Below are 116,251 nucleotides of genomic sequence, written 5' to 3' on the forward strand. Positions count from 1 at the left end.
AATGAACAATTATTGCTCCATAAACACCAGAAAAAACCAAATATTGGAAACTAATTACGAGTACAAAATAGGTGAGTAAGTTTGCGACGTTCCTGTTGGAAAATGTTAATTAGCAAGTTCAAATTACTAATTTCATTTTAATAAAACAAAGGCCAACAAAATATTTCAAGATTCGGCAATCAGTAGTAATGAAATGAGAAATCAGCAGGATAATCAAATTTAACAACAGAGATATCATTGAGAAAAACACAGATGAATCGAATTCTACAGCAAACTCTATATAACTTGTTGTACTGGCAGCAATGGTTGATAATTCAAGATTATCAAAAATTGAGTTCCCCTATCAGCCTAATATACAGCAATCAAAGCTCTGAAACATTGCAATAATCATCAATCTAATTCAAGAAGAAATTTTTAACAGTTAAATGGATAATTCATCATCACCGAAATTGGATGCTGCTATTACAAAGAAAATAATACAGTTGGGGGCTGCTTAGAATTACTACACTAGTCACCACTACATTTTGTCTGAATTACTCTCGGACATGTAACATAAATCAAAAGTTCTACATTTCTAAGCCTCTAAAGCGAACCTAGTTCAACACTCGAAAGTCACAACTTACATATAAAACCTGATATTAACAACCAATTTATGCTCAAGAAAACTCGAAAAACAAACACAGGGGTCGCAGCATTGACATGGCCTGCCTTTCCAACTTGCTAGAGGTTCTGTTTCATGTTATAATAAATCATAGATATGCTTACCCAGCTTTCATATAAGATCTCATCCAAAGTCTGCTGCTCTACCATGATATAGCGATTTCAGGCCTCCGAAATGGCTCCCATTATATAGGAAACCTGTACAGTTGAGTTTTTACTGGAGACGCCAATTTCAGAAAGTACCAGCAGCTTCCATTCGATTGTGAGAGGCAGACATGAGAATTGCAGGAGTACCTTCAGCATTTGGCCTTGGCACTACCAAGCGTGAGCTCCAAATCATCCGTGCTCACTTCATGTATTCTCTCACCTTCCCAAGCCATAACAGCAGCACCATTTCCAAACTCAAATTCTGGGCCACGTCCTCTCTCCATAGCACCTCCCCATCCTAGGGCCATAGTCCCATTGAGTATCCCCTCCATCGAACTTCTCTGTGCAACAGCTTGTTTCACAAGGTTAAATGTAGGAGAAGATGGAGTACCTAAGGATGGCCCTGTCTGGAAGCTCACCCATCTACCAGAATCAACAGTCGAGGCATCAGACTCGTCACATTCTGGTATAGTAGGTGGGGTGGTGTTGTTGCGGCGAGTAGGGCTAGATGGGGCTGACACAGCAAAAAATGAGTTACGAGCAGCAGATTGTTGAGAGCCAGAGCCATTTGAATTCGACAAGGACTCAAACTCAGCTTTACGCTTTGATCCCCTAGAAGTTGGGGAAGACAACGGGGGAGTTACAGGGGCACTGTTTGATATCCGAATGGGCGGGAGATTTGTAGGAATGGATGCTAGATTACGAAGGAAAGGTAACAAATAATTCGACGGATTTGAATCATATCGCGAAGGGCTTGGGAATGAAGATGATGTAGGACTGGCATGATATGAAGGTATAGGACTAGGGTATGCTGATGATTGTGGACTCTGCTGAAGGGAAGAACACGCACTAATGTTCGCCGACGTCCCCGCCATATCCATTGGTGGTGGGTTGCATCCCTGTAATTGCAATTACATTAGCACACACAGCAATTGCAGCACAATACTAGCTTCATCAAATCACATTATATTGCCACATTCACGAAATGCCACAAACTTAACAATTCAATGATCAAATTTCGCTTTCCTCATACAAATTGAATCAAAAAAATACCCAGAAAACATTGAATCGAGAATCTAACATCCAATTCTTCATCCCAAATTCATTAAAAAAAATCTGGGTCAAAGGTAAAAAAGATCTGAATCTAACAAAAAGGCACAAATCTGGGCATTTCGTCAACTTCAAAGCAACAACAACAAAACCCCAAATCAATCCAAATCAAATCAAGCAACAAATTAATCCCAACTTAGGGTTCTTAAAATCACAACGATTCAACATCACCCCATCAAAATCAATCAAAAAACAACCAAAATCAATCAAACAACAACCAAAATCAGATCTAAAAAACAGAAGAAAAAGAAAAAAGAGATTTGACCTTGCGATAAGTAGTACCATCTTCTTCAACAATCCAACCAGCTTCTCTACAAAGAGCTTTCAAAACCTCATTATTATCACAATGTTTAGGCAACTTATAATTCCCTTGAGCACGAAGACCAGTAAAGATCTTAGCAGCAATAGCTCGTCTTCTTCTTTCTCTCTTCTTATTATTTTCTCTCTCCTTCCAAGTGGGTAGTCTTCCGGACGCTCCTCCGCCCATATTTTCTCTCTCCTCGCCGTTGGCGCCGCCGCCGAGCTCCCGTTGTTTCGCAATCTTGTTGTTGGGGTTTCTCTCTCTAGATTTGATCTGGGTTTCTCTCTCTAGAAGCGTGTGGATTGTGGGAGTGAAGAAGAAGAAGATGAAATGGAGGAGGAGAGAGAAAATTGATTTGGATTGTAGTATAAGGTTGAGGCAGTTAGGCAACCGTGACAGCCTGCTCACGAGGAGATTGCCTCTTCTTCTTTTTTTGCGTTTTTTATTTATTAATTTTATTTATTTTTGGTGAATATTTATTAATTTTTTTATTGTTGGAAATATGGAATGATTACTTTTTGTGAATTTTATAATATTATTACTTGAAATCATACTATGTGACTCGTGGTCCGTGGGTTAAATATCAAAGATTCGCTTTTTTTGCCCTCAATTCATGGGGTTGGGTTATTATAATGTTTTTTTTTTCTTTCTAATTATGTTAGGAAGAGTAATTTGCTATTTAAGTTAAGATTGAAAAAAGTTGAGCAACATCTAATGGATAAAGAATTGTTGTAAAAAAAAAAAAAAAAGGATAAAGAATTTGGATTGATTGAAAAAGAGACACGAGAAAATGGTCTTCTAAATATTAAGTCACAAAATACTTACGAACTAACATATAAATGGGTATGGTAAATGTAGATCTTAGTTTCAAAATGAGTTATTTAGCTCGTTTGAAAACACTATACCTATTTGTATATTTGTACATGACAACATGACTTCTATGCTAAATAAATTCTAAATATTGTAATAGATTTTGGCATTGTAGTTCTAAAATCTTTATTTCTAAACACAATTATGTTAACCAATATATTCGTATCAGAGTTTCCGAGTAAGAAAATATTTAATCTAAGGAAATTTCAAAACTTTGTTGGAAAAAGTGGTAGACCCTCGATGACACTTTTGAGGAAAAAACCTTCTTTCTGGGCAAACAGTACAAGTGATATCATGGAGAAAAATGAAAAGTGATCTTTGTTTAAATGTGTTTGACTTACATTTAATTCAATTAGCTTTGTTTGATTCATTTAACTTCTTTTGATTCAATTAGCTTTATTTGAATGTGTTTACCTTCATAATTTGATGATTGAATTAGTTTTTTTTTTTAATACATTTAACTTTCATTTGATGGAGAAAGATCAAGAGTGACCGGATGGGGAAGAACAACAATGGATAAAGATCATAAGATGAGCTACCAACTTACCATTATACATCCCTCTTTTTTTTTTTTAAAACAAAGTCTAAAAAAAATATGAAATATGACGAATAATTTAAGACTATTGTGACACTTAAAAGGTTCGAATATGAATCAGCTTTATCATATATATTGAAGATAAGACGATGAAAATATAAAATAAAGATCCTCGTGACACAATTTTAATTAGAGATAAATCATAGAGGGATGACACAATTTTAGTGCCTGTTATCTTCAGATTATTTTCAGTTCAGTTTAGTTCTTAATTTTTTTTTTCTTATAAAATATCCACTTCAGTTCACTTTAGCTCATTTCAGTCAATCAGAACAAGTCTTTAGTTGGAGTAATTGGGTCATTGGTTGGGTGGATGTGGTCATGTGGACGACCCCAATATGAAAATACGGAGCATCTGTATGTAAATGGTATATAAATCGAAACGGAGGTATAAAGAATACGGGTAAACGTGATGGTCAATGGTGAAGAGGTGACCACAAATGGGCAAGTAGTCATGGAGAGGCACGTGCGTAACAGGTTCACAACTAAGATGGGTGGGTCATTAGGGAACCGCCGACCGGACACTTGGCTAATTTTGCGTTGTCCAGAACTTGCCAAGTTACTACCTATTGCTATTGCCAAATATTCCACGCACGTGGATTCCTTGTCATTTATTTTTCTTTGGTCTCATCTTTTATTATTTCTTCATTATCCTTTCCCTTATCCCATGGACTCTAAATTAAATACTCTATACTTACAAAATTTATTTATTTAATTTATAGTATATGTTGCTTTCATTTCTTAGATTTTTTGTATTGTTCTTAAAAGATCGCTTTTTGTTTATTTGGGGATTTTTTTTTTGTAGCTAGTCACACCTTATGGTATATGGCCGGAGTTACTCAAGTTAGAAGTTACTTGAATTACTACTGACCGAGTAATAACCCCTCGAATAATTCTTGATTGAGTATCCCTTGTCTGGGTAACTTTTCGAGTAATCCCTTGTCGAATTCCTCGAGTAACCCCTGACCAAATCCTTTAAGTAACCCTTTACCAAGTGTGCGGCTGGAATTACTCGAGTTATTCGGTCAGGGTTTACTCGAGGGTGCAGTCAGGGGTTACTTGAAGAGTGTAGTAAGAGGTTAGTTGAGGGGTTCGATCAAGGGTTACTCAGTCAAGAAATTACTTGAGATGTTCGGTCAGGGGTTACATGAGAGGTACAGTCACGGGTTACTCTGCCAAGGGTCACTCGGTCAGGAGTTACTCTGTCAGGGGCTAATCGATCAAAGGTTACTCGGTTAGGGGTTACTTGAGGGGTTCGATCAAGGGTTACTTGAAGGGTTGCTGAGTAAGGAGTAACTCGTGTAACCCCTAACCGAGTAACCTCGGTCACACGGTGTGGCCGCCACACGTATAAAACCCTTTTTTTGGTTTACTTTTAGTAGGCATGTTATTTTCACTTTATTTTTACTAAATTGAAATTATTACTGTTTTTTTTATATATTTGTTCTTTTAAGTCACTGATATTAACTGTATTTTTTTGATTTACTAAACTGAAATTATTTTCACTTAATTTAACTTACTTTTACTAATATTATATTATTAATTTAAGGCGAAGAGAATAAGTTCTTACATTATTGTACATAATTTTTCTGAATCTCATTACTTTTTTATGTTCCCGTCAAACTCATACTAAATGGCCCAAATCGACATTAAGCTTAACAGTACATTACTAAATGGCTAAGAGCCCATATAAAGTTCGGGCCCGTAGTTTCATTTCAACAATTGTTATTGTAAGAACTAAGAACCCAATGAGTTATTGTAAGTTTGTACTAACTAGAGACCATTAATTAACAATACTTTAATTTACATCCCTTAACATATACAGAGAAAATCAATAATGCTTTCCACTCTTATCCTTCTCACAAGCTAACAACATAAGTGTGAAGGGAACATGAAAAACATTACGCAAGATCTTATTCCTAATACAAGACCTTGGAGAATAGAGAGGAATAAAGAAAACCAATAATGCACCTAAAAACATCCCTCCCACGACTAATACCACAAGCCCTACCCAAAAAACTACACTATACAACACCACATACAAACCCGCCATGAACGCCACCGACATCATGGCTAGGGAAGTCCCGAGCAAGGGTACCGCAAAGTCGAGTGATAGCAAGACAAGCCTAAGTTCATCTAGCTGAGCCCAAATGAGGGTGACCATTGTGAGGATGGAGGTATACATCGCGATGGTGTTGGAAATCACAAAAACTTGGAAGGCACACTTGTGGGCTAGGGTAGCCATACCTACCTTGGGATTGTTGTTGTTATAACCACCTGGAACGGTGAAGCCGGAGGCGAAGGTCACGGTGGCTACTAGGGTAGCTACCAATAGAAGTGTGTTGATTCTTTCCTTGAACTTGTGTTTACGTTTCCTTAAGGGGTGATTTCTTATTGTATTTCCTTGTGGATCAAGGAACATGTAAGCGTGTTGGGTATTAAAAGAGTTATTCCTAGCCATGTCTTGCCCTATTATTTGTATGTTTACGTTGTGTAGTTGTGGGGCTCTTGGGACACCGGCATTTCTCAAGGATAACCAAGTCAACCGCTGCAAAATTGTAAAGTGGAAGAAAATATTATATATAAATATAAATAACATAGGTACAATGAATGCACTTACTATGGGAAGAAAAAGACTATTCTAAGGATATGATGATAATAACTACTAAAAGAAATAGCAATATTATGGTTTTGATTGTATAGGAATTGATAAAGACTTGGAAAACTAAAGAAAAGAACTAGACAATAAGGAGAATGTGACTATGTTAATAGGGTTAGTTGTGTACATACTTCGTTAATTTGATCCATTTGATTCGATCCAAAAATTATAGGTTATCTGATTCAAAATTAAAGATATCCATTATTGGTTTTAGATATTTGGGATTGAAAATACAAAATATATTTCTTTCCGGGTTATTGAATGCTGATTATGTTTATCATGAAGAATTTATGATACATTATTGTAAGCTCGAATATTTGACAATTTCAGATACTTTTCTATTAGAGTCCGATTACATTACTTTTTTCCAATCTAAAATTTTTGTTATATTTAAAAATTAGATTAGAATGTATCTATTATCTAAATTTCCGAGAGTGAAGGATAGCTCAAGTGGCTAGAGCACATCCTTTTCGGTTTTAGGAAATCCTATGATTGATTCTCATTATCTCATCATTTATCCATGTGTAGTGGCTCTCTAAATACCAAAAAAAAAATATCCAAAATTACACAACCATTTGTGTTCAACTTTATACGATAGTGATTGTGCACGAATAATTCAATGCTACATGACCAATCACACTCAAGAATTGAATAAGACAACAACCAAAGATTTGAAACATATCTAGTCTTAGGTACGATTGGGCTCACCCGATTTAGTTTTTTTTTTTTTTTTTTTTTTTTTTTGGGACAACTTTTACTCATGCAAAACAATAGGAAAGTAAAACACCAGTAATATTATACTTCACCAGTTCACCACTGTCTTTTTAATAGCAAAATTTTAACTTTTCTACTAATCACAAAATAATTTAATCCTTCAAGTTCTTTTATATGCCCCATGAAGGCATGAAGGTTGGATCACTGCATTTATAAAAATTTCTTGCATTGAAAGGTGGATTACTTAACTACAATCTAATTATTAAATAATTGCGCATTAATTTTTAATTATCACACTTTCATTATAAAAATCTAGCAATAGAAAGTTTGCACTATAAAATCTAACGAAACCTTTCTTTATTTCTAACGGGTGAACAACAGCACATGCACCATGTTAATGCTCTATTTAGTAATGTCATAATATGGAACTTTAGTTTTTGCCGCCTTTCTTTCAATAACTTTTACTAGACTTACTAGCTAAAGTAATGTATTGATTAGATAAGAATAAGCTAAAGACAAATAATTGACTAGTAAACGCAGACTTCAAAAGCTAGGTTCAAGACAGAATTAATTACTTGAATTGGGACCATTGAACTTTCAAATTGGGTCTTAGTCACTTCAAATTTAACGTGGTTTCATTCCAAAATTAATTGATAAACAAAGAGTTAGTTCAATAAATTTATACTACGTATTTTCGTTAATTTAGTCCCAACATTTGACACAATTTATCACAAGAATGTTATGCCGTATAGACGAAACAAGCAAAATTGGACCATATCCTAATGCTCAATTAGAAAGTTATAATGGAAAGTATCACCCATTATCAAGCTATATATTTTTCACATAATGTATTTTAGATTAAAGGTATTGTCCTCCTAAATAGGTTAAATACGTAATGACACAATACATTGCTAACAAGCAAGTATTAATGATTGATGATCGATAATAGGGAGTTGGATGAAACGGACCTAGAAAAGTCTAACTCCATAATAATCGATTAAAACACCAAAATTTAGAAAATGCATTTAATGCTTATATAGTTATATGCAGTACGTACCTCTTCAAACGAAGGAATGTGATCTCCGAATAGTCCAATAGCCTCGGCAATATCAAGGGCAGTGCATCCCTCCTTATTCTGAGCCGATAAATTGACCCTCTTATCCCAAGTAAACTCATAAACCACCTTAGGATGTTTCCACTTAGAAGCCAAATGCAAGGGAGTGTTGCCTTCTCCATCTTTCATGTTGATCATCATCCCAAGCTCCGGTTGTCCTAAGATAAATTTGACAACCTTGGCTTTCCCATTCGCGGCAGCCTCATGAAGGATGTTCCTGCCATTTTTGGTTAGCATAAACCTCGTGTTTTCGTGCAAACAGGATATAAAGAGCTTGACTATATCAACATTGCCTCCGCTGCAAGCCCAATGGATTGGATAGTAGCCATTTTCGTCGATTTTGTAGGCTTGGTTTTGAGACGCCTTATCGTTGAGTATGCACTTAACCCCGTCTAGGAAGTCTGTATAAGCAGCGTATGACAATGGTGTTTTTCCTTGTTCATCTGTCTTGTATAAGACCATATCGTTGTAATTTTGATACATCATTTCGAAGACATCTGCTCAATTTTTCAGTAGAAACACCAATTTAATTATTAGGTAATTCATGTAATTATTCCGGACTTCATGAAATGTTGTTACTACTTCGTATATATTATTGGCTAAAATGTTAAAGGATCATACATACCTAATATCTAAAATTGGTAAAGTTCATCAATATTTCTAATTTGTAATATGCCCATAAATTGCAATAGCCGTTACATGTAAAATACTTAGCTTGAAAGTACTAATTGGACAAAATGATTTATCCTGACTCCGGATTTCAATTTTTAACAAGTAGTAATTTAGTATGACTCAAACTCAAACTAGACCCAACTTAGTCACCGAAATTGACACCTTTTATTACACCAACTTATCGTGATTTATGACTTTGTGAGACATCAAATGTTACCTATAAATTTAAAAAAAAGAATCACCCTTTAAACAAAAAGTAAAAAACATAAAAATAGAAGTGTTTTTTTTTGTGGTACCTTTCTTTTCTGCTAGAATAGCAGCATGAACAACTGATTTTGCCGAAGATGCTAATAATTGGTCCTCAGACTCTGAAGTAACAAAATCTTCAGAAAGCATGAATTTAACAAGATCCCAAAACTCGGCTTTGATAGCCAAATAAAGGGGAGAAAACCCATGTCCATTCAACTGATAGAACGTCTTTGGACATTTTGCAAACAAAAACTTAGCCATTTCCTTTTGTTGATTCTCTAACGCTATATGTAAAGCAGTATTTCCATCTTCGTTTTTCGTCTCCAACAAATCAGAAATCAAGTCGGTATGAACCCAAAAAAGTAGACTCTTAGCAGCCTCAAGCTGGCACGACCGTGCAGCAACATGAATAGGTAGATCACCTTTATTGTTTCGAAGGTAAACAAGTTGCGGACTTTTTTGAATAATTGTGTTTATTTTTGTTAGGCCAAGACTCGCTGCTATATGAAGGATGGTACTGTTGTCTGACTCTAAGAGTAGAGTTGAGTAGTCGAAATCGTGGTTAAAATCGTTATACAAGAGATCGATGTTGTTGTTGATGAGCGTTGAGTAGTGACCGGCATCAATAAAGGTAGTCGACTTGGGTAGTGAATCTGACGATGACAGTGTATTGGTGATTACTGAAGGTGAAATTGATGATGACCGCGACGACAACGATGAGTCGATTTCAGGAGTGCTTTTACTACGGCTTGGGTGGCTTTGGGTGTGGTGGTGACAATTGGTGGGATGAATTTGTTGGGGTTGTAATTGAGCATCCATGAGTGAGGTGAGCTAGTGGTAGAATGAACTAATGAAGGGTAGAGCACTTGAGGTAATATAATACAAGTGAAGTACTAGTTAGTGTAATATTGGACATGATAGTTGGGTCCTTTTTAGTTTTTAGCGGGTTCGTTGTTGGTTTCGTAGAGTAAAAGATGTTAAAGCCGACAATAAAGTTTGGTGGGTGCCATTTTAATATAAAAAGACCTTGTTATGTAATAATTGAGGAGGGAAAGAAACTAAGAACATGTATCATAATTCATAATATATTCATGTATTGACTCCGGTCCAAATTACTCGCAGCTTTGGGGTATTATTTGTGAGATATAAAATATTCCAAAGTTGCGAGTAATTTGGACCGAAGGTAGTATATATATGTAGCCATGTAGGCATTGTAGCATGCTATAACCCCTTAGTTTATCTGGGTACAATTCTTCTTTATTTTTCTTAAATTTAACTTATTAGGTAGTTGCCTAGCTTAGCTTGTTACAACTTGTAAGTTTTGAAGAATGAAACTAAATGTGTCGACTAAATTGAAATAATTGTATTTGAAATTATTAGAGAAGTTTACATTAGGGAAAGTATATGCTAACAATTAAGAATAATGCAAGAATGAAATGCACAAAAGTAACGTAAATAATCCACGTTTAAAAGACAAATCTAGCTGGATAGCAAATACTTAATTGATTTTCAGTGATCACTTGAATTGAAGTAGCAAAATGCGATATGAATGCTAATGGTGTATTATTATTATATATTACTATTAATAGTTTTGATTGACTTGTCTTCAGATTTGTTGATAAGGTCAACTTGCTTCTCATTGGCTATTCTGGCTAGTCCTTAGTTCCAAAAGGATATAAACGGATTATACCAATATATGTACCTGAAAACAAATTTGGTATCCAAAGGTTGGTGAAGTTTTAGCTACTTCACTAAAAGGGATTTATACTGAATTTCACATAGTATCAGACTTGTGTACCAAAATATGTGATTCTGGTATCAAATTTAATTTGTATCAAAATACAGATAGAGTATGTGATTTTGACAGTTATTTGGTACTATGTGAATTTTTGTATGTTCAGATTTAGCACCTTGACCTACTCTCCAAAGGCTTACTCGTATGAATGAATAAATATTAGTTTTATAAATAAATGTAGCCACTATACACCATATGATAAATCACAAACAAGACTTATTGTGATGTTTATTAGTCCTTTTAAAAATAAACTAAATACGACGTCGAATGATGTAGAAAAGAATACAAATACACAGTGCCAATGTGCCATAAGCTAAGCTAAATAACAATCAATTCTCTATAAAATAAATCAAAAGATACAGATCAGACTGCATACATATAATTGTATATTTGTAGTATATAAATAAAGTAAATTATTGTTATACATCTATTTTGATTATATTATAATTTCACAGTATACATCTATTTTTTACAATTCAAATTACATGTTTATATATCAATTCTTTTCGTTATTATCTACTATCATATACCTATTAGTTTAATATATTTTGTTCTTATTTCCAAACAAGCACTATTTAAGTATTTAACAGCAACACAACAACATTCACAAGCAAAGGGTATGGTATGTTGGTAAGTCTTTTTGTTCCTTCTAAAATTAACACATATTTCTTTTAATTAAACTCCCCACCTCAACATTATTAGCCAAATCCAAGGGTATACGACCATTTTCGTCTTTCTTCTTAAGCAGCTCTTTACTCTCTTTTAGGCTCAACAAGTACACAACCACATGTTTCAGCTTGTTGCTGCGTTCTTTAGCAGCTATGTGCAATACTGTGCGCCCATTATGAACATCTGCGAGCAATGACTCCGGAAATAGAGAATAGAACACTTTTAAGACCTCAACATGGCCTCCTAGACATGCCTTGTGTATCGGGTAAGATTTATCATTGTTGCGGATTCTTCTTATTGCAGGAAACTTTTCGAGGATGTAACAAACCATGCTAGAGAAACCATTGTATGCAGCATAAGAAAGTGGAGTTAATCCTTCTTCATCAGTGTTGTTGATTAGATCGGGTTGAACCTTGAGTATTGTTTCTAGCATTTCTGTGATTAGACAAACGTACCACCAATGTAAGTATATGAATCCGAACATTAATTTAAGTCCTTAATTTAATTGATAAAACATTGAGTATATCATGATGTGGTGGAAAGAAGTCTAGTTTAATATAGAGACTCGAGCAAAATTTTGAATAGGAACAAACTAGATTTAAAAGTCAGTGGCCTTGTTTGATGTTTAGATGTTAGCTGTTCGATTTAGCTGATTGCATTAACTGGTTTGACTAGTTGGTTGTACATAACTTCTCGTGTAAAAGTGATTGTTTATTAGCTGTTTATATTTAGCTGTTTCAGTGAATTTAATACCCAAAAACCTAATTGTTCAATAAGTTAATTTTTAAAAAACTTTTATAATAATAAAAATTTTTAAAAGAGAGTTTTTTGAGCCCAAAAAGCTCTTAATAATCTATTTACCAGATACTCAAATTAGCTTTTTATTATGGTTAAACCGCTAATAGTGCTTTCCAGCTTTCCAAAAAAACTTTTTACCAAACAAGGCAATTAACTTTAGCATTGGAATAGAGTCTAAGGGACAGAGGATAACTATTTACCTTGATTTTGGTTTGTAATAGCAGCACGTACAATTGAATTGGCTTCCATTAGATCAACCAGAGCGTTAATAGGCTCGTTAAGCATGCGCTTGACCAACTCCAAGTTGTTGTCAAGAACAGCAACGTAAAGAGGAGAAGGACTGGCGGACCTAGTGTTAGGTGCACGCCTCGCAGCAGCGGCACTAGCAAGAAGTTGAGAATTGTTGGTTTTTGAATTCAGCAATATATCAGCATTCATCATGTAGACCATGATGTTGGTGTTCATGACCCGTGGGATAAGGTTGCTTCTAGCGGCGGTGTTCATAATTTCGAACACCATTGCTCGATCGTGACCCTGAAGAGGCGTTGTGGAGGAGGGGGAACTCATCATATCTTTCATAATTTTCTTTTTTACATTTTCTAATTGTTTTTCTGTCATTGTGTTATAAGAATGATTAAGGGTTGACAAAGGTGTAAGCTAAGAAATATGGTTGATTAGATCAGAGTTTTGATTTAAAATGAGGAGAAATATGGGGTTTAAGTATTACGTGTCCCTATTTATATAGGCTAAGGTAGAAGGTAGAAGGTGGATAGAAATGTCCGCGTAATTTCAGCAGAATGCATGTACATTGCAAAAATTAAATTGAATATCCTAATTAATAATATTCAAACCATAGTTGGTTCCTATTTACTCCGTATATTGAATGACTTAACCGCTACAGAGATACACGGTTCATCTATATTTGGTTCTTATACTTGTTAATTACATAACTTGCTAATTTAGGTTTGATTTAATTAGAGCTGTCAAAAGTTGACCCATCCCGAAATACCGACTCAAACCCGATTATAAACCGACCCATCTAAACCCGAAAAAATGGTGACCCAAACCCGACCTGAAACCAACCCTAGACCCGAGTTGACCCGAGTATGTGAGACCCAAACCCGAACATAAAATGACCTGGAGATGACCCAACTCGAATGTAACCCGTAAATTATTGACCTTAACCAAACCCGACTTGAACCGAAATTGACCCAAACCCGCTTTAATCCGTCAAAACCCGAATTTAACCTGACTTGTTACTAACCTGACCTGAATTCAACCTGACCCGTTTCTAACCCGACCCGAATTTAACCAAACCTGTTACAAACCCGAATCGAAATCAACCCGACTTGTTATTGACCTGGCCCAAATTCAACCCCAGTTGTTATTGACCCCACCTGAATTTTACCAGACCTATTACTAACACGACCAAAAAATTCAACCCGATCTGTTACTAACCCGGCTCGAAATCAACACGACTTGTTATTGGCCCGACCTAAATTCAACTCAAATTGTTCTTGACCCGATTTGAAATCACCTTAAATGCAATTTAGACCACCTTATTATTGTTGATCAAATCATTTTGTCTAGGGAGACCAAGTCGGTCCAGCCAACAAAAGAAAGGAGCATCATCCTCAAGCCTACCACGAACATTTATCACAACAAATAATGATCATATATGGTTCCAAACGGCATTATATGACCCTGAGATATATCCCCTAGAATTTCAGGACTTTTTGACACCGTGCCCCGAAACCTCCAAAATTTTTCAAAAAGCGTGGATATTAGCCTTCAATTTTAGAATTTTTTGACTTTTTTTCGCCCGGATATTAAAATTGCCGAAATGTTTACCATGGTCCCAAATACCCTCCGAGAGTCCAATTGGGTGGATGGAACCATCCAATTTGCCTTAAAACGACCAATTTACCGTTTTACAACTTACACCGATTTCATTAATTCAACCCTACCACAAACATTTATGACAACAAACAATGATCATATATGTTTTCAAACGACCACTACAAAAAAAATGAGAATAGGCAACACTTAAGATTGCAACACTTATAAAAATGTTACTCTTAATAATCTAACGCAACAATACTTATTTGTTACCTTGAACTAAAGTAACAGAAAAAAGGGTTGCTCTAGTCTATATAAGGCAACAGTCGCTTAAAGTGTTACCTTTTTCTTGTCTAAGACAACAAATATAATAATTGTTGCATGAAAAGATAACAATAACCAAGCTATTGTTTGAAAAATGTAACATTAATATCTATGTTGCCATCTATAGCAACATTTATATTAAAATGACAACATATATATATATATATATATATATATATATATATATATATATATATATATAGATATAAAGTTTGGTAGAGTTGGTGGGGAATTCACCTTGTGACTCTGAGGTCACAAGTTCAAGCCCTACCAACTACTAAATGTTTGGGAGTGACAACATTTTTGAATTATCTTCTTAGATGGCAACATTTTTCATTTGTTGTCTTTGTTAAAGTGTTGCCTTATGTATCATTTTACCTAAGCTTTCAAAAATGTTGCCTTTGAATAAAAATGTGTTGCCTTATGAATAGACAACAGGGGCATAAATTACGCCTCATATGTGTTGTCTTATCTACAAGGCAACACTTTTTTTATATTAGGCAATGGTTTTGCATTGTTACCTTTGCTTTATTTTGTTGTAGTGGACATTATTATATGACCCCGAGATGTATTCCCTAGAATTTCAAGACTTTTCGACACCGGGCCCTGAGAACTCCAAAAATTCTCAATAAGCGTGAATTTTTTCAGCCCGGAAATAAAAATTGCTGAAATGTTTAACATGGTCTCTAATATCCTCCGAGAGTCTAATTAGGTGGGTGGAACCATCCAATTTGCCTTTAAACGGTCAATTTACCGGTTTACAACTTGCGCCGATTTCATTAACTCAAGCCTACCACAAACATTTATGACAACATATAATGATCATATATGGTTCCAAACGGCTATAGATGACCCCGAGATGTATCTCCTAAAATCTAAAGACTTTTCGATACCGGGCCGCGAAAACTCAAAAATTTCTCAAAAAGCGTGGATAGCCTTCAATTTTGGAATTTTTTTACTTTTTTTCGCCAGAAAATAAAAATTATTGAAATTGTTACCGTGGTCCTAATACCCTCCGGTAGTCCAATTGGGTGGATGGAACTATACAATTTGCCTTTAAACGGCCAAATTGCCGGTTTACAACTTACACCGATGTCATTAACTCAAGCTTACCATGAACATTTATGACAACAAATAGTGATCATATATGGTTCCAAACGACAATATATGACCCCGAGATATATCCCCTAGAATTTCAGGACTTTTTGACACCCTGAAACCTCCAAATTTTTTCAAAAAGCGTGGATATTAGCCTTCAATTTTAGAATTTTTTGACTTTTTTTGCCCGGATACAAAAATTGCCGAAATGTTTACCATGGTCCCAAATACCCTCCGAGAGTCCAACCAATTGGGTGGATGGAACCCTCCAATTTGCCTTAAAACGACCAATTTATTGTTATACAACTTACACCAATTTCATTAATTCAACCCTACCACAAACATTTATGACAACAAATAATGATCATATATGTTTCTAAACGACATTATTATATGACCCCGAGATGTATTCCCTAGAATTTCAAGACTTTTCGACACCGGGCCATGAGGACTCCAAAAATTCTCAATAAGCGTGGATTTTTTTCGCCCGAAAATAAAAATTGCCGAAATGTTTACCATGGTCTCTAATGCCCTCCGAGAGTCCAATTAGGTGGGTGGAACCATCCAATTTTCCTTTAAACGACCAATTTACAGGTTTACAACTTGCGCCGATTTCATTAACTCAAGCCTACCACAAACATTTATGACAACATATAATGATCATATATGGTTCTAAACGGAATTATATGACCCCGAGATGTATCTCCTAAAATCTAAAGGCTTTTCGACACCGGGCCCCGAAACCTTCAAAATTTCTCAAAAAACGTGGATATTAGCCTTCAATTTTGGAATTTTTTTACTTTCTTTCGCCAGAAAATAAAAATTGCTGAAATGTTTACCGTGGTCCCTAATACCCTCCGGTAGTCCAATTGGGAAGATGAAACTATACAATTTGCCTTTAAACGGCCAAATTACCGATTTACAACTTGCACCGATGTCATTAACTCAAGCTTACCATGAACATTTATGACAACAAATAGTGATCATATATGGTTCCAAACGACAATATATGACCCCGAGATATATCCCCTAGAATTTCAGGACTTTTTGACACCCTGAAACCTCCAAAATTTTTCAAAAAGCGTGGATATTAGCCTTCAATTTTAGAATTTTTTGACTTTTTTCGCCCGGATACAAAAATTGCCGAAATGTTATCCATGGTCCCAAATACCCTCCGAGAGTCCAACCAATTGGGTGGATGAAACCCTCCAATTTGCCTTAAAACGACCAATTTATTGTTTTACGACTTACACCAATTTCATTAATTCAACCCTACCACAAACATTTATGACAACAAATAATGATCATATATGTTTCCAAACGACATTATTATATGACCCCGAGATGTATTCCCTAGAATTTCAAGACTTTTCGACACCGGGTCATGAGGACTCCAAAAATTCTCAATAAGCGTGGATTTTTTTCTCCCGAAAATGAAAATTTCCGAAATGTTTACCATGGTCTCTAATGCCCTCCGGGAGTCCAATTAGGTGGGTGGAACCATCCAATTTGCCTTTAAACGACCAATTTACAGGTTTACAACTTGCGCCGATTTCATTAACTCAAGCCTACCACAAAAATTTATGACAACATATAATGATCATATATGGTTCTAAACGGAATTATATGACCCCGAGATGTATCTCCTAAAATCTAAAGGCTTTTCGACACCGGGCCCCGAAACCTTCAAAATTTCTCAAAAAACGTGGATATTAGCCTTCAATTTTGGATTTTTTTTTACTTTTTTTCGCCAGAAAATAAAAATTGCTGAAATGTTTACCGTGGTCCCTAATACCCTCCGGTAGTCCAATTGGGAAGATGAAACTATACAATTTGCCTTTAAACGGCCAAATTACCGATTTACAACTTGCACCGATGTCATTAACTCAAGCTTACCATGAACATTTATGACAACAAATAGTGATCATATATGGTTCCAAACGACAATATATGACCCCGAGATATATCCCCTAGAATTTCAGGACTTTTTGACACCCTGAAACCTCCAAAATTTTTCAAAAAGCGTGGATATTAGCCTTCAATTTTAGAATTTTTTGACTTTTTTCGCCCGGATACAAAAATTGCCGAAATGTTTACCATGGTCCCAAATACCCTCCGAGAGTCCAACCAATTGGGTGGATGGAACCCTCCAATTTGCCTTAAAACGACCAATTTATTGTTTTACAACTTACACCAATTTCATTAATTCAACCCTACCACATACATTTATGACAACAAATAATGATCATATATGTTTCCAAACGACATTATTATATGACCCCGAGATGTATTCCCTAGAATTTCAAGACTTTTCGACACCGGGCCATGAGGACTCCAAAAATTCTCAATAAGCGTGGATTTTTTTCGCCCGAAAATAAAAATTGTCGAAATGTTTACCATGTTCTCTAATGCCCTCCGGGAGTCCAATTAGGTGGGTGGAACCATCCAATTTGCCTTTAAACGACCAATTTACAGGTTTACAACGTGCGCCGATTTCATTAACTCAAGCCTACCACAAACATTTATGACAACATGTAATGATCATATATGGTTCTAAACGGAATTATATGACCCCGAGATAGTTCATTTCGATGGTCGCATGAGAGCCGTGAAAGGTGTTGGTGGTCGCCTGAACGTTGTGAGACGTGCGGTGGTCACTTAAGAGTCGTGAGAGGTGAGAGAGAAGATAGGAGAGATGAGGTGTGGTGTTTGAGAGAGAAGATAGGAGAGATGAGGTATGGCAGATATTCAAATGAGAGTAAGGTAGTAAGTAGAAACCCTAAGAGGAGTAATGTGAATTCCTGCTAGAAAATAATTTTTTTTTTAAAAAAAAAAAGGAAACGGGTATTTAACGGGTACCCGTTACACTCAAAGGGCGGCCCATTACTCGACCCGTGAATTTAATTTTTTAGCGGGTCGGGTACCCGACCCGCTAAAATGAGAAAATTTCAAAAAATACCCGTCGGGGAATTTGCTGGTCAACGAGTCAGCGGGTCGGGTCAACTTGGTCGGGTATTTTTGAACACTCCTAGATATTAGCCTTCACTTTTGAAATTTTTGATTTTTTTCGCCCGGAAATAAAAATTGCCGAAATGTTTACCATGGTCCTTAGTACCGTTCGAGAGACCCATTGGGTGGGTGGAACCATCCAATTTGCCTTTAAACGACCAATTTACTGGTTTACAACTTGCACCAATTTCATTAACTAAAGCCTACCACGAACATTTATGACAACAAATAATGATCATATATGGTACATCCCTAACATTTCAAGACTTTTCGACACCGGGCCCTGAAACCTCCAAAATTTCTTAAAAAGCGTGGATAGTCTTCAATTTTGGAATTTTTTGACTTTTTTTCGCCCGAAAATAAAAATTGCTGAATTGTTTACCATGGTCCCCAATTTCCTTTGGGGGTCCAATTGGGTTGGTGGAACCATCCAATTGGCCTTTAAACGGCCAATTTAATTACCGGTTTACAACTTGCACGTATTTCATTAACTCAAGCCTACTACGAACATTTATGACAACATATAATGATCATATATGGTTCCAAACGACATTATATGAACCCAAGATGTATTCCCTAGTATCTCAAAACTTTTCGATACAGGGCCCCGAAACCTCCAAAATTTCTCAAAAAGCGTGGATATTAGCCTTTAATTTTGGAATTTTTAGACTTTTTTTGCCTGAAAATAAAAATTGCCGAATTGTTAACCATGACCCGTAATACCCTTCGGGAGTTCAATTGGGTGGTTGGAACCATCCAATTTGACTTTAAACGGCCTATCAACCGGTTTATAACTTGCACCGATTTCATTAACTCAAGCCTAGCACGAAAATTTATGAAAACATATAATGATCATATATAGTTCCAAATGGCATTAAACGACCTCGAGATGTATCCCCTAGAATTTCAAGACTTTTCAACGCCGAGCCCCGAATCCTCCAAAATTTCTCAAAAAGTGTGGATATTAGCCTTTAATTTTGAAATTTTTGACTTTTTTTTTTGCCCGAAAATAAAAATTGCCAAAATGTTTACCATGGTCCCTAATACCGCCCGGGAGTCCCATTGGGTGGGTGGAACCATCCAATAATTTGCCTTTAAACGACCAATTTACCGGTTTACAACTTGCACCGATTTTATTAACTCAAGCCTACCACGAGCATTTATGACAACAAATAATGATCATATATGGTTCCAAACAACATTATATGACTCCGAGATGTATCCCCTAAAATTTCAAGAGTTTTCGACACCTGGCCCTGAAACCTCCAAAATTTCTCAAAAAACGTGGACAGTCTTCAATTTTGGAATTTTTGACTTTTTTCGCCCAAAAATAAAAATTGCCGAAATTTTTACCATGGTCCCTAATGCTCTCCGTTGTTGAATTGGGTTGGTGGAACCATCCAATTTGCCTTTAAACGACCAATTTAATTACCGGCTTACAACTTGCACGGATTTCATTAACTCAAGCCTACTACGAATACTTATGACAACATATAATTGATCATATATGGTTCCAAACGTCATTATATGACCCCGAGATGTATCCCCTAAAATATTAATACTTTTCTACATTGAGCCCCGAAACCTGCAAAATTTTTCAAAAAGCGTGGATATTAGCCTTCAATTTTAAAATTTTTTGATTTTTTTTCGCCCGAAAATAAAAATTGCCGAAATTTTTACCATGATCCCTAATATCCTCCGGGAGTCCAATTGGGTGGGTGGAACCATCCAATTTGCCTTTAAACAACCAATTTACCGGTTTACAGCTTGCACCGATTTCATTAATTACTACCACGAACATTTATGACAACAAATCATGATCATATATAGTTCTAAACGGAATTATATGACCCCGAGATGTATCCCATAGAATTTCAAGACTTTTCAACACTACCCGAAATCTTTAAAATTTCTCAAAAAGCGTAGATAATTAGCCTTCAATTTTGGAATATTTTGGACTTTTTTCGACCAAAAATAAAAATTGTCGATGTTTACCATGGTCCCTTATACCCTCCAGGAGTCCAATTGGGTGTGTGGAACCATTCAATTTGCTTTTAAACGGCCAATTTACCGGTTTACAACTTGCACTGATTTACCGGTTTACAACGGCCAATTTAATTAACTTGCATCGAACCCGACTTGAACCGATATTGACCCAAACCCGTTTTAACCCTTCAAAGCCGAATTTAACCAGACTTGTTACTAACCTGACCTGAATTCAACCCGACCCGTTCCTAACCTGACCCGAATTTAACCAAACCTGTTACAAACCCGACCCGCAATCAACCCGACTTATTATTAACCTGACCCAAATTTCAACCCAAATTATTATTGACTCGACATGAATTTTACCAAACCTATTACAAACCCAAACCAAAAATTCAACCCGATTTGTTACTAACCTGACTCGAAATCAAACACAACTTGTTATTTCCCGACCTAAATTCAACCCAAATTGTTCCTGGCCTGATTTCAAATCACCTTAAGTGCAATTTATCCCACCTTATTATTGTTGCTCAAAGCATTTTTTCTAGGGAGACCAAGTCAGTTCAGGCCAGCAAAAGAAAGGAGCATCATCCTCAAATTTAAGAGTTAAGTATAGTATATAATTGTTGTATGGTCAAAGAAGATAATTATCTTCCTAAATGATAATAGTTCCCTAATATATTCTCATATATATTATAGTCAAAGGAAATAATTAATTAGATAAAAGTGATAATTATCTATTCATAGTTAAATGAACCCGAATATGACCTGACTTGGAAATGACCCGACCTGATTGTAACTCACAAATTATTGACTTGAACATAACCCGACTTGACTTCGAGAATGACCCGACTTGGAAATGACCCAACCTGATTATAACCCTCAAATTATTGACTAGAACCGAACCCGACTTGAACTCGAGAATGACCCGACCTGATAATAACCCGCAAATTATTGACTTGAACTGAACCCGACTCAAACCCGAGAATGACCCGACCTGATTCTAACCCACAAATTATTAACTTGAACTGAACCCGACTCGAACCCGAGAATTACCCTAACCTGTTTTAACCCGTGAAAACCCGAATTAAACTCGACCTATTGTTCACCCGAACCGAATGTAACCTGACCTGTTATTAACCCGACCTAAACCCGATAAGAAGCATGACCCGACGTGACCTGAATCAAGCATAACCCAACCCAAACCCGACTCGCATAGTTTATGGAATTAATCCGAATTTACCAGACCCGAGTTGACCCGACCCACTCTTACCGACCCAAACCCGACCCGTTTACCCGAATTGACAGCTCTAGATTTAATCTTTGATGTAAATGAATTATTGTTTGTGGCCTTTGTGCAACTAGATACATACGTTACATCTGATCAATCTCTCTATTTGATTCTTCTTATTTTGTCCTAAGATTTTGTTATTAACTTATACTCCTTATGTATGAAAGTATTTCTTATTTTATCTAAATTAAGGGCATGCTCACATTTACTTAATTTCAGTTCAGTTTAGTTTAGCTCCAATCAGTTCAGTTTAGTTCAGCCCTTAATTTTCCTCTCTCATAAAATATTCATTTCAGCTCAGTTCAGCTCCAATCAGTTCAGTTCAGTACAGCTCCAATCATGTCAGTTCAATTCAGTTTTGTAAATGTGAACAGGCCCTTTCGTTAGAAATTATTTTGTTGAAATATTTTGTTTGAAATTATATTATGTAATACAAATAAAAAATAAATACTTTTTTTTTAAAACAAAATTGATTCATAAATAAAGTCATACGACATCTACAAAGAGATTTAGATCTAATAAATACATAATAATTGAATCAAATAAAAACATTCCGTAAGCAAAGCTACGAACGTTGTTGCAAATCGTACATTCTTCATAATCTCTTTCATACCGCTGTGATTTACAGCCTTCATTGGCGAGGGGGTCTATTGTTCTGTTGTAGCCGTGCAGAAAATTTCCGTCTGATTCACTAGATTGTAATCGAAATATTAACCTCTTTTTCGATCTCGCACAAAATTTTACCCATGAAACAACTCTATAGCAATCCATAAAATAACAAGCAAATCCTCCCTCAAAAGAGAGAAGAAAAACCCGGTCTTTTGAAGGAGCCAAATCTTCCTAACACTAGTAGAAAAATACAAATAGGCAACCCCCCTAATGGCACCGGTTTAGGCCAAACCGGTGGCAAAAACCGGCCTAAAAATGGGCGGGTTTTTAAACAAAGAGAAATGGCACCGGTTCAGCTCAAACCGGTGCCAAAAATAAAAAAGGCACCGGTTTGAACCGGTGCCTTTACGAACCGGTTCGTTTAATTATTAAAAAAAAACCGCCCATATAACTACCCCCAACCCTAATTTTCTCAGCCGTTTCTCTCTCCTCTCCTCTTCTTTTCCTCTCTCTCTCCTCCTCCTCTTTCTCTCTCCTCTCCTCCTCTTTCCTTCTTGCTCACCGATCTCCTTCATTTCTTAATCTTTCTGGATCTCCTCCTCCTTTCTATCACTCGAAGACCACCAACAATTCGAAGACAACAACATGCAACACCGATTTTGATTTTTTTCTAATCGATTTCTTGGTTTTTTTTTTTTTTACCATTTCAATCGATTTCCACTACTAGAATTAAGGCTGTTTCCGACGGAAAAAATCCCTCGAAAACATCCTGATTTTCGTCGGTAATGGTGTTTCCGACGGAATTCCGTCGAAAAGTGGCGTCGTAAAAATGTTTGTAGGAAAATCGACCTTTTCCGACGAAAATTCGTCGGAAACACTGTTCCGACGAAAATTTCCGTCGTCAGAGGTTTTTCAGTCCAAGAAAAGTCCGTCGGAAATTTCCGATGGAACTGTCGGAAATTTCCGACGAAAATTCCGTCGGAAAACCCTTTAAAAAAATAAAAAAAAAAAGATGCACCACCCCATACCACCACCAGCCCACACCGCAATACCACCACCTCCACCGCAACAAATAAAACTAAAAAAACTCCTCAAATATTCCCCACAACCACCGCCACCACCTCACGGCCTCACCTCCCCCTTAACCTCTCTACCAGCTCAAACCCCACACCACTACCACCGTTCACCACAAAAACAAAAATCTAAAATAAAATTAACCCAATAAAAAAAAACAACAACCACAACATATAGATCTAAAGTTAACCACCAAAACAACAACAATTAATCCAAAACAATGTCGAAACAAGTAGATCGAACCACAAAAATCAAAAGGATTCAAATAAATATACAATTATCCTAAAAATTCATACACTAATATTACAATTACTTGAAAAATTAACCATAATCAGAAATTTATTAAAAAATACAACTAGATCTACAATCTAAACTAAACTAAAACAATATCTACAATACTTGAGAGGTTGACGATTCTCGCGACGGTGGTTGTGCAATTGGTTTTGTTGCGTGTTACCGGTGTTATTGTGGTCGCCGTTGTTGTTGCATGGTTGTAATGGTGTCCGTTGTTGTTGGTAGTTGGTGATGGCGGTGGTGTTAGGAGAGAAGGGGAAAGAAGAGTGCGGAACTGCGGACAGAGAAGAGGCAAGAAGGAGAAGAAAAAAGAAGAGGAAAGAAGAAGAAGGAGAGAGAAAGAGGCAGATCAGAGGAAAGAAGGAGAGGAGAGAGAAAGAGAAGAGAGGAGAGAAGGAAGGAGAAGAGAAGGGCGGACAGGAGAGAGAAAGAGAGGAAAGAGAAGAGAGGGGAAAAAGAAAAGGGGCGGAAGAACTTTAGGGTTAGGGTTTGAAATTTTATTTTTTTTAAAGTTATATATTCCGTCGGAAATTACTCTTTTCGACAGAATATTCCGTCGGAAAGTACTAATTTTTCGACGGAATTAAATTCCGTCGTAAATTTACGACGGATTTGCGACGGATTCTTTAGTTTCGTCGGAAACATACGACGGATCAAAAATCCGTCGGAAATTTCTAATTTTCCGACGGAATTACGTGCCCGTCGGAACTAGTCCGTCGGAGATAGGCTGTTTTCTTGTAGTGTTATTGGTTTTTTGATTTCAATTTTTTTTAATTTCAATTATTTCGATTTTGATTGTTTATTCCGATTTCTGGAATTTTATAATTCGAATTTAATAATTTTTTTTTTGTTTTTGATTTTTTTAATTTCGATTTATGGGTTTCTTTTTTCGATTTTGTTTTTTTTTTCTATTTCTGGGGTTTTTTTTATTTCAATTTTGATTGTGTTTTTTTCGATTTTGATTTTGTTTTTCGATTTAAATTTCTATTTCTGGGTTAATTTTCTGTTAAAATAATTGATAATTTTGGGTTAATGCGGTGTTTTTTTTCTTTTCAACTGATTTTCTTTTTTCTTTTTTTCGATTTTTTGGATTTTTTTTTTTAAAAAAATTCGCAGCTTAATTAAATCATTTTAATCGATTTATTTTGGTTTTTTTAATTGGTGCAGGTACATGGATTTAGATCTTAAATCGAAGAATCAAGATGCAAGTATAATGATTTAGATGTTGTATGGGTTTTTTTTTATTGTGAAGTTGTAAATTTTTATTTTGATTTATATTGTAATTTTTTTTTATTTATATGTTGTAATTTTTTTTATTTTGATTTATATGTTGTAATTTTTTTATTGATTTATACTGTAATTTTTTTTTTATTATATATATATTGAACAGATTTGATTATATTGATTGTGATGTTCGATTTATATTTTGTATTCTTATTTAATTTTAGTTTATTTAATTTTTAAGAAAAAAAAATATTTATTTTTGGCACTTTTGGCACCTTTGGTATTTTTTGGCAACGGTTAACCGGTGCCAATTCTGAGTTTTGGCACCGGTTTGAACCGGTGCCTTTTTAAACCACTTTTTGGCACCCCCCACATTGGCACCGGTTCGGCACCGGTTCATACCGGTGCCTTAAGCCGGGTTTGAACCGGTGCCAATTTCTTTTTTTCATGTAGTGTAAAGAAGAAGATAAAAACCCTGTCTTTAGAGGGAGAAATATTCCTCCTTAAAGAGGAAGAATTATTATAAATCTAAAACAATAGAGAAAACACACAAAAACAAACAATTGGGGCTTTCCACCGATAAAAATCGATGGAAGCCCCTATAAAAAATAAATACTTATTGTTTTAGAATAATTCTTTCTAAATTTTTAAGAACCTATTTTAAATTATATGAACTCACTTGAATCCATTTGTGTAATATAAGTTAAAATGAGATGAATCAAACAAATACTAACTTTAATACATAATACATCTTTTTTTTTGAAGGAATATGCCGTTCTTTACATAGCACGTCTTTTGTGAAACAAATGAAAATATATCTTAATTTAATCAGGTTAGCCCAAATTTAATTAATTTATAACTTGCTACTTAATACAATTACAAGAATAGGGTGAAATCCAGCTGGTATATCTTGCATTCACATTGATTATTAATTATGAAATGATAAATTAAATTTTGTCCACCAAGAATATGAGTGAGAAATTCAGGGAAGCGTTAATTAAAAACGTGACGATGCTATGCGGTGTTGTGCTCTTTGGTGCATGATTCATTAAGCCATGTCAAGCTGTACAACAATTATTAGGCTAGCTATTATAAATTTATAATTATTTTTAAATATACAAATTAGATAAAAATAATGGAAATTCTTTACGGTGTTTCGCGGGTGAAACCCTCACCAAAACATTAACCCGTTTACTGTTATTAGAGTACGTAACAGATTATCATATTATTTATAATTTATAAACACTGACTTTATATTAAAATTATATTTATAACTTATAATAAATTAGATGATTCATCAAACTTAGATCAAATTTAGCATATTAAATTAGCAAGAAGCTACTTAAATAGTACTCACAGAGACGTAACACGTAGTTGCGTCTGTTGTTTTATTCAAAGTAAGTTTGATTGTCGTTGAATGACATGAAATTAAAGCCCTCAATTAGCCTTTAAATTAATTCCTAAGCTAGAAGAGTAGAAGGTTCTATATCTCAAAATTTAATAGTTTCATACCTTTATCAATAAAATAAACTTTATTTTCGTAATAATTTAAAGATATTGTTAACGTGGGCTTCAAGGCGTTTGATAAGTAATTTATATATTATAAAATAGTACTCTATATTAAGTTAGGAATGTATGCATGACAAAATCACGCATCGATCGATATAATTAGAGTCTCTTCACATTTACTAAACTGAACTGATTGGAGCTGAACTGAATTGAACTGATTGGAGTTGAACTGGACTGAACTGAGCTGAAATAAAATTTTATGAGAGAAGGAAATAAGGAGCTGAACTGATTAGAACTAAACTGAACTGAAATTAAGCTGAAATGAACAGAGCCTTAATGTTAATTTTAATTTATTAATATTTTGACTATTAGTTATTTTATCTAATGCCCCAAAAAGTGCTCGTTAGCTTTGATGTCATCCACAACTTAATCACAAGTTATAACATCTTGGTCTAATTAATTCCTACCTACCGATATCATGCATAATTACAAGGCCAAAAATTCAACTCCAAACATTTCGATGCATTCACACCCTACGTATACTATCCGCCATATATTTGATAATTTTTTTGGTGAAAATAGTTGTTCTTTTTATATTTGATAATTTTTTTTTTGGCGTAAATAGTTGTTCTTTTTTATTATTTAAAGACTGTTGACTTCTAGTACGTAAATGCACACAAAAAATTACTAGAAAAATGTTGGCGATTGTGACGGTTGTGTTTCGTTTAGGTGTATGTTGCTGTAGTGAATTTACAGGTCAAATAATGTTTTATGGCTCAAACTAAATACTGAAATTTATACTGATATTATACATAATACTTCGTATTACATTGCACAAGAAAATTAAACTTTGAAGATACAGAACAATAATTCATTTTTGACATTTACTAAAGACTTTTTTTTTTTTTTTTTTTTTTTTTTTTTTAACACAACATTTACTGAAGACTTGAACATGCTATCAAAATAAAATAAAAACAAACGACGGACGACTAAGTAAAAGGAAATGTAAGTATAAATAAAGCAGAAATATTAAAAAAAAGTTACATGTTGCATGGACACATTCACACTGTCACACAAGGGTATGTAACGCAATGTAGTTCTTTGTTAGGTTCCATCCTAGTGACGCATAATTCTTCCAATAAGTTCTTCGACTTCACCATTTCTGTTGCTTCTAGCCAAATCCAAGGGTGTACAACGATTTTCGTCTTTCTTATTGATTAACTCTCTACCCTCTCGTAGTGTCAACAAGTACGCGACAACATTTTTCAACTTGTTACCGCGTTCTTTAGCAGCTACGTGCAATATTGTCCGTGCATTATTGTCAACGGAGCGTAGGGAAGTAGGAAATTTAGAATAGAACTCCTCCAAAACCCTAACATGTCCTCCTAGACATGCCTTGTGAATTGGGTAGGATTTATCTTTGTTGCGAATGTACGTTGTTTTTGGGAAGTTTTCGAGGAAGTATAGTACCATGTCATTAAATCCTTTGGATGCTGCGTACGAAAGAGGAGTTAACCCTTCTTCGTCGGTGGACATGATTAGATCAGGTTGAGCCTCGAGTATAGTCTTCAACATTTCTGTGTAAACACATAAAAAAAAAATCAATATAATTAAGTATATACTTGTATGGTACGAAGTAAGATGTTAAAATTGTAATTAACCTAAGATTGAATTGCATGTTTGTTGTATATATTGAAATATTCCCATGTTTTATTCGTATTGTACGTGAAATATTGTCATCTATACCTTGATTTTGGTTGGCAATGGCGGCACGTACACCAGCAAGAGCATTATTATTATTATTATTCGTTGTACTTCTTGCGTTATTATTGAAAAAACCCCGAGAATTATTATTGCTATGACGCCTTTCGTTTTGAAATTGCATCGATAGATCAGCATTAAACATTGTGATGGGATACACCATGATGGTTGTATTCATGACCCGTGGAATAAGGTTACTTTTCGCGGTGGTGTTCATTATTTCAAACACCACGGCTCGATCATCAAGGTCATGAAAATGCATGTTGTGGAGGGGGAAGCCCATGAGTTTTAGGATTTCTTCTTTTTTTCTCTGGATCTCTTTTTCTGCCATTGTAGCAAAATGTTTTCAAAATAATATAGTGATCGAAATATATATTTGGATTAGTCTAATCAATAAAGAGTTCGGGTTTGGATCGAGTTATTTAAGAATGGTGCAAGAGATGTGGTTTGATGAGGGATGGAGAAAATGAGGTGGAGATTTGTAATTTATATAGAGAAGTAGATAGGGGAAGACAGAAATGTACATGCAATTACACTAGCAATGCATGTAATTTTCTAGGTTGATTGACCTATCTACTTAGTACCTGCCACACGGCCTCTTCTTATTTGTTGCAGCTTGGAGTTGGAACTTGCTAATTAAGGTTTCCTTTTATTTTGACCGTAATTAACACTTCTATGCATGCTAGGGTTATACACTTATACCTAATTATAATTCCTAACCTAACCTACTCTACACAAGATTAAACAACTTATTATTCCAAATATTCACATATTAATTCACCAGAATATTCACCGTAAAACTAGAAGTGTCAAATTAAAGCTACTTTATTATCCACGTGTACCTACAAGATACATGCACATAAGTAAAGAAAAATAATCTTTTTTTTTTTTTTGAAGGAAAAGAAAAATAATCTTGGTTGTACCAAGCGCTACTAATTGTATATTGGAAAGTACTTTAATTCATTGATTGTAAATTAACTTGTCCACCAAGAAATTAAAATAAAAATGTTAAGTTGCTAAATCTACCAATAAAAAATCAGAAGGAAATGTTGGGAAATTTTCCAGTTGTAGAATAATCAGGCTAGAAGTCTTCACAAGGCGACCATTCTACTAGTCAACTCGGTGTTGAATTATTATTGGTGGTAGTAGTTAGTGGTTAAGGTTTAATTAATCTTGGCCTTACCGTACCATTTCGTATGGATATGCATTTCGTAATTAATGTAAGTTAACATTGACTATAATATTTTTTTAGTCATAGGAATTAAATCTTTACTCTTTATTTATTATCACATGCAAACCGTAGGTAATTAGTTGTAGCATGAAACGGGTAGAAGAAACAGCCCAGCATTGGCTGAATGGAAACACCAAGGAAATGTCATTCGACCAAGAAATTCTCTAACGGCATGTTTGATCTGACAGGCGTATTATACTCTCTAGTTTTTTTTATTATTTATTTATTTATTTATTTTTATTATTTATTTATTTATTTAAAAAGTACATTTGATATTTTGATTACTAGAAGGAATAATTTTTAGGAAGATGAGTTAAATAGAGTAAAATATTGTGTATGTAGGACAGTAGGAGTTTGTTGAGGAGTTAAATTTTTTTTTTTTTTTTGACATCAGCTTAATTTAAAACAAATAACAAACTAAAATAAAAGCTAATTAGACTAGTTCGACTATTGTTGGCTAGGATATGCGCCCGTTGAACCTTGTCTCGGTCCACCTTTAGGATGTTGCAACACTTAAACCTCAGCCCTAAATGTTGTATTTCCCGTATGGTCCAGTAAACGTTTAGGTTGTCTACTTCCTTCTTTCGTAAGAGATTGATCATATTCATTGAATCCGAGTAGAGAAGAACCTTGGAGAATCCCATAGTTGTACACCATTTTAGAGCTTCAAGACACGCCTGTGCCTCCGAATGCAAGGCTGAGGTTGTTAAACCGAAGCTTGCACCCGCATCCAAGAAGTCCCCATCAGTAAGTTTCATTGCCCATCCAAAACCACTTCTTCCACTATTCTTTTCAAAAGATCCGTCAATCTGTAGAATACAATCCGGTTGCCCCTGACTTGGACAAAAAATATATTTTTCCTGTCCAATATGTACCTGGCAAAAACCCGGGGGTTCATGCATACCCATGTCTGGAATGTGCAGCGCACCTAAAGTTGTCAGACTTGGTTTGTTGAAATCTTCCAAACATTGCACGGCTTGTTCAATGTTCCTTTTCAAAGTGGTGTAACCATCACTATCCCCTTTGAAAATACGTTGGTTCCATCCTACTCACCCATATTCCCCATAAAGTTGCAATAAATGATGATATTGCGGAGCTATGGATGCCATCCCGACTATAAAGAAGCAGGATATAAGTTTGAATCCATTCCCGTAGTGTACCGGAAAAGGATTCATTAGTTGTATAGCCATCTGTTACGTGAAAATTATTCCACGCAAATCTAGCCAAATTACAGAATCTAAAGATGTGTTGTGTGTTCTCAATATCCAACCCGCAAAAATCGCACAGAGTTGCCATTTGCATACCTCGTTGTGCTAGTTTTCCTTTTGTGGGGATGGCGTCATAAGAAAGTTTCCATATGAACATACTCCATTTGGGCGGAATGCGTAGTCTCCAAATGATTTTGAAGAATTTAGCATTTTCTTTAATAATATCCTGTTCTAGAGAATTATCCTTTTGTGAAAGGAAAGCATACCCAGTTTTCACCGAATACTTTCCCGATGAATGATGTGGCCAGTACATGAAATCGTCTGCTCTTTCCTTTGGAAGTTCCAATCCTAGAATCTGTTGTGCACTGTTCCATTCAAATTTTTCCCTTACAAGAGGGGCGTTCCACGACGATGAAGATTGGATAATAAAATCCCTTACCTTCCATCTCAAACTGTCACGGAGAGTTTGATTTGATTTGACAACCGGTGTCGTTCCATTTACCCAATTACTGCTACAAGCCGGAATATTACCTCCATTCCCAATCTTCCATGCAAAGGCCGGTATAAAACCAGACGCGACTTGTTGATTTCTGGGAATACCATGACAAAGAGTACATTTTACCTTTGCATCAAAGATCTTAGCAGCTAGAAGTTGTGGATTTTTGTGCATCCTTAAAACATTCTTGAATAAGAGGGTATCATTGACCAAATTAGTAGCTCTAATTCCTAGTCCACCCATTCCCTTTGATAATTGAATGATTTGTCGCTTTGTCCAGTGAATACCTTTTTCCCCGCTCGTTGCCCACCAAAACCTTGTAATAATTGAATCAAGCTTGTTTGCAATTGCTAGAGGCAATTTTAGAGATTTCATTACATGGGAAGTAATTCCCATTAAGACCGTATTAATCAGAACCAATTTTGCAGATTGAGAGAGCCTACAAGTTGACCATAGAATAGAGATAGTGGGGTAATCGAGGAAAAAAAAGTAAGAGTTGAGAACTTGAGATCATGTGAGGATCGATGGAGAAATAACAACAATAACAAAAATAATGATGTTTAAAATAGAAAGTGATGCACTTAAAAATAACAGTCATACGAGTAAAAGAAAAGTGATGTATTTAAAAAATGAAAATGCTATACATAGCCTTAAGAGTACACATAAGGAGCTAAAAATGGGAAAAAACTATTGAAAATATAATATTAATTACACTGATTTTGTCGTGATTTTGTCATGCATTTCTAAAGTAATCAAACTTTGGAAAAATATTTTTTTTTTGGTGAAATCTTTGGAAAAATATTAAATGCTTATTCTTAGCCCTAAGAACTACATATAACAGTACATTACCCTTAAAAAAAGAGTTTTAAAAAATGTTATGGACTTAAAAAAAATGGAGGGTATATTATTGAATTAATAATGGTGGTGTGTTTAATTTCATGTTATGTACTTCGAGTAACATTATTGATCGATCTTATGCATGCAAGTCAATAGCCATTGCAGTGCATGGATCGATGCTGATTTACATACTCTACTAGCTAGCTTATTTGGTTAAATTATTCTTATTATATTGCAATCAATATGATATTTACCAACAACAGATTTTTATATTAGTTTAATTCCTTTAGATAAGTTATATGTAATGCATACGGAGTAGATATCAACTGTAGTATACATGCAATTGCTAATTCTATAAAGAAAAGAAAAAAAAAATATGGTAATTATTACAAGAAGTCTAAATTTTATTCTTACTTCTCTCATAAAGAGAGCTTCCTTAAAAATATCTATAAAAACAAGAAATACATTATATAAGTGCTAAAGCAAGTTGATCATAATCAAAAAGAGGAAAATAAAACTTAGCTTTGAATCTTTGATCTTAAAAAGCTAGTTACCTTTTCATAATTTTATGTTTTTTCTTACTACGTACTGTATTTGTGTATCTGTGTATGCGTCATGTATTACGTAATTCAATCATCAATCAATTAAAAAAAATCAAACTCTCTTTGTCAGCCCTAGTCTTTCACGTACTCTTGCTTCCTACATGTCCATCTACAAAATCTATCTCCACCAACATATTAGGATAATACTACTTTATATTATGTTACACAAATTAAAATTGCTTGTAATACACAAAACAAATGCAATTGTATATTAATCCGTAGTATTATACAGTAGTACAGTACACAAGTATGTGCTCTTCATAAGAGTATTATATAAGGACAAACTAGCAAATAAAATAAAATGTTACAATAATGTACATTCAAACCTAGATCTATACACATACAAGAATATAAGAAGAAAAAAAAAAGCTGTGATATAATACTTGTATTTCGTACATATTATTCTTTTTTTTTTGAAAAAAGTCCTAAAGGACACTAAATTTCATTAGTATAAGTCATACGGCATCACTACTAGAATACCCTATCCTTTTCTACACATTTTCCGTGTTTTCTCAATGCTTCAAAGCGTCGGTAAAGTAACTACCGACACTTTGTAAAGTGTCGGAATTTCGCATGTCGGAAATTCCCGACACTTTGTTGTGTCATTAATATCGACGTTTTAAAGCATCTATACTTCACATTCTGACACTTTAAAGTGTCATTATTTTTGAGAGGAATAAATTTTTTTTTCCCGCATTACATTTTTGACATTCTAAAGTGTCGGAAATACCTGTTTTTTAAAAAAAGCAGGAAATATTTAGACACTAAAAAGCGTCGAGATTAATTTTGGTGATTTATTACAGGAATTAATGGACACATCAAGGTGTCGAGATTTTCTCATATCTTATATCTATTTCAACTCTTTCAAGCGTCGCCTTATATGAAATAATTTATAGGACCATATGTATCCTACTAGTTGTCAAAAATAAATTCTATTTGCACTCACATAATATAATAAATAAGTAACAGTTAAACGATAAGAAAAGTAGTACTACATATCTCATTCTATAAATAACAAAACCACAATCTCCGACAATCCATACATAAACTTAAAATTCGTTCATCATCAAAATAACATAATCATAATTGCCGACAATGCTAAAAGTCTAAACAAGAAATTAAGTTCACTGTCGATCTCCATTTGTAACAATGGTCAACCAAAAAAAAAAAAAACGGATTCCTATTCCATAATGTATGTTGTATTGTTTCCCATATTCAATGAGCAAAATATATGTGCTATTTTTCCATGCCCAATCAAGTAGAAAGATCCAAGTCATCTTCATCCTCGTCTTCATCTTCATCATCATCTGCATTTGATTCTTCCATATTCTGTGAAAAAAATGACATCAATTAATATGTTGTGCAATTTATATGAGCCATATAATACAAAAAGTAAATATGAGATTCCTATTCCATAACAAAAAAAACCTACAGTTTACTATTTTAAAGGTGCACTTTAATCCATGTACACCTTACCACTGTATATATATAATTTATAAACAAAAAAATGTTACATATTTTTACAAAAAGGGATGCTGACCTGAGCATGTATGGAGCGTAATGCTGTTGAAGTAGCATATAACATTTAATTAGAGACATTACCGCTTCGCACTGCATCCAACACGTTAGTCATCTGTGTTGTCAGTCTCAATAAGAGGTCTGTGGTATGCCTCTTATACCTTGCAAAATCAGCTTTCATAATCTGGTCATTGCTACTGTTATAAGAAGTGCCCCTTTTTTTTCGCAATAATGCATGAACTCCAAACACGTCTTTATGATTCATCCCAAATCCATAACCCAATGGTCTTTGGTTTTTTTTATCCTTATCGTACATCAAATCATTGAAGACTTCGTTCTCTATCACTTCTTGAGGCTTCGGAGTTGATGAATTTGCAGCACTTGAATCAATCCTTTTTTTTTGCCATGTCCTGCATGGAAGTATATAGTCACACACATGTAAAGTGTATAATTACAAGGTTGGCAGGTAATTAAAATGAAATATGAAATAAGTTAGGAAATAATACAATGAATTCTCCAGTATTTGTGTTGTTAGGATAGCATCCATTCTTTGGTTGATGAGTTTTATCAAAAAACTCATAACCACCGGGCTCTCTTCCATGCTCAATCTCCTTCATAAGAGAATTCATCATTCAATTAATATATTTTAAAATCACAAGAACAGATAAATATTTATGAATATAGTGTCAGCAAATGCATCGGTCATACAAATTCGTCTCTTGAATTAGCAAAGCTCGTAGCACCATTAGTATGTAGATGTCCCAAAGAAGCACGTGCTTCTCTTCCAATTTCAGAATAATTCTAACATTATCATAAAAAAAGTAAGTTCATTTCATTAAATCAACAACCATTCCATTAAATTAACAAAATGACTTTAAATCGGAAAGAAAAATGTAAAACAGAGATTATAACATAGTACCTTGCTCTTATTTGAAAACCAATATTCGACCAACGGAAGCCAATTCTCACGAACAATTCCTCCTGGCCTATCATTTTCAATTTGTGTTCTGGTTCGTACTGTGGGATTGAAATATTTAGCTTTGAGCTCAAACTTCCACTGCCTACGATGCTTACCCACGTGCTTAAGCATTGCATCATCATAGACTTTACCATCTGGAATGATGAATTTTTCCTACAGAAATTCATATATTTTTTTTGATATAATGATATTATAAAATATATGTACACGTCAAGGAATCAACTAAATGAAAAATATAATTAAAACCACTTACACGAATCAAATTAACAATATCACCTAGTATTGTTTTATTCACATTTCGCCAATTTACATCTCTTATAGGACAAATATCATCTTTCTTTGCGATACTTGAAATGAATTTCACAAGAATTGATCCACCCTTTCTAATTGGTTGGCAAAATCCGTTGAATGTAACTTCAAATCTGACTCCTTTTTCAAGAAACCACACATCATGTGGCTGTATAGAACCACTCCATAACTGCACATTTCCTTCAGAATCTACAACTCAAGCATATAAGAATAATACATATATAAATAAGTTGTTTGAATAAAGTATTTATAAACTACTATAATAAAGTTGGTCTTAATGCCATGGTTGTTAGCTTAACTCATATTTCAGCCAAATATACAACACAAACACCACCACAGTTCAGAATAGAGAACTACATGTTACACATACAGAGCAAAGATATCACATACGGTCATTTCCAGAACTAAATTGAATAAGAAATTAAAAGGGGAGAAGTACATGTATTATTTAAAAAAAAAAAAAAATCATGCTATGTCTGAAAACAAAGACTCGTGTAAGGTATCTTACCAATAGCACGAACATCCTCTCTTTCATCAAAGTTAACATCATCACTCCAATCATGGGCTTCGTTAGTAGAAGAGTTCCCATTTACAGGAATGGAGCGCTTCTTTCTTTTGGCATTCCTTCTTGAACCTCCACCATTTCTACACGCTTCATTCCCATTGTCATTGGAAGAGTTTTCACCAAAATTCATTTGAGATGCATTGGAATTATTAAGCCCATCAGAAGTGACAGTATAAGCAACACTTGTTCCCTGACCTATTCCTTGATTTGTTCCCTGTCCTGTTCCTTGAATTGTTCCCTGACCTGTTCTCTGCTCCTTGACCTGTTCTCTGACCTTGATCATTACCATAATTGCTCCTGATTCTTTTGCTACGAAACATATTCAGCTGCTACACATAAACTTGTTAATTTTCATGAAAAAAAAAAAGTTTCAAGCTACACATAGCAAATAAACTTGTCTAATAATAAACAAAACTCAAAATAAAATGGTAAATTAAATCTGAAATTTCAGTTCATGCATGTAATACCAACATTCAAAATGGAAACAGAAGTTACACATCAATTATTCATCACCCATTTCAAAAAACTCCCTAGGCTTAGATTCTATAACATGTAACCACCCTTTTTCTATCTCATCTTCAACATAAAAAACCTGTTTCGCTTGAGATGAAAAAATAAAAGGATCATCTTTCATTAATCGTCCACTATGCATCAACTTTGAAAAGTTGACAGAAATACCCCCATTCTTATATTTCTTCAATCCCTTACTAATGTCTGCCCCATCACACCGAAACACCACAACCTTATAAGTCCCATTATAACTTAATTCATATATTTTCCTGACTTTTCCATAGTAAAACTGGCCATCTGCCTCAACCATAACTCCTGAATTTTGTGTCCTGCGGTAGCGTTCATGGTCTACAGTCAGAAACTTGTAGCCATTGATTACAAAGCCTTTATACTCTGTAGTACGATCATATAAACCACTTGCTAAAGCTTTCCTTAGCTTCCCTTGCTCATTACTGCTATCTATGTTATGTACCTGAAATGACAAAATAACTAATAAAGTAAGCAAAAAAATTATTGAATAATGTCTCATTTTAACAGAAGTCTATATATAACAACCTGGGCTCTAAGACAATCAGAGAAATCTTTTATAATCCAATCATACTCTATTATTGTGTCACTTCGTACTCCTCTAAATCGATTCTCACGTCGCTTCTGGCGTAAGAACTCACTGTAAAATATCAAAACACTTGAATTATAGAAACAACAACCATACAAATAAAAGACAGAAAAATATATTAAGAAACTTAACTTAATACTTACTCACGAAATTCAGCCATCTCATCAAAATGAAGTAAAACGTAGCGATGTGCTTGCTCTAGACTTTTAGCATCTAAACGAGCAATTTTCTTTGCCCCAATGAATCGACCACCAGAATTAAATAAATAAGCACTTGTATCCAGAATATGATTGTCATTTCTCTTCAGCCTAGAAAATAAGGTCTCAATTTCTTCTAAGTATCTTGAACAAAAGCTAATCGTCTCTTCTAAATGGTATCCTTCTGCAATTGACCCTTCTGGTTGCGCTTTGTTACTCACAAATGATTTTAAATGGGCCAAGTACCTACCAAATACAGTTTAAAGAAAAGAAATATAAATATTTAATACATCAAAATATTCGATAGATTAAATATTTAATTTTAAATGCTAACCTTTCAATAGGATACATCCACCTATAATGGACTGGTCCACCAAGTTTGGCTTCCTCCACTAAATGAATGACTAGATGAACCATGATTGTAAAAAATGTCGGTACAAACTCTATCTCCATCTTACAAAGAGTTAAAACAATTTTGGTTTGTATCTCATCCAACATTTTCACATCAAGGGTGGTAGAGCACACGATTTTGAAAAAGGATGACAACTCTGACACCAAATCCACAATTTCTGTAGTTCTTGAAGCTTGTAGAGCTACAGGCAAAAGGTCTTTCATAATGACATGGTTGTCATGGCTCTTAAGATTCTGAAATTTTTTTTGTTTCATATTCACGCATCTTGAGAGGTTAGAACAATATCCATCCGGAACTCTTAATTTCTGGAATACCCTTAAGAATCGTAGTTTATCCTCTTTTGACATAGAATATGAAGCACGCAGGAGGCATAATTGATTGCCCGTTTGGACTAGTATTAATCCAAAGATGTGGCTTTATTCCTTTTTCTTTCATTGCCTTTCTAACTTTTTCATTATCCCTGGATTTCTTATCTACATCTAGTAAAGTGACTAAGAAATTGTCACACACATTTTTTTTCAATGTGCATAACATCTAAATTATGACGAAGAGGATTATGCTCCCAATAAGGCAAATAAAAAAATTTGCTCTTTTTAGTCCACAAAACATCAGAATCATCATTTTCTTCGTCATCATCATCATCATCTTGTCTTGCTCTCTTTTTTTTTGGAAGGTTTTTTCCCTGTTCCATATGTATATGCAACCCCTTCTTGTTGAGTTTGAACATCAGTCCCTGATTGACGGCTTGGAGCAAGACCATACTCTTGTGTCCCATCAAACAAATGGGCTTGCGATCGATATGGGTGATCAATGGGAAGCCACTTTCGAAACCCTTTGTAACACATTTTACCTGCCAACTTTACAGCAGGATTTTCATGGGCACAAGAAGGGCATGCATGATAGCCTTTCGTACTCCACCCTGATAACATTGCATAAGCTGGAAAATCGTTGATTGTCCACATTAGAGCAGCACGCAGTTTAAAATATTATTTTTTGTAAGCATCAAATGCATCTACTCCCTCCCATAATAACTTCAACTCATCCACTAAAGGTTCCAAATAGATATCAATGTCAATTCCGGGACTTGATTTTCCAGGAATTATAGAGGAAAGAATAATTGAAGAACGTTTCATACATAACCATGGTGGGAGATTATAAATCATTAACACCACTGGCCATGTACTATGCGTGGTATTCATTAAGCGATAAGGATTAAAACCATCACTAGCAAGCCCTAGTCTCACACTTCGGGAATCAGAAGAAAAATCACGATATTTATCATCAAAATCTTTCCATGATGAAGCATCTGCAGGATGCCTCAATATACCTTCCTGTTTATCGCGATCCTTCTCATGCCATATCATATCTTTTGTTGTCTTAGAAGACATAAAAAGTCTTTTTAACCTTGGGATCAAAGGGAAATATCGTAATACCTTGGCAGGTTCATCTTTCTTTACATCTTTATTTTCCCCACTTGTACTACCTTCTTTAGACTTAGTTGTTTTCCATCTCGAAGCATGGCATACATCACATTCATCCTTGTCCGAATGTTCACCTCGATAGAGAATGCAATTATTAGGGCAAGCATCAATTTTTTCATACCCAAGACCCAAGGTATTAATCATTCTCTTGGACTCATAATATGAAGATGGGAAATCCATAATTTGAGGAAATGCTTCAATTAGAAGTTCAAGAATCATTGTAAAGGATTCAGCAGATAAGTGATGCATACACTTTATGTGAAACATTCGAACAAGAAATGAAAGTTTAGAGAATGTCTTACATCCATCATATAATTCCTTATTTGAAGCTTCTAATAGTCTCTCAAAGTTAGCTTTTTCTTTTTCATTCATCACTTGCGTTGCGGATGGATGGAGTAGGCTCATCAATCGAGGAATGGTCAAAAAAGTTGGGCTCACTTTGATCACTAGATCCAGCATGATGTGGATCTACAGGTTCAGGCTCATTCACATTGGACATATTAACACCAAAAGCATCTCCTAATAAGCCTCTCATATCATCTCGACCTATAACCCCATGTTGAGCCCCTTCACTAGTGCTTCCAGCAACATCCCCAATTGAACCATGCTGATCACTAAACATGCGCTCAAGAACTGGTCCTCTGCCATGAAAAATCCATTTCTTGTATCGCTTGTCAAAACCTTGAAACAAAATATGCTCCTCTATTTCTGGTATTGTCAACCACTCATCCACCCTACATTTCTTACAAGGGCAGAGAGCTTTTCCATCTACAAGCCTTTCTTTAGCCAACTTAATGAATTTGATAGTTCCACTACGATAAGTTGGATGGTTATTGGGTAGTTCAATCCAACTTGTATCGATATCCATGCTTTTCAAATAAGATTATCCTTACAAACAAATTTAAGAAAATAAAAAAAAAGCAAGCTTTGAAGTATACTATGAAAAAAATAAGACTCAAAGCCACAATGAAAGGCATCTAACTTTAATTTGATTTATAACAGTATAACCTAACAAGGTCATATAGAAGCAATATGAATATAAATCTCATAGATACTCTAAGCTCTTATAATGGTAAAAAGAAATAAGATGTTATTTCACTATTAACTAAATCTAAATATATTAATAAGGTATATACTATGTTAAGGTATACGACTATGGTGATATGCAATAATAGTCTAAGAATTATAATTAGGAACATCCTTAACTCAAATTTGTAATGTTATGACAAAGCCTTTTTTATTTTTTTGTCTTTTTCATTCTTTATGTCAATTAGTATATATGCAGTCATGTATACTAATTGACTCTTTAACTAAATAGTGTAGACCAAGAAGACTATGCTTTTATCATAAAGAAAACTTATAGGAGCAGACCTTCTACATAATTTAGGGCTTAAACTAAGCTAAGACAACTAGTTAATTTGTTTATATTAGAAAATTCCATTAGTAAGCGAGCCGTAACTATCCTTTGCTAATCACAATCATCTATTGACTATTACACTTCACACAGTACAGCACTAATAACATAGAAGTAATAATTAATACCTAATAACTCATATTTGAAGTTGCATGTGTAAATATTAAAACAATATTACAGCACTAGTGGGTCACAATCTCAATTCACTATTATAATAAACATAATACCAAAGTCTCAAATTTTAATCAAAGGAAATTCTGATCTTAAACAGAAAATAAATATCAATAGATTATTTTTACTTTATCTAAGTAGGATGATGAAGATATAAAAGTTCCTAACAAAAACCCAGAAAATCTTGAAATTCCTAACAAAACCCCGAACTGAAGGAAATCCCCAATTACATTAGAGAAAATCCCACAAAAATAATAAGAATAGAGAGTTATTGTAGCAATTGTAGTCAAGAAAAACACATGAATTGCAGGTAGAAAATACAAAGAAAAATCAAAGTCACATCAAACAACGAACGATTTCGAAAGGATTACAACAAATTGGAGCCCAGAAAAATCATAAATTATTAAGACGAAAACGAAAGAAATTAGAGTTCTTACCTCTTAATCTACAATTGATTCTTGAGTTTCTGCCATAAATCACCAATTAACCATGAATCAATCTTCAATAGCTAGGTTTTTGAGAAATTTGAGTGTGCAAGGAAAGTGTACTGTTTAATTAGACTTTAGAATAGAACCCTATAACTTCCACGTTGTAGCTTAGGTTGATTTGCTTTTTTCATTTTTTTTAATTTTTTTTTCACTTTTTTTAATAGATAGATATGTATGCTGTCCTATTTTTTGGTAAAATTGGAGAGGCGCCAAACAAAAATTTAGAGCCCGCCTTTTATATTTGGCATGAAATAGTGGGATAATTTAGCGATGCTATAAAGTGTAGAATAAAGTGTCGAAATTATAAGGCAAAAAAATAACAACAGCGACAGTTCATTAAGTGTCGGAAAAAAAGTGTAGGAATAGTAAGGAATTTGTAGTAGTGCATAATTGACAATGAACGATAATGAATACGAATTTAACAAAATTAAACAAGAATTAATCGGGGAAGGGCTAAGAATTCAAATACATAAATATAACAATTCGGCATATTCTCGATTCGTTGTCTCATACAACTTTTTGAGTGGATCCGTCGTCGCTTCGCAATTTTGTGAGAAAGTAAATTCTTGTGCTGATTCCGTAACCCGAATCCGAGCCACAATCAATAGTAGCCCCGCACAACTGGAGACCAAATTAAGCACAAATAAAGCCTTGTCTTTCGAAGGATATCGAAAAAACCTAGTCTTTCGAAGGAGATCGAAAAAACCTTGTCTTTCGAAGGATATACAACATGGTCTTGGAGGGTTTCTCTGGTCTTAGATAAGTTGCCTCATAAATCATCCACTTTAAGGATGCCCACCACTGGTCAAGTGTTTGATTGGTTTTGCAAAACACCCATTTATTTCTCTACCAACAATGCACAATCTAGCTAGAGTTGCCTTTTTCACCTAAAAAATCTCTACCAACAAGAAACATGACAATCGGAAGAATATTGTTACTCAAAATTGTTGTACATAAAATAGACAACTCATACAATAGTATTATACATATGTAATTTCGAAAAAAAAAAAAATATTATACACATAAATGTATTATATAACGTTACTATGATCGGCACTCAAACCTACACTAAGTCCACACACACGCAAATGGAGGGGAAAAAAACATTTTTTTTTTTTTTTTTTGAGTATGTAGGGTATACTACTTGTATATATCATATATGTAGAAGCAATAAAGAGGTGTAGAAATTAAATTAAATAACGAATGAACGTATACGTCTATCAGTTGTAATAAATTCGATCCATTAAGGCTTAGTTCCCTTGATAAGTTCTTCCACTTCATGATTTGAGCACTTTTTGGCCAATTCCAAGGGTGTAATTAGATTTTCATCTTTCTTCTTGATAAGGTCCTTTCCCTCCTCTAGGCTCAACAAGTACGAGACAACATGCCTCAGCTTGTTGCCGCGTTCTTTGGCCGCAATGTGCAGTACTGTTCGCCTATGATTGTCACCGGCTAGCAAAAATTCGCGAGTTTTGGAATTGGAATAGAGCTCCTTTAAGACCTCGACATAGCCTCCTAGGCCTGCCTTGTGAAAGGCGTTGGACTTATCGTTGTTGAGGTAACTTATAGAGTTTGGAAAGTTTTTGAGAAGGTAACGAACTATCTCAAGATTACCACTGAATGCTGCAAACGAAAGTGGAGTCAATCCGTCTTCATTGGGACATTTGATTAGCTCGCGTTGATATTTGAGTATAATTTGCAACATTTCTGTGATTAGACAAAAACCAATAACCAATATTAGTACCATGAAACTAATAATTGTTATGAAACTAAATTTTTATTAAAATTCTTTTGTATCATTGAATGTTGCCATCAGATTAAATTATTCTTACAATAGTTATATAGCTGACGCATTACACGTGTTGGACTTAATGATTTTGATGATGACACAACCTCACTTACTTACAAACTAATAAGTGCTTGATTGTTTAAGTGTGTACTCAGTTACAAAGACTAGGAGAATGAAGTGTCTTGTAAAAATACCATGAGGAACAAGAAAGCCAGAAGCAGAGTTATCCATATGGAAGAGTTCCTTGCTATCCATATGGAAGAGTTCCCTCACAGGAACTGACGCTTCAGAAATGAAGACTGGAGAAGAGAAAGGTTCCCTTAGGGAACAGAAGCTTCAGAGAAGAAGCCTCATCAGAGAAGAGAAGTTCCTCCCAAGGAACAGAAGCCTCGGAGTAGAAGCTTCATCAGAGAACATGAAAACTAAATATATTTTTATATTTTAGGACTTATGTAAGTATAAGATATTAATTCTCACTCGAAAAATCTGTGTGGAATTGGTCTAAAAAGATAAAATTGTGCATGCTAGTTTTTAGGAAAGTGGTTAAGTGTTTAACGATTATCTTTTTCTTAACCAAAAAGATTTTATTTCTGATTTTCTAAAAATATCTTCTGCAAATAAAATCTCCCACGTTTTCTAAAAACTTGCGGCCTACTCCTCCATGATTTTCTTCAAGTCATGGTCTTGCACATTGAGGAGTTCATGTTTCCTTAATTCTAGGAACATGATCTTCTTAGTGGGTTGGAGTAGTGGCGTAATGGATTTGCTGCACAAAGAAGTTTTTCCTAAAAGAATTTTGGTCTATAAATAGTTGTTGATTTCAGATGGAAAAACTCACCCTTGCTCACATAAGTTTTCAAGCTTCAAATCGAGTCAAGTGTCAATTCCACACAAGTTCATTAGAGTGTTCTTAATGTTCTTATACTAGAGTTTGTTTTTCTTTCGAGTTGTAATTTGGGGAATGGGGAAGTTCGAGTGAACGTGTGTGTATGAGAAAGAGAAGTGAGAAAGAGAAGAGAGAACAGAGAAGTGAGAAGAGAGAAAGAGAAGAGAAGAGTAACAAGTTGGGTGACTTGTTTCTCAGGGTCTCAAGTTCGTAGAGGAACTTGAGTTTGAGTCGTTAGCCTGTAATAGGATCATTTGCCCTATTATAGTGAAGATTCTTTTCCCAAAATCCCAAGTGGTCGTGGTTTTTCTCCTTGTTAGGGCCAAGGAGTTTTCCACGTAAAATCTCTCTTGCATTCTTTAGTTCCTTTAGTTAATCTTTCAGTTCCTTTAGCTAACTTAATTTTAATTCCGCAAAAAGTTTGGCTAAATTCTCATACTACAATTCAACCCCCCTTCTTGTAGTATTCTTTAAAACAACAACACGTACAACAAACATTTACCTCTATTTTAGAATAATTAACACAGGTTTATCACACAGATATGTCAACATATAAGTTTAACCATTAATATGACTATATTTTTAGTAAAGAGGACACATACAAGCTTAAATAAATAAGAAAAATTTACTAGTTGAGAGATTTTCATTTAATTACCTTGATTCTTATCTGCAATGGCAACATCAACAATTGACTTTCCTTTCTTCAAATTGTCAAGAACATTAGCATCTTTAACCAGCTCACAAAACACGGCTTTGACCAAGTCCAAGTCCTTGCGACGAACAGCATGATGAAGAGGAGAAATTTTGGAGTGATTCAAAGCATACGACCCCGGTGGATATTCGTTAACCAAGAAGAGTGCCGTCTCCTTGTGGCCATTCTTCACGGCAAGGTGCAAGGGTATGTCGCCGTGAGAATCCTTGTGGGATAACAGCCCCTTGTTCGTACCAACCACCTCTCGGGCTCTTTTGGTATTTCCGCAACTTGCTGCCTTGTGGAGCTCTAGGTCATATATATTGCTCACCCCATTAGTTCCGATACCATGTTGAAAATAATTTGCTCGGACTCTAGAACTCATATCATAGTCTGTACCTATAACGGTACAGACTAGGATGTTGGTATTTATGAGCCGAGGGATTAGGTTGCTCCCGCCTAGGGCTCGAGTCATTTTGAAGAGATAAGTAATTAAGTTTTGAGAATATATAATGATAAAACTTTGATCAAACGTAAGTATTAATGTATGAAATGATTTTATCTAGCTAGATTGAGATAGGTTTGAATATATATAGCGAGTTAGAAGCGAGAAATGTTAAAGAAATTGCACCAGAATTTCAAGTAAATTATAGACCAAAAATGCTGGGGTATGTCAAAATGTCTAATAATTCTAACCAACTAAAGTAATTTTTTTAACTTGGTTTATACATTGACTTCAACTACTACACTGTCCCTTCATTAATTGCTTAGGACTTGCCAATTAAGGTTTCGTTTTACATCTATAACCAATTCAATGAACAATTTCTAGCGGTTCTAGATCTAACTTTAACCACAAAATATAATGAAATCTTGTGCTTATATTATCTTAACCTACTACTAATAATAACATTTATTAGTCCTAAAGTTAGCATTATGTTGCATTCACATTTGTAAACCATAGACTTTGTCCGCCAAGAAAATAATTAAAAATGGAAGTAATTACATAAAAATTAAAAATTATGTGACAATCTTAGTAAATCACATCATCACTTCCTCTTAGCAAATCAACATGGTCTTCCTTCATCACACACACACGGCAGTTCACTCGGTGTTTACTACATGTGGCTATAAATTTCTAAGAAGTATATATTGACATTGACCAACTTGTCCAACTATTTACCTACCAAAAACTACCTAATTTATTCTTTTAATTTGTACATGTAAACTCAAACGTAGCAAATAACATGGTAACATCACGGAAATAATGTTATCTAACCTCGTAGTCTTGAGACTACGACACGTCTTCACTAATAATACAGCGTATGAAGAAACTTCCTCCCAATTAACCATAAATTGGGTTAATTAGTCTAAACCATCATGAGTTCGTTACCTAGCCCCAACTTGATGTCTTGATCTACCACGACATATATAAGTGTTGTGACAAATAAATGCAAGAAAGATTAACCAAATACAAACAAGAAAGATCTACGTGTTAACTAATTTAATTTTGGGGAAATACAAGTTAATCTGCGCCAGATAAACGAATTTTTGTTAATCTGATGGCATTTTTGTAAATATATTGAAAAAGCAGGGTCATTTATTCAGTACTTTTGGTGAGCTGTCAATTAATGTTTACTTTTTTGCTTTTACTGTTTGGTGAGGAAATTACACATGTAACCTTCAACTAGTACATGAAAAAACGCATATACCCCTCCAATGACACTTGAAAAGACAATTATACTACCAGATAAACAAATTTTGTTTATCTGGGGAATTGACTGGGTATACCTCTTTAATTTTCGTTCAAAAAAAAATACTTTAATTTGTTTGTTATGTATGTGTATGCCGCATGGGAAAATGGATGAGAGAAAAATTATAATGTTATTTATTATGTCATGTTTGTGTATCAAACATTTTGTGGTATAGCCTTATTACTCTAATAATTTCACCCTTCCCCTAATATTGCAACAATTAATATTTTAATAAGTTTCATAAATGTTGCAATATTTTTTCTATTGTATACTCACTCAGTATTTTAATAAGTGTTACACTTTTACTGACATATAATTAAATAAATTGATGGTAAAAATCGTGTCTCGACATGCGTATTTAGTCAAAGTGTAATACTTATTAAAACACGGAGGGAGTATGTTTTATCTCTTTTCATCATATGGGTCTCTATCTTAATTTTTCACTATATAATTTCAAATCCGTACTAGCAACATTATTATTAGATGTAAAATTCTCATTCATTTCATTTTCTTGGCGATCAAGGTACTATATGTACTATTTATTTCAATGTGAATGCTTACTATTTGTTGGGAACTTTAATGTTAGAGATAAGTCCTTCTATTCTATTCTATTTCTCTCTAATTTGTCATTTAATTTTAGTCTAAACTTGTGAAGTATGTAGTGAGTATACGTAGTAGGTTAACATAATAAGGGACATCATAATAGAATTCCATATAATAAAGACATAATGTGGCAGGTAAGTCAATAGATAAACCAAGTCATGAATTTTGAGAGCTCCCTTGTGTTAGTGCAAGAAATTTTAGCCGGAATTGTTAGAGTGATAGTGCTAGTTAAAAAATTTACGATTTCGTGGTAATTTTCTTTTTAAAAAAAAAATAAAAAAATGAATAGGTAGTCATTTAATCTCCAAAACACGTTATTTAATGGTAATTCTTGATAAAATTTCTAATTTTTAATAATCTGAGTAATGATAAGTGAAAGTACCTATTTATATAGCATTCCATAATAGAGAAAAAAAAAAAAGAAAAAAAAAAGAAAAAGAAAAGACCTTTTAAATAGACCAAACCGCAACCCAATACATCACTTCAAGAGTACAGAACAAATAAAGCAGGCGACATATTATATTGAGTACATTAACAAGGTGGTCGGGCAAGTTCAACTAGGTTGGCACTTATACTACTTTGATCAATTATTACAAAATTTCAATGCTTGTTTTATTGTAATATTTACAATGTCGATCAATTAGATATGATATTAAACTTATTTGCCATATAGCCTTACCCTAACAATATGATCGAAAAAGGGATTGTTCACATTTACTTAATTAATTTCAGTTTAGTTCAGTTCAGCTCCAATTAGTTCAGTTCAACTTCAATCAGTTCACTTCAGTTCAATTTAGTTCAGTAAATGTGAACAGGCCCGGCCCGAAAGCTCTATGTTTCCAGAGGTTATTTATTTCATACTTAGACAATGTCAACATTATTTCTTATGGTTAAGCCATATAATACCATAGCCATGCAAAATGAAGGAGAATTGGAGAGGGTAAACGACCACACAGCTACTACTAGTAAACACCGTGTAGTCACCGTGTGAAGACCCAAACACAATAGATAAATAATTGATCAATAAACTTGACGAGAGGAAGTCATGCAGTAATCATCCATCATTTCTTAATTTTTAATTATTCTAATTTTATTTAAAGTCCATACAATTTACAATTAAAATTATTAGATGTAAAATTCTAATTTATTTCATTTTCTTGGCGATCAAGGTACGATTTATTTCCAATGTGAATGCTTAATATTTATTTGTTAGGAACTTTAATTTTAGTCTAAACTTGTGAAGTTGTGAGTATTAGGTTAAAATAATAAGGGACGTCATTAAGAAAGAATCTCCTATGATTTAGACATGGATGTGGCACGAAGCCTTAAATGGCATCCAAACCGCAAATAAAGCCAACTCAATGTAGCAGATAAGTCAATAGAGAGACCAAGTCATAAATTTAGAGAGTTCCCTTGCCTTTGTTTGATCACCAACCAAAATAAAATACGAAGTACGGAGTGAATCAAGTTTAGTTAGATTGTATTAGTATAATTTATTTATAGTTCGACTAAACAATTTAAATAAATGTATGGTTGAGGTTATGTAAAAAATATACAAAAAAATAAAATAAATTACATGCATGGTCTAAACAATTACACAAATAATTCTCATTTCTACTGCTTTGTTTGAAAAATATACAATTACTAATTATCATATCCCTATTATACATAAATTAAAGATATTATATTATAAAATCGCCCAAATCACAAAATCTTTTTAGACTATATTAAGGCACTGTTTGATTCACCTTAATTTTGCTGAACTGAAATTATTTTTACTGAACTGAACTTATTTTTACTGAACTGAACTTAATTTTACTGAACTGAAATTATTTTTACTGAACTTAAATTATTTTTACTGAACTGAAATTATTTATACTGATTTTCTATTATAATTCTTCTTTAAGAAAACTGAATTTTACTGAACTGAACTTATTTTTACTGAACTGAAATGATTTTTACTGAACTAGAATTAATTTTACTGAACTGAACTTATTTTTACTAAACTGAAATTATTTTTACTTAATATTATTTTTTTAAGGTGAAAACAACAGGGCCTAAATTATAGTCTTTGTGTTCCAAAATAATTTACTTATTTGACTTTTTTTTTTCCATTATGTATATACTAACTTTGACCGGGCCATATAATTTTTATGTGACTTATATGTACTACACATGATTAATAATAAAAATATGTTGTAGAATATGTATTATTCCACAATATAAAGTTATTATATAATACGAGTATCAATTTTTTACTTTTTATAAATTTGCAATGTTATATTTAGAGATATTTATCATTAAAATTGTTTGTTGGCAAACATGATTAAAGAAACATGTCAACTAAAAAAACGGGGTAGTATTGTTATTAAATACTTAATCATTTATATTTAAGATCGAATTGACAAGTGTGTCAAGTTTGATTGTATCGATTACTTTTTAAGAGCTCCTTAATTTAATTACTAGTTTAAGCTGGAAAGTTTTAAACCTTTAAATAGTGGACCCTCACACAACTCTCTTTGGTGACTTACCTCATAATTTCAATGAATGATCAAATATCTTGAGATCAAATATCTTGAGATATATGTTTTGATGTCATTCCAAAAGTAATTCGTAATAACATCCTGGTCTAATCAATTCCTACCTACTGCTATCAGCATAATTAGGCCTGAAATTCAATTCCACACATTTCGTTGAATTCACATTCTTCTTATACTATCCGCCATATATGATAAATTTGTGTTGCAAATTGTCTGATTTTTTATATTGATAATAATAAAGACTCATGACTTCTACAATTCTACTCCACTATGTAATTAATGTAAATGTATGTCCACAAAAAAGTACTAGGAATTTGTTAGCGATTGTTACATAATGTTTCATTGGGTGCAAAAATATATAAATCACAATGGAATAAATACGGAGTATTTTTATTTTTTATTTTTTAATTTACAAATCACTATTTTTTTTTTTAGGAAATAATAAATCACTAATATTATTAGTCAGTCAAAGAGATCGATCATGTGAAGGTTATACTTAAAAAAAAAAAAAAGGAAGAAATACTTGATATTTTCAAAGGGTACGAAATATATAAGCGTTACTAGACAAATTTTCAAATTACATAACAAAAGTCACACTTAATTTCCATATCACAAAACTCCATGGTAGTTTATTAATAATACAATAATTTATTTTTAAGTTTTAACCTTTGCTGATTAGAATAGGCTAAAAACACACACACGACACAACGGAAGACTATGTAAAAAGGAAATAAATAAAACAAAAGTAAAATACATATTGTATATCGACACATCGCAACATTCACACCAGATTAATTAGTTCTTCTTATTAACGCATGATTTTTTCCATAATAAGTTGTTCAACTTCACCATTTTTGCTGCTTCTAGCCAAATCCAAGGGTGTACAATCCATTTCGTCCATCTTGTTGATTAGCTTTATACCCTCTGGCAGTCTCAACAAGTATTCAACAACATGTTTCAACTTATTACCGCGTTCTCTAGCAGCTACGTGCAGTATTGTTTGTCCTTGATTGTCAACAACGGAGCTAAGGGATGAAGGAAATTTAGAATGGAACATCTCAAGGACCCTAACATGTCCCCCTAGACATGCCATATGAATCGGGTAGGATTGAAGTTTATCTTTGTTTCGAATATATATTGTTTCGGGGTACTTGTCCAGGAAGTAAACCACTATGTCTTCAAATCCTTTGGATGCAGCATACGAAAGAGGAGTTAACCCTTTTTCATCAGTCGCCTTGATTAGATCAGGCTGAGTCTCGAGTATAAGTCTCAACACACCTGTAATATATAGCACACATAAACAACCAAAATTTAATATGCGTGGATATTTAGATTAAAGTGTTGTTTGGTTGACAAATAAAAATATGGAAAATTAAAATTTTTAGGAATTGAAATTCTTTGGAGTTGTTTGGCTGAAAAATTCATGAAATGGAATTTCACTTTCCACAAAAATGAAGGTATTTAATTTATTTCCTAGGAAAACCTAGGTAATTAAGCAGAACTTTCCATGAAAATTTTCACTTTCCATAGTCATCCTAACAAAATTTAGCATTTCATAGGAATTCCAGTTACATGGAAATATTAATTTTCAAGGAATTTGCAGTTCCCTTATTCAACCAAACGAGGCCTAAGTATATATATACTTGTATGTTATTATAGTAATTATAAATTAACAATTGAATCAGTAAAGTCAAAACTCAAAAGGTTGTGTGTTGATTTGCCGAGCTTTATATGGAATACAATAAACACCTTGAAATATATAGATCATTTTACAAGTTATTTGTATGTCTTATAAATAAAAATATAGGGTAGTTGGTGATACATACATACCTTGATTTTGACTTTCAATGGCAGCACGTACCTCGGCAACAGCATTATTATTGATGTTACTTCCACCGTTAGAAGTATTGTTGGGAATACCTTGAAAATTGGTGGTGTTGTTGTTTTGCAATTGCATCAATAGATCAGCATTAAACACCGTTGCAAAGGAGTAGACCGCGATGGTTGTATTCACACGCCGCGGGATAAGGTTACTACTCGCGGTGGTGTTCATTATTTCGTACACCACGGCTCGAGCATCGGCATGAGAAGGCATTGTGGTGTGGAGTGGGAAGCCCATGAGTTCTAAGAATTTTTCTTCTTCCTTCTCTATGATCTCTTTTTCTTTCATTGTTAAAGATCAATTAGATTTCGGGTTTGGATCGGGTTGTTTTAGGATGGTGCAAGAGATCTTTGAAGGGGGATTAGGGAAATAGGGTGAATCGGAGGAGTTTATATGGTGGGAAATTGAAAGAATATGGACAATGTATGGAAATCTAGCTAGAAATTCAAATAAGGATGTCATAGATAGCGATACTTGCTAGGTTAAGTGAAAGCGATACTTGCCACACGTCAAATTTTAGTTGTAACTTAGATTGCTAAATAAGGGTTCTTATATTATTCATAAAGTATGACATTATGATATTAGATTGCTATTTAGTTGTAAATAGCGTGCATTTCGTTACAATTTGGATCATTATTCATAAAGTATGACATTATGACAGGTTGACAACCTATTTCCTTGATATTGTCCTAGGTGATATTACATTCATTTTACAATTTTTGTAAACATTTCACGTTTTGGTGTTTGTTACTAACTTACAATGAAACCATTTGCAATATACCAAGTATGAAAAGTTGAAATTAATTTTTTTAATTGCAACACTTCAAATTTTACTCTACTCTGAATTAATTGATTTTTAAACTAAATTAATTTTTATCGAATTGAATTATTTGATTTTTTTTTACTAAACTAAATTAAATTTTACTAATTTGAATTATTTTTACTGCATATTAATTTTTGAAGGTGAACTGAACAGGGCCTTATAAAGAAAAATATATTTATTTGGAATCTAGTTAAATTCATCTCTATTATATTTTCATAATATCATATTTTTAATATATATACATAGACATTGGATTTTTTTTTTTTTTTTTTTTTTTTTTTTTTTTTTTTTTTTTTTTTTTGGTAACTTAGTGATAGAAATGATGCATTAACAATTGTGAAAGGAAAAATGTTGCAAGAAAATTGTTTTAAAAAATTGAGAAATTATATCTTTATTTTAACAATGTATATAATTATAAAAGTTATTACGTACGGTTGGAATTATATCTAACTAATTGAATCATTTGAATGTACCAAAAGTTAGAAGGAAATGTTGGAATTGCGGAATTATCACGCTATTCTTCACAAGGCGACCAGTCCACCGACTCCACTCGGTGTTCAACTACTATATGTCTATATATTGGTGATAGTAGTTAGTGTTATTAATCATGAATACACTGTAAACTAGTCATTTTATACTCCCTCCGTCCCTAAAAGAACGACTCATTTGACCTAATTTTAGTCACAAAAAGAATGACCCATTTGCATTAAAAGATCCACCAATTTGCAACTATATTTGTGCAAAATTAGGTTCCCCATATAAAAATTTGATTTTTCATGCAATTTTATTACTTTCTCTCTCTATTTTTTTACAAACCCTATGTAAATTTATATTTTCAGTATACTTTTACTTCTTTTTATTTAACTTTCTTAATAAACCCGCGTAATCAATCCAAATGGGTCGTTCTTTTGGGGACGGAGGGAGTATAATGTTAGGAGTTCAATTAATAAGATCCCTGTATAAAAAAAAATAAAAAAAATAAAATATAAAGTAAGACCCTTCATTTCTCATATTAAAATAAATTTATTTTTAAAAAATATAGTATTGGATAATAGTTATAAATGTAGAACCTCATATAGACTTATAACTTGATTGTTCAGGCGTTTTCTTTAATCTCTTAGTATTGCCAAACTTTTTATATTATAGTTAACTTTTGTATAGATAACACTAGCTTAATACAAGTAGTTATTTATTTAATTTTCTACCACTAATAATTAAAGAAGCTAACAACATCTTAATACAAATACAAGAAATCAACACTATTTCCCACCGTTAACCTTCTCACAAGCTAACAACATGAGGGTGAAGGGAACATGACAAATATTACGCAAGATCTTGTTTTTACTACAAGATCTTGGCGAATATAGAGGAATAAAAAAAACTAATAATGCACCTAAGAACATTCCTCCCATGACTAACACCACAAGACCTAGCCAAAACACTAAGGTATGCAACACCACATACAAACCCGCCATGAACGCCACCGACATCATGGCTAGGGAAACTCCGAGCAAGGGTAGCGCAAAGTCTAGTGATAACAAGACGAGCCTAAGGTCTTCGAGTTGGGCCCATATGAGGGTGACCATTGCAAGGGTGGCGCTATACATGGCAATGGTATTGCTAATCACAAAAACTTGGAATGCACACTCGTGGACTAGGGTGGCCATCCCTTCGTCGGGCTTGTTGTTGCTATAACCACCAGGGACGGTGAAGCCAGAGGCGAAGGTAATTGTGGCTACTAAGGTGGCTACCACTAGGAGTGTGTGGATTCTCTGCTTGTACTTGTTTTTTGGTTTATTATTATTTGAATGAGATCTTCCTAGGTTACTTTGTTGATTGAGTAACATAAAAGTAGGTGGGCCATTTTGATTGTTTACAAAAGTGTGTTGTGCATTAATTATATTGCTATTCATGGTCATGTTTGCTGGCTCAATTATATTTATGTTTAGGCAGTGAAATTCTGGGGCTCTTGGCACACCCGCATACTTCAAGGATAACCATGTTAAACGCTGCAAAATTGAAAAATAGATGAATAAAATAATACTCCGTACTCCAAATTCAATTGAGCTAGAATATACTTGTGCATTAATTAGACGACAGTGTTGGTGATAAAATTAGAAGTTATGTTATGTGAATTTGAATAGATATGACGTTAATGAGATATGATGTAGCAGTGAGTAGAACTTTCAGAAAGAAAGCAATTGGTATGCATGAGAAGTATCCATGTATTTAAAATTACATTTTAGTTTTCAAGATGGGTAGCCTAAAAGTGCTAACTTGAATGAGGGTTAGGGTTGGGGTGAAAGTTTAAGATAATAACTCAAGTGGTATTAGTACATATATATGAACCAATAATGAGTGAATCGCTGTTATCTTGCAAGAATGATGCCATGTCCTTAGCTATTTATTGTAACCTACCAAATAAGAATGAATTTAATACAATGCATATATGTATGCTTGTGTGTTATTTTACCTTACAATATACAAGTATGTTACATGCATATTTTAAATACCCTAGAATTTTAGGTCTCCCATCATTATACAAGTTCATTTCATCAAATTTGTGTAAGAGGTACGTTATAGCTACATAATTTACTATTTAATTATTGCTACTCTATTAAAAAGAATACACTACATAATATAAGTGCTAAAGCAACTCTTAAAGTGGAAAAGAAATCTTAAAAAGCTAGCCACCCTTTCATACATATATTTAATAACTTATGTATGCATAATGTATACATCCAGTCAAATAAAACCAAACTCTCTTTTGCTGGCGTCCAATCAATATACATCATACTTTTTTCAATCAACCCTAATCTTCCACTCTTCCTACGTAGACAATTACTACCATACGCTTTAATTTTTAAATGACGACTTTGACTTATAATCGAATTCTATTCAAAAGGGTCAAAAAAGTATTGAATTAAAGTAAACAATCATTTATATAAATGTGTAAGAAAAAGATGCATGTAGATTTGACAGTGTCAATATAGAATAAAGGGATGTTTATTTGGTACGAATTTCTACTCATCACTTCGCCCCTAGACTCAATCCGTTGAACTAGTCTATTAAAAACTAGTCTTTGTAACAAGAAAAGCCCACGGAATACATGGTTGTCCGTACATCATTTACCTAAAATCATTAACTTAATTGTACAAAAAATATACTTCCTCCTCATAAATTCATAATAACTGAGAGGTTAAACGAACTTTATTTCACTATTCACGTATTAACTTTGACTATAATTTTTTACTAACATAATTAAAATATTTTTTTTCATAAAATATGTTGTTTAATACGGAGTAGGTACTAATATAAGTTTAATAATATAACTATTTAAATAAATTTCAATAAATTTTAATTATATAAAATAAGGCCAAATTAGTGAATCAGTCAATTAACATGTGAGCTAAGTTTGACTGATCTAAGTCGGTTATTCTAAAACAGAGAAAGTAGTATGATAATCCTCATGTAGATAGTAACGAAGAAGGGAATAACACACGAACAACAACAAATATTCAACAATAACAATAACAATAATAATTAAGCGTTACCTCTTTAAATGAGGGAATTTGATCTCCATAATCCTCAGCAATGTCAAGAGCTGTGAGTCCATCCTTATTTTGGAGGGTTAAATTGACCCTATCATCCCAAGTAAAATCATAAACCACCTTAGGATGTTTCCTCTTGGAAGCCAAATGCAAGGGAGTGTTGCCATCTTCATCTTTCATATTGATCATCATTTCAAGTTCCGGTTGTTGCAAGATATGCTTGACAACCTTGGCTCTCCCATTCGCGGCAGCCACGTGAAGGATGTTCTGCCCCTTGTTGTTCAACGTTAGCCTAGCCTTCATTGGCAAACGAGAAAAGAACTCCTTGACTATTTTGATATCTCCTCCACTGCAAGCCCAATGGATAGGAAATGAACCAGTTTCGTCGATTTTGTAAGCTTGGTTTCGGAATTCATCGATTATGTATTGAACGCCATCAAGGAAGCCTGTGTAAGCAGCATATGATAGCGGTTTTCTTCCCATTTCATCTGTCTTCTCGTATAGTAGCTCCCGATATCCTTTAACCATCATTTCCAAGATATCTGCTCAATTTTTCAGAATGTACGTATGTCTAAGTTATAAGAGTAGTAGATTTAGTGGGTTAATGTGAGACGTGATCTAATGATCATGAGATTATGTTCCATAAACTTTTAGCTTAGTTTTGCACATTTGCACTATATAGTGTATATATGTTACTATGAAATATGATTTTCAATAGATTGAATACAAGTTTACATTATTCTTTCACCTCTCTCATCTTATTATTTATACTTTAAATATTGTTTTATTGTAAAAATCATATATACGGGTTAGTGTATTATTCCACTTTCTAGTAGTGTTGCTAGATGTTGACCTTCGTTTCATAATATTCTTAACATTGTTCCAATTTTACTGGTCCAATTTTTAGTTTTGTACTGGCTCATAACGTTCTTATTAACACATCTATTTTAATCCTTTTTTTCCTAAACCCCTTTTACTTCTTAACCCTACCATCCATATAGCTAGGCCAAATATGGTGGTGGAGGTATATGCACCGTGCATCGAATATCAAGCGTAAAACCAACGAAATACAAAAAATTGCACTCCAACATAAGAGCTATAACTTAGGGTGTGTTCTGATTGACCGAATTGAGCTGAACTGAACTGAATTGAACTAAATATATTATGAGAGAAAGAAATTAAGGACTGAACTAAACTGAACTTATTGGAGCTGAACTGAACTGAAAATAAGCTGAATAGAACATGTTATGAGATGATTTGGTGTATCTTATATTGGAGTTTACGTTGTTAAAGTTTTTTTGGTCTTTTGTTTTAGTTTTCATGCTACAAGTATATATTTTGTTTTAACCTTGCATGATATTTATTGAATCGTGCATACGTCTCCACCATACAATTAATTATAGATGGACTCGACTTGTATTGAAAATTCAAAAAATCATCCACTTGGATAAAAAAAGTTCTGTACCTTTCCTCTTTGCAATAATTGCAGCATGAACAACAGACTTTCCTTCCAATAATTGAGCCAAAGCCTCAGGAAACTCGTCAACTATAGCTTCAGAAAGCATAGATTTAACAAGATCCCAAAACTCTGCTTTAATAGCCAGAAAAAGGGGAGAAAACCCCTGCAAATTCAAGTAATAAAATGTTTTTGGGTATTTTTCAAACAAAAACTTAGCCATTTTCTCTTGTTGATTCTCTAATGCTATATGAAGAACAGTATTACTGTCCTTATTTGTTCTCTCCAACAAAGAAATCTCGTTAAACCGATCAGCCAAAAACACTAATCTCTTAACAGCCTCAAACTGGCACGACCGTGCAGCAACATGAATAGGAAGATCATCCTTCGTGTTCGGAACACGAAGAAGGTGTTGACATGGCTGCTGTATGATTTTGTCAATCAAGTACAACTGCCCTACACTTGCTGCTAAGTGTAGGATGGTGCTGTTATCCGACTCCCAGACGAGGTTAGAGAAGTCGGAACCTTCATCGAGTTCGTCCCACAAACCATTGGCGTCGTTGTTGAGGAGCATTGAGTAGTGGCTGGCATTGATGGAGATTTTTGGTGGAGAAGGTGGTGTGTTGCTGGGATGAGCCTGAAGTTGTTGTGCTGCCATGAGTGGTAGACTACAGAGTAAGTTTTTGTTTTCTTTGCTATAAAAAATATACGAAGTATATATAGAGGTGTCAAAAATTGATCTGCTCACTGACTTAATCTAATCTGATTCAGATTCCGACTGGTATAGACCCAACCTAACCCAACCTCATCTCATCGAACTCAATCCGAGTACCTATATCTAAATTGACACCTCTAAGTATATAGTATATATTTATATATAGTCTCACATAGTCAAGTCATCCTAGTACAAGTATGTGAGAGTGGTGTGTAAAGGAATCATATTATTTTTTAGTGTTAATGCGCTTGGTTGGTTTTGAAGACTTAATTTTAAATAGAAAAATGACTTGGAAAGCTAGGAGAGAGGCGTCTGAATTTAATTAGTATGCAAATAATGGAAGATGATGAAATAATTTATGTAAATAGCTTAGATACTTGCATTATTTTTCCATTTGGCTCTTAAGTGTACATTATAGATTTATAGTACAAATTTAATAGAATGAGAGACATAATAATCGAGTGGATGGGTGAGTGAAGTAAAAGAGAGCTAGTACATTCAATGAAAAGATGCAAGTATTTTTGTGTAAGAGGGGTAAGGTAATTTGTAAAGAACATTATAAACCGATGTGGTATACGTATGTAAGTGTAAGAGATCGAGTCTTTAAATTTAGAAGAAGGTTATTATTTAGATTTGGCCAGAATTATAATTAATTAACCTTAATGGTAATATATATTTAATACATATTCTTAGATAATATGGTATGATTTCGCAAAAATACTTGTCTAAAGGTTACTCGGCCTAAAAGAATCATGTTAAAAAGCCAAGCAAAATAGTTAAACCAAATAGTGCACTTGTAATGGGAGTAGAAGCACGCCATTCTTGACAACTTAATTGACTTTTCTTCGTCAAAGTTTCTGATTAAGTCAATTTGTTTCCCATTGGTTAGGGTTTTAATGAAGCAAACACCTTTATTTGTTACTTGGAAAGTCTACCATTACTCATCAACCCTTGGATTAAATATTTAATGAGGTAGTGAATTGTGCTCCCCTCAAATAATTACATAAAAATATAATTAATGTGTCAAGATAATTATTTAAGAGAACCATTGGGTGGGTGTTATATGATAAAATGAAGTTAATCCTTAGTCGATATATACTTGATTAGATAAGGTTAATAGTTAAATATAAAATTTAGATCTAGCATTTTGTGAATAAAACCTACGATTTAACCAACATATATATATATATATATATATATATATATATATATATATATATATATATATATATATATATATATATATATATATATATATATATATATATATATATATATATGGTCCAATTAATCCTTAAATAGTAATTTACATACATAAGGAAAAACCTACAATTCAACCAACATATATATATGGTCTAATTAATCCTTAGATAGTAATCCACATACATAACGAAACACTTTTAGGATATTTTGAGAAACCTTATATTTTAGGCCAGAGAGACATTTTGATGTCAGATTATTTCAATTTCATGTTAAAGACATATTTAGTACACCATAATAATAATATAGAGCTAATAATCCAAATTATATTAAGCCAATCTAATTTAATTTAATTAAAAATTAGTCATTTCACCGTCAAGACATGAAGCTTGGCTTGATTTGGCTCAAAGCCTAATCCGTCTAGAGACTCTAGACTAAACGGGGCATATTTTAGCCTAAAGGTCATCTTAGCTTGGTGGTTTGATTTGGTTCAAAGCCTAATCCATCTTTAGACACTAGACTAAACGGGGCACATTTTAGCCTAAAGGTCATCTTGGTGGTCATGATCAACTCTACTCGTACTAGATATGCTAAGTTGCTAACACATCTATCACTGATAAACTATTATATTATGAACTTGATATTGAAATAGACATGTACAACTGCCACAATCTAGCTAGAGTTTCCTTTTTCACCTAAAAAATCTCCACCAACAAGAAAATGACAATCGGAAGAATATTGTTACACAAAATTCTTGTAAATAAAATAGACAAAACAAATACAATAAATAATATTATACATATGTAATTTAAAAAAAGAAATTATACATATGTATGCTATAACATTACTATGATGGATTGATGGGCACTCAAACCTAGACTAAGTCCACACACACGCAAATGGAGGGAAAAAAAATGTACGTAGTACTTTTTTTTTTTTTTTTTTTTTTTTTTTGAATACTTTGTAGTATACTACTTGTATATATGTAGAAGCTATATAAAGGTGTAGAAATTAAATAACGAATGAATGTATACGTCTATCAGTTGCAACAAATTCGATCTATTAAGGCTTAATTCCCTTAATAAGTTGTTCCACTTGATTGTTTGAGCTCATTTTGGCCAAATCTCCGGGTGTACGAAAATTTTCATCTTTCTTCTTGACAAGGTCCTTACCCTCCTTTAGGTTCAACAAGTATGAGACAACATCCCTCAACTTGTTGTCGCGTTCTTTAGCGGCAAGGTGCAGTACAGTTCGCCCACGATGATCACCGGCTAGCAACAATCCACGAGTTATGGAATTCGAATAGAGCTCCTTTAAGACCTCGACATGGCCTCCTAGGCCTGCCTTGTGAAAGGGGTTGGACTTATCGTCGTTGGGGTAACTTATAGAATTTGGAAATTTTTTGAGAAGGTAACGAACTTTGTCAAGATTACCATTTAATGATGCATCAGAAAGAGGGGTTAATCCGTCTTCATTGGTACACTTGATTAGCTCGCGTTGATATTTGAATATGGTATGCAACATTTCTGTGATCGATTAGGCAAAACCAACAATCAATTAGTACATGAAAAATAAATCTAAAACGCCTAATTAAATTTGAGTTAATTAATGTCATAATTTACATACAGGAAAATTACAAGTAATTGAGAGCTTTTCATTTAATTACGTACCTTTGTTATTATCTGCAATGGCAACATGAACAATTGATTTTCCTTTCTTTAAATTGTCAAGAGCTTTGTCATCTTTAGCCAACCTACAAAACATGTCCTTGACCAAGTCCAAATCCTTGCGACAAACAGCTAGATAAAGAGGAGAGATCTTAGAGTGATTCAAGGCGTAGGACCCTTGTGGGTGCTCCTTAACCAAGAAAAATGCCAACTCCATGCGGCCATTCTCCACGGCGAGGTGCAAGGGTATGTCACCCTGAGAATCCTTGTGACATAACAGCCCCTTGTTCTTACCAACCGCCTCTTGAGCTCCTTTGGTGTTTCCACACCTTGCTGCCGTGTGGAGCTCAAGATCATCGATCACATTAGTTCTGATACCATGTTGGAAATTATTTGTCTGGTATCTTCCGGCACCCATTTCAACATCAATAGTAATGGCATAAACTAAGATGTTGGTATTTATTTCCCGAGGAATTAGGTTGCTTCCTAGGGTGGGAGTAATTTCAAATGGTGATGGCTCATGAAGATACATTTTAGAATGAGACAAACCAAGGAGTTTCATGAGCTTTTCTTTTTCCTTCTCTAACTCTTTTTCTTTCACTGTGTTGGGATGATTTTGGTTATTGGTCATTGTGATTTGTGAAGTATATATATGATGAAAGAGAGCTTATTTATAGCTTTAATGGATGAAATGGATTTTTGACAATGAGAATGATAGAGCTAGGATGTAACATTTATATATATAGCGGGCTAGGTACGGTGGAAAATAGAAATGAATAAGAAATTGCAACAGAATTTCATGTAAATGATACAATTTAAATAATTTTCTACTCATATTTAAAATTTTTCTTTACTAGTTAATGTGATGAAGACCTGTTTACATATATATTTATTGACTTCAACTGCAACACGGCCCCTTCTTATATTAGTATTTGTTTTAGGACTTGTTAATTAAGTTATCGCATCGCTAATTTACATGTTAATCAACATTTTCAGGTCGTTCTAGATTTTTAACCACCAGATATTTTGATTTCTTATGGTTGTATTATCTTAACCTACTACTTCTAACAAGTTAGACTTGAAAATTGCTGGCATTACGTTGTGTTCACATTCATAAACCGTAGTCCTTGACCTTGTGCGCCAAGAAAATGAATAAGAAAAGATGTGAGTTTATTCCTAGTTTGTTTACGGCAGTTCACTCGGTGATGACTACAATTACAAGTGGCTATAAAACTTCTGATTAAGAAATATTGACATTGACCAACTATTTACTTACCGAAAATAACGTAATTCATAATTCGATCTTGCTAACGAGCGCCCCGGGGCGTTAGATAAGGATAAATTATATTGGTTGAAATGGTATTAAGTTAGGAATTCATGACAAAATCACACGTCGTTCGGTGTAATTAATGTTAATTTTACTCTAATATTTGCATTTTAATTCTCTTATCCAACGCCCCGGAGGTGCTCATTAGCTTTTGCCTTCATAATTTTGTAGACTAGTTACTAAGTAGTATTTAATCACGTAGCAACATGGCAACGACATGGAAATAATCAAATAATGCTATTTCCTCTCCTCTTGACACTTCACACGTCTTCTCTAATACAATGAAATTTCCGCTATATAAACCATTGATTACTCCAAAGTCTAAACAGTCAAGAGTCACTTAGCTAGCCAACTTGATCAATCTAGCAATGGTCCTTGTATTTAAAACCCGTTCTTTCCTTTCACTTATACGAAGTAATATTTTGACTTTTACATAATTCTAAATTATTTATATTTAAATGTAATTTTGTGGTCTGTTGATTAAGGGTTTTGGGGGTTAGAGTTTGGCTTGTTTATGAAAAAATCTTTTAAAAAAAATATCGCCATGTCACACTATGAGAGCTTTTTTTTTTTTTTTTTTTTTTTTCGTTAAGACACTATGAGAGCTAGCCATGCCCCAAGTCGTTACCTTAACCACAAGTGGAATTTGATTGACATGAGTTTGTTACATACTTAGGGATAAGATTTTTATTAAATAAGGTTTTATTTAGAGACAAAAGAATATTAATGTTAGCCACATTATTCTTTATTACTCTCCAATATATGAATAAATAAGAAAATCTTACTCATATTATGTACAATAATTTTGAAATAGTTTCAATATACATTTAAAATATCAATTTTGATGTTTTTCTTTTTTTACTAAAATAGAAATCATCATGACCAAACATTCAATGCAACGTAGAAAACTAGAGATTATAGTATGGCAACATCATTGAAAATGTTATTTTAGTCTTCGACTCCCGTTCTGAGACTTCAATATTAGAAAGAAACTTCCAAGAAATTCGTGACTAATCCAAGCTATCAAGTGTTCTTATTCGTCAAAATAATAATAATAATAATAATAAAATTAAAAAAAATCAAGTGTTCCTAGCAATTTCTGTGATTATATATGATTATTAATGTGTTAAATTGCTATAATTTTTTTTTTTTTTGGTGCTTAGAGAGCCACAAGGGCGGGTGATGAATCCGAAAATCTCTTGGAACCTATTATTGGACCTCAATTGTATCTTAACTTTTTAGCTGATGTGGTCCTTCAACATAGTATCAAATTTATCAACCTCTCTTTTCAACCACGTACACATGTCCGACTTATTAATCTATTAGTAAGAATTTGAGGATTGATAAAACATTATTTCATGAAATAATGTTTATCAAGTCGTGAAAATCTAACTTTGAAAAAGGTTTATCAAATCAAGTTTACGTCATTAGATTCGAATCAATTTTAGATCAGTTTATTTTTGTTACAAGTCAAGAATACTTGACCATGAACCAAAATGTTTTAATTTTAGGTCAATCAATTGGGCCAAGGGCGCATTTAATATTTCAAATTTTGGCAAACTTCGTGCTCATTTCAATGTAAATCATTTTTTAATGTCTATTTAAATGATGGAAGAATGTTGTTTCCTAAAGTGATTCATAACTAAGCTAGTCAACATTATTTAAAGAAAAACCACAGCTGTACCAAATTATGGAGAGGGTAAACGACCGTGGCTACTACTAGTAAACACCGAGTGGTCGCCGTGTGAAGACCCCAAGATGCAAATACCTAATGGACTAATTAGCTTGATGAGGTGACTTCATGCAGTAGTCATCACTTCTTAACCTTTCAATTTAATACTAAGTTCATTTGATTAACATTATTTGGTGTAAATTTCCCATTCAATTCATTTTCTTTGCGGACAAGGTAAATAAATGTATCATCTACAGTTAGTATTGAATTATTTCGCTTTATTTTAACTTTTTGCTCTATTTACACAGCCCTCTTGGCTATTAATTGAAAACAAATCCTAGTATATACTCCGTATAAAATATTGAATTTATATTAATATTGCATATATTGTTGTTTCAAAAAAAAAATATTGCATATATTGTTCAAAACATTAGATCTTTATCAACCTTACTCCCCCTTTTAAAAAAAAAAAAATTACATCACTTTGTGATGGGCGGAGTTTTAAGAAAGTAATATAATACTACATATTATATTATGAGTGGATGAATAATTTAATATAGTAAGAGTAAGATTGGCAAAATAAAAGAGAAAATATGTGAGAGTATATATTTGTATTATTTAAGTGAGGACTATGGGAGAGAGAAATGATAAAAATAATTTGAATGGAGTTTAATAAAGTAAAAGAGTGTAATCAATTAACCTGTACTAAAAGCGAACCTAAAATGACACTTGTCACGATATTATAAAAAATTTTCCCGCCTTTTTTTCTGTCCCTTTTTTTTTTTTTTTTTTTTGCCAAATTTTAATGACTTCCATTTTATAACCTACCATAATAATTATTTCCATTTTGACAACACATTTAACCCAATCATACTCAATTTTTTTTTCTTTTTCAACATATATTTTATATACTATAAATTTTTTAGTTACAAATATACTAACATAGTTTAAAATTAAGGTATTGACATATATCATCATCCAAGATTATCATAATATTATTATAATTTTTTTTCCTCTGACTTAAAATTTATTTTAATTAAAAATAGGAATAATAATTTTGGTAGGATAATTTGTATAAATCTTAAAAATATACATAACGTTTATACGAACAACTTAACAAAATCATTTTATTATATTATACTCCTCTGTTTTTTTATAAGTTATGGTTGGATTTGCACATTTGTTGAGACACAACTTTGACCATCAATATCTTTAATTAGAGACTATTATTTTGTTACAAATATTTTTTTTTTGGATAAATTTGTTGAATTAACACCATTCTTTATAAATTTTGTTGTAAAGTTTAATTATGATCGTGCATGGCACGGGATTTAACCTAGTGATAAAACAAAATAGTACTCCGTATAAAGTTACCAAAAATAGAAGTAAACACTCTTAAAAAGAAAATGATGCATTAAAAAAATGGGGAGTATAAAAAGATTGATTCAAGAAAAAATTAATTGATAATTAAAGATAGTTAAAGTTATTTACAATAGTAAATATCATGTCCTCAAAGTGATGCAACTGTGCAAGTACATGAATGTGAACGTTTACTATTCGTTAATCTAAACTTGTTAATAGTTAAAATAAGGTGGAACTCAATACTCATACATCATTAAAGATCTACAATGATATTGACATGAATGTGAGACACGAAACCTTAAGTGGCATCCAAACAACAAAAGAAGCCAACGCAATGTAGCAGGTAAGTCAATTGATAGATCAAGTCAAGCATTTGGAGAGTTCCCTTGTCTTTGTGTTTCATCTTTAAGGAAAATAGATTAATTGATTAAATAAATCTATTTTGCTCTGATTTGTTGGTATCAGTTAATGAATGACTAATTATAGGCATAGTATAGAAGGTAACTAAACAAATAAATAAATAAATAAATTACTTGAACAATAAATATATTATGAGAGGGTGCCAACAATTGCCACATGCAGTTAGCCCCTTCATGTAAACTAGTGATCTTTTTGCGTTTGATTTTTTATTGGACCCATGGGCCATGGCAAGGCCCATTACCCTTTTTTTTTTTTTTTATATGATTTTTTACTAGGACCAAAGTGTCAATCAAACGAGCATAAAAACAACTTACACATGATTTTTAGATTCACAATTTTTCAGCTTAATACATGAACATATTTTCAAATTTATGAGAAATAATGTGCGACTTAAACTCTTCGCCAAATAAAAGAAATATGATTTCACCATTTTCTCAGCAAACTAGTGATGCAAAATCATGTCATGGTAAATTGGTAATCATGGCAATCAAAGGTTTTGGCACTACTAAAAAGGTTAAATTTCACAATTATGATACAATTTTGTTTATAATCAACATAAACTTAAGGGGGTAAGAAGGGGGAAGGAACAACAGAAAAATGGTAACTTTGATCGATCATAGAAGTGCTGTAAAACCAAGCATCAAAGAAAATTTTATTAGTTTTAGAATAGTACAGCTGCTAAAAGAAATAGGAGACTAAAACAAAAGAAATAAATTAAAATACATAAAATGAAGCACAGGAGCAATACAAGAACTTTTATTATTTAACTGAATCCAGAACTAATAATGCTTGTAATTAAATAGGTGATCGAGTAAGGCCCTGTTCTTTTGAGCTTCTGGGCGGCAGAGCAGAGCAAAGCAGATTTCAGCAGAGCAGAGCAGATTAAAGCAGAGCAGGGCAGAGCAGAGCAGATTGAACACTAGGTGAAAAAAGTGGTTTGGCAGCGGTTCAAACCCGGTCTAAGGCACCGGTTTGAACCGCTGCCTATGTGGGGGGTGCCAAATACCCCCTTTATAGCACCGGTTCAAAACCGGTGCCATATATCCAATTAGGCACCGGTTAACAGGTGCCAAAAATGTAAGAAAATATTTATTTCATTGGTTTTTGCACCGGTTAACCGGTGCCAAAACTGCCCAAATTTTTTTTTTTTTTTTTGTTGCCTTTAAATCAACTAAAATAAATTAGAACATCAAAATATAAATTAGAACAAGTGCAAAAGCCAATGAAATGGAGTATATCAATATATTAAACTGTTATTGTACAATACAAAAAAAAAATAAAAAAATACAATGAATTATAATCATATAATAAAATTCAACGTTAAATTGATATTGAAAAATACAAATAAAAATTACAACATCAAAAACAATATTCCAAAATCAAAGTCTTGAATCGTTGTGCATCAATTAACACCTGCATCAATTAAAACCCATAAATCAATAAAACTCACAAAAAAAAATGCAAAAAAAAAAAAAAAAAAAAAAACCAGAAAACTCATGTACGAACTCAAAAATCAAAATAATTTAATAAATAAATAACCAAACAAAACGCAAAAAAATCGAAACACAATTAAATGCAAAATTTTCGAAATCAATTAAACTCAGAACCCAAAAAATCAATTTCGAAAATCAATTAAACGAAAAAAAAAATTCAAAATCAATTTTGAAATCAATTAAACTCAGAACCCAGAAAAATCAATTAAAATTATTCCCAAAATTTTCGAAATCAATTAAACTCAGAACCCAGAAAAATCAATTAAAATTATTCCCAAAATTTTCGAAATCAATTAAAACTCAGAACCCAGAAAAATCAATTTCGAAAATCAATTAAACGCAAAAAAAATTCAAAATCATCCCAGAAAATTCAAAAATCAATTAAACCCATCAATTTCGAACAATATTACAACAATCAAACCAAAAAAAATCAAGGCATTTACCAAAAATAATCAAACCCAGAAACCCTTACCTCGAATATTAAACCCAGAAACATGCAGGTGGCGGCGGTGGTTAGTAAACCCTTACCTCGAATAATAAACCCAAAAACAGTAGGTGGCGGCGGTGGTTAGTAGCGGTGGTACGGTGGGCAAAAGACAGAAGGGAGAAGAAAGGTCGGAGAAGAGGGGGGAAAGAAGAGGAGAGCGAGATCAGACAGAGAAGGAGGACAATAGAGAAGAGATCTCTATTGATTTTTCGCGCGTTGTGGTCGGAGAGATCGAGAAGGAAGATGATAGAGAAGAGAGGAGAGAGAAGGAGGAGAGAGGCAGCTAATTAATAATAAGGAGAATGAAGCTGAGTTAGTTCTCTAGGGTTAGGAATACAATTATAATATAGATAAGTTGACCGTTTTTTTTTTTTAAATCTAACAAGGGCACCGGTTCAATTGGCACCGGTTCAAACCGGTGCCTTTTTTATTTTTGGCACCGGTTCAGGCTGAACCGGTGCCTTTTCTCTTTTGGTAAAAACCCGCCCAATTCTAGACCGGTTTTGGGCACCGGTTTAGGCTGAACAAGTGCCATATGGGGGGTGCCTAATGCTTTTTTTCTCTAGTGGAAGCAGCTATTTTTAAGTACTATTTTTAAGCAGAGCAGAGAAGAGCAAATTGAAGCAGAGCAGAGCAGATTTCAGCAAAGCAGAGCAGATTTCAGCAGAGCAAAGCAGCTCTAAAGAACGGGGCCTAATGCCACTTGCTGATTGAGTGTCGATAGCTGCTGAATGAACTCTCTAGTGCATTTTCAGCCTGCATCTGATACTTTTTTCTTGTTGAAGTCTCTGTATTAGTAGTTCCAAACGCGGGTTTGGGGACACTATGTTAATATCTTCAAGGCCTCGCAGCAAGAAAATGTGCTTGTCAAAGTCACAGCAGCATTTTGTAACATATAAATGCTCTAGTACAGTATTGGTTTTAAAAAACCGTACTTCTCCACCTCGGATAGTGTCCAAATGAAGGGTGTTGAGTTTAAGAAATGAACCTTCTGGTGCAATGAGATTGGCATGATTAAGATTGACTAGTTTAAGGGTAGTAAGCTCAGGAAACTTGCCTAGCATATTCATTGAAGCATCTGACCACGTTGAGGATTTCAACGTTATCTTTGTGATGTTTTTAGGAAGATCAAAGTCGCGGACTCCACTGAATATATCCTTGGAGTTGGAAAAGGATATCTTTAGCACTTGTAAATAATTCAAACACGCCAAGTAGGTTTGCAATGACAAGCCACCTTCAACACCACACAATGCTAACTTTTTTATATTTGGGCAAAGTCCATCTTTGACAGCATTTTCGAAATCTTTACTTGGGTAAGTGGTAGATAAGACTTCAAGGCTGTGGAGTTGCTTCTTGGACAAAAGAGCTTTCCGATATCCTGAGAATTTATGACCTTTACCACCCTTTCCTATAACAAGTTGTTGCAAATGTTGCAATTTTAGTAGCGACCTCAATGAAATATTGTATGATATGCCACCCTCTAAGAAAAGCATTTGGAGGTTCCAAAGCTCAAATAAGGATTCTGGAATGGAGGATTTTGAGCTAAGGAAGAGCCTTAAATTGACTAAGTTGCTGAAGTCGTCAGATTGGATTCCATGGGATTCTCCCAAGTCCAAGACTCTTAGCAACTTATACTTACTGCTACTTACGGTCTTGCAACAAGCTAAGCTACTAAAGTGTAGATTAAAGTTTATAAATGAACGTACCGAGGAAGGGTCCCAATTGCTCAATGGGGTAGATCCCTGTTGTTGGATGGATAGCCTTTGCGGCTTGATGTTGTTGATTAAAGATGTAGAGCCCTTCCTGGAAGGTATAGACATAAAGTTCTCGTGCATGGCCTTATCGATGCAAAGTTCTCGTACAAGATCATGAATACGACAAGTCTTTAACCCATCATCAATAGTCCTTCTCTTCCCTGCTTGGACTAAATTTCGATCAATGAGTTGATCCAAGTAACTCTCAGCCACTTGTTCTGGATGTAGGTTCCCACTTGGTTCTATGAACCCTTCTGCCAACCATAGTGCAATTAGCCTTCGTACAGATATGTCACTGTCTTCAGGGAAAACCGCAAAGTAGAGAAAGCAAGGCCTCAAGTTTAATGGTAGATAACGGTAACTTAAACCTAATATTGCAAAACATACTTTATTTTTTTCTAGGGGAACACTCACATCTGCGAGCGTCCTATTCCATATAGCTGTTGACCGCTTCTCACCAGATAACATTCTCGCTATCACCAAAATGGCCAAGGGTAACCCCTTGCACTTCTCAACTATTTTCATACCCAAGCTTTTGTACTTGGGATGGTAAGATTCTTCGCCAAACACCTGTTTTTTTAAAAAAAGGTCCCAACTTTCTGTTATTTCAAGATGTCGGAGAATACAAAGAGCATCACTTGGACTATATTTATTTACTAGCTTTCCTACCCACTGGAGTATTGCGGGTGGTAATGAGGATCCTGCTGCCATTTTTCTTGTCATGGAAGCAGTCCTCGATCTCATCCCACATTTCTGAGTGCCACACATCGTCCAAAAAGATCAGGTATTTATTCTTTTGGAGGTGGCTCTGTAGTGCCTTCTTCAACTCTTGTGCATTAAGACTCTCAAGGTTGATTGCTTTGCACTTCATCATTTCCTCGAGGATGATGAGCATAACTTGACGAGTATCATAATCTTTTGACACTGTCACCCACGCACGATTCTTAAAACAAATGTTGACGGTTGAGCTGTTGTATAGACTCTTGGCAATTGTCGTCTTCCCTAGGCCGCCCATCCTTACTATAGATATAATCTCCCTTTTGTTTGACCCCTTAGTCAATAGGTTCAACAATTTGATTTTCACGTCATTGAACCCCACGAGATCTTTATCAACCTCCTCCCTCTGCCTTTTTAGGGTGGCCTCAAAGTCAGAGTCTTTAGAACTCTCACCAGCGTTGATGCTATACTTGTCCTTGTTAGCATGTATCTCTGAAATTATAACTTTGATGTCCTGAACCTTATTGTCCACTTTATGGAGTTCTTTTGCGTAAAGTGGGCTGCAGACGACTTTCCAAGAAATTGTCTTCCGTTTTTGCATCTCAATGGAGAGGATGGTGCTTTCGATGATATCCTCTGCCTCAAAAGAAACCTCTCTAATTTGCTTCACTAACTCATCCGACACTAAAATAGCATTTTTTAATGCCAAACAAGAGTTTTAGAGAGTAAAAGAGAGTAGTAGAGGGTTACCACCAGCAGCATGAATTAGTGTCGGATGAGTTAGTGAAGCAAATTAGAGAGGTTTCTTTTGAGGCGGAGGCACAGGTTGACGTCTACTACGAGTAATTTTTTAACCCCATTACTTTGCACACTTGCAGATCATGTTTTGTTTTTAGTAGAAAAATTTGTTTTTAGTAGTATACTTATAACAAATTGTACTACTAAAAACAAATCAAACTGTCATCAAAACATGGAAGCACCAACAAATGCGGATCTTGCTCAGACTCCTAATCGTCAAGTTTATTGAAAATAATTATCAAGCTTCAATTATTAAATTCCACCTGTAGTACAACTTAGTTTAATGTTTAAACAACTCATGACTTGTTCCAAGTTTTGCTAATACAGATTCTTAAGGGGAAGATAATCTTTTGATAACTTGATTATTATATATCTATCAAATTTAGAATCAAGAGAATTGATTACTCCTTCCATCCCATAACACTTGACACAGTTCTCATTTTTCGCCGTCCCAAAATACTTGACACGTTACCGATTTTGTAAAGTAACCACTATTATAAAATTATTTTTCTTTACACTCCATGGACCACCGCTTTTTAAGTAATAATAAAAAAAAATTTAGACCCCCTTCCGCCTTCTTGACAACTAGCCCCACTTAGTTTTTTAGCCAATAACAAAAGAGATCTTTTCTACAATAAACAAATATATTAAAAGGACTCACTTACATTTTTATTAAACTACGGGCCTGTTAACTTCAGCTTAATTTCAATTCAGTTCAGCTCTAATCAGTTCAGTTCAGCTCTAATTATTTCGGCTCCTAGTTTCCTTCTCTCATAAAATATTCATTTAAGCTGAGCACAATTCAGTTCACTTCAACTCCAATTAGTTCATTAAATGTGAACATGCCCTACGTGTTTCCTACAACGCCCCAAGTATTATGGGACGGAGGGAGTATAAGCCTACACTAGTGGAATCACTGGCCCGAGGGGGCACATGCAACCCCCGAGAAAGGGAAAAAAACCAAGCAAGTTAAATTCGAACAATTATACTACTTCAATACTTAATTTAAGGAGGAAAAAATCTAGATTTTACATTAATCGATTCAAATGGAAACTGTTAAAAACAAGATAATTCTACGAAAATAAACAACATTCGATTGAATAACTCTGTAACACAAAATATTCAGCTAAATATCATCCAAAAATTGATCGCAAACACAAAATTCGAAAAACAAACAAAACTCTGAACAATTGAAAACACACAAAGAATGTATTGAAATATCATCCAATTAGAACAATCAAAAACGTAATTCAGAAAGAAAAAAGTATACAATTAATACATAAAAAAATAAGCCGAAAAATATACAAAAAAATTGAAAGAAAAAAAAAGAGCAAAATTGAACAACATTATGAAAAAAATCTAATATGTTCCTGCTGAATTCTGCTTCCGTCAACGTCCGAGGGCTGGTAATGGTTTACCGTTTAATTGCACACCTACACAGCCAATACAAATTAGCTAGCCCGGGGTTATCCGGGAATAACCACTCCGATGCTAAAGTCAGTACCTTTGTGAGAGGAAAGAGAAAGAAGGGAGAATGAAGAGAGAGAAAGTGTTTTTTAGAGAGAGAGATTCTACCTTTGAAATGGGGATTTGCTTGGGTATTTATAGAGACACAACCAAGCAGGTGCCACCTATAGAGATAGGTGGCACACCGACCTTATAGGCAGCAGGTGCCTACGTGGCCCCAAGCAACTCTCCACGTGCCAGAGAGACATGCTACGTGACGAGAAGCAGCTCTCCACGTGGCATAGAGTGATGCCGGTAAGGACCATGGTTTTATTCGCCGATTAATGAGGGCTTATATTGCACAGCACTCTCTTACCGGTTTATGAAGGATACTACCGGCATATCAAGGTTGCTACCGTTATATCCCGTACAACTAGCCCCCCAAGTGAGGACGTTAGTAAAACTAACGTTCTCACTTGCGATGGAACCTTGTGACGCGTTGCATAAGAGACAAAATGAGAAAATATTCGATTTGCCCCCCAAGTGAGCGAATTGCCGATAGGCTTTGCTCAATTTAAAACCGAAAAAATCTACGATTTGCCCCCCAAGAGAGCGAATTGCCAATAGGCTTGCTCAATTTAAAGTCGAAAAAATCTACGATTTGCCCCCCAAGAGAGCGAATTGCCGATAGGCTTGCTCAATTTAAAGCCAAAAAAATCTACGATTTGCCCCCCAAGTGAGTTGCCGATAGGCTTTGCTAAGAATAATGTAGGAATTAAGTGATTAAATTGCGAAACTTACAACAATTTGATGATGAATAATTGAATATCGCCGATTTGATCTTCCTCTAAGTGAAGCCCCTTAGTCGGAATTTCAGAGAGAGTATGAGAGGGACCAGAGAAAATTACAGAAATGATACAAGTAAAAAGGAAGAATAAAGATGTATATCAGCTACAAAATTTACAAAAATGCCATTATTAATAAGGTGTATTGTAGACGGTTGGATCTGATTTAATCAATGGGCCGAATTTATTCTTATATATAAGAAATTTATTTTATAAAGAGGAGTGTTTATATTTTTGGTGGACCGATATAGCATGGCTCATTTTCTTAGAATGTGGGCCGTGATGGGTAAACAACTAGAGCTGCAGTTGTTGTCAGGCCGGCCCAAATTTTCTGGCTTTTTACAAATACAATGGAAACTGCAAATATGGAAAATGGATTATGGAATATTTATCACTCCAAATTTTCCAATTTAACATTCCATGAATTAAAATTTGCTACGCGAACCAAATGAGCACTAATAACAACTTGCCCATGATGTCCAGATTATTAATTTTATCAACATAATACATGACCATAGCTTCAAATTTATGAGAAATAATGTGCAACTTCCAAGCTCATCATCAAATGAAAGAAATAAGATTTCATCAATTTCTCAGCATATAATCCTAATAACTTTTGCAAACTACTGATGACAAAACAAAATAATGTCATGGTAAATGGTAATACTGGTAATAAAAGGGTTTGGCACTACTAAAAAGTTAAATTTCACAATTATCATTATGATACAATGTTGATCATAATCAACATGAAAAATGCATCTTACTGAAGATAAATGATGAAGCAGAACAATAACATATCTCTGATGCCAAAGCTAGATGTAAAACAACAATCATGAAGTTAAGTGTGCTTCCAAATAGTATACATTTTTTTTTTAATGTTGTAAACTTAATTTAGACTATACCACACATCAAATGAAGCTGTCTCCATATCTCACAAGCAGTAGCTGCAAAGCCTGCAAGAAAGATGGCAATGGCCACGAAATCCTACATCTCGAAATTCAGAATCTTTGAAATCACACAACCAACAATCCAACATGGGATCTAAGTCATATAACGATGAACAATAATGTTACAACAAACAGCTGAAACAAGTAGTGATTCAATCTTCATTAGGATGCTTGATGATCCTCTGCAGGATCACTGTCCTAGCTCTTCTTATATCTCGACTATACTTATTTCCATGCTCCCCAAGCTCATCAATTGCCTTCAAAAACTCAGCCTGCTTCTTCTTAATCTCCTCTATCACCACGGAAACAGCCCCCTCTTGAGTTAGCGCGATTTCAGTATGTGCCAACATTGATTCAACCTGAACCATTAACTTATCAACAAGAATCCGTATACTATCCAAGTCCTTAATTGCAATGTAAGTCCCAACTTGCATTGAATTAATCAATTCCCTCTGATTCTTCAATTCATTCTCATACTTCTTCCACAACGAATTCATCCACCTTCCAATCCCTCCCATCGGAGCAGAAGCAGCAGCAGCCAGAGCCGAAACCAACGGAGGGGCCGAAATGGCAGCAGCAACAACAGAACAAATGATCACAGAAATAAAAGAGGCTGCAAATATAATGTTAGACACCTTCCTATAAACCTTCAACGATTTCAATTTCTTATCAAGCTTATGTTTTCGGAGCTGCAATTTCTCAAACATTACAACCTGCTGTTTATAAACAGATTGAAACATACTGAAAAATTCAGTAGTAAAAGGATCACCAGCCTCTTTAAAATTCCTCAATTCCTGCAAAATTTTACTATAATCCCTATTTTGATCACCATTGTTCTCCTCTAATTGAAGCAATGCAACTTGAATAATCAACTGGCGATCACGAACCCTTTTAAGACATTTATCCAGAGCAGTAAAAAAATCAAGGGTTTGAACACTATACTCAAAATAATCTTGAACTAAACCAAACAATTCCTGATTATTCCAAATATCTTTCTTACACTCTAAAATAACCCTAACAACTTCTTGATTCATATCAATTAAACAACCAGCAACTTGTCGCAGAGAATCAAGAGATACAGAATGAACCTCAAATCCACCATCTTCTTCAGCTGAATCATTGCTATTTTTAGCAAGTGAATTGATGATGTTAGTAGTTCGTTCATGGAGGTGAGAATCGAAGACTTGAACATCTGGGTCTAATTGACAAGCCTGTAAATACGAGCTTAATTCACCAGTGTTGTTGAAATTGTTCATCTGGGTATTTGTATTTTCGTCAATTGTAGGTGGGTTTGGATTGTTTGGACCTTTACTGGATTTAGCACCCATTTTAGGGAATTGAAAATTGAGGAAGAACCCTAAAAATGGAGAATTTCTGGGGTTGTGAGATTGAATTTGGGGAATTTGGTAATTTAGGTGTTTATGGAAGTATATAAAGAAAGCATGTATGGGAAGCTTTTGAAACAGAGGCGGAATTAGTGGGTTAAGGAATGGGAAAGTGACGAAGTGAAGAGAGTGTGTGTGAAGAGTCAGAATTTTTTTGACTTTTTTGTTGGACGGAAAATAAAAACTAGAAAATGCTTGACGAGTGAGCTAAGGACTGGGAGACACGATTCCTAAAGGGAAACTTCATATTATGGCTTATTTGGAACTAGGTTAAGTCCCGTGTCATGTTATAATTAAACTTTACAATAAAAATTATAAAGAATGATTTTTATTTATTTATTTATTATTTTTATTTTTGAGGGGAATAAAGAATGGTTGTTAATATAACAATTTATCCAAAAAAAAAATATTTGTGACAAAATAACTTGAATTTTAATTTATACCAAATGCGTAAAGGTTATTGTTTTGAATTTAAAAAAATAATAATTTATTAATAGAAATTTAGAAGCTATTAGGTTTTATATAAGAAAACGAAAATATAAGCTTAGGTTAGTACCCATACATGTCTTCAAAGGGAAAAAAAAATAAAAGGTTAGTACCCGTATACAAACTAATATACATTTGTCCTTATATTTTTGTTGACACACTTTGACCGACATTAAATGAAAATTTAGTTGATTTATATTACTTTAGGATAATTAGTATTCCATAATCAACTTTTTAAAAATGTATTTATAGTGAGTAGTAGCGGTTTTTATTTTAATTTTAATAATCACATTGCATAACGATTAATGTCAAATGATTAATGTTGGAGCTTGGAGGAAAAAATTGATACTCCTTAATATTATAATAATCTCGGACAATGATATATTTAATACCTTATTTTTAATCTATGTTTGTATACTTGTAACTAAAAGATTAATAGTATATAGAATATATGTTAAAAAAAAATATTAATTGAGTATGATTGGATTAGATATGTTGTCAAAATAGAAATAAGTATTATTGTAGCTTATAAAATGGAAGTCATTAAAATTTGGTAAAAAAAAAAAAAAAAAAAGTGCAAAAAAAAGGGAAAATTATTAATGACATCGTGACAAATGTCATCTTAGTCAATTTTAAGCATAAAATGATTATTAGATATTTAAAATAATGGACAAAATAAAGGAGTTTTTTTTTTTTTTTTGGGTTAAAAAATAAGGGAGGAGTTTATATTATCGCATGTAGGTCATGTAATGTTTATCTTGTTTTAACAACTAAATTTTGTTCGAATAAAATAAGTTTAAGAAAAATAAGTTTAGATTAGAGTATTAACGACTTATTAGGTAGGTGATTATAAATAATGTGGAGTAGTATTTTAAACGTTTTTAAGTGTAATTTGGCAAGTAAAGTAACAATTGAATGTGAGATGGTAAAGCAATTTCATTTTTAACTTGTGTTTTTCTTGAAAAATACATTATCCAATACTATTCCGTAGCAACTAAGGGTTTGTTCCGATTTGCTAAATTGAGCTAAACTAAACTGAAATTAAGCTGAAAAGAACAGGCCATAGGTGACGAACTATAGAAATTCACCTAAACTTAATCCAGGTTTGTCACTTGTTTTACCCATTGAATACGGAATTTCATTTGCTTTCTAAAATTGGTTTGAGCTAGTGTGTTTCATCCATGGGATTGTTAGTGACTATATGAGAACTTAGTGACATAGCACTTCACCAAAGATGAGGGTTAATGGTTGAGATGAAGAGGAGGGGCAGGTCAAGCTCACAATAAATTGAGTGTAAACTACAAGATGCATGCTTTTCCAGCTCAAGAAAGTCTTCAGATGCTTTTTTGAATTCATCTTGAGTGTGCCTCTTGAGCATCAAGACCTATTTCTGGTGCATAATTTAGTGTGCCGAGCAGCAGGGAATGCAGAAACTTACAGTTTTACTCACCGTGTTGGCTGTAAGTTTGCAGTTATGCACTCTTTTCACCAACAAATGAAACTTTCAATCAATGTTCCTAGAGTGCATTCAAAAAAATAAAAATAATCATAGTAAAAGTTAATAAAAAGACAGGTGCACCATCGCAATTGATGCTCATGTGGGTTGAGGGGCGAAAAAAATGTGGGATTTTAAGAAGAGTAGAAGACGATAAACCAAGCTTGCACTCGGTCACAACAGCACAGATATACTAAGCCACTGGAACATGACTACTAGCACAAGTGTGTTCAGATGATTTTCTTCCAAGACGAATATGCAAGTATTGTCATGGCGAAGTACAGTGAGGAGCAAATAGGGCATGGGTATCCAGATGATTTTCTTACTGAATGAGTACGCAAATTTTGACATGCAAAATACATTGGAGGGCAAAGAGGTGTAGGGGTGATGAGAAAAGAGAAGGTACAAAGCATTAGAGTAATTGCTCAGTAGATGTAGAAGAGATATAATGAGGAGCAACTGGACATAAATTATATTATTATAATGAGTACCAGAACCAGTGCAGATATCTAAACAATCTATAGCACCAATCTGAACAGCATAATTGTAAATAGAAGAGGAAGGGGTTTTAATAGAAAAGGCTCTCTCTGACATTGAAAGCCATTAGCAAAGTAGCAATACTACATCGATGAGGAGATAAAGCCGCATTGGTAGAGCAGCTACAAGCGCTGCAATGTTTTAGGATGCCGATTTTGTCTTACATTCAGTGAAAGCTAGCTATGTAATTGTATGAGCTAAATCATAAGATGGAGAGCTGTGATCGAAATCTCCAATTATCAACCAAATGTATGAAATAGCAAGTGAACATATTATTAAAACAGAATAATACATGTCCTGTACACAACATCATGGGCAATAATGGGACAAATTAAATTCATGGGCATACAAAAATTCTCATTGTATTCAAATTCACATTATAAATGAAGTTTTGTAGAAGCAATGAATTTGTAAGCATATCAGATATGTACATATATGTTTACTTCAACCACTCAATTCCAGCCGAAAATATTGGTCATGGCACTGGAGTGAGGATGACTATACTTTAACAAAATGCTACAAATACATGACCACAAGGATGGATATTGGATAAAAATAGTAACACAGCCATAGGCATAACAAGAATCAAGATGACATGGCTCCTGCCTGGGTGTTTTACTAACCTGTTGCTACCAGTCCACTGGCATGACCACTCATCCTGCATCTTTTCCCAAATTGAGTATATCAAAACGACTAAGCTGGCAGCCAAATCGATATGCTCTTGAGTAATACATCATATTGCTGCAAAGTAATCTCATTTGCAAGCCAGTCACTATTTAGCACTAATTACTGCCCCTCTTCATCAAGTTTATATAATAGAACCTGAATTCAAGTCCTTAACACCGACCATAGATAGGCAGCGCGAATTTTCCAGAAAAACAATGTTCTTAAGAAGGCAGATTGGGTTAGTCAGATAGGTGCACTAGGATATTTCATAATCCTGTGCAAGATTACAGACCTGGCCAGACTGATTTCTTTACTGTATTTATCTGAATGTGCTGTTATACTATCAATTCCTTCCATAAACACATTCAACTTGTTTCTAATATCATCCATCACCATTGGCAATGTGTCTGCGTCCCTTAAGGCAAAGTCCGCATTGGACAACAACGAATCGATCACAATCTCTAATTTCTGAACCAAAACTCGAATGTTATCCAAGTCTTTAACAGTTAAATAAGTCCCAAGCTGCAACTCAAAGACCAAATCCCTTTCACCCTTCAACTCTCTCTCATACTTCTTCCACAGCGAATTGAACCACTTCCCCACCCCTCCAATCGGGGCAGAAACAGCTGCTGCCAAGGCCGATGCCACAGGAGGAGCAGCAACAGCAGCAGCAACAACAGAACAAATCACAACAGCCACAAAAGCAGCACCAAATATAATGTTGGAAACCTTCCTATAAACCTTAACTGACTTCAACTTCTTATCGAGTTTTCGTTTCCTAATCTGTAATCTCCTCAACATCTGAACCTGCTGAGTATAAACAGACTGAAGAATACCAAAAAACTCCTGCCCAAATGGATCCCCAGCCTCCTTAAAACTCCTCAACTCCAGCAACGTACTCGAAAACTTATCAGAAATCTCACTGCTACCCTGATCAACCCTCATCTCCTCCTCAAACCGCCTCAGAGCAACCTGAACAATTAAATGGCGGTCCCGGGCTCGTTTCAGGCATTGATCAAGTTTAGCAAAGAAATCCAATGTCTGAACACTATACTCAAAATAATCCTCAACTAATGACAGCAATTCTTTATTCTTCCAAACATCCTCTTTACAATCAAGAATAACTTTAACAACTTCATGATTCATATCCATTAAACTTCCAGTGACTTGTGTAATTGAGTCAAAGGAAAGAGAACCGACCTGTTGCTGAAACCCATTACCAGAATTGTCAACAGTTGTTGACAAAGTGTTGATAACAGAAGTAGCATGTTGCTGGAGCTTTGAATCAAAGAGTTTAACATCTGGGTCTTGTTTACAAGCTGCTAAATAAAAGCTTAAATCACTGCTTGTTATTGAATTGGATCCACTACTGCCACTGCTGTTGCCATTGCTTGTTGATGGGGTTGTTGGAGTTTCTGACTTTTTACTAAATACAGAACCCATAAATTATGAACCCTTATAAAAAAATTATTAATAGGGTCCCAAGATTTCAGCTTTATTTTATACCCAATAAAATTTAGCACTGGAATTTACTAGGGGTTCATCAAAATTGGGATCTAAATTTAGTAAAATTTGTGGGGTTGGATCCCCAAATGTAGGTGGAAAATAATTGAAAAACTGGAATATAAGAAGAAATGAAGGATTGAAGGTTGAATTTTGAGGAGAGATTCTTCAAAGGTTGAACATTCAAAGTAGGTGAATATAGTGTGAATATGTGATGTTTCTGGATATGATGCAACTATGAAATATTCAAATGTAAATTGTATAATTAATTAGATAGTTAGGACAAAAAAATGGCAATAATGAAAGATTATCTTCAGTAAGTGGTTGACTGAGATGTGTGGTTGTTTTAGGCTGCTGTTTACTTTGGTTTCCACGAACAATCGGAGAAGATGCTTGTTTATGATTAAAATTGACCAGTAATCCGAAGTTATTATTCGTTTTACTATATAGAAATCTAAATTAATCCATATTATTAACGACAAGGTCGTTGTAGTATAGTGGTAAGTATTCCCGCCTGTCACGCGGGTGACCCGGGTTCGATCCCCGGCAACGGCGTAATTTTTGATTTGCAATTTTTAGTTTATTCTTTTTCTTTTTGGGATGGGGGGCTTACTTATTTTTGTAGAATTGCAGCTGGTTTATTTTGAATTCTGGTTTCAGCTGAACTGTTTTCTGTTTGTTCAATTACCTTGCAATAACTCAATTGTCGATACAATGCGACCTATGGGTTCATATGAGCATGGATTACATGTCTAGAGAAGGGAGAATTGTAATCTACCTATCCAAAAAATGGAATAAATACAATGTACTATACAAGTATACAAAATAAATGGGATTGATAATGCACAACTAGAACAATAATTAGTCCAATGTTAAGCAGACATAGTTCAGCACTTTATTGGTTTGAGCTTAAATGGATCAAACAATTTCGAAATTATCAAGATATCTCACAATTCAATTCAATTTCGAAACTAATTAAAAGGGGAAAATAGAGCAGCATTCCTTTCAAAGACTGCAGTAAAGTTCTAACAGGTAAAACCAGTAACCAAGACTCAGAAGTAAAGAAGATCTGTCATATTAGCCAAAAACACAGCATGCCAAAAACATTCAGGAAGCTCCAAATTATTTTACATTGAGCTAATTCCATACCAAATGTATCCAAAAAATAAGAGTATTATTGTATCCCTCACAAAACCAATTACAATTATAATTAAATCTACTATGCCGCGATTATAAATAACAGCAATTGATAATGTTGTACAATCTATTCCAACAATGACAATCAATTTTGCCTGTAAGCAATATAATCAGCAAGCGCAATCAATGGTTTCGCCTTTTCTTGATCGAATCCAGCTAGCTGTTCTTTAGCCTCTTTGATCAACCTCTCAGCATACTCCCTAGATTTCTCAATTCCCATCAACTTAGGAAATGTCACCTTATCTGCCACCAAATCTTTCCCTGCTGTTTTCCCCAATTCCTCAGACGATTTAGTTACATCCAATATATCATCAACAACCTGAAATAACAACCCAATTCCTCTAGCAAACTTCCTCAATTTCTCCACATCCTCATCACTCCCACCCCCAACAATGGCACCTAAAACAACCGCCCCCTCGAGGAGCTTAGCAGTCTTATGGATGTGAATGAACTCAAGCTGATCCAACCCAACATTGGTTGCACCTTCAGAGTCAATGTCAACCACTTGTCCTGCTACAAGCCCTTCAGCCCCGATAACTCGAGCCAGTTCCCCAACAGCTCGAACAACCTGTCGAGCCGGGACCTTGTCCAATGGGGTTGAGGTAGCAATATGTTCGAATGCAAAAGACAAGAGTGAGTCGCCTGCTAATACAGCAACATCCTCACCAAATACTTTGTGATTAGTTGGTTTTCCCCTGCGAAGGTCGTCGTTGTCCATGCAGGGGAGATCATCATGAATCAAGGACATCGTATGAATCATTTCTACAGCGCATGCTGCAGGCATCGCAGTCGATTCATCGCCGCCTACGAGTTCGCAGGCGGCGATGCAAAGAACAGGGCGAACCCTTTTTCCTCCTGCGAGGAGGGAATATCTCATGGCCTCATGAATTTTTTCTGGGTGCTTTAATGTCACCGCCATATCCAATGCTTTGTGGACAGATTTCGCCTTCTTCACCATATATGCCTCGAAATTAAAAGGGGTTGATGATGATATCTTGTTTTCTGGTGGGTCAATCGCAGTTTCTTGTTTAGTCATGATTGCTGAGATTGAAGACATTTTTGAGGTTTTTCTTGAGGAGAGAGAAAATGGGGTTGAAAAATGACTAAAAGAAGAAGATGATGATAAAGTGTTGGTGCCATTATTATAACATTGATTCTTCAAAGGTGAAAAAATGAAAGATCTAGATCTGGAATTGGAATGGTGAGGAAAACATGTTTGAACCCAATTTCCCAGACTTAGAGTAGTACTACTGCTACTCATTTTTATTGGAATTTTGAGTTTGCTAAACTATGAAGAAATTAAGAAATTGATATTGAAAATGAAAATATATATTATAATTTGTGGGTATATATATATAAATAAAGTTGAACAATCTGGTGATTTGAATCTGTAAGATTGAAATAGATAATTGCTCTGTAATTTTAAAAACAAGTTCAAAGTTTGTAATCAATTGATAAGGAAAGCAATATTTGCAGTTGATTTTGTTGCCATAAATCAAAGGAAATAAAAGTGATAGGTTGAATAAAAGAGGAGATAGATTGAAAGTGGGAAATGGATTGTACCAAAAATTAATTGTACCACCCAAAATACTTTATTTTTCCGAGCTTAATGGCACTTGTTCATTGGAATTTGGCATTGGATAGGATTGTGTGCATCTTTTGCCCACTATTTTCGCTTATCTTATGTGGCATCATTTTTTTTTTCCGTCTTTGAGATGCATAGTATATTCCCTCCATTTCTAAAATAGTTGGCCATAAATCGATACATTTTTATTATACAAAACGATACACTTACGTTATTTTTTTGCCAATTTCGAGCTCAATTCGGATTCTTAAGGGCTAAAATGACCTCTAAACCCTTAAACAAACATATTTTGATACGTAAACCGATAAAAAAATTGAATTAAATTGCAGTTTACAATTTATAATAACTTTTGGGTTGCAAAAATGGCTGCAATTTGCAAATTTTACTTAAGAAAATAAGATAGTGAAAAACAATGATAAGATTTTACATAGAATATAAAGTAATAAGGTGTTCAACATTTGGAAAAAAGAATATTTGCGTTAAAATTAGGTAAATATTTATGTAAATAGGAATAGTTGCATTAGGAGTATGATAATTTTTTTTTTTTGAAAGGAGTAGATAATTATTTTAGTAAATGGGAATAGTTGCATTGAAAGTGGTATGTATATATGAGGGGAAATGTGTAAAAAAAAAATTACTTCCTCCCTCCCTCCCTCCCTCCCTAAATTACATTCCTAATTCTAACATTTATTCCTTGCATAATAAAGAGAAGTAAAAATATAATTTAGGGACAAAAGGAGTACATTAATCAATATTACTCCGTATAAATTGTTTCAAAAAAAATTACTCCATATAAATGAAATGTAACAAATTAAAACATAACGCTTAAAATGACAAACGTATAAATTAGACGAAATGAATGGTCTAGACAATGATATAAACACGTTTTCTTGGCCTATACTGTAGGGGTGTACATAAACTGGCCTGGACCTGAAAACCGACCTGAACCGGACCTGTTGGGACCGGACCTGATCCGGACCTGCAGATTCAGGTCCGGTCCCGGTCCTTGAAATTCTAGGATTCCGGGTTTCAGGTCCGGTCCGGGTAAAACCCGGAAATTTCAGGTCCGGACCTGAAACCGGTAAAACTATTTTTTTTTATTTAATAAGTCTAAATAGGTCCATAAACAGGTCCAAACAGGTCTAAACAGGTCCAATCAGGCCTAAATAGGTCCAAAACAGGTCCAAACAGGTCCATAACAGGTCCAAACAGGTCTAAACAGGTCAGCACTTTCATCTTATTTTAAAAAAATAAAAAAAAAATAATAATCTGGTCTATTCAGGTCCAAACCCGGACCGGACCTGATTTTTCAGGTCTGGACCGGAACCGGACCTGTTGATTCAGGTCCGGTCTCCGGTCCTTAAAAATCAAGGATTCAGGTCCGGTCCGGTTTTGGACCGGTGTATAGCCCTACTATACTGTGTTTTGTACTTTTGTGTGCCAATGTACGAGAATTTATTAGAGTTCCAACGGTTGCTTGCATGTACACGTGTTGAGATTTCTCATGAGTTATAACATCTTTTGGGATAGGGGTGCTAGTGAGCCGAGAGCTACTCCATGTTTGGCATGGTCAAAACTTGGACAAAGAATTTGAATTCGACAAGTTAAGATTATGCTATCTTTGACTCGATTATTAATTAAATAATATAATTAAAACAGATAAATTAAAAAGTAGATCGAACATTTGATAATAAAGCCCCAAGCAGAGCTCGAGCTGGAGTCGAATCAAGCTTATTGAGTCGAGTTGAACTTATGTCTTGGGATTATAAGTTCATTTAAGCTCGAGCCGAGCTAGTGTCAACACTGTCAAGCTCGAGTTGAGCCAAAATTTTCAAACTCAAATAGTTTCGAGCTCAAGAGCCCACGAGTATCAAGCTCAAGGCTCACGAGTATCAAGTTCAAGTCGAGTTTAGAGAGGCTTGTCTCATCTCAGTTCAAAAACACCCTTATTTCAAAATGACATGATAAATACAAAGTATTTTGTATTTTCTCACAGAGTATGATAAAAAAATAAAATTAATATGATTTATACATTAAAAATTAACAAAAAAAATTGTTCTATCAATATATTAAGGGTCTGTTCTCTTACGTTGAAATTCAGTTCAGTTCAGTTCAGCTCAGTTCAGTTCAGTTCAGTTCAGCTCCTAATTTCCTTCTCTTATAAAATATTCATTTCAGTTCAGTTCAGTTCATCAGTTCAGTTCAGTTCAGTTCAGCTGAGTTCAGTCAATGAGAACAGGCGCTAAGTTGTTGATTTTGCCTCCGTTTCATATAATAATACAAACGAATCATAAAGTGACATTTGTCAGGCCCACATTAATTTGTTTGTCTTATAAAAGTAGTATACTGTGATATATTGATGATTGATTGATAACTAATAACTAAATAAGGATTTTTATGGCCCATTTTAAATCACTAAGCTACACTTCCCTTCTTTTTTTGTTTTTTGCTTTTGAAAATTAAACAAATTAAGATATAAAAATATTAAAAATTGGCCTTATTAGAATCATCACAATTTCAAAAACTAACAACAACTATTATGATTTCAAAAACTAACAACAACTATTTTGATTCCAAATATTAGAAAGAAAAACAAAAATGAAAACGAACAAATTTTTAATTTTTTGTTTTATTCCAATATTATCAGGGCCGTCCCAACTATTATGGAGGCCCTGTGCGATTGAGATACATTTGAGCCCCCCCCCCTTTTTTTTAAAAAACAAAGAAATGTATAATAATATTGCATTTTTAAAAAAAATAAATGCTCTGCTATGATTTGTTGCAGAGGTTTAGAATAAAGAAACAAATGTAATTTTTGTAATATTATTGAAGCGATCGAAATATGCTGAAAAGAAAAAAAAAACACAAGTTATAAAAGTTTTTACGGGTTATTGTAAAGAAGAGAGAGAATGGTAATATTTTCTAAAAATGAAATTGAGTCAAGGGACCATTAGTGGGGATAAAAGTATAAAATATTGTTACAATCTTCCAAAATATACGAATGAAATTTTTTTAAGAAAAAGTACATAGCAGGATTCGAACCTTGATCCTACAAGAATCGATACCTCGACATTTACCAGCATTACCACTAAGCCACAACAGTTTCACTATACATTTTTACAACCATTTTGTATATATTGTAAGAATTTGAGGCCCCAAATAATGTTGGGTCCTGCGCGGTTGCGCAGGCCGCACACCCTAAGGGCCGGCCTTGAATATTATGTACGTAACAACTTTTATAGTTGTGCCTAGGGTTAGTTTTATTGCTCATTTAATTTATTTATTTTTTGCTCATTTTTAGATTAATCATTTTCAGATTTTTAAAATGAGCAAAAAAAATTATTGAATGAGCACAAAAATATCAAGTGCAAGGTGCACCCCACACCGATGCATATAATTTTTTTTTTTTTTTTTTTTTTAACTATTATTTACGGAGTAATTAAATAGGAACTCCTAGATATATTTGTCATACATAAGGCAACTTTTCTCCTTGCTTGCACTTTCTATATATACCACATGACATTCAGTTTTGCCTATAAGCAATATAATCAGCAAGAGCAATCAATGGTTTCGCCTTCTCTAAATCAAACCCAACAAGCTGTTCTTTAGCCTCCTTAAGTAACCTCTCAGCATACTCCCTTGATTTCTCAATCCCCATTAACTTAGGGAATGTTATCTTATCTGCCACCAAATCTTTTCCCGCTGTTTTTCCCAATTCCTCAGACGATTTTGTTACATCCAATATATCATCCACAACCTGAAACAACAATCCAATTCTTGTGGCAAACTTCCTCAACTTTTCCACCTCCTCATCGGTTGCACCCCCAGCAATGGCTCCAAGAACAACTGCTCCCTCAAGGAGTTTAGCAGTCTTGTGAATGTGTATAAACTCAAGTTGCTCCAGGCTGACATCGACTGCCCCTTCAGAGTCGATGTCAAGCACCTGTCCCGCCACGAGCCCTTCAGCCCCGATAACCCTTGCCAGTTCCCCGACTGCACGAACAACCTGGCGAGGGGAGACCTGGTCCAGCGGGGTAGCAGTAACCAGGTGCTCAAAGGCGAAGGACAGTAGCGAGTCCCCTGCCAGTACAGCGACTTCCTCACCAAACACTTTGTGGTTGGTGGGTTTCCCCCTGCGAAGGTCGTCGTTGTCCATGCAGGGGAGATCATCATGAATCAAAGACATTGTGTGAATCATCTCCAGAGCGCATGCAGCAGGCATCGCTGTGGATTCATTACCGCCTACAAGCTCACAGGCGGCAATGCAAAGAACAGGGCGAACCCTTTTCCCTCCTGCAAGGAGTGAATATCTCATAGCCTTATAAATTTTTTCAGGGTGCTTTAATTCCACAGCCATATCCAATGCTTTGTGCACCGATTTCACTTTCTCCACCATATACTTCTCGAAATTAAAAGGTTTTGTAGAAGAAATGTTGTTTTCACTTGAGTTAATTGCAGTATTTTGCTTTGTGAGAACTGCAGAGAATGTAGACATTTTTTTATCTGAGTTTGTTTTCTTGAGGAGATAAAAATGAAGTCAAAAAAATGTTGAGAAGACGATAATGATATTGATGTGTGTTGCTGCCATATTTATAGTAATTAGCAACCTGTTAATATTCTTATATTCAAAGGGGAGGAGTAATGGATGATCTGGATGTGGAAATGTGGAATTAGAAGCAAGAACAGAACATGTCTAAAACTAATTTCCTAGACATAGAGTAATAATACAAATCTACAATTACTCATTATTATTCTTGAGATTCTACGAAATTGAAGTTGAAATTGAATATAAAAAATATAATTTGTACATGTGAACCTTACATACACTAAAGTTGATTATATACAAGTATATTTTAAGTTATTGAAGTTGAAATTGATTATATACAAGTATATTTTGATTTTTTTTTTTTACAGGATATTTTAAATTATTGAAGTTGAAATTGACTATTGACGGAATACAAGTATATTTAAATTGTACATGTGAAGTGTACAAAATACAATTATATACGAAGTATGTAGTTGCACAAATTGGTGATTAGGTTCCGTAAGTGCGAAAGAGATAATTGCTCCCTAATTTAAAAACAAGTTTTAAGATTGCAATTAATTGAGCCAGGAAAGCAATATCCCACAAGACGAGAAATTATGAGAGTTCGTAATTTCGTGTTGCAGTGGTTTCATGAGTTGTACTCTTGTATCATTTTATGGTAAATATATTTTTAGAATGTTCGAACACCATTTATAAGAGTAGTATCTAGTTATGTCAAAAAAACTCGGAAAAAATATGTGAACAAATATTTTTAGAATGTTCAAACACCATTCATAAGAGTTCAAAAAAAATAGTAAACATAAATGAGGACAAATAAGTATCCAAACATTTTTAGGGCCACACACTGACACACTATTTATAAGGGTTTGCTTGAACTTTTTAAAAGGTATAAGGAAAAAAAAAAAAAAAAAAAAAAAAAAAAAAAAAAAAAAATTTAAGGAAATTTTAGATTTTAACACCATGCAAATCAATGAAAATTGATATTAACACCACCCAAAAAAAAAGTTTATTTTAACACCACATAAAAAATTGAACATTTGAAGTTACCACCAAAATCTTGCTTCTGTTAACGGAACTGTTACTGGGCCCCACTCCAACGGTCACTTTTTACAATTCTCTTTAAAAGCACGATTAAAGCACGATTCTCTTCATTTCTGTTCTTTTGTGAGCAAATTTGTGGATTACATAGGTTGATCCTGGTATCAATTCATTCAAAAAAGTGATTTCATATCAAGAATTCTAGGGTTTGCTGGGAAAGAGGAAGGAACTGAAGGTGGTAACAGGTATGTTTGTTCAGACATCAAAATCGCACTTTCTCTCCAATGTAATGGCAAATTGAGCTTGTTTGGTATGTATTTATTGCTTAAATTACCTTAGTTTAGCAATTCAGTTATGTATTATGCTGGATTTGGTGGTTGGATTAGCATTGTCGCAGTTAATTGGTCAATTTCGAAAATTAGGGTTTATGTGAAACTGAAATTGGGGCTTTTTATGGTAGACGGGTTTAATTGAAAGTTTTTGTTGAGAATTTGAATTCGTATGTGTACAGAGCAGTAATTGTTATATTCATCTTAAATTGATGCAGATTATGTCTTCTTTGAGCTATTCTCCTTCAAAGGAGAAAAAATGCAATTGTGGAGCGCCAATGGCAAGGCTAACTAGCTGGACTAGGGAGAATCCAGGGAGGAAGTTCAGAGCTTGCAAGTTTTATGATCCAGTCACAGAATCAAGGGGGTGCAAGGTCTTTGAATGGGTTGACCAACCTGATGGGACAGACTGGCAAACAGGGGTTATCAATAACCTCTTGCTGGATAAGAAGCTGCTTAAGGGTGAAGTGAATGAGTTGAAAAGGGAAGTTGATGATATCAGTGGGCAGAGGAGGTGTCTACTTAATTAATGAAGTTGACAATTTGAAGATTAGGTGCAAGGCTTTGAATGGTGAAAGAAAGAGAATGAACAAGGACTGCAAGGCAGGGGGGCTCTTTAGTGCATTGTATGTGGGTGGGCATGACTATCTGTATTAGTTTGTCAATTGGTGTAGTTTTCCTAATGGTTAGGGGTGTTTAGTTGTAATAGAAGTAGGTGTTTGAATTGTTATTTTGTGACTTGTAGTGTTGGGAGCTTTTGTGTAATGAAATTCTAAATAATTTAGTAAATGAATTCCAAGTATTTATAATCATGTGGTTGATGTTCAGTTATGATGGTTTTTGAAAAAAAAATTGAAAGCACATGCATGCAGTAAAATAGGGAATTATTGCCAAATTAGTTAACAGAACATATATATTCATAAAAAGTTGCCAAAAGGTGTTTACTTGAACCTGTCTTAATGGCAATTACAGCCATACAAAATGTACACCATCCTAATATCTCTGGTTGTTCAAATGCTAATGACTAACAAACAAAATGATGACATAAATATGAATTCAAACATAATATTGTTTTCTAGCTATTACATCACTTAGTGAGGTTAACATCCTTGAAATTTTGCAGCTTGGCCCTAGTTATCACACCTGTGTGTGATGGTTGTTGAATTGTTGTTGTTGCAGGCTGACTTGAGGAACACTTAGAAGTTTTGTGTGGATGCTGAGTAGTGGTTGTTGCAGGTTGGCTGGAGGAAGGATTTGCCTTTGACTTAGACTGCTGCTTTGGCTTTGGTTGACTTGAGCTTGGCTTTGGTTGACTTGAGCTTGGCTGACTTGAGCTCTGTTTTAGGGAAATCACAACATAGTCAGCTTACAGGATCAAATTCATAAAGTTACAGAAACACAAGGTTCAAGGTTTATACCTTTTTGGCAGCTCTGAGTTCTTTCTTCTTCCTCTCCTCCACCATCCAAGGAGTGTTGGAGGGTGGTCTCCCTGGTTGCCTTGGCTCCTCATTTGCTGGTGCAGGAGTGTTTTTGCAGGTCTTGGCATAATGACCAAAACCTGCACACTTACTGCATTGTTTCTGCCTCTTTGCTGTCTGTGGTTGTGCAGTTGCAGTAGAACATTCCCCTGGTTCCAGCTTCCTTTTTTTGCTCTTTGGTCTTCCAGGCTGTACCTTAAATGCTGGAGGATGTGGTTCCCTCATACTCACTCTCTCCTAGTGTTTAGGACCAGGCATGGGTTGGATAGGGGGTTCATAAGCCTTCCTGTATGAGTCCATGGTGTAATAAGGGTCCACATATGCCTCTATGTCACCCCTCATGTCCATCATGCATGAATAAGCATGCACACAGGGAATCCCAGTTAGTTCCCAATGATAACAGGTACAATTTTCCTTTTGTAAGTCCACACACTCTTGATCATCCATCAACTGCACTTCAAATGTTTCATCTCTTGATGGTTGCACAACACACTTCCTAGCAACAAATTCTATCCTAGCTAAGACATTCCTCACATAAGGGGTAAGGTTGCTTGTAATTTGTTTAGAATCCTCCCACTTCTCATTGTTCCTATTCATTACATACCTCCTCATCCATTCCATTTGGGTGAGGATAGGCTTATCTCTGGCAGACCTGATGACTGCATTGAAAGTCTCACACATGTTGTTTAACAACATGTTGGACTTGCAGTTAGATGAAAATGCATGTCTTGACCAAGACTGGGGGGGAATGTTCACTAAATACTGATATGCATCCTCTGACAACTCTTTGATAGAGTCCATGGAAAATTTGAAGTTAAACTGACAAATTGCAATAATGTAAACAACTTAAGACAAGCACATTCCCACACATATGCATACAAACATTAAATAAGTATTGGAATGGGATGACTTACTGCAGTTGTTGATCTCGCTGCTGCCCAAAACAATTCTTTGAATATTGACCCAGTGAATTTGAGCTTGAAATTTGCCCAAATGTGCCTTACACAGAATCTTTTTTCAGCTTTTGGTACCATATCAGCCATTGCTTCCAGAAGCCCCTACCATATTCATTCACAATATCAATAACTCATCCTAATTACTTACACAAAGAAAAAAAAAGTACAAATGAAAATGAAAATGAAAATGTGCAAAAAAAAAGGCAAAAAACTGTTACCTTTTGCCTGTCTGACATTATTGTCAACCCTTCTCCTTGATCATGTGTGAACATTGCCATTAGAGACTCTAGGAACCAACCCCAGCTATCTTTATTCTCTGCCTCCACTGTTGCCCAAGCTAGGGGAACAAGTTGTTATTCCCATTCTTAGCTACTGCCACCAATATAATTCCAGGATATGCACCCTTGAGGTGACAACCATCCACCCCAATCATTGGCCTACAACCCTTAGCAAACCCATCTCTCAAAGGCCTTAGACACATGAACATTCTCAAAAACATAGGGGGCTCAGGACTGTCTATACCTTCCACAACCACATTGCACCCAGACCCAGGGTTATACTTCATCACAGACCTCCCATAATCCCACACCCTAGCATATTGCTCCCTTGCTGACCCATATATGATGAGTTTAGCCCTACACCTAGCCATTCATGCTTTAAAGTATGTCACCTCAATACCTAAGTCATTAAGAACCCTGACCCTAATATCCTTAATTCTCCATGCAGAATTACACCTAAACTCCTCTAGATATCTGTCTGCAATGAACTCAGCAGTAATCATCCTATTCTTCTTGACTCTAAGACAACTGTGTTTCAATTTACAGCTTTTAATTTGCCAAGTATCCTGCTTGACCAGTTTTGATGCATACACCTTAAAATGACACTTTACCCCCCCCCCCACATGTACATGTAGGCATTCTACAAGTATAACTATTGAACTCACAGTCACATCTATACCTACACTGCACTGTAATCCTCTTAGAGTCATTATGCAAGAAATAAAACTTATACCTCTCTTGAATGGCATGCAGTCCCAATACCCTTCTCAATATTGCAGCATTCTTGAACTTCTGCCTCACCTGCAGCTGGATGGGCTTCTGGAAGTCCACATCTTCATTAAACCATGGAGCAGTATCCTCCTCTGAATCAGATCCACACAAGCTTCTTGAACTCTCTGAATCACCTTCATCACCCTCTGGATTGACCCTAATTGTTCCTATATCCAGGTCATCTTTCAGATCTGACCTCTTATCTTTCACAACACCCTCATCTATGCCATTTCCCTGCAGTTTCCTCCTCAAATTCTTGTTAACCTTCTCTAAGATGTCCTTAGACCCTTCAATAAACCATTCTTCATCCCCTTCATCAAATTCTTCTTCACCTGGTTCCCAATCTAGGTCTTCATCACTCAAATCTGAGCTAGAGTAATCAGATTTATTGCCACCATCATCATCCTCTTCAAACACCAATGCTTTAGCCTTTGCTGAGGCTTTACCTTTGAGCTTACTCTTCTGTTTTGAACTACCAGACACTCCAGCTTCTGCAACCTTCCCCTTCAGTTTCTCCCTTGGTGGACTTTCCTCCCTTTCAGTCTCAGTCTTCTTAAATCTAGGGCTTCTCCTAATACTGACAATTGAAGTACTTTGACCCTTCTTCCCTTTTTTAGTAACCTTATCCTTTGGCTGGGGATTGGGTTGGGCCTTAGTTGTGGGCTTCAAGTTAGGTTGTGCTGTCACAAAGACTTCTACATAACCCTCTACATTTCTAGTCTCTAAAAGGCCCCTCACTTCATCACTGTTGACTAGTTCCCTTCTACCAGTGTTAAAAGTTTTCCCCTTCTGCCTATACCAACAATTGAAATAGACAGGCACCTCCATATCACCATTAACAAATCCATGAATTGCAGCTGACCTAATCTCCTGTACATCCAACTTAGACACTAGGACTTTTCTTCTCCAATAACACCACCCCCCACACCAACAAAGCAGCTGTCTATCTTTGCTAACTCTTTTAGGGACAAATGCACCCCCCACCCTTAGACAGATGTCAACCATATCTTCATTATCACCCATTATCTACCCACCAATAACACAGATACAATAGTATTATTACTTTATTATAAGACATATAATATCAACACTTTATTAATCAACTACAGTAATTGAATATTTAACTTCAAATATACAAATAAACAAATAATCCAGTCTAACATGCATCAATAAACAAATCACACATATACAGTCTTCAATAAGTTCATTCACATAAACCCCAATTAATTAGTGTCAAATTTCAACCTAAACCACCAATTAACCTAATTCGCAGTCAATTTCAAAATAATCCCTTTTTCTAGGGTTCTCAGTTTCAGTTGCCAAAGTAACCCCAATTAAGCATAAAATTGCAAAATTGACATCAACCATTCACCAATAATAGACGAAATTGTTGTAAAAAGATAAAAAAGATACCGTCTTTGGAATCTTTCACCTTTAATTGTCAGATTGCCAGCAATTTTCGCCCTTTTTTTGAAGATGGATGACGAAATCCTCGAACGCTTTTCTTCTGCTAATGACAGCTCCCTTGTACTTTCCTATCCCCAACCACACAAATTTTAAGCAATTGAATGCCCTAGATGAAGATATTACTTTGAGTAGATGAAAATTCAGAGTGAATTCAATGAAGATGGTTGGAAGTAATCAATGAAGAGGAAGAATCGTGTTTACTAACTGTGAAATTTGGAGGCAAACCTAAAACATGGGACCCACGTCACTTTTCCGTCACAGAAACCGTTATCTGGTGGTAACTTCAAATTTTCAATTTTTTATGTGGTGTTAAATTAAACTTTTTTTTTGGGTGGTGTTAATATCAATTTTCATTGATTTGCATGGTGTTAAAATCTAAAATTTCCAATGTTTACCCAAATAAATATAAATTGTATTTTCTCACCCATTAAAAAATTGGAAAAATGGAAACTAATAATCCCACCTTTGTCATTTTCGCTCAAAACAATCCCACCTTTTCGAAATCTGGAAACAATCCCATCTTTAACCCCCATCTGCTCAAAACAAGCTTTTTACCGGTTTGTGAAATTGGTAACCTGTTTCAAAAGGTGACTCGCCACATGTCACCGTCTGATTGGTGTTTTTTTTATTAATTTAAAAAACAAATAAAGAAATTTAAAAAAAAAAAAAAAATCCCTCTTTCCCCTTTCCTCCCCTGCCACAGCCCTCGTCCCTTCGCCGGCCTAGCCACCGCCGGGCCCAACCACCATCACTTACCGGAGCAAATTAAACCCACTTAAGTGTACTATGTGTTAGTCTCCATTAAAGTGGCAAGTAAGCTTTCTCAATCTTCCACATTTAAATGTCTTAATAAGGTTCGTTTTGGGTTAGAGGTGGGATGTGAGATTGTGGGGGTGGGAGTTCAAGTTGCGTGGTGTTTCATAGGATGCTGGGTGAAAAAGGGGTTAGCGTTTTGCGTGGGTTGGATGGGATTTGCCGATTTGGTGGCCTGGGTTATGGTTGGGACTTGGGAGGTCGTGGTGGAGGTTAGGCGAGTGAGGTGGGTGGTCGGATTTTTGGGTGGGGGTTATGGGGTTTCGGGGTTGGGTAGGAGGTTGGGTGGGGGGCTGCTGGACCAGGCGGGATTGGGTGGGGGTTCTTCTAGCGAGTTTGGGTTAGGTGGTGGTGTATGTGGTGGTGTTGATGAGGTGTTAGTTATGGAGGGGGTGGTGATAATGGTGGAGCTGCCATTAAAGAGGTTAGAGAGGAAAGCTTAAGGAAAAAACAACCGGTTAACACAGGTTATGGGTAAAAAGGCTTGTTTTGAGCAGATGGGGGTTAAAGGTGGGATTGTTTCCAGATTTCGAAAAGGTGGGATTGTTTTGAGCGAAAATGGCAAAGGTGGGATTATTAGTTTCCATTTTTCCTAAAAAATTTAACCCTTTATTATATCATTCTTTGAACAAAATAGGTTCATAAAATCATTAATTGGACTCATCGCCTTTTTTCCACATATCTTCCAACATTTTCCCTTAAACTTCACCTATTCAGGGACTATTCTCTTCAACTTAATTTCAATTCAATTTAGTTCTTATGTCCTTCTCTCATAAACAATTCAGCTCAGCTCAGTAAATGAGAACATAATCTCAATTCCTTCTTAAATTAAGTTTCATGAGCGTAATTTGTTCAATAGGTGATAAAATGTTGAATTTAATTATTTAAGTGTGTGGGAAAATACGATTCTTTTTTTTTTTCAAGTGGTAAAAATTGAGGGACAAAAAAGCCTTTTATTATTATTATTTTTTTTTTCCTTTTGTTTTTTCCATAGATTAACTTTAGCCTTTTTTTTTTTTTTTCCCTTGAACTTTTACACTTCTTCCACTTTAATAATGTTAAATCTTTCCATTACAACTGAGATATAAAATCACAATTCTATGTAAGAAAATTAGGATTTAAAATCATTGGAGAAGAGATAATTAGTATCCTAAAAGCAGGGATGCCATCTCATGAGGAGCGTACCTCATATATCAATTTCAGGCTGCAAGGACCCCAAGTGCACTTAAATTACAAATGCATCTGTAATAAATTTAACTCAGATTAACTCAAATGCTCTTACATCAGCCTCTTTTAGGTATCTTCAAACTATCTTCGATTAGCTATTACTAATTACCTCGGCTAACTATAATGGCTTTCTGGACCTACAACGGAAATAGATCACCAACGGCTTCTTAAATCGTCAAAACATCATGGTAATTGTAGATGTCGCAAAGCTTCAGATATTGAAAGTAACAAAATCATGAATTGATCCTCGCAGCAAAGACTGTAGTCTCAAATAAGGGCATACCCACAGTGACAGCCTGAAGATGGGTTCTACTTGTGGTACAGGTAAAGAATACTGAAGATAAAGAAGGCAACCATCTGCAACCATTCGAAACAGGCAATCAGTTTTACTTCTAAGTATTGCCATCTAGTTTATATAGATGTAACATGTACGAAATTTTGAGGATACCGTCGAGAATGAAGCCCCATAGTAAGGAAAAGCCACTGGTAAAAATCTTTCATATTCGTCATGATTGTATGGACGTACTGGAATCTGCAATTAACAATATTTGATTTGCTTTCAGTAAATGCAGGCATGCAGCACTAACAACAACCACACTATAATGCAGCAGGAGGATGACTGAACAGAAAAGAACAATGATAATTAAAGACATTCTTTTCTGTTCATAGATAGTACTTTATTTTATTGCAGCCAAGTTATATCACTAATTAATTTACCACAAAGCTAATGGGCTATAAATTTATTAAAATAATATAAAAATGCCATACGGCCAATGGAATCATCTGATGCTTAAACTTCCATAAACATACGCGTCACAAGGCATTAGTCCAAGCCACTATCATAACAATGAAAAATTTAAGGGAAATTCTACATAATACCCCTGAGGTATTGACTATTCCACGTTGTGCCCCTCCCTTTGAAAAGTTCCACGTTATAACCTCAAGGTTCCAAAAGTGATTAAATTGTACCCCTGCCATTATCCCTCCGTTACATGTTGCCGTTAGTGGGGCCCACTTTACACCTATTTATTTTTTTTTCTCGATTTCCGTGCTAAAAAATGTCCCATTAAAGGTTTTAGAGGTCATTTTAGTCATAAAGGGTCCAAATTGAGCTCAGATTTTGCAAAAAAGTAACGTAAAAGTCCCGTTTTGTGAATTTGAATTCTCATAGTTAAATTTAAAATTCATAAAACGGGGCTTTTACGTTACTTTTTTGCAAAATTCGAGCTCAATTTGGACCCTTTATGCCTAAAGTGACCCCTAAAACCTTTAATGGGAAATTTGTTAGCACAAAAATCGAGAAAAAAAAAAATAGGTGTAAAGTGGGCCCCACTAACGGCAACATGCAACGGAGGGATAACAGTAGGGGTACAACTTAATCACTTTTGGGACTTTGAGGTTACAGCGTGGAACTTTTCAAAGGGAGGGGTACAACGTGGAATAGTCAATACCTCATGGGTATAATGTAGAATTTCCCAAAATTTAAAGCAACTCTGACTAGTAAAAAGCTTAGAAAAACTCCCCGTTATAAGAAAGGGCATATTAAATATAAAGCTGATATGGATCAGTAAAGAAGATCACCTGTTTCGCAAGAGACAAGCTTGTATAACCAAGTCTCTGATACTCAATCTTGAACTGGAAAACCCCATAAACATCTGGAACTTTGAATGATGTGTGATATAATCCCTGCTGACCAAAAATACCAATAATTGAATATACGATAAAACCAACCAAATAAAGCCAATTTAAAGTCCAACAAAGTTACGGATAATCCATGAGATTACCGTCTTATCTTTTGATAGGGTCTTTAACACATAGGGGCTCATCAAGTAGAACTGCAATTGCACATCATCAGCCACATAGGGCTCCCAGCTTGATCCAGACCACTCGTATATCTCAACAGAGTATTCCTGAAATAAAGTCAACTCTATGAGAGCCCGTTGGTTCCCTCCCAACCAGTTCAGGTATAATAACTAAAAAATTATGCATTACCAGGTCATCCTTGATGCGATAGATGGAAGGTTCATTTGTTTCCCCAAGTTTACGATGTTTAACATTGACAGCCTAAATAAAGAGCCAATATTATTACAAGTAAAAAGACAAAAACATATAAGCAAATAATCACTTCATGAGTCGTGAGTCGTGACAGAGTAAATGAATGTGGCATACCTTTAGATGACCCCTCTCATGGAATATCCATTTGCTTAACTCTGTTAAAAACTGCTCATTACCAGATTTTTCATACCTGTAGCATAGAAACCAAATCTTACACCTCCTTGACACATAAAATGTATTTAGATTTTATCTAGATTACAAGCTAGAAACAGGATGCGTTTTTACATTTACACGACCAAGACCATGTAAATAAAGGTTCAAGTGCACCTAACATGCTCTAATTCTAGCCACATCTTGAATGGTAACTATCATGATGATTGTGAGGATCATTGCAACCACAGGGAGGGGATATTATCCATCCAGTGTACAGATTACAGAACCACTGGAGTAGAAAATAAAGATGCCTGTAAATTTCGACCCCCGTGATGCATACTGAATGAATATAATGTATCATGCAAGTAGTAACCTATTACGGAAAAAAAAATTATCCTAACATACCAAAATGGTATGACAAGACCTTCATTAAACAAAGATTAAGAAAGATTATTGCATATTAAGAAAGATTATTGCATATTAAGAACAGGAGAGCGCCAAAATTGCATTTCCATTCCCTCTTCTGATGAGATTATTGCATATTATACAAAGAAAGAGAACTGACGTATCCAATTGACACTTCTTGTGACAGCTAAACTAAAAAAAAAAAACACCAGAAGAAAAGAGAGAGGAAATATTGCAGAAAGAATTTTACTGTTTTGTTTGGCTGCCACTAGCAAGTCACCAACACTAATGTACGAGTATTTCTTGATCTCATGCACATACACAAGCACTTTACTCTAAGATTTCTTAATATAAAAAATCGAACATTTTCCTCTTCTTTTTTGCTGCTTATATCATCAATGCTACAAGCCTACAACCACTGCTCCATTAGCGCCCACTACACATATCCCAGTGACCCTTCAACAATTACAAGCAGCGGCTACCTTATATTGGACAACAATAAGTCAACAACAATAAACCTTAGTCCTAAAATGATTTGGGGTCGGCTAACATGAATAATCTTAAGGAACCGTCTGTAAAGGAAAAGTTAACAAATATTCTGGCTAATATATAGTGGACATTCTTTCAATTTCCTGTTTAATCATTAACGCCTCAACAAAGACGGTGACTTAAAGAAAAATATGGACTCAACAAGCAGTCAAGGCACCAAGCAACAAGTATTTGAGCAGGACTTACTTAAATGAAGTCCCAGCTTTTTGGACATTTGACCTGAGAAACCTGTATCACCCAAAAATAAAAATAATAAAATAATAATAATAATACATACAAGGGATTATATATATATAGAAGATCCTCAATGGAGAAACCACATACCGGTCACTAAACATATCCAAAGAGCCAGAAATCAGAACTCGAGCATTGTTTCTAGCCTGCAAGTTTGCATCAACAAGACAACATCATGTAAATGTCGCTGACTGCAATATACTCCCTCCGTTTCTTATTTCTTGCAACATTTGCCATTTTGGGGTGGTTCACATTTCTTGCAACAAACTCATATTTTTCTTTATTTGGAAACTTTTTGCTGTCAAAATGACCAATTTACCCTTACTAAAAAAATGTTAACACATAATGCTACACATAATTGCAAGATTTGCAACCCATTATAATCCTAATCTAAATTACTTATCTATGAAATCACACCCAAAAATCAGACTCATTATCTTCCTCTCTCCTCCTCCATCTCTCATTATCATCTTCTTCATGCATCTCTCATAATCAAATCACTAGTTTGGTGGATTTTCTTCAACTCTGATTGTTAGTGGCTTTGGTGGGTCATCAGTGGTGTCGGGTTTGGTTGTTCATCGGGTTTGGTGGTTCACCGTTCTTAGTGAATTTGGTGGTTTGTCGGGATTGGTGGTTTTTAGCTTTTTGGTGGGTCGTCGGTGGTTTGTGCTGGCTGGGTTCGGTGGTTTCGTTGGTGGTTTTGGTGGTGTCGGTGGGTTTGTTGGTCGTGGACTCGTGGTTGTGGTATTGGTGGTTTCGCAGGGACTCGTAGGTTTGGGGCGTGCATCTGGGTGGTTTTGGTGGTACTAGAGCTAGTGGTTTAGTTGGTGTTGGTGTTGGTGGTGTCGGTGGGTCTAGATCCGGTGGTCGTTGGTTTCGCAGGGGTAGAGGGGTAGTTTTGATGGTTTCGTGGGTTTGGTGGCACGGGTCTGGGTCGGTGGTTTGGGTGATGGTTGTGGGTGGCGTGCGTTCATCGGTGGTGGTGCTTGACTTCGGTTGCTTAATTGCTTTTTTAGTTGGATAAATTATTTACCCTCTCTCCTCCTTAATTACATCATTTACATGCCCTTATTTTTTATTAAGTATGCTTAAAAAGTTTTGACTGGGGAACCGCGCTACCCCCTTTGTTGCAAGAAATAAGAAACGGAGGGAGTATATTAGCTGCGGAAGATGTCAGGGAATGAATTATAGTAAAAGCAACTAAAATCACTAGACACATTATGCATAAAACAAATAGTGGAACAATCACATGAATGCATAATGCACCTACTAGTTATAAACTGATATGCATCACATATAGTCATATAGATATCTAGGGTCGGGTCGGTTAATGAGCTGTGCAATCTCACAGGGTCCATAAGTTGGTTTTGGTTGGGGCCTCCATATAGATAGGATATATACACTTTGTCAAGCCAAAAATCAGTTAGTTGTGGTTTAGTGGTAAGGTACAAACTCTTCCTCAATGAAAATCGCTGGCTCGATTCTCTCCCAAACCCCATTTTTCAACTGCCTTTATAAATAGTGATTAATGTTTGGAGAACTATTTTTGGTTTTTGGCTACTAGATTTTGCTTTTGGCTCATATTCATGATGCAATAATGCATGATTATCTACATCATTCTTTATCAGTTAACACTTTTTTTTTTATTAGAACATCTGCATCTGATTGGGTAATATTAATGAATGGTGTTTTTTACTTCCAATAGCATATAATATGGTAATTTCAGTGTATCGTTTAGTTAATTTCACATATAAGCATAATTGTATAGCTACTTCATATTGCTAACAAGTAATTTGATGAAACTTTTGCATTTTATGCCGTATCTTCATTTTTATTAAACATGACATTGAAGGTTGAGCGTATATTATTTAAATTGCACATATGATAATTGAGCCAGCTCTGTAGTTAATAGAAAGATAGCAGCATATTAGTGGTCAAATTGATAGCCTTGGGTATAAAGTTGAAAGCAAGTACCAGAACATATAATTGAGCCATCCATATAGATAATTGAAAGATAACTAGGATATTTTATACTATTGGCCACCAAATGTACACACTAGTGAATGGTTTAACACTTTAACCTTAACAAGAGCATCATAAAAGAAGCATCACCAAAGGCTAAGTTACATAGTTAAAAAGCAGAGCTGCAGATATTGAGTAATGCAGTATTCAAGAATTAAACACTATCGCATGCCATAACCAATAAAGCATATTCATGACCATGACCCTTCTACTTCAGTAATTTCTGGTCCATAACCCAGATTAAAGGGCTTGAGATTATAAAATAAAAAAAAAATTAATTAAAAAAGGTTCAGGCTAGTAAGTACGAATTATGATTTATCAGAGAAAATCCACATCAATCCAACCAATAAAATAAGTTCTAAATAGGACTAAGAGGTCATAATAGCATATTTACTACTGTAGCGTATTGTTTTCAGATGCAATGCAAACATGAAGAGAAATTGAAAGTGAAACCTGGACAACTGAAACCAGGGAGATGGAAGTCCCAGTCAAAGCTGGAGGTTTTGAAAGCTTGTGGTTTGGATTAGCAGAATATGCTGCCGGAGAAGCTGAGAGAACCTTCAATGCCTGATTTAAGAGTTAAACTTGTCAGAAACATGATGAAACATCACATCTTAGCTCTTAAATTTCAACAGTGAACCACAACAAAAAGATAGAATCACTTACCAGACTACTAGCAGCATTTACTGAGTGCGCAATCCCCCTAAATAGCACAGGAGCCTAATAAATAACACCCAATAACATTTAGATATGTTATCAAGAAAAGAAAATTGAATCGGAAACTGAATAATGGAATAACCAATGAACTACATGTAGTCATCAAGAAAAGAAAACTGAATCGGAAACTGACCTCAATTTTCTTTTTCCCAAGAATCACATCGGATTTGATGATATTATCACTGGCAATTAGTGTATGATCACCTTCAATTTCAGATACTGAATAGCTGGTATGATCTACAACAACAGCTGCCGTATCCTATGCCAATTAAATGTTAAAAGCCGAAACGAACAGGACAATATGATCAGTTTAGTCCATATTAATCCAAGCTAATCCGTATCACAAAACTCCAACTATAGATGAGCTGTAAAACCAGAGCCATGCTTACCGTAGTTACCAAACATATATCAAGATTTTATGTTTCTCTAACCTCAAACAATTTCTCAATATATCCAATGCTTAATTACCAAATTGAACAGAAATTTAGTCTTGTGAATTACGCTTAAACAAATTTTGAGAAAGAACCAATCTCTTTAAAGTATGCACAATGCATCACAAACAATTACAGAAGATATCCAACTTCTATGCATAAATTCGAAAAATGAACGAAAATCGAGATATCTTATGCTGCAGAAACACTTACATCCTCAAAATCAATACCACACTCTGAAGCAACATTACGGATAAAATCAGATGCATTGGCATTAGCAGCAACAATCAAATCATGTCCAGAATCAACAAAATCCAACACATCATTCAACTTCAACGATCCTTCTCCAATACCTTCCACAACAAATAACAGTCAAAAATCAAACTTCCATAGCTCAAAAAAACCAATTCATCAACGGCACAACCGATTGTACAATGCACAAATAGAAATTCATGCGAAAACAATTGAATCAATCAAAATGAGAGAAGTTAGAGAAAAGCTATACTTACTATCAGAAGAAGGAGAGAAGAGAATGAGGCCGTCGTACAAGTAATGACCATAACGTTGAAGAGCGATTTTGCGGTCATCTGAAAGCTTGAAATCCAGGTTATAACCACGAGATTGCAGAGAATTGAAGTAAATTGAGTGAGAAGATTTGTAAGATGCATCGTCTAGAATGACGAGGATCTTTCGATCGGTCGGCTTGACTGGATCGAAGGCGGTTGAGAGTGAGAAGAGGAGAGAGAAAATGGCGAAGATGCAGAGGATTTTCGCCATTGTTAGGGTTTTAAGTTTTGATTACATGCGCAGAGATCTGGAAAAAGAGAGGTTTTGGTTAAGTTGGAATAGAGAGCTTGACCGAGTTTGTGCTGGTCGTCTTCTCGGAGTGTAACTACCTAGCCCACTTACTGGCTTGAAGATTAGTGATTAGAATGAGGATTTATTCTCTTTGCCTCTTCAACTTATACGAAGTATGAAGTATTTGTTACGGAACACTGTATAAAATTTTAAAAAATCACTTGATTGTGAATGACTTTGATATGCTCGTACCGATAGATACAGCAATTTAATAATTTATACTATATCTCTTTACATAGTATAATGAAGATTCGTATTTATAATTTGATTGAGAAAGTAGACGCTAAAATTTAGAATCATACTTCGTATTAGGCATTAGCATTCAAAATGTGTTATCAGATTAAGGGATAGTTCAAGTAGTTAGAGTTTCCCTCCCAAAAGCCATTTTGGCTCTCTAAAAACCCAAAAAAAAAAAAAAAAAATCAAAATGTGTTATTATTACTCCATATATTATTTGTATGAAACAATAACTACACATTTTGATTGATATAAAGCATTTTTGTTTAGGTTAAGTTGTTTTTTCTCCTATAGTAAAAAACAATACAAACTTCACAAAGTTGTTTAATAAATTTTGGCCTTGTTGGCCAATCAATTCAATTTGTGTACAAGAGGAGCATTTTACATTTTGTAGCTACTAGCTAGAATGGTCTCGTGGATATTTGCAAGCACCTCTAAACTCGTGTGGTATAATTCTAGCAAAAAAAAAGTGTAATCCTTAAGTCGACAATGCTAACATGACCTAGCTCTTAGGAGCAGCAAATTCTTCGGAGAAAAGATGGATCACTCCTTGTCAACTGCTGAACTAAGAGCAACTTCCTCCCTTAAACTAGCTAGCCTAGCCCTTTCACGGTCCTGCTTAAATACACAATACAACGGTGAATAAAACAAGCAGCATAAACCAAATGGAACTGCCATCATTGTAAGAAGCCCACGGGACAAGGCATAGGCCTCCTGGGTTGACCCTCCACCGGGATGGACAGATTTTGGATCGTACCCATATATCTTCTCCGAGAGTATTCCAACCAGTGGTGCAGCAAAGGAAGAGAAGGAGCCCTCAAATGCACGATCAAAAGAATATATCATTGTCCTGTGCTTAGCAGGCACCACTTGAGAGAACATGGGTGCATTTGCAGCAGCTCCATTCCAGCTGATGATCAGGCCCATGAAGAATAGAGTGGTTCCATAAATATACCAACTGTTCACAGACTGAGGAATCACTGTGAGGAGGAACCATGAGAATGGGATGCCCATGGATGCACTGAATTGAGCGCACATTATTCTGCCCGAATAGGGATAGAAACGTGTAATCCGGTCAGCAATCATCCCACCAAGGAGGGCACCACTTGCAGTTCCAAAAGCAAAGAGACTAAGGAGCCCTGCTGAAGAATTATGATCAAACCCTGGAGGCAACAGATACAGATAAAGTCCTAGTTAGCTGCAGGTTCATCAGAACTAGTGCTTGATTTTCCAGGGAAGTGGAAATTGGTAAGAGTCATTTAGTAAGCAAAAACAAAGGTGACACGGATAGAATCATAGAATAGTGAAGTAATTGAAGGAAATATGCAAGATACTTCATATATACTTTCTACTATTATCCTATGAATCAAAACCTTTGTTTTAAATTGTTGATAGATGTCATTAATAACATCAGGGATCCATCACGTAATTAGATTACATTATGGAGCTCTTAAAACATACTCACCAATCAATTCGAACCACATGGTAAAAAATACCATGGCTGTCCATGGAAGTGAACCCATCAGGCCCTGCAAAACAATAACCCGAAATGTTTGAACCTTCATAACAGCTTTCATTGCTATCAGTGACTCATTCCAAACGGATTTTGAACTTCCACCATATTTAACAATCAGAGCACTCCTGCAATAATTGAAACAGATATGGACCTCAAAGAATTCCGACATGGAAGTTTATGAAGATAATATGTGCTAGTAATATACCACAAAAGAATATGTCTCCTTGTACATTACAAGTTCAAGTATAATTATAAAACTATATTTTCATTCACGCCTACTGTACCCCCAGACGGCCAGACTTAATAAAACAAATCTAGAGGCCTCATCATGGCACAAAGTCATTCAAGTACAACAGAAATGACACCAAAAATATTTTTTTGTTTTAAAAAATAATGTTACATTGATGGAACACCGGTGATTAGGATTTAGCAAGGCATCAATGATAATAGTGACAATTCAAGAGAGTAATATTTACCTATCAGAAGCTTCGGAAGAGGAAATCTTTCTTGGGTCTTCAACAAACAGGAAAACAAGTAAGCCAATCGTCATACTCAGACAAGCCATCATGATAAAAGCGACTCTCCAGCCAGCTACACCCCAGAATTCGTGACCAGCCATGACTGTTGCCACAACACCACCTCCAATTCCACCAAAACTACCAACAAAGCTAAGCAACCCAAAACCAGTCCCTCTTACACCTTCTAGGTAGCTGTCAGCTATGAACGATTGGAGTGCTGGTATCACAATTGCTAGACCAAAACCATTGACAGCCCTCCAGAAAGCAACTTGCATAAATTGCTGGCTTACACCCACAGCTGCAGTTGATACTGCCCAAAAGAGAGTTCCCATTGCAAGTATTGTTGGACGGTCATAGTTGATGACAAGTATCCCAGCCAAAGGAGATGCCAATCCTCGCACAAAGTTTCTGACAAATGTCAGATACCCCAGATCAGCAGGTCCAACATTAAAAGCTTGACTAACTTCAGTGTACACAGACGGGAGTAGATTTTCATCTGCCTTTTCCATTACAGCGGCCATATTGATGAGAATTAGGGACAGAGATATCCCAAAGATCTTCCTTGCTCTGCAAATGCAATCCAATTCCAAAATGTCACACAAGTCAAGACAAGAAAAGAAGGAAAACCGAAAAACCTTAAGACTACAAAGAGGCAATGGGTATAACTGTCACAACACAACTGCACAACAGCTAAGAACCAGCCACGGAGAGGATGAAAAATGCTACATGTTTCAGCCTACCAATGACAGGAACTCAACGGCCATGTTTGCTTAAATAAGATAACATTTTCTAATTTGCTTATATTATCTTAGAAGAACAGCTAAATCGACTCTAAAAATTGTTAATGAACGGAAATTTACTACAATACTTTGTATATTATATTGCTAATTTCTCAACCAAGCAACAAGCATAGGATAGATACCAATGGCTGGTCCTGCAGCATCAGAGAATTGTGCTAAATAGTACTGCACATCCTCTACAACAAACAAGCTTACTGTAAAGCATTAGCAATATAAATGTTACAAATTGAGGTATTATATTGCCTTCAGCTCGTAAATCCAAGCTCATAATATAGCAGTTAAGAGGCTCAGAACCAAGCCAATATAGGCCAAACTCAACCTCGCGATTTAGTCACCCCTATAAGCCTAAAAACCCAACATTAGTGTATACTGAGTTTGCATTGTAGAACCTCAATCTAGACATCATTATCACAATTTCCCAATCCCTCTGAAATTGATATACACCTAACATGGCATTACAAAAAGAACATTTTAAAAATTTGTTTCATTTCTATCCATTCCCATTTCCGATCATTCAGCCAAAAGAAATTCAACAATCCACTACTTATAGATAAGAAATTTGACAACTTTTTTGGACATTCTAAAATAGTATATGCAACTATTAATTCCGGACATAGATACCAGTTATCAAGCATATTCATGCTGTTACATGTCTAGTGTTTAAGTAATACCTACCAATCTAGTATTGACATACAGTACTATAAAGTTACTTTTTTTACACATCATCATGTGCATCACACTAAACATGTTTCCCTACATAATCTATCAGAAAGGCTAATCTAAAACACTGATAACTGTATCACGATTTTCCCAATGCCGGATCAATAAACTACAATTAATTGAAAAGGGGTTTTTTTTTTTTTAGTTGCCATACCAGCAGTCTATTCAGAACCCTACTGTCATACGTACTAACGTACAACAAGTAACGTGAAAACTAAATCTAGACAGGAAGGAAAATCAAACGATTCGATAAATAACAGCAAATATAATAGAGAGATTACATAAGAATATGAAAAAACTGAGAGGATATTAGATTTGAACTTACTTCATGGTGCCCAAATAGGGAAATGGAAATGGTGATGAAGAAACGATATGAAAAGGGGATCTAAACCGTTCTTTGAAGACCCAAAACTCAGTCGTTTTGAGGTCTCAACATGATATTTGAGTACATATAATAATCATCCATTAGATTTGAATTTTTGGGGGAAAAGTAACAAGATTTGTGGCACTTTTTATTAAAAAAAAAAAATTGGGTTTTTGTACTACTTCATGATTGAAACTAAAGGAGTGATTGTGAAGAGTATATTTTCTGGGATAATTTGATGGAAATTGAGAAAAGTCGTCGGAGTGGGAGGGGTTGAAACGTTGAATTGAATATCGTTATTAGTCGTTGTCCACTTGTCCCGGTAAGCGCGCTATTTGGGAGTTTATCGATGAACGCTAGTTGCTTGTCTTTATTTGATGAAAGAAATTACGGAGTACAAATCAAAGTTGAGCATTGGTCGGACCGTGCAAGCCCGTATTTGGTGCTTCAAGTGGGCTAACAAAATGAATTTTGCATACAGCCATAGATTGATCACAGAATCAATTAGAGCTGTCAAAAGTTAACTTGACCTGAAATATCGACTCAAACTCGATTATTAATCGATTCATCTGAACCCGAAAAAATGGTGACCCAAACTCGTCCTGACCTGACCTGAAATCAAACCCTACATCTGAGTTGACCCGAGTATGTGAGACCCGAACTCGAACATGAAGTGCCCTAAATATGACCCGACCCGAATATAACTCGTAAATTATTGACCTGAACTGAACTCGACTTGAACCGAAATTGACCTAAACCCTTTTTAACCCGTCAAAACCCGAATTTAACCCGACTTGTCACTAACCTGACCTGAATTCAACACCAACCGTTCCTAGCCTGACCCGAATTTAACCCAACATGTTACAAACCCGACCCAAAATCAACCCGGCTTGTTATTGACCTTACCCAAATTCAACCCGACTTGTTATTGACCCGACCCGAATTTTACCAGACTAATTACTAACCCGGCCCAAAAATTTAACCCGATCTGTTACTAACCCGACTCGAAATCAACACGACTTGTTACTAACCTAAACTAAATTCAACCCAAATTGTTCCTAACCCGATTTCAAATCACCTTAAATGCAATTTAGACAACCTTATTATTGTTGATCAAAGCATTTTGTCTAGGGAGACCAAGTCGGTCCAGGTCAGCAAAAGAAAGGAACATCATCCTCAAATTAAGGGTTAAATATATTATATATTTGTTGTATGGTCAAAGAAGATAATTATCTTCCTAAATTATAAACTATAATTCCCTAGTATATTGTCATATATATTATAGTCAAAGGAAATAATTAGCTTGATAAAAATGATAATTGAATATTTATAGTTAGTTAAACCCAAATATGACCTGACTTGGAAATGACCCGGCCTGATTGTAACCTGCAAATTATTGACTTGAACATAACCCGACTTGACTCCGAGAATGACCCGACCAGGAAATGACTCAACCTGATTATAACTCGCAAATTATTGACTTGAATCGTACCTGACTTGAACACGAGAATGACCCAACCTGATTATAACCCGCAAATTATTGACTTGAACCGAACCCGACTCAAACCCGAGAATGACCCGACCTGATTCTAACCCGCAAATTATTGACTTGAACCGAACCCGACTCGAACCCGAGAATTATCCTAACCCGTTTTAACCCATGAAAACCCGAATTAAACCCGACCTATTGTTCACCCGATCCGAATGTAACCCGACCCAAACCCGATAAGAAGTATGACCCAACATGACCTGACTCAAGCATGATCCAACACAAACCCGACCCGCATAGGTTATGAAAATAATCCGAATTGACCCGACTCGAGTTGACCTGATCCACTCTACCGACCCAAACCAAACCCGTTTACCTGAATTAACAGCTCTACCCGAAACCTCCAAAATTTCTCAAAAAGCGTGGATATTAGCCTTCAATTTTAGAATTTTTTGACTTTTTTCCACCCGAAAATAAAAATTGCTGAATTTAGGTATTTCTCTTTTTCCGGTTCAATTTGATGTTTAATTGCAGATTAGGTTTCTTACGTTTTAGATAATTGATGAGTCATTTATGCGTTTGAAGCTGTTTACCATGGTCCTTAATAATACCCTCCGGGAGTCCATTTGTCTGGGTGAAACCATCCAATTGACCTTTAGACGACCAATTTGCCGGTTTACAACTTGCACCGATTTCATTAACTCAAGCTTACCACGAACATTTATGACAACATATAATGTCACATATGGATCCAAACGGCATTATATGACCCCGAGATGTATTCCATAAAATCTCAACGCTTTTCGACACCGGACCCCGAACCATTCGAAATTTCTCAAAAAGCGTGGATATTAGCCTTCAATTTTGGAATTTTTTGACTTTTTTTCGCCCGGATATAAAAATTGCCGAAATATTTACCATGATCCCAAATACCCTCTGGGAGTCCATTTGGGTGGGTGGAATCATCCAATTTGCCTTTAAACGACCAATTTACCGGTTTTCAACTTACACCGATTTCATTAATTCAAGCCTACCACGAACATTTATGACAACAAATAATGATCATATATGGTTCCAAACGACATTATATGGCCCCGTGATGTATTCCCTAGAATTTAAAGATTTTTCGACACCGGGGCCCGAAAACTACAAAAATTCTCAAAAAGCGAGGATATAGCCTTCAATTTTTGAATTTTTTAAAACTTTTTTCGCCTGAAAATAAAAATTGCCGAAATGTTTATCATGGTCTCTATTATCCTCCGGGAGTCCAATTAGGTGGGTGGAACCAACCAATTTGCCTTTAAACGGCCAATTTATCGGTTTACAACTTGCACCAATTTCATTAACTCAAGCCTACCACAAACGATAATGACAACATATAATAATCATTTATGGTTCACAACGGCATTATATGACCTCGAGATGTATCCCCTAATATCTAAAGGCTTTTCGACACCAGGCCCCGAAACCTCCAAAATTTCTCAAAAAACGTGGATATTAGCCTTCAATTTTAGATTTTTTTTACTTTTCTTCGCCTGGAAATAAAAATTTTCGAAATTTTTACCATAGTCCCTAATACCCTTCAGGAGTCCAATTGGGTGGGTGGACCATCATATTTGCCTTTAAACGACCAATTTACCGGTTTACAACTTGCACCGATTAAATTAACTCAAGCCTACTATGAACATTTATAACAATGTCTAATGATCATACATGGTTCCAAACGACATTATATGACCCCGAGATGTATCCCCTTAAATCTCAAAAATTTTCGACACCGGGTCTCGAAACATCCCAAATTTCTCAAAAAGCGTGGATTTCAATTTTGGAATTTTTTGACTTATTTTCGTTAGGAAATAAATTGCCAAAATGTTTACCATGGTCCCCAATATCCTCCGGGAGTCCAATTGGGTAGGTGGAACCAACCAATTTGCCTTTAAATGGCCAATTTACTAGTTTACAACTTACACCGATTTCATTAACTCAAGCCTACCACGTACATTTAAGACAACATATAATGATCATATATGATTCCGAATCACATTATATGATCCCGAGATATATCCCCTAGAATTTTAAGACTTTTCGACACCGGGCCCGAAACCTCCAAAATTTCTCAAAAATTGTGGATATTAGCCTTCAATTTTGGAATTTTTGACTTTTTTTTCGCTCGGAATTAAAAATTGCCGAAATGTTTACAATGGTCCTTAATATCCTCCCGGAGTCCAATTGGGTAGGTGGAACCATCCAATTTGCCTTTAAACGACCAATTTACCGATTTACAACTTGTACCGATTTCATTAACTCAAGCCTACCACGAACATTTATGACAACATATATTAATCATATATGGTTCCAAACGGCATTATATGACACCAAGATATATTCCCTGGAATTTCACGACTTTTCGACACCGAATCCCGAAACCTTCAAAATTTCGCAAACTACGTGGATTTTTTTTGACTCAAGTCTTCAATTTTGGAATTTTTTTGAATTCTTTCGCTCGGTAATAAAAATTGCCAAAATGTTTACCATGGTCCCTTATACCATTCAACAGTCCAATTGGATGGGTGGAACAATACAATTTGCCTTTAAACGGCCAATTTACCGGTTTATAATTTGCACTGATTTCATTAACTCAAGCCTACCACGAACATTTATGACAACATATAATGATAATATATGGTTCCAAATGGCATTATATGACCCTGAAATGTATCCCCTAAAATCTCAAGGATTTTCGGCACCGGGCCTCGAAACCTCCAAAATTTCTCAAAAAGTGTGGATATTAGCCTTAAATTTAGAAAAATTTTGACTTTTTTTTCCTGTAAATAAAAATTGCCGAAATGTTTACCATGTCCCTAATACAATCCGGGAGTCCAATTAGGTGGGTGGAACCATCCAATTTGCCTTTAAATGGCGAATTTACCGGTTTTCAACTTGCACCGACTTCATTAACTCAAGCCTACCACGAACATTTATGACAACATATAATTATCATTTATGGTTTAAAACAGTATTATATTACTCTGAGATGTATCCCCTAAAATCTCAAAGTTTTTTGACAGCAGGCCTCGAAACCTAAAAAATTTCTCAAAACGCGTGAATATTAGCACTACTACAAAAAATCCCTAATAAGTCGGACTTTTACAGTCACCTGTACATAAGGTGCGACTTATGAACCTATCGAGTTGCCTCATACCTATTAGCCGACTTTTTAAATTGGGGTTAAAATCAACAAAGAACCTAACGAGTCGCCTAATATATATTAGGCGACTTGATAGGCTAACTAGTCACCCCATATATGCATTCGACTCTATAACCCGACTTATTTGGTGGTTTAAATTAGATTTTCAAAGTCACTTGTACGTAAGGTACGACGACTCGAAAACCTATCGAGTCGCCTTCTACATATTAAGCGACTTAATAGGTGATTTTTGATGCTATAACTCTCATCTAATGAGTCGCCTAATATGTATAAGGCGACTTAATAGGTTAATGAGTCACACCTTATGTACAGGTGACTTTAAAAATCTAATTTAAGCCACCGATAAGTCAGGTTATAGAGTCACATGCATATATGATGCAACTTGTAAACCTATCAACTCACCTCATGTATATTATTATAGGTGACTCGTTAGGTGCTTTGTTGATTTTAACTCCAAATTAACAAGTCGCCTAATTAGTATGAGGCGACTCGATATGTTTACAAGTCGCACCTTATATACAGGCGACTCTAAAATTCCGACTTGTTAGGTGCTTTATTATATGACCACTACCTAATAAGTCGCCTAATACGTAAGACACGACTCGATAGGTTGATCCTCACAATAATATTAAAAATAGTTACAATATCATATATACATATAAAGTAGCTTTGGCACAATGGCAAGAACTTCAACCTTCCAGGCAAAGAACCAGATATCAAGCATGCTAAGCAGCATAAACATTGACATTATATGAGCTGATAAAAGTGGTTAGAAAAAATGTTAATTTTTAACATGTCACCCTTTTCAACACAAGCGACACCATAGATTAACCTATATATGGAGTCACCTCATTCAACACAAGTGACACAATAGCTTAACCTATAGAGTCGCCTAACAACTAATAGGTGACTTATATAAAAGCTATCGAGTCGCCTCTGAGGCAACTCCTAAAGTTGAAAGCTATTGTGTCGGTGGCTGTAGAGTCACCTTTGAGGCGACTCGTTAGGTCATTTACAGGCGACTCGATAGGGGTTTTTTGTAGTAGTGTAGCCTTCAATTTTGGAATTTTTTTAAACTTTTTCTCCCGAAAATAAAAATTGTTGAAATGTTTATCATGGTCCCTAATACCCTCCTATAGTCCAATTGGATGGGTGGAACCATCCAATTTGCCTTTAAACAACCAATTTACCGGTTTACAACTTGCACCGATTTCATTAACTCAAGCTTACCACGAACATTTATGACAACAAATAGTGATCATATATGGTTTCAAACGACATTATATGATCCCGAGATGTATTCCCTAGAATCTCAAGACTTTTCGATACCGGGCCCCGAAACCTCCAAAATTTCTCAAAAAGCGTGGATATTAGCCTTTTATTTTGGAATTTTTAGACTTTTTTTCGCTTGGTAATAATAATTGCCAAAATGTTTACCATGTTCTCTAATACCTTTCGGGAGTCCAATTGGGTGGGTGGAAATGTAGGCGTCGCTCGAAGTGCGCCTACGTTAAAGCATGTTGTGAATATGCTTGGCACTCATAGGAAGTGGGAATTGACATTACGATTAGGGACAACGATTAGGGACAAATAAAGTAGGGAGCCGCCAACAAGTTTTTTTAGGAACTTGTAAACCGTTCACGGATCATAAAAAGGCAACCACGATAAGGGACAACGATAGGCAACAAAGATTGACCCGTGAAGGTTACACCCCATTCATAATCCATGAGATTACTAACTCCATATGGTTCGGAACCACGAAAGGAGGATCGGGGATGATGGTACGAAGTGAGTCATGGAGTCACATTCGCCCGTATTGGCCTCTACTCGATTCTTATATTGAAAAGCATTCCTGTGATCTCAAAGGCATACAAACAATAATTCAATTCGCTCCAAACTATTATTTAACTAAATTGGTTTAATATTAATGCACACATAATTCTAAAATATTGTGATCACTTCAATTAATAATAAGATTAAAAGGATCCTAAACCGGTTGTCCAAATTATCTTATTAGGCGTGATTTTCAATTACATATTCCCTTTAAACATGCAATACGGTGATCAATAATAGAATAAATTAATATTAAAACCAAATTAATCACAATTCCAACAACATAAAATCGTTAGAAAAATAATAAAAATAAAAGGAGCATGACCCTTACTTTGATTATGTTTGTTTGCAACTACAAAATAATAAACGAGTTAGTAACTTCAAGGAAATAATAAAACAATAACTAAATTAAATTAAATAAAATAAAGTTGATTTTGGGGCCAAACCCTCAAACAGTTCTACCTTTCACGCCTTGGCTTAAGGACAGAACCTCGAGTAAAATATGGACTCCTTTGAGTGCCTGAAGAAGGAATTTTGAAGTGAAAAGGGTAGGCTATTGTTTAGGCTAAAGCATAGAAGAGAGAAAATAAAATAAGAGAATTATTCCGTGCCCCGTTCATCAGAAATGAGGGGGTATTTATAGGGAAAACGTGCTGAGGGAGCACACGGAACCCTAAAATGATAAAAACCCTAAAAAAGTATCCCGTGACACGGTCAAATTGTACCGTGACACGGGAAGCCCCACCGTCAGACGGTACACATTTCCGTGACACGGTACACTTTTGGCGTGACGCGGGAAATTTTTAGAAAACGGGATAGAAAACGCGTCAAGGGTTTACGCGGAAAAGACACAAAACATCCCATGTCACGGCAGACCTCCCGTGTCACGGGAAATCCCACCGTCAGACGGGAAGGATTCCCGTGACACGGTGGCAGTCTGCCGTGGCGCGGGAATTTCCAGTCCATTTTCCGTCTAAATACATTTTTAACCCTAATTTCCTTCGGCTTTTTAAATGCCGGTTGATAATTTCGGGCCTTTTCTGACTTTTATTATTCGGGCTAAAATAAGAAAATAATTAAATAAAAATAAATAAAGGGTTTGGGCCAAAAATAAATAATAAAACAATAAAATAAAAAAGGTTTGGGCTAGAATTAATTAATAAGTTTGGGCTGAAATTAAAACTATGCTTTTACCAAACATCAAGACTAATCCATGGACTGTTCAAAAATATGAATTTAATAAAATACGATTTTTTAAGCACTCTCGGGATTAAATACTAAACCCGACCAATAGTGGCGGTGAAAGGTTGTTCATCATCGGGTTTGGTTTTGGGGAGACATTTTTAGGTGTCTACAGGAACCATCCAATTTGCCTTTAAACGATATTAAATGACCCCGAGATGTATCCCATATAATTTCAACACTTTTCGACACCGGGCTCCGAATCCTTTAAAATTTCTCAAAAAGTGTGGATATTAGTCTTCAATTTTTGAATTTTTTGACTTTTTTTTTGTCCGGAAATAAAAATTGCTGAAATGTTTACCATGGTCACTAATACCCTCCGGCAGTCCAATTGGGTTGGTGGAACCATCCAATTTGTCTTTAAACGCCCAATTTAATTACCAGTTTACAACTTGCACGGATTTCATTAACTCAAGCCTACTTTGAACATTTATGACAACATATAATGATCATATATGGTTCCAAATGACATTATATGACCCCGAGATGTATCAACTAAAATATTAATATTTTTCTGCATCGGGCCCTGAATCCTTCAAATTTTCTCAAAAAACATGGATATTAGCCTTCAATTTTGAATTTTTTTGATTTTTTAACGTCCGGAAATAAAAATTGCCGAAATATTTACCATGGTCCATAATACCCTCCGGGATTCCAATTGGGTGGTTGGAACCATCCAATTTGCCTTTAAACGACCAATTTACCGATTTACAACTTGCACCGATTTCATTAATTCAAGCCTACCACAAACATTTATGACAACAAATAATGATCATACATAATTCCAAACGGCGTTATATGACCCCGAGATGTATCCCATATAATTTCAAGACTATTCAACACCGGGCCCCAAAACCTTCAAAATTTCTCAAAAAACATGAATATTAGCCTTCAATTTTGGATTTTTTTTTTGACTTTT

The 116,251-nt window shown here is 34.9% G+C and overlaps 18 protein-coding genes and 1 non-coding gene across 22 annotated transcripts; 1 reads left to right on the plus strand and 18 right to left on the minus strand.

Annotated features, from left to right (window-relative positions):
• Positions 1-378: 378 nt before the first annotated feature.
• Positions 379-2,653, minus strand: LOC145559446 (protein BZR1 homolog 1-like). Its single transcript, XM_081620876.1, has 2 exons — positions 2,183-2,653; positions 379-1,706 (listed from the first exon to the last, which is right to left on the minus strand). Exons 1-2 carry the CDS (start codon positions 2,402-2,404, stop codon positions 957-959), a joined length of 972 nt encoding a protein of 323 aa, XP_081477002.1. The 5' UTR covers positions 2,405-2,653; the 3' UTR covers positions 379-956.
• Positions 2,654-5,354: 2,701 nt separating this feature from the next.
• On the minus strand, positions 5,355-10,035 carry LOC145559456 (protein ACCELERATED CELL DEATH 6-like). The gene is made up of 3 exons (XM_081620886.1): positions 9,136-10,035; positions 8,111-8,664; positions 5,355-6,228 (listed from the first exon to the last, which is right to left on the minus strand). Exons 1-3 carry the CDS (start codon positions 9,905-9,907, stop codon positions 5,512-5,514), a joined length of 2,043 nt encoding a protein of 680 aa, XP_081477012.1. The 5' UTR covers positions 9,908-10,035; the 3' UTR covers positions 5,355-5,511.
• Positions 10,036-11,273: 1,238 nt separating this feature from the next.
• LOC145623754 (uncharacterized) lies at positions 11,274-13,029 on the minus strand. The gene is made up of 2 exons (XM_081676621.1): positions 12,551-13,029; positions 11,274-11,987 (listed from the first exon to the last, which is right to left on the minus strand). Exons 1-2 carry the CDS (start codon positions 12,966-12,968, stop codon positions 11,539-11,541), a joined length of 867 nt encoding a protein of 288 aa, XP_081532747.1. The 5' UTR covers positions 12,969-13,029; the 3' UTR covers positions 11,274-11,538.
• A 14,327-nt stretch (positions 13,030-27,356) lies between these two features.
• LOC145623762 (uncharacterized) lies at positions 27,357-28,802 on the minus strand. The gene is made up of 2 exons (XM_081676632.1): positions 28,354-28,802; positions 27,357-28,184 (listed from the first exon to the last, which is right to left on the minus strand). The coding sequence occupies exons 1-2, from the start codon at positions 28,697-28,699 to the stop codon at positions 27,724-27,726; spliced, it is 807 nt and encodes a 268-aa protein (XP_081532758.1). The 5' UTR covers positions 28,700-28,802; the 3' UTR covers positions 27,357-27,723.
• Positions 28,803-33,906: 5,104 nt separating this feature from the next.
• LOC145623770 (uncharacterized) lies at positions 33,907-41,544 on the minus strand. 4 transcript variants are annotated; one of them, XM_081676641.1, is made up of 10 exons: positions 41,352-41,544; positions 37,387-37,682; positions 37,179-37,290; positions 36,057-37,095; positions 35,493-35,737; positions 35,180-35,392; positions 34,969-35,061; positions 34,767-34,871; positions 34,283-34,670; positions 33,907-34,071 (listed from the first exon to the last, which is right to left on the minus strand). In XM_081676641.1, exons 4-9 carry the CDS (start codon positions 36,400-36,402, stop codon positions 34,647-34,649), a joined length of 1,026 nt encoding a protein of 341 aa, XP_081532767.1. In that variant the 5' UTR covers positions 36,403-37,095; positions 37,179-37,290; positions 37,387-37,682; positions 41,352-41,544; the 3' UTR covers positions 33,907-34,071; positions 34,283-34,646. The 4 variants fall into 4 exon arrangements, with proteins under 4 accessions (XP_081532767.1, XP_081532772.1, XP_081532782.1 ...); XM_081676646.1 differs by having other exon boundaries at positions 37,383-37,682; XM_081676656.1 differs by lacking the exon at positions 35,493-35,737 and having other exon boundaries at positions 35,180-35,373.
• LOC145637251 (uncharacterized) lies at positions 36,616-38,810 on the minus strand. Its single transcript, XM_081688727.1, has 5 exons — positions 38,553-38,810; positions 37,771-38,081; positions 37,383-37,682; positions 37,179-37,290; positions 36,616-37,095 (listed from the first exon to the last, which is right to left on the minus strand). Exons 1-5 carry the CDS (start codon positions 38,808-38,810, stop codon positions 36,616-36,618), a joined length of 1,461 nt encoding a protein of 486 aa, XP_081544853.1.
• Positions 41,545-42,645: 1,101 nt separating the features above from the next.
• Positions 42,646-45,315, minus strand: LOC145637261 (uncharacterized). Its single transcript, XM_081688733.1, has 2 exons — positions 44,733-45,315; positions 42,646-43,109 (listed from the first exon to the last, which is right to left on the minus strand). Exons 1-2 carry the CDS (start codon positions 45,241-45,243, stop codon positions 42,646-42,648), a joined length of 975 nt encoding a protein of 324 aa, XP_081544859.1. The 5' UTR covers positions 45,244-45,315.
• An 8,308-nt stretch (positions 45,316-53,623) lies between these two features.
• LOC145637269 (protein ACCELERATED CELL DEATH 6-like) lies at positions 53,624-58,032 on the minus strand. Its single transcript, XM_081688741.1, has 3 exons — positions 57,384-58,032; positions 55,922-56,460; positions 53,624-54,376 (listed from the first exon to the last, which is right to left on the minus strand). Exons 1-3 carry the CDS (start codon positions 58,030-58,032, stop codon positions 53,627-53,629), a joined length of 1,938 nt encoding a protein of 645 aa, XP_081544867.1. The 3' UTR covers positions 53,624-53,626.
• A 2,073-nt stretch (positions 58,033-60,105) lies between these two features.
• LOC145637279 (uncharacterized) lies at positions 60,106-61,587 on the minus strand. The gene is made up of 2 exons (XM_081688750.1): positions 60,960-61,587; positions 60,106-60,815 (listed from the first exon to the last, which is right to left on the minus strand). The coding sequence occupies exons 1-2, from the start codon at positions 61,585-61,587 to the stop codon at positions 60,352-60,354; spliced, it is 1,092 nt and encodes a 363-aa protein (XP_081544876.1). The 3' UTR covers positions 60,106-60,351.
• A 6,870-nt stretch (positions 61,588-68,457) lies between these two features.
• On the minus strand, positions 68,458-70,789 carry LOC145637288 (late blight resistance protein R1-A-like). The gene is made up of 2 exons (XM_081688757.1): positions 70,145-70,789; positions 68,458-70,041 (listed from the first exon to the last, which is right to left on the minus strand). Exons 1-2 carry the CDS (start codon positions 70,787-70,789, stop codon positions 68,458-68,460), a joined length of 2,229 nt encoding a protein of 742 aa, XP_081544883.1.
• A 3,265-nt stretch (positions 70,790-74,054) lies between these two features.
• LOC145623795 (UPF0496 protein 1-like) lies at positions 74,055-75,777 on the minus strand. The gene has a single exon (XM_081676667.1). The coding sequence runs from the start codon at positions 75,550-75,552 to the stop codon at positions 74,377-74,379; it is 1,176 nt and encodes a 391-aa protein (XP_081532793.1). The 5' UTR covers positions 75,553-75,777; the 3' UTR covers positions 74,055-74,376.
• Positions 75,778-78,439: 2,662 nt separating this feature from the next.
• On the minus strand, positions 78,440-80,647 carry LOC145623801 (UPF0496 protein At4g34320-like). The gene has a single exon (XM_081676671.1). It carries the CDS (start codon positions 80,234-80,236, stop codon positions 79,037-79,039), a length of 1,200 nt encoding a protein of 399 aa, XP_081532797.1. The 5' UTR covers positions 80,237-80,647; the 3' UTR covers positions 78,440-79,036.
• Positions 80,648-80,779: 132 nt separating this feature from the next.
• TRNAD-GUC (transfer RNA aspartic acid (anticodon GUC)) lies at positions 80,780-80,851 on the plus strand. Its single transcript has one exon. It is a non-coding gene; the product is annotated as a tRNA-Asp (tRNA).
• Positions 80,852-81,407: 556 nt separating this feature from the next.
• LOC145559465 (geranylgeranyl pyrophosphate synthase, chloroplastic-like) lies at positions 81,408-83,129 on the minus strand. Its single transcript, XM_081620893.1, has one exon. It carries the CDS (start codon positions 82,752-82,754, stop codon positions 81,579-81,581), a length of 1,176 nt encoding a protein of 391 aa, XP_081477019.1. The 5' UTR covers positions 82,755-83,129; the 3' UTR covers positions 81,408-81,578.
• Positions 83,130-86,440: 3,311 nt separating this feature from the next.
• On the minus strand, positions 86,441-87,573 carry LOC145623809 (heterodimeric geranylgeranyl pyrophosphate synthase large subunit 1, chloroplastic-like). Its single transcript, XM_081676681.1, has one exon. It carries the CDS (start codon positions 87,571-87,573, stop codon positions 86,602-86,604), a length of 972 nt encoding a protein of 323 aa, XP_081532807.1. The 3' UTR covers positions 86,441-86,601.
• Positions 87,574-89,941: 2,368 nt separating this feature from the next.
• On the minus strand, positions 89,942-92,034 carry LOC145623816 (uncharacterized). Its single transcript, XM_081676690.1, has 2 exons — positions 90,410-92,034; positions 89,942-90,327 (listed from the first exon to the last, which is right to left on the minus strand). Exons 1-2 carry the CDS (start codon positions 90,692-90,694, stop codon positions 90,079-90,081), a joined length of 534 nt encoding a protein of 177 aa, XP_081532816.1. The 5' UTR covers positions 90,695-92,034; the 3' UTR covers positions 89,942-90,078.
• LOC145637298 (uncharacterized) lies at positions 90,707-91,703 on the minus strand. Its single transcript, XM_081688765.1, has 3 exons — positions 91,644-91,703; positions 91,384-91,527; positions 90,707-91,288 (listed from the first exon to the last, which is right to left on the minus strand). Exons 1-3 carry the CDS (start codon positions 91,701-91,703, stop codon positions 90,707-90,709), a joined length of 786 nt encoding a protein of 261 aa, XP_081544891.1.
• Positions 92,035-95,857: 3,823 nt separating the features above from the next.
• Positions 95,858-103,523, minus strand: LOC145559476 (dolichyl-diphosphooligosaccharide--protein glycosyltransferase 48 kDa subunit-like). Its single transcript, XM_081620904.1, has 13 exons — positions 103,057-103,523; positions 102,761-102,900; positions 102,250-102,375; positions 102,066-102,119; positions 101,853-101,966; positions 99,468-99,523; positions 99,330-99,371; positions 98,151-98,226; positions 97,974-98,045; positions 97,766-97,891; positions 97,563-97,667; positions 96,430-96,513; positions 95,858-96,338 (listed from the first exon to the last, which is right to left on the minus strand). The coding sequence occupies exons 1-13, from the start codon at positions 103,322-103,324 to the stop codon at positions 96,291-96,293; spliced, it is 1,311 nt and encodes a 436-aa protein (XP_081477030.1). The 5' UTR covers positions 103,325-103,523; the 3' UTR covers positions 95,858-96,290.
• Positions 103,524-103,926: 403 nt separating this feature from the next.
• LOC145623823 (uncharacterized) lies at positions 103,927-108,072 on the minus strand. Its single transcript, XM_081676701.1, has 4 exons — positions 107,522-108,072; positions 105,635-106,243; positions 105,108-105,283; positions 103,927-104,805 (listed from the first exon to the last, which is right to left on the minus strand). Exons 1-4 carry the CDS (start codon positions 107,524-107,526, stop codon positions 104,186-104,188), a joined length of 1,410 nt encoding a protein of 469 aa, XP_081532827.1. The 5' UTR covers positions 107,527-108,072; the 3' UTR covers positions 103,927-104,185.
• Between the last annotated feature and the right edge of the window lie 8,179 nt (positions 108,073-116,251).

The sequence above is a fragment of the Chenopodium album genome, chromosome 1 (genome assembly GCF_948465745.1).
Source record: "Chenopodium album chromosome 1, dcCheAlbu1.1, whole genome shotgun sequence".
NCBI classification, from domain to species: Eukaryota; Viridiplantae; Streptophyta; class Magnoliopsida; order Caryophyllales; family Amaranthaceae; genus Chenopodium; species Chenopodium album.

Excerpts from the sequence above, each read along its gene's own strand:
- LOC145559446 (XM_081620876.1), bottom strand. The coding sequence starts at position 2,404 with ATGGGCGGAGGAGCGTCCGGAAGACTACCCACTTGGAAGGAGAGAGAA. Across the intron at positions 1,707-2,182 it reads ATGGTACTACTTATCGCAAG|GGATGCAACCCACCACCAAT; the intron begins GTCAAATCTCTT and ends TTGCAATTACAG.
- LOC145559456 (XM_081620886.1), bottom strand. The coding sequence starts at position 9,907 with ATGGATGCTCAATTACAACCCCAACAAATTCATCCCACCAATTGTCAC. Across the intron at positions 8,665-9,135 it reads TATTCTAGCAGAAAAGAAAG|ATGTCTTCGAAATGATGTAT; the intron begins GTACCACAAAAA and ends AAAATTGAGCAG. Across the intron at positions 6,229-8,110 it reads ACATTCCTTCGTTTGAAGAG|CGGTTGACTTGGTTATCCTT; the intron begins GTACGTACTGCA and ends ACAATTTTGCAG.
- LOC145623754 (XM_081676621.1), bottom strand. The coding sequence starts at position 12,968 with ATGACAGAAAAACAATTAGAAAATGTAAAAAAGAAAATTATGAAAGAT. Across the intron at positions 11,988-12,550 it reads TATTACAAACCAAAATCAAG|AAATGCTAGAAACAATACTC; the intron begins GTAAATAGTTAT and ends GTCTAATCACAG.
- LOC145623762 (XM_081676632.1), bottom strand. The coding sequence starts at position 28,699 with ATGGCAGAAAAAGAGATCCAGAGAAAAAAAGAAGAAATCCTAAAACTC. Across the intron at positions 28,185-28,353 it reads CATTGCCAACCAAAATCAAG|AAATGTTGAAGACTATACTC; the intron begins GTATAGATGACA and ends GTGTTTACACAG.
- LOC145623770 (XM_081676641.1), bottom strand. The coding sequence starts at position 36,402 with ATGGTAATGATCAAGGTCAGAGAACAGGTCAAGGAGCAGAGAACAGGT. Across the intron at positions 35,738-36,056 it reads AGAGGATGTTCGTGCTATTG|ATTCTGAAGGAAATGTGCAG; the intron begins GTAAGATACCTT and ends CTTGAGTTGTAG. Across the intron at positions 34,872-34,968 it reads CTAATTCAAGAGACGAATTT|GAGATTGAGCATGGAAGAGA; the intron begins GTATGACCGATG and ends TCTCTTATGAAG.
- LOC145637251 (XM_081688727.1), bottom strand. The coding sequence starts at position 38,810 with ATGTGGACAATCAACGATTTTCCAGCTTATGCAATGTTATCAGGGTGG. Across the intron at positions 37,291-37,382 it reads GAGATGGCTGAATTTCGTGA|TGAGTTCTTACGCCAGAAGC; the intron begins GTAAGTATTAAG and ends GATATTTTACAG. Across the intron at positions 37,096-37,178 it reads CTGATTGTCTTAGAGCCCAG|GTACATAACATAGATAGCAG; the intron begins GTTGTTATATAT and ends TTGTCATTTCAG.
- LOC145637261 (XM_081688733.1), bottom strand. The coding sequence starts at position 45,243 with ATGACTCGAGCCCTAGGCGGGAGCAACCTAATCCCTCGGCTCATAAAT. Across the intron at positions 43,110-44,732 it reads CATTGCAGATAAGAATCAAG|AAATGTTGCAAATTATACTC; the intron begins GTAATTAAATGA and ends GTCTAATCACAG.
- LOC145637269 (XM_081688741.1), bottom strand. The coding sequence starts at position 58,032 with ATGGCAGCACAACAACTTCAGGCTCATCCCAGCAACACACCACCTTCT. Across the intron at positions 56,461-57,383 it reads AATTATTGCAAAGAGGAAAG|ATATCTTGGAAATGATGGTT; the intron begins GTACAGAACTTT and ends AAAATTGAGCAG. Across the intron at positions 54,377-55,921 it reads AAATTCCCTCATTTAAAGAG|CGTTTAACATGGTTATCCTT; the intron begins GTAACGCTTAAT and ends TCAATTTTGCAG.
- LOC145637279 (XM_081688750.1), bottom strand. The coding sequence starts at position 61,587 with ATGACCAATAACCAAAATCATCCCAACACAGTGAAAGAAAAAGAGTTA. Across the intron at positions 60,816-60,959 it reads CATTGCAGATAATAACAAAG|AAATGTTGCATACCATATTC; the intron begins GTACGTAATTAA and ends AATCGATCACAG.
- LOC145637288 (XM_081688757.1), bottom strand. The coding sequence starts at position 70,789 with ATGCAAAAACGGAAGACAATTTCTTGGAAAGTCGTCTGCAGCCCACTT. Across the intron at positions 70,042-70,144 it reads TTACCACCCGCAATACTCCA|GTGTTTGGCGAAGAATCTTA; the intron begins GTGGGTAGGAAA and ends TTAAAAAAACAG.
- LOC145623795 (XM_081676667.1), bottom strand. The coding sequence starts at position 75,552 with ATGGGTGCTAAATCCAGTAAAGGTCCAAACAATCCAAACCCACCTACA.
- LOC145623801 (XM_081676671.1), bottom strand. The coding sequence starts at position 80,236 with ATGGGTTCTGTATTTAGTAAAAAGTCAGAAACTCCAACAACCCCATCA.
- LOC145559465 (XM_081620893.1), bottom strand. The coding sequence starts at position 82,754 with ATGAGTAGCAGTAGTACTACTCTAAGTCTGGGAAATTGGGTTCAAACA.
- LOC145623809 (XM_081676681.1), bottom strand. The coding sequence starts at position 87,573 with ATGTCTACATTCTCTGCAGTTCTCACAAAGCAAAATACTGCAATTAAC.
- LOC145623816 (XM_081676690.1), bottom strand. The coding sequence starts at position 90,694 with ATGAGGGAACCACATCCTCCAGCATTTAAGGTACAGCCTGGAAGACCA. Across the intron at positions 90,328-90,409 it reads AACTCAGAGCTGCCAAAAAG|AGCTCAAGTCAGCCAAGCTC; the intron begins GTATAAACCTTG and ends TCCCTAAAACAG.
- LOC145637298 (XM_081688765.1), bottom strand. The coding sequence starts at position 91,703 with ATGGCAATGTTCACACATGATCAAGGAGAAGGGTTGACAATAATGTCA. Across the intron at positions 91,528-91,643 it reads TAATGTCAGACAGGCAAAAG|GGGCTTCTGGAAGCAATGGC; the intron begins GTAACAGTTTTT and ends TGAATATGGTAG. Across the intron at positions 91,289-91,383 it reads CAGCGAGATCAACAACTGCA|TTTAACTTCAAATTTTCCAT; the intron begins GTAAGTCATCCC and ends GCAATTTGTCAG.
- LOC145559476 (XM_081620904.1), bottom strand. The coding sequence starts at position 103,324 with ATGGCGAAAATCCTCTGCATCTTCGCCATTTTCTCTCTCCTCTTCTCA. Across the intron at positions 98,046-98,150 it reads ATGAGAGGGGTCATCTAAAG|GCTGTCAATGTTAAACATCG; the intron begins GTATGCCACATT and ends CTCTTTATTTAG. Across the intron at positions 96,514-97,562 it reads GCTTGTCTCTTGCGAAACAG|ATTCCAGTACGTCCATACAA; the intron begins GTGATCTTCTTT and ends TGTTAATTGCAG.
- LOC145623823 (XM_081676701.1), bottom strand. Across the intron at positions 105,284-105,634 it reads TCTTCCGAAGCTTCTGATAG|GAGTGCTCTGATTGTTAAAT; the intron begins GTAAATATTACT and ends CAATTATTGCAG. Across the intron at positions 104,806-105,107 it reads CATGTGGTTCGAATTGATTG|GGTTTGATCATAATTCTTCA; the intron begins GTGAGTATGTTT and ends TGTTGCCTCCAG.